Raw genomic sequence first — 142,176 nt, forward strand, 5'->3', positions numbered from 1 at the left:
TCCCTGTGCACATCACTCAGCATCAGCTACCTTCCAGACTGGCCAGCTCAAAGCATTTTTTTAATCCAGAAGGCCTCTTCTACCCAGTCACACAGGTTAGCAACATCCAGACAACATTTTTTCTCAGATTAGAAAAACTGGAACATCTGGGATATTAACTTCTTCCTTCTTGCACTGCACGTCCCAGAGCTCTGAACAGTCTGGAGGTGAGAGAAGATCTTTCACAACACTGCCTGTTGGAAGGTGCTGTCCCAGTGGACAGCTTTCTAAATCTCACTTTCCTCAAACACTTCCTCGGTTGTCTCTCCGGTGGTGATCTCTCCCTCGCTGCTGTCTGACATGCTGGTCTGTGGGCGGGATGGGAGCGCAGAGCCTGGCTCTGGGCTGAGGTCTGTCCTCTGCCTCACCAGCACTTGCTGCAGCTGCATGCCCCAGGGTTTGCTCATCTCCAGGCACAAGCGATGTTTGCTGCTGAGGTGCTGTTTTTTTTGTTTCTGTGAACATTTCCTGAGGTATTTTATGTTTTCCCCAAGAAAGCAGAGTTTGCAGCCAAAGGGATCTGCCAGCAGGAAACGGGACCACTGCTTCTGGAGCTCTGCTTTTACCTGAGGGGAGGAGAAAACAGTCTGGTTATGGTGATGGCTCATGACCACCCTGTAGTTCACTAACACATATACTAGATATAAAATGAGAGGAACTGTGAAGTACTGGGCTTCCTGTCTCACCTAGTGGGATCCTTGTAGGGCAGAAACAGACTTCTTTGCTAAGTTAATCCGAAGAGGAGTCCAACATCTTCATTATAATTTAGGAAAGTTTTTCCTCTGCAAATCTGATGCATGTGTGTGGGAGGGCTCAAGTGACTTCTCTGTTTACAGCCTGATGGAGTGAGGAGGAAAGCTCAGGGGCTGTGGAAATGAGGACCATGTAGTTTTGTTGGAGTGTTGTGCTTGTGTAGCTGGTTTGTTTTGTTAAAGCTTTTTATCTGGCAACCTGACTGAAATCCTCAGCACCGAGTGTCCCACTGCCCACATCTCCTGAGCCAGTGCTGCAGCTGGAGGGCAGGCTCCAGCCCCATGTGGAGGAGTGGAACTTCCCCTGGCTGTAATCATCAGCACTTTGGCCTGAGAACTCAACTGGCCCAGGTGGTAGAAGACCAAACCAAAAACTTTCAACTGCCGATGAGACCTGATAGCAGTTCTATGCCCTTCACAAGTGTCAGTCAAGCGCTTCCCTATTGCACACAAGTGCCAGCTCTCTATTTAAGTAGTTCTGAAATAACTGCAGATTTCCTTGATAGATTTTAGGAATATCAGGTCTACCCTCTGTATAAAGCCCATCCATTTGTTTCACTAATGTCTTTAGAAAGGTGTCCAAATTCCTGTAGCTCTGTCTGTGTAGCGTGTCCTGTGCCAGCTGTCTATGCCAGGCTCTTTAGTTTTCTGACATTGGATATGTGTCTGTTTATTCCAAGTAGTGGCAGTCTGCACCCGGGCCAAATATAAGGGAAGTACAGACAGCAAGATTCAACTTAACAAAACAACCAAAATTAAGTGAGATTAATTCCGCAGCCTACATAGCATCATTTTGCAAGGTAGCTTGTAGCTAGTCAGGCTGAGAGAGCTGGGGTTGTTCAGCCTGGAGAAGAGAAGGCTCTGGGGAGACCTCAGAGCCCCTTCCGGTGCCTAAAGAAGACATAAAAAAGAAAACCACTTTTTACATGTGCAGATAGTGATAAGGGGAGAATGGTTTCAAACTACAAGAGGAGAGATTTAGATTAGATATGAGGAGGATATTCTTCCCTGTGAGGGTGGTGACACACGTTGCCCAGATAAGCTGTGGCTGCCCCATCTCCCTGGAAGTGTCCAAGGCCAGGCTGGATGGGACTTAGAGCAGCCTGACCTAGTGAAAGGTGTCTTCCAACCCAAATTGGTCTGTCATTTCATGATTCTGTGCAGTCAGAGTGCTAAGGCAGAGGCAGTGTGCAGCTGTGCCAGTGATGAAGGCACTGGACTGCACGGACAGGAGCAGAGTCAGTAGTTCAAGAGAAGCAGTTCTTCTCTCTTGCTCTGTGTTAGGTCACCTTTGAGTACTGTGACTACTTCTGGACCCCCAGTACAAGAACTGGGTTGATAAGCTTGAACTCACTGGCAGAGATCAGTGTAGGAGCACTTATGCTATGAGGAGATATATGCACACTTCAAAGCCCAAATACTGTCTATAAGGGATCATGGAGGAGATAGATCCAGGCACGCTGCAGAGGTGTTTGGTAGGGACACAAGAGGCAGTGATAATAATTGAAATAAATAGGGAAAGGGTCTGGAGCACAAGGAGCAGGTGAGGGAGCTGGAGGGGCTAAAAAAAAAGGAGGCTCAGGGGGGACCTTGCGGCTCTCTACAATTTCCTTACAGGAGGGTGGAGCCAAGTGAGAGTCTGGCTCTGCTCCCAGGGAAGAAGGGACAGGATGAGAGGAAATGGTCTCGACTTGCACCCAGGGAGGCTTATAGAGATTAGCAAAATATTCTATATCTAACAGGCTGCCCAGGGGTCTAATTGAGTCACCATCCCTGCAGGGATTTGTGTAGATGTGACTGGCACTTGGGGACATGGTCTAGTGGCAGATTTGCAGTGCTGGGTTAACAGTTGGACTCCGTCTTAGAGGTGTTTTCCAACTTAAAACAATTCTATGATTCTGTGACAATATACGTAAAATATATTCTCTCCTGTGTACAGTGAAGCATTGGAACAGAGAACCAGAGAGATGGTGGAACTTCTCTCCTTGGGCTGGGGAGTTTGAAGCTTAGCTAGACAAACCCCTGAGTAACCTGGTCTGATTTCAGTCTTTGCTCCATACTGGCAGGAGGTTGGCTGTCTCTGCTGTTATCTCCCTGCCCCTAAGAGCAGTCACTGCTCTATCTAAGTCCTGGTGCAGAGCAAATTGAACCCCCAGCTGTCCCTTGAGCAGGAGACAACTTCCAGACAAGGGTTCTTCTCATAGCAAGTTTAAGGATGTCCTGAGCAGTGCATGCATTAAAAAGTGTCTGAGATATTAAAGAACCCCAAATGTGGTCACTTCATGTAGAGTTCAGGGTTAAACTGAGAGAGCTCAGCCTTGGCCAAACATGAGGCCTGGGGTTTCAGCTGATTAGAGGAGTGAGGTTTAAGTGTGTGACCGACCATAAGCCTCTAGTGGTACTTCAGATACCCCAGACTAACCATACCTCCACAGTGCTATCACCACACAGGCTTCAGCAGAAATACTTTGTATTTGAATCCCAAACCTGTGCGAGTTGCTGTCCTCTTCACACAATTTTACCCGCTCAAAAGAATTCACACATGTTCTCAATAAGCAGAGATGGTCAGTGTGTTCATCCTTTTGAGTGCCATTAATATACTTTACTAACAAACTACAGACTTTTCTCATGGAATTGTGTCTTACCTCTCCATTAGCAAAACAATACAGAACTGCTACCAGAAAACCCTGTAAAGAGAAAGAGAGTGAGAAGAAAAATCAGTGTGCAGGAAATACCTGAAGCTCTGTATTAGGATTACATTGTTAAAGCCATAAATATAAACAATGTTGCTTAATTTTCAAAAAAGAAACTAGTTGACTGCATTTACTTATTATTGAAGTGTCCAGTCACTTGGTTTTGTGCAGTGCCTTGGCCAGTGCAGGGCACAGTTTGTGCAGATGCCAAAGAACAGACTACACAACCCAGTTTGATCTTCATTTTGGTATCACATAGTATTTTTTCCCCCAAAACTATTGATGTTACACTGTGACTGCTGCTATTTCTAAACGAAAAAGAAAAACATGCAGCTTGGTTTGTCATATTATCTATATGCTTGTTTGGGTTTGCAAATGAGACTACTGAGACAGGTCTCATTTGGATGATTTTCACAAATTAATTCTGTATTAGGAGTTTAGTGTTAGTTCAAAGTTCAGATGTATTGAGTGTTACGGCTATTTTGAATTGCTGTCTTTCCTTTTAAATTAATTTAAATAAACACCTTAAAAAAGTCCTAGAGATAGAACTTGTTTTAAACCAACCCCAAAATTACTCTTTCCATTTGCCTTCTCTTTTCTCTGGGTTTTATCTCAGCCCAAAGCAGCTTACAGGCTGCATCTCAGCCCCACAGACTGGTGCAGACATGCAGATTTGTTCCCACTCCTTCAGGAAAGTCCCTTTTTTTGGTGTGTCTAAAGGCACCTGTGACACAAGTTCTGATTAAGAGGATAAATACTTTCACTGTCAAGGCAATGTTTACATCACAAGTACAAACGTGCTATAAACACTTATAATGCAGCTGACAGCATTCAATTGTTTTACACTCATACGTCTCCAGAAATGTTTCACTTTTCTCAGGAAAAAGCGTAAAAAGAATTTCACATACCCAGAATCTTCAATACTTTTCTTTATACCTAGCATTAACCAGCAGCATTTTGAGCCTATTTTTAATTTTCTAGCAATCCTGAAAAGTTTGGAGTCATTACTTCCTTAAACATATATGCACTAAGTATGAAAACAAGCATTTTATCTGCCACATCTGTGGAAACAGGGACAGGAGAAATAGCAATCACAATTGCTTTTTCTGTGTATGCTATTCCTTTAATTTTTATTCTTCATTTGGGTTATGGTAGGAAGATGTAGTTAATTTTGACATGTCATTTATCAATGTGGCTTTTAAATAATCTTTTGCATCTGAATTATTTCACTGAAATATGCAAAAAAAACCCTAAAATATTGCAGTCATTAGAGATAATAATAAATTATATTAAATCCATATTACAATACATTATAATAATTACATCTTATAACTGTTATATAATTTTAATAACTATAATTATGATAATATGTATTATATGATACACACATTAACAAATACATTTTTAATATATAACAACTAAAAATAAAAATAAATAAAATATAACTAATTTAATGGCTTAAAAAGCAACTTTTGATGCAGAACTGCTCCTGCACCTGGAGATAGTTCTTTTTCTTTTTAGGTAGAAAGTTCTTCAAAATGTCTCTAATGGGTGGTTTGGGGGTTTTTTTGTTACTTCTGAGCTCTAAATTTAGTCTCGCAATCACCGCAAGTAGAAACAGGATTTAATCTGCATGGTGCTGTTGAGTGCTGTGACTGCCAAGCCTGGTGACAGCCCCTGCCAGAACTGCTGAGACTGGCCAGATGAGGTGCTGCCTGTGAACACGAGTCACATCTCTATGGGATTTCAGTTTGTAAATCCCTCTATGAATCTGGTTCACTGCTGCAGGACCAGAGCATGCACTGACAAGCAGAAGCCCTTCAAAATCATACCAGAAGGTGGAAAATTCTGCTGATTATTCATGCTTGATGTTCATTTTATATCCTCATTTTTTTAATGCTTATTCATTTTTTCCCAATAAATTGAATTTCACGCCTAGAAATCTTTCCAATAAGCTGTGATTTCTCAAACACACATTTTCAGCATTATCCCAGTGTGAGTGGAAAAGAAGAAATGGAATTTCAAAACAAATGTTTATTAGCATAAACACCAATAGAAAAGGATAGATGCACATGTAAGCCTTCCAATTGTTTTTCAGTTCCATTGACAATGGCAACATGATAAATTACTCATTAAATAACTGTGTTCTCTCCCCTAGAAATCAGTAGTTTTTCCTGTGGCTTACAGTTTGCATGCACCAGGGAGCCAAAATATTTAGGTTGCTCCACTGTCTAAAGCAAAGCAACATCATATCTACAGCAGAACTCCCATTTAGAATTTAATTTTATGCTCCTTGAAAAATGTTTGAGTTAAATCTCCAGATAAGATCCTAGAGGTAATTGTTTCTTCTTTTTTTTTTTTTTTTTACAAAACAGTTTAACTGCTTTTTAAAACTACTGAGAAGATTTACAGACTAAACAAATGTAATTGCATGCAGTTTATGTGCTTTTCTGCTAATCCCTTCACAAATAATACCATAGCTAAAAGAGAGAATCTGCAATAAACATTGGCTGAGATCTTTGGGTATTTTGCAAAGAAGTTTTGCTTCTAAAGCATGACATGCAGCCAAGCACATGCATGTTTCTCTAAAAGGAATGAAGTTTGTGTTTTCTAGCAAGGATGAGCAAGCTAGTTTATATATCACATTTCTCTGTACAATTCAGTAAATAAATTTTCACTTCAAATGATTTTGTGTTTTTAAAATAACATCAAGTCACTGCAACCTCTCCAAGTAAGGATATGTCTAACTGAGGAACATGTATTCCAACACTAAAGTCACTTCCAATCCAAACCATTCTGGGTTTCTCTGAACACCATGTCAGCAGAACCCTCAGGACTGCGGCTCTGCAGGATCTCTCCGCTGCCAGTTGGGACATTTTTCCCCTCAAGTTGTAGTGGAAATTTTTAATTAGAGCCTCAATAACAGTGTCAAAACACTGATGCACCCATACACCAGAGTATGGGTGCATACATAAAGGTTAAACCCAAGGATCATCATAAATTGTAGAAAAAGTGCAGCAACAGTGATGAAGTCATGCCTTGGCTGCAGAAGCAGCGTGTGTCAGAGCTGTGAGTTACTGAGGAGCAAGGACCTGTAGCCAGAGAGGTTGCTGGCTTCCTCAGTAGAGAGGAGACTTGGAAATTTCTGTCCTGTTGCCCTAAGAAGGTAAAGGCAGAAAAATAAGGGTAAAGGACAACTCTGCTAAGCAGGTTCACTCGTACTATCTGAAAAAGTCATTACTCAGCAGCTCTGCAGAACTCTGACACAGACAGCAGTGCCTTGTGCCACTGTCCAGTTCTTTGGCTTTGCAAACTGGAGAGAAAATAGTTACAGGGAAGCACACCTATACCTGTGACCATCTGAAAATCACCACTAAGTTACAGTAACAATTACTACAATTTGGACTACTTAGGATAGGCTGTTGAAGTGGAGTGTGCCTCAGGGCAAAGGCTTGCCACAGTCACACACTCTGCCTTTCCTACCTCAGTCTTCTGCCCACTTACAGAAGATTAAGGCAGGGTGACTGAAGAGGAGTCACATGTGTGAACATCTGTAAGACACTGCTGACTGTAGAGGTAAGAAATGTCTTTTACACCTGCAGGTGCTGGTCCATCTGTCTGTTCCATCCATGTGAGGACTCTTGACAAATTTTCTCCTACCTCTAAAAATTTATGCATAGGTACAATACTTTTGGCAGTGTGCAACTAGGAGCCCATAGTGTCACTTTGCAGATAAGCTGAATGAACACATCCCATAGGGAAATGGAGCCCAAACCTCGGATGAGGACAGACATTCTCATAGTTCTTATTTTAGAAGGGAGTATTTTAAATAAACCACTTTAATCCTGTTTTCAGAGGTCTGTGATGAACTGTCACCTTTTATCAGAGAACATAGGACACTGGTTCTGAAGAAGTCTGACTCCTTTTTTGGTATTTGGGACTACCATATTTTGAATATGCAGTTTGTAAATGTTTTTTCTGGTCACTGCAATAGTGTATTTAGAGACATTGTAGGTTGGAACATAATATTAAATAAGAATTCTGTATATCTGTGGTACATATAGTTAAGCAGCATATGCACATGGATCTAGGACCCCTAAAAACAGTACTTGCAAAACAGTACTTACATGAAATGAGCTCATTGTCAGTTGAATAAAAAGTCTTATGTGTCTTGGAAGTCCTTCCACCTGTTCATCAGTTATGAAGGTAAATATAAATTCATGGATCCCCAACAATGGAATCAGCACAAGTGTAGATCTTGCCAATCTTAAAAAGAAAATGTTTGATTACTGTATTTTTTAAATACAAAAATAAAAAAATTGGCTAAAAAGAAATCATTCCAGAAACATTCCCTCATTATTCTGACTCTGGAATGGTATTAGTGGTTTTATGATTTTGGGAGTAAATCCTCAGATAGGAGTTTTGAAGCACACTACAAGAAAGGCATGTGCAGCAAGGAATCTTAGCTTTGAGTTTAAGGTGAAAAGAAATGGAACAGGAAGGCCACTATTATCAAACTTACTCTATTAGGTAACAGAAATATTTACACAGCTAAACAGGAGTGGTCTAGTAACAAGGTAGCTACGTTGAAAGCACTTGTGATACTGTTGGCAATCATCTATTTCTTAAAGAATGCAATCAGAATAATTTGCTAGAAGACAACCTTCTTTAACAAGTCTGGGGACACATTTACATGGATGAAAGAAGAACTCTCAAAAGAAACTTTAATTCCGAGGATGACTTGTGAAGAATAGCCTGAATCCTTGAAAGTTTAGCAAAATTATTAGCAGTGGAAAGTGGCATATTATACAAAACATTAGGCATTGTTAAATACAGGCATTGGTGTCTGTACATCACAGCCACCTTCCTGCATCAGTCTGGGGAATATAGGTGAGATCCTTTGGACTTTGAATGTTGAAGGAAAATGGAAATAGCTTGTGTTAGGGATGTAATACTGAATTTTAAAAGCAAGTTAGTAGTAGAATTTCCATCTCTCCCTCCCCCTGTCCACTCCTTTTAGACAAATAAAATAATTCATCTTAGTAAGGCAGGACTGTAGTAGTAACCAGAGGTTCACAATGCTTTGGTTAAAGATGCTGAGAGGACAGGAAAGGACTGGGATGTGGAAAGCAGTTAAATCCTCACATTTCTGTTATTTCCAGGTTTTCACTGCAGCCTGAGCTCCTCACAGAGCAGCCTGCCCTTGCAATTCCCACAAAGTGAGAAGATATTCAGGAAAAGGTCAACTCCAGGATTTTACATAAACATGATGTACCATTGAGAGTCCTCCAAAAGAGCCTGCACCAAGGCCTACAAGAGTACAGACTAAGGAAGAAGGTAGATCAGAAACCTTGATGTTACTTCAGAGTGTCTCACGAATCTTCTACACCCCCTTTTCTTTTGAGGACCTTTTGTCACATTCAAGGTAAAAATGTGTCACTGCAGCAGAGGCCATGGGTATGAGTGAAGATACCTAAGAGCGGAGATCTCACTCCACTGCAAAGTCTTTGTTAAAATGCCCACAAAACTCAGATCACAGGTACTCACCTGCCTTTGCCTCTCAGATAAGAAAATGTCTGTGGAGCCTGTTTTCCCAAATGGCTTTCCTGCATCATACTCTGAGTATCTGATACACCTGGTGGTGGTAGGTGAATCTTAAAGGCCAAACTGGCAACCTTCTGATGTTGTGAGAAAATGAAAGAAAGGGTCTAGGCTTCTGTTATTTATTACATACCTGTATTTGTAGTCATGGAAGCTCATTTGCTGAGCTTTTAGTTTGGAAATCAGCATCCTGAGGATTTTTAAGAAGATGCCAAAGTTAACCTTGAAGGAAAATATTTATGGGTTACTTAAAATAAATGTTAATACAGTTATCACATAACTATTAAATAAATTTAAAATTGATAGTTAACACTTGCACAACCTGCCACCAAATAACTGGAATGCCGTTGTGATGAGGCTGGAATACAAGCAGGTTATTACCACAGCTGCAGCAGAAAGGACAGAGCAGCAGTGACAGACTCTGCTGGCATCTCCTCTTTCCAAATAAAGGAGTTAACGGTTTATTTACCTTTAGGTCATGCAACTCTTCACCAAACCATGACAAGTAAGCAGGATGTGCTAAAAATCCACACTGATTGCAATTCTTCAGATAAAGAGGCTTTAGGCAGCCAAAAAAGCTGTGAGCATTCTTTTTACAACTAATTCACTCCTCTGTTAATTAAATTGTGCTGATTTGGCCAAGACAAATCTGCAAGTATATCTTTCTAATGAGACCTGTAAATGCCTGTAAGTCAAGTTCTCTTCCACAAACCGAAAGTCCTATGCAAAAAAGTTACTAAAGTTGCAAAATTGAGGAACTTCGCATTTCCTTATTCAGCCTGATGGGTGTATAATTTATGATACATGATCTTCCACTACAAAATTGTATTTTAATTTTTTAACACAGAGCTCTGCTTCCTCATTATTTGAACAAAAGTTTTTCCCTTCCCTCACTTTCTATCCCCCTTGATATTTCTGTAGTAGAAAACTGTATCTTATTTGTTCCAAAATATTGAATGACAAAACAGACACTAATTAAAAAAAACAAGGAGGGGGGAAGTACAGATTATTTAATTCTTACTGCAATGGAAAACAACATTGGTCCTCGGATGATCCACCAAATTCCCATGTGCTCATTTGTTCCCCAGCACCTGGAGAATAATTTAAACTATAATTGCTCTATTTTCACTGAAAAAAAAAATAAAAGCTTACATAACTTGTGTATATATTTCAAAAGAAAGTTGATGAAGTACAAGGTTTTCAGATGGCCCTCAGAAGAAACAATAAAACTAGGAAGAGTCTCACCACCAATTCTAATTGTATTTATTTTTAAGATCTTTTGACATGAAAGTTGAGAGAGGTTTCCCTTGACAGCAAAATTCAGAACTATCTGGAAAACTCAGTCTTTGAATCCACAAAATAACTGTATATTACACCAAACCTTCATAATGAAAATCATCCTACTTAAATTATCTATCAGAAACTGGACATGAGTAAACTGGGAATTGTGACCATGCTTCCTGGCCTCCTAAAAAATGTGTATACTGTTTCCTTGAATCTGTCTCCTTTTATTCTTCTCTAGCCTTTTGCTTTATCCTAAGCATGTTTCTTCTTACTAATTAGCCTGAGATTCTGCACTATCTTGGTTTGCCATTTACAATTTATATAATTTCTAACTCTATGAGACCGTAATTGTTATTTGGTTGTTGCTTATTATCTATATTGTCATTCCAAATGAAATTCTCTAAAAGCCATTAATGATAAAAGGGGAACAAGAGAAATTATACATAAACCACAAAGTTTATGTGATGCCGCTCACAGCATCATTGAAGACCAGATGACTGGAAAACTAATGCTTTCTAGTGCATATTACTGTTACTAATTTCTTCACCAAATACTGAACACATTCATTAGTGTCGGCTTTCAGTGGCTATCAGGTTTTGTCATTAGCCTCCATAACAATGTTTTTGTACAACATGGCAGTGAATAGTTACTAATTAAACTCAAAGTGTAGATGGTCTCCAAGGAAAGCACTGGTTCTCTTTTTTTACTGACAGGATGCTCTCCATGAAGATGTTGGTGCTGACAACTTGTAAATGGATGAACACTGCATGTCATAGCTTCCATCTCAGGAACAGTGAAGGTTCATTCTACTTCTCGATTTATGCATAAGTAAATCTGAGAATTCGTAAAAGTAGTTTAATGTAAAAGTACTATGATGGGCCTTGAAAATGTAACAAGTATCAGTAGGTGCTGTATAATTTTAGAATTTAGTAATCAGTACTTTTGCCAAGTACTGTCGAGGGCTTTCAGAAAAGTTAAGTAAACAGAAAGCCAGTATGTTAAGGCGCTTTTTATTTAGTAACCTACCCAGTGTTCTCCAGTTTGGATCTGCTTACTCCCCAAGGGCCCACAAACAGGATCGGAACAACTGAAAAGAAAAGGCAACAATTGCAGCCAAGCTTGCAAAAGTGTGCGGTGCAGAGATATGTGCTCCTCAGTCTTCTATTTAGAATTGTACAAAAATAAACCTGATCCTGGTTTTCCCAATTGTAATTCAAATACAAAGTGAAATTTCATTGTGTAGTTGAATCTTGCATTTTTGGACTGATATACACACACACAACCTTTTGGAATTTTCTAAATTTCTGACTCTGAGAATTCAAAGTAATTGACACATGAGGCCTTATAGACTACCTTAGGCAACAGTTGTTGAACCTTAGAAGAGTTTTCAGTGAAGGCAAGGAACTCTGCCTAGTTAATTAAAGGAGCTGATAAAGGATTAATCTTCTGGACCCCTTCAAGAAAATCAGTGGTCCCCATTCCTCTGTTGTTGACCCCACACCTTCCTGGAGATCATAGGCTGCAGGCTGGAAAAAAACCCCAAACTGTGAAATAAAGGATTACTGCATTATTGCAATGGTCTACAAATGTGCAGGCACCAGTCTCAATCTCAAGCAGAAGGTATGTGAGCTACAACAAGCAGGCATTCCACTGCATTCTCAGCCTAATATCACACGGGAGATTTTGTGGTGGATGTGACAGAAATGAAAGAAGATGTGTCACTGGGGCCAGAGCAGAGATTATTCAGGATTCTGGGACACTATCTAAGGTCATGGAGGAAGCTGGAGTGTGACAATACAGGGAAAGGGCCAGAAACAAAATACTCTCCCAAAGAATAGATCTCTGAGTGGGTGAAATGGGGAAAGAGGTAAAAGGGGTCACACTTGGGTGGGAGACAGCATGGGTGCAACAAGTTGGTCTCAGAGAATGATTCGGGGATGGAGAACTTGTTAATGGAGCTATAGATCCAGAGGAACATGATATGATTTCATGAGGAAAGGTGATACCTGGGATGATGAGGTGATGTTATCAAAGGCAGTTCCTGTACAAGCAGCTGAGGAAATGTCTCAGTCAGTGTGAGCATGGTTCAGCCCTGCTGACACAGCACTGCTACGACAAATGTCTGTGAGACAGGTGCCAGATGTCCCACCTTGGTAGTGGTGGTAATAAATATAAATGCAACTTTAAGCTAACTAGTGGGGAAAGCCTTTAGGAAATCAGTGAATATGATGCAGGTATGAGGGCAATGGAGGAATCATAGAATAGAATAGAATCATAGAATCAATTGGGTTGGAAAAGACCTCTGAGATCATCAAGTCCAACCCTTGGTCCAACTCTAGTTCATTTACTAGATCATGGCACTCAGTGCCATGTCCAATCTCCGTTTAAAAATCTCCAGGGATGGTGAATCCACCACCTCTCTGGGCAGCCCATTCCAATGCCTGATTACTCTCTCTGGAAAGAATCTTTTTCTGATATCCAACTTCAATTTCCTCTGTCAGAGCTTAAGCCCGCGCCCCTTTGTCCTGTTGCTGAGTGCCTTGGAGAAGAGACCAACCCCCACCTGGCCAGGACTTCCCTTCAGGGAGTTCCAGACAGTGCTGAGGTCACCTCTGAGCCTCCTCTTCTCCAGGCTGAACACCCCCAGCTCCCTCAGACTCTCCCCATAGGACTTATGGTCCAGTCACTTCACCAGCCTTGTTGCTTTTCTATGGCCGCGCTCCTCAATCTCTTTCCTGAACTGAGGGGCCCACAACTGAACACAACACTCAAGGTGTGGCCTCACCAACAAAGAGTACAGGGGAAGGGTCACTGCCCTGGTCCTGCTGACCCCACTATTTTTGATCCAGGACAGGATCCCATTGGCCTTCTTGGCCACCTGGGCACACTGTTGGCTCCTGTTGAGCTTCCTGTCAGTCAGTACCCCCAGGTCCCTCTGCCTGGCTGCTCTCCAGCCACTCTGTGCCCAGCCTGGAGCGCTGCAGGGGGTTGTTGTGGCCAAAGTGCAGGACCTGGCACTTGGCCTTGTTGAACTTCATCCCACTGGAATCAGCCCATCTCTCAAGTCTATCCAGATCCCTCTGCAGAGCCCTCCTGCCTTCCAGCAGGTCGACACTCCCTCCCAACTTGGTGTCATCAGCAAATTTGCTGATGATGGACTCAATCCCCTCATCTAAATCATCAATAAAGATGTTAAACAGGACTGGACCCAACACAGACCCCTGGGGAACACCACTAGTGACCGGGCACCAGCTGGACACAGCCCCATTCACCAGCACTCTCTGGGCCCGGCCCTCCAGCCAGCTCCTAACCCAGCAGAGGGTACACTTGTCCAAGCCATGGGCTACCAGCTTTTCCAGGAGTATATTATGGGAGACAGTGTCAAAGGCCTTGCTGAAGTCCAGATAGACACATCCACAGCTTTCCCCTCATCCACCAGGTGGGTCACCTGATCATAAAAAGAGATCAGGTTGCTCAGACAGGACCTGCCCCTCCTAAACCCCTGCTGGCTGGGTCTGATCCCTTGTCCACCCTGAAGGTGCTGTGTGATTGCACTCAGGATGAACTGCTCCATAACCCTGCCAGGCACGGAGCTCAGGCTGACAGGCCTGGAGTTGCCAGGGTCAGCTTTGCAGCCCTTTTTGTGGATTGGGGTGACATTTGCCAACTTCCAATCATCTGGAACCTCCCCAGTGATCCAGGACTGTTGGAAGATGATGGAGAGCAGTTTGGCAAGCTCTTCTGCCAGCTCCCTCATCACCCTGGGATGGATCCCGTCTGGTCCCATAGGAGTCTCAACAGGCAGATGATCATTATTATTTGTACTCTTATGCTAGTCAGAAAATTTCCTAATAGACTTGTCTATTGCAGTTTGAAGAAGGAATAAAATCACTAGTCACTATTCCAACAAGCTGGTGATCAAACCAACAAAGTGTTTTAGAGAAGTGGGAAGTATGATGGAACCACACTAGCCAGCATGAAAGACAGTGGTCTTGGTGCATCAGCAACCTGTGTGCTCATATGGCCATATTAATATAGCACAATGGTCCTTTCAATAGGAATCTGAGAGGGAACACAGAAATCAAGGCATGGACAGTGAGAAGGAACCTCGAAAGTGTAGGGCACAGCCGAGGACAAAGCTCAGAGGCTTGGCAATGGACAGTGGAGTGTGGTGGTATTCTTTGATAAGAACTTGTAATAGAGGAGGAAGGATGGGAATGAGTGTGAAAGAGGGAAGTAGTTTATGTTTGATAAGAAAGAAGAAAAAGAGGAAAAGAAGAACTGCCAAAAACTGGGTAGCGTGTTCAAAACTACAAGCCTGAAAAATAATCTTCACAGCAGAACCATGGATGAATACAGGTAAGGACAGAGGAAAAAGTGTTGTATGAAATGAGACAAGTTCCATTGTGACTGTATATAGAGATGCATGTAAGATTAAGGTAAGACTCTACTTCTCTGAAACACTGGAATAATTCACTCTACAAAAGTACTTGTTTTCTTCAGTTCTAGAGAGAGCCTCAGTATTAGTGACTTGACTTTAACCCTGTTAGATAAAATTAAATCCCTCTTCCATAGGTAGACTAAACTAAAGATTTAAGCACTACTTAATTCTAAGACCACACAAAAACTCTGGTCTGAAAAGGACCCTCAGAATGCTTGATGAACACAGCAGAAATCATACTGGGGGAGCAGAGGAGCAACAGGGGGGAGATGGAACAAGGATGAAAAAATTCAAAATTTGGTTTTAATCACATGGAGTTTGAATTTATAGTCAGATAATCAGAAAACCTTGAAGGTTTTTTTTAATATTACCTACTTGGTTTCCCAGTAAACCTATGAAAGTTGGTCTGGAACATGTGACTCTTGACTGTGCAGAAAGGGATACAGGAATGTATTTTATCTGAAAAAATGTATTTTACTGTGAAAAACTATACCTGTTTTGTGACTAGACCAATTTTCTGAGGCAATTTTAACAAAAAAATTTCTGTCCAGGTACCAAAATGCAATATTTGAATATTCCTGTTTCTGTTTAATATTTGTCCTTACAAAACATTATCCTCCACAAAGATGGCTCAATATCTACTTAGATTTGGCACCCAAATCTGAGCTGTAATATAGTGTCATAGATGTAGATGTCCTTTTCAGCTTAAATACGTGAGTGGATTTGGTGAAAAAAGATTTCATATGTCAAATTTTACATCTGCCTTGAAACCTGGAAGAAATTCCTTTGAGTATCAGGTATTAACTTTGAGGACCTATGTTCTAAATGATTAATAATCGTTTTGCTTTGGCTTTCCTTATCTCTTCATCACAGGGGTTAAACAGCAATTTTCATCAAATTGTTTACTATGTTAACTTGATTAAGTCAAACTTCAACTTTACTTGAAGATCAGTCCTTCTGTTTGAAGCATGAAAGAAAAAAATCAATTTTTTCCAATTATGCAGTAAAATCTGCCCTTCTCTATTGTACATGCTTCCTCAATAAAAAGCAATGATTTCTCCTGGAGTTCCTTTCTGATCTGATGCCAAAATATCAGGTTATGATATACAATGAAATAATTTTGATTTAATCAATAGATCAGCCTTTTTGTTTTAATTTTTTTGCAAGGTCGCAGCACTTGCTCTGTATGCATGGACTGATATTACTGAAGAAGTGTGTGCTCCCATTGCAAACACCTCTGTCTAATCCTCCTTCTGTCCTCTCAACTTGTCCACTTTATTCAATTGTTGTAATTGTGCTCAGTAGCAAGGGTTCTGCATTTGCCATCTGGGCCTCAGAACTCCTTCGCTTCTAATACAACCTGAATTTCTTTATTTCTGGAGATAAGTTAGTTTTCACCTGATCTTTAAAGAACTAAGAGGTATGAGGTGCTGAACAGTCTGTTAGAGCTCTTCTATTATTACAGGCAGATAAATAAACCCTTATTTTGGATTTAAAACTGTAAAACAAGGAGAAAAGAGCATATGTGTTCTAGTTATTAACAAAAGGAAAAATTGACTTAATATCAACTATGAGTTCTATATTCACATGCAACTAATGGCTTTAATGCTCCAAATTGAATGTGTCGCTGCCAAAATTGCTGGGACTAAAGACTCTTTTATTGGTCTCCAACAAGAAGATTCGTATATTGTATGGCCAGGCTTCGCGAACGAGGACTTGATAAGGGCTCTACCCATGTGGGTGTGTCCTTCGAGCCTGCACAGTGGATTTTTTAGGTGAGGCACAGCATGTACATAGCTGGCCCCACCCTTTACTCCTAAGGTTCATCTGCCACGGCCGAGCGAGCTTGGACGGTGACAGGGAAGTTCTCAGGACCAGAACCTACAGCACCTGGTATTGCCAGGAGGTCTCCCATCCAAGTACTAACCGGGGCTGACCCTGCTGAGCTTCCAAGATCTGACGGGATCAGCTGCAATAACAAGATCACACAATGCACAAAATCAAGTAACCAATTCTACTGACATCTCCAGAACAAATACTTACAATACTACCTTGTGTGTGTTCAAAACTGGTTCAAACACTCCAACAGACATGTCAGGTACCTTTTAATCTTATCAGTAGTAGTAAACACAAGCCATTTCTGTAAGAGAGAACTAAGGCTTATGGGTTGTTTATCAGGTCACTATTCTTTCAGGCCAGATAGTTAATTTAGAGCAAAACCATCTTATGTACTTCAAGAGGGCTTTACTGCATGATTTTGAAACTGTTATGCTCAGGTTATTTAGATTGTGTGGTTATTTAGATGCTGAACTTCTGTTTCAAATCTTGCCTTAAGCACTGGCATTTTTCTACAATGGTTCTTTATTAATAAATGAATTACAGTTATTAGAAGAGCATAAAGAATGGCCTTATCTCAAATTCACTTAACCCTAGGTATTTGTGCAGTTGCTTAATTTAGATGCTACCCAAATTCCATTTTAAAATCCAAGAGATAAGGTAGATGTCAGAGTAGTAAAATGACCTGATTTCGTTCCCTGTGATTATTACAAAGCAACTCAGTACAGCTTTTAGACAACTAAAACTAAATGAGGTGAACAACTGCCAAAGTTACAGAGAGATTGCCACAGCCTCAATAACAATAACCAAAAAATTCCTTTAAATATATAAATGTTATAGCATTCCAACTTAATTATTATAATTTCAATAATTTCAACTTTATCAATTCACATTTGAGTTTAAACACCTCTTTAAAATCAGACCTCTACTCATTAGATAATTTTAGCAAGCAGTACAGCACAGTAAATATTAAATAGTTTAATTACAACTACATAATTGTCAACCTTAATAAAATTCTTTTTAAAAATGACTTCTCCTTTTTTGAAGTGGGCTGTACACTGCATTCCCACAGTCCTGGACACACAGTTTTACACTTGACAACACAGTTCAATAGACAAAGATGTGGTGACAGTAAACCATCTTTTAAAACCATATATTAATAGAAGTTTTTCAGTCAGAACTTCTTATGACCAACCTTTTTGTCCTACTTCTTAGCTCACACTACTAGATTTGATTCAATAGCTCTTGCAACAAACTTACATTCTGCTTAAGAGGACATTTTTAAATAATTTTAATTTTTCAAAGGCCAGCAAGTTGTACAGGTGGCTTTTAGATGATTATTTGTAATTGGGAAACCTTGATTTTCTCCTTTTTCCAGGCAACATACAGAATTACACTCATTGAGTAAGCAAAAAAAGAAAAATTGTCAGATTATATGACACGGGATACACAAAATTATTTAAATGCTTGTAACTTACTTAATATTGTCTTTATTTAATGAAAAATGGCTGAAATACAAGGCATGACTCTTGCAGTGTTTCAGATTTTCCTTGGACCTAGAGCATACCTGAGAACTTTCAGGTGAGCTGGGAAGGGTAACATTTAAAAGAAAATTGCTAATGTTTTGACACTTTTGTTATGGATGTCCTCTAATATAGAGGAAGTAAATGAATTTTTTTGGATAGTACCATAATATTAAGTGATGAAAAACTATACAGTCAACTACAGTCAAATTTCTTCTTGTTTTGCCTACCATGCTCATATTTTCTTATGAAACAATTACACTAATTTCTGTATGAGCAGGTCAAGCTGAGCTACAGCAAATGTACCACCACTGACATACTTTATTTACAATCACTGGCTTCAAAACTGACAGAGTTATTTTTCTTCATTGCAAAATATCCTCCACTGACTCAACAAAGCATCACATAATCAAGTACTTGGAAGCAGTTGTGGACTTACCCCATCCTATCACAATATATGTCTGTAGCAGTCGTCTTTCAGAGAGTACCACAGTTATCAATAATGTATGCAGATAAATTCCTTCTATTAATAGCCAAAAGTAATTTGCCCCAACAAAGTAATGCATGAAAAACTGGGCAGTCCTGCAAATGATTACAATCTGTAGGAATAAGAGATCAGGAATCATTGTAAATACAGGTGTCATGATCTGCATATCAGCATTTATATTGATGAGCTATTAAAATAATAGTTGCCATTAACATCTTGCAGGTCATTTTGCTTGTTGGGCAAACTCTATTCCTACAACATCATACAAGTATCATTTATTCACAGTGGTTGCAAAAGAGATGTTGTTATTCCATTTTCTAAACAAATGTAAGAAAATTAATACTTTTTTCTAATACAGAATAGCCTTTATACTTTTTTCTCTCTCTTAGGGCTGTTTCACAGAAAATCACAGAATCACAGAATGTTCTAAGGGACATTAAAGATCATACAGTTCTACCTCCCCTCAATGGGCGGGGACATCTTCCACTAGATCAGGTTGCTCCAAGCCCTGTCAAACCTGGCCAGGGATGGGTCAGCCACAGCTTCTTTTGAAAACCTGTGCCAGGGCCTCTCCACCCTCACAGCGAAGAAATACATTGTTTGACACTGTCCTAGTTCTTACCAGGGCAGGGTTAATTGTGCAGCAGCCAGAAGATGTACAGCAGGGCACCCAGATTACTCAATCCCACCTCAGCCCTGCACAGGGCAGCCACATCTTTCCTGTTTACCAGGTGAGCAGTCAGGTGGTGCCAGTTCCACGTGGTGAATGATCCCTGTGAATCATTTGCCAACCCATGATCTCTACCTTTTGTGTCTCCAGTTCTCCTCTACATCCTGCCACAGGGGAGGGTGGGGGAGTGAGCGAGTGGTACGTGGTGTTTCAGTGAACACCAAACCGAGGAATCCCATTACTAAACCATGACAGATACTATTGTCAGAAAACCAAGACCTCTGTGCACTGTTTTATGCTATGTATAGCAAGAATGAATAAATATAGTGTTAAATAAGTGCCAAATAAATACTGAGATTTCTTGCTGAAAGCTACAGGTGTGAGTTGTTTTTCTTAGGTGACTGTTTCTAAACAACAATGGATGAGTATGTTCTTTCTCTAAGAACCCTCATATAAAATCAATTTATTACAGTTTGTCCAGTCAGGTTTTTGTCTTGATTACCCCAATTTTTATCAGCAAAATTTCAACATCCAAGGTTCAATTAACAAACATCAGAACTTATACTGTGGGACAAATTTCCAAAACTTGTAACTGTTATGACCATTAGCAGCACTCATTTACTATTAGCTATGCAATAACACATTACCTCTGGATTGAGGTATAATATCCATCCAGTTTCATCACTTGGTCTTTTTGAGTAAATATTGTAGTATACAGAGTCTTTTATAAGAACTGCTGTGGCACGTAAGATAAAAGACACAAATAAATTCATATGGATGTAGTTTCTTGTGCAGTGAAGTTTTCTGTGGGAGAAAAAATAACGTATAAATCCTCTGGAAGATATTTAATTTGCAGAAATAAAATTTTAAAAATCAACAAAAAAACCCAGGAAAATACTGTTGTTATTCATATTGTTGCCATGAATGGATTTTGCTTAGGATTTGCTTTTGTATTGCTTATTAGGAACATACAAGTTATTTACATAGAATCCCAGAATGGTTTGTGTCCTAGTTCAGCAGCTGAGACCAGTTTATCCCTGTGTGGGTGTGACCAAAGCTGTGTATTCTAAACCCTCTATGTCATTTCCCATAAACTGTTAACATTGCACCATTTGCAGCAGCTGCCCAGGGCACACCAGATCCCTCAGGCTGGGAGCTGGCTGGGAAAGAAGCCTGGGAGAGAGGACCTGTGATAACTCCCCTCCAGGAAGTTGTTAGCACCTCCACACCCACCTGAGGGGTCATGTCTGCTTATGGGCCATCAAATATTCCAAAAATACCCCCGACTCACAGAGTCAGATCACCCATTGTGGAACTCCCTGCCCTGGGGGAGGGACTGGGAAGTCCCACCTGAACCTGAGGGTATATAATATTGGGATTTGGGGACTTCTGGTGCAACATATTGGATCCAGAGGTAGACCAGAACTTCAATAGGAGGAGACCACCACTCTTGACCAGACTGCCACAGTCATCTGCACCAACAGGTGCTTTGGACTCAGGGGAACCACATGGGGCTCAGCACGGGGGCCAACAAAGACCATTGTGTTTGTGCCCCAGGGAGCTGGGTTATACTTTGGGGTTTTGTGGGTTAAAACCAATTTCTCTTTGTGTCCTTGGATTTAGTGTATTATTTTTATGAAATTGTAACTCTGACTTATAATCTCTTTTATGTTGAGGTTCGTTTCTCCTGCTGGTTTACCTTTAAACCAGCACAGCTTGTGTTGGAAGGGACTGTAAAACCCACCTCCTTCCACCCCCCGTCGTAGGCAGGGACACTTTTCACTAGACCACATTGCTCCAAGCCCTGTCCAACCTGGCCTTGGACACTTCCAGGAATAAGGCAGCCACAGTTTCTCTGGGCAACTTGTGCCAGGGCATCACAGTATTCTCCCTAATATCAAATCTAAATTTACCCTCCTCATGTTAAGGTCATTCCCCCTTGTCCTGTCACTCCATGCCCTTATCCAAAGTCTCTCCACAACTTTTTTGTAGTCCCTTTAGGTACAGCATACCTGGAAACACCAGAACATTGGAATCTAAGTAATAAATTCAATTACCTAAAAAGAAGAATATGGGCACAGGGGTCTGTATTCAACAAATGCATGTAAATTCGTACTAACCTGAGTAAAGAAAGTATAAGCAGAGCTAATACAAGTGAGATGAGAGAAAAGTAATATCCTATAGTGTATAACAGCTGTAATGTGGTAAGTAGTTTATGTTCTTCTTCCTAGGAACAAAGAAGAAAAATGTGTTATATAGGCAGGTGGGCAGTGCACAAACACAGCTCAGAGACTTTCAAGTTCACCTTCTCTGAGTTTAAGGAGCCAGGGGAGGGTTCTGATGCCTGCTCTCTGCACTGCCTTGTGAAATCAGTGTATGACAGAGATATTTGTAGCCATTATCTTTTTTAAATTCAAAGGCACTCTCAGACTCATTTCAGATTTCTCCTGCACAAACACCATTCCTAGTCTGATTCACAGCTAATCACTGAATTTTTTCCAAGCACCAAATAGGTCCTGGTGAGTTAACAGCTGCAGAGATCAACTCACTCAACCTGCACACACAAATGTGTGTGTGTGTGCCCTGGAGACACAGTTACAGATCAGTTGTGTCTGTACAGTTTTGAGAATTAGCTCTGCCTACAGATATTGGAATAGACTGACTTCAGCCTTGAGTTCAAAGAAAATGTAAAAATTATTAAATTGGAGCTGTATAGAATGTCTTTGAATGACAAATAAGACCTCAGAAGAAGGAAGGGAAGCACTCACACTCATAGATTATCATAGAATATCCTGAGCTGAAAAGTACCCACAAGGATTACTGAAGTCCAGCTCCTGTCCCTGCACAAATTTCCTTCCAAATTGCTTCATTTAACGTTTCTTTTTGCTAAGTTTTTCGGTTTTAGCTGCTTATGCCTATCTCTCAACTATTCATACTCCTTTTCTAGCTCGAGGAAAGCTTCTCTGTGGAGGGAATGTGAGATATGTGACTGTCATAATCCATATCTGGCCTGTAGCAATTTTCTTGGAACCTGTGTTTTTGTCTCAGTGAATTTGCTCTTTTTCTACTCAGCACCAGGGATTTTAGCAGTCTTACTGCTAGTAGTTGTCTCTAACCATTTTATGCTTGAAAGCTATGCCTCTCAAAGAGGGTAAAAATGACAAGGGAGAGCAGTGTGAATTCCCAGCCATCAGTCACTCTGCTCCATGGAAACATTCAAACAGGCAAGAACCCTGTAATACGGCTGAGTTATCATCTTGGCAAGAACACTATAAAAAACCTGAATTATCATTTGGCTATGTAAATTTTGCAACACCAAAGCAAATGGAACCAAGCTGATTCCTCTGATGTGCGCAGATGGTAGATCTATGTTATTTCTAACATCTTGGGACTTTCCATTATGTACAACAAACAGGTTGGAAAACACATTTAGTGTTTATAGGAAAGCTGGTTAAAGCTTTTCAAAGAAATTGTCTGCTGTCACACAAGATGAAATAATGTGTCTCCCAGACACAAATTTTGATCCAGAACGGCCAACAAACTCTCAGTACTTACAAATATTTATCATATTTTTATAAATAAACTGAAATTTTAGGAATTCACGTACTCACTATATGAAGAGCTTATTAAAAACTTACTAGTGTGTGGAGATACTGAGATAATAGTGTTTCATAACTGATCAATAAAGCAATGTTAAAGTAAACAGCACTTACCCAATAACATATTAAAAAGTAAAAAATAACAGTAATAGTGTTCACCTAAGAGACCTAATTTTGACATCCACTAAGCTGCACTTCATGGCAAAAGAAGTTTCCCCTCTGTTGACAAAGTCCAGCCCTTGGGCTGACACAATATGGGAAATACAGGATGGATGGCATTAGCATTAGGGAGAAACCTCCAACCTCTGACCAGCTAAACTTGAAATGACCAATTAATGACTCATTAAATGTAAAAGGCTCATTAAATGCTGAAGAACTCAGGAGGGAAGTTTTCTGACCTTGATAGACTACTGTGATTTGTGGAGATGCTGGGATGCTTTGAATTTAAGTTACTTGATTGACAAGTTGCAGATTTTTTCTATTTTATTAGGGAAAATCAACATACGTGAACACTGAACTCTGAACAGAAAATAAGTAGTGGCATCTAAAGCAGGAATTTCCTTCCTTGATATTTTCTCTTCCTCTTCTAATAGCTTTCCATTTGGTAATTTAAGTGAAATCTGAACATCCGTTGCCGGTATGCAGTATAAATGTTGCATTGGTTACTCACGAAGGGAGTAAGAAGATTAAAGTATTTAACCATAATATAAAACATGCTTACTTTTTTTTTGAAATGATTTTTCTCAGAACATTCTGAACTGTCCCGCCAAATGTCTGTGGAATTTTCCTTTGTTTGCCAAATCCCTTCATCCAAGCAGACTCTGTATACATGTCCTACACTTCCTGAAAGTAAACAGAGGTTTAGTTTGAAAGGTCAAAATAAAGATTTCATATTTCATACACGTTTGAAAGATTTCTCCCTTTTACCACCGCAATAGACACTACACCATTCCTGTTCAAAAAAGGAATAAACCCCACTTTTCTTTTGTCTTTGACAATGTATTTTCCATATGTACATAGGACAAAGAAGGAATGTAATCTAGCAGAAATAAATTCCCAGATTGTACCTGGTTTTTACAAAAAAATCTCACATAGTTACTATATTAAAAAAAACCAAAAACCTAACAAGCAAACAAAAAAACCCCCAAAAAATCAAAAAGCAAAACAAAAAACCCACACACCAAAAACCTAGTTCTCACTTCATTAATTTTTCTTGATTAGGCTCCTAAGCTCCCTCAAATACAGGTCATTCTGTCCCCAGAGTATGCAGTCAAAATTGTAGGAGAATTTTGTTAGGTAATTATCTTTCTCTGTAATGGCAGCTGTTGCAGGCTGGTGTTTCATTTCTGTGCTATGGGGCCCCTTCAGCACCTGGAGTGAACTGATGAATCTTTCTTGGCTATCATGCCATTGTCCTAGTTTTTGTAGAAATTCAGACTGATAAAGGGAAAAAAGAGTCTCTGTTCCATGGAAGGAAGATGTTTTTAAGTTTATTATGAAGAGCAAATTTTTTCTAAATTATTGGCAGAAGCAGTTGTTTGGGAGACTAGATAGAATCTTGGTCTCTTTCTGCTTATTAGGATAAAAAAGGACAAATGATATTAAAGAACAAACTATGTGTGGTGTGAGCTGGAGAAAACTGGGATAAACAGCCTGCAGTAGTCTCCCTTAGGTTAAAAAGCTCTGGCAGAATGGGTGTCTCCAAGTGGTACTAGAAATGCAGGTAAGTAAGGCTGTGTAGCAGGATTCAGAAATGCTGGTCTGTGATGGTAAGAATTTAGGAGAAAGGGAATGTTATTTGCTCTTCAACAATTTTGCTCCCAAAGATGTTTTTCCTTTCCTAACAGCCTCCCTGCTCCACTCCCTCCAGGAAAATGCTGCTTGCAAACTTGTTTATTCACCACACCGCTTGCCATTGGTGTGCTCTATCCTACTAGCGAGCTTACTGTTTGGACTGCTGCTTGGTTTGACACTTACAGTTTTCTGGGAGAGACCTTCATGTCTGGGGGTCAGTGGGGACCTCAGAAGCTGAACCCCAAATCTGTTGCTGTCAATAAATTCTGCCAATACAGTTAAATGACTTTGCAAATATTGCTTTATAGCAGACAATATGGAAATATGGCAAGCACAAATGGAGAAAAAACCAAATAAACATCAACAAGGATTTTGTTCCTCAGTGCACAAAAGGGGTAAAAAGAGTTGAGGCAAGGAGCACTCAGACACTTCAGAGGACACTGGGACAAGGTAGGCAAGCACCACCTGTCCTTTAGATGAATTCCCAGCACAAATTTCAAGAAAAGTTACCACTTTCACATTACCATTTTCCAACCATGGCAAATATGAAGGACAAGGAACAGAGACATTGCCTGGGGGTGAGTAAGGCCAGCAAACAAACTGATCGAATGTCCCATTGCAATGTATTCCTGGGGAGAAAAGCAAAAAGAAGTTTTACAAGAAGTTGTCCAGACAATCATGGAAACCATTGTGTGCTGTTCTGGGTAAGCTGTAAGCTACTCCAGAGGAAAAATACGTAGCAGATAAATGTTGTGCATTCCCTGTGCAATGCTCTCTTGCACAGGGCAGAAACATCTACTGCCCTCCTTCCTTGGATCCACACAACAGCCACAGGTTTAACATGCTTTACCAGAAGATAGGAGTATTGCACAAAATCGTGAAGAGCCTGAGGTCAGAACTCACTGTGGTCTCTGGCTTCCTCACAAGGGGCAGTGGAGGGGCAGCACTGATCTCTGCTCTCAGTGACCAGTGACAGGACCTGAGGCACCAACTGGTGCTGTGTTGGGGAGGTTTAGATTGGATATCAGGAAAAGATTCTCCCTCCAGAGGGTGTTTGGGCACTGAACAGGCTCCCCAAGGCAGTGGTCTCAGCCCCAAGGCTGCCAGAGCTCCAAGAGTGTTTGGACAATGCTCTCAGGCACATGCTGGGACTGTCGGTATGTCCTGTGCAGGGCCAGAAGTTGGACTGGATGATCCTTTTGGGTCCCTTCCAGCTCAAGAAGTTCTACTAGTTTGTGACTTCACAGGATTACAATCCTGAGGCCTCTGTGGTACAAATGTACCAGTCAGATTCCAGTCACACTATCCCTTATTGGTTTTGGCATATGCAACAGACTGGTAAATGGAAGATATTTCACCTTTCCCAACCCCTGTGACAACTGTTGATAGCTCAGACCTCTGCCAGCTTATCACAGGGACTTTTCTTAGTCTTTGGGAAATATCTTTTATTACCAGAGATATTATCAGAGGTTATATCATTTAGACTAATTCAGTTTTAAGATTCACGGGTATTTTATCACTCACAGGACTTAAGGTTAAGATAAAAGATTTGATAATGCAGAATTGAGGCTGTGAAATCTGGTGACAGTAACAGAAAATAAAAGGCAATAATGGTTACCCCAGTGTCTTGGTTAGTTTCTGTCTTTCTTTTTGGGGTATGCTCAAGTTCTTATCTCTTAACTTTGATGGGTTTGCCTATCATAAGCTAGAAGAGTATATCCTGCTTTGTTTTCCATAATGCTTAGTGATATTTTGAGGAACTTATGTGGGAAGAAGAATACAGGGAGCAACAAAGATAGCTGTGTGCTATCTCGCCAGCATCTTTTTGGGGTGCTTCTGATAAAATATGTGTTCTTATTAATTGCATTCTACCTTTGAGGTCAAACATCTGTGGCACCACCTATTTTATTACCTGTGTAGCTGTTAACACTTACAGCTGCATTTTTATTGTTCCTTTCCCCAGTTTCTGACCAATGTTTGTTCAAGTATGGATTGGGTAGGCGTAGGCTGCCAGGAGAAAAATACCTTTTTATTTATTTTTTTTTTGGATTTCATGAAAACTGGAATTCTGAGTCCCTGTAGTATTCTTCCTCACCTACTACAAAGTGCTTCCCTCTAATATCTTGCCAGGGTCATCTGGTTTAGTTCTAATTGCCACCAAAGCCACCATTCTCTGTCTTCCCAGCAAAATACACTCTTCTTTTGCATCATGCTGAGGGTTTCTGCACACCAAATTCACCACTAGACATTGATCTCTAGCTGCTCACTACTGCTGCTCTTTCGTGTCAGCATTAGTTTTAAGTCGCCCTAACGGTGTACTGGCTGAGGTGATCTGTGCTTTGCTTCCCTTACCTTCCAGAAAAAAACACCTTTCCCCTCTGCAGTTCTCATAACTTTCTTGCCTTTTTGGTTGTAGTCACATAGCGTGTAACTTATGGAAGCTTCTTTCTCTGTCCTTTCTGTGTTTTCTCTCTTATTTTCCACTGATGGCTCTGACTTCTGACATGTCCCCCTCACCTCCCAGTTTGAAGTCACCAACAACTTTAGTGAGGGTGGTTTCAATACCTGCTTATAGCCAGATTCACTTTTAATCTTTCCTTGGTGAGCTGCAGTCACCTCTCTCCCGCTGCTTCTGGGACTTCTCCAACTATTCCAACAAACCCCATGTTATCTTTGCCTGAAGACAAATACCTAGCTGAGCAGAGTTCATACGCTTAGGAGTGAAATAATGACAGATTATAAAATCCCCTTTCCCCAAACACCATAAAACTTTGAGCACTCAACAAAAGGTGTGAGATGTGGATTCAGGACAAGATGTTCTCTGCAGCTGTGCTGCTCTTTATCCAAGAATCCAAAAGCCGTAGAGACAGGAGAATGAACAAGGGACATAAAGCTAATGTTTGTGTCAAGCAAACATGGGGAAATCTGGTTCTGTATCTCAGCTGATTATCTAATGGCTGTGTCCCACAATGCACAAGCAGTCCTGTGAGAAGGCAGCAGCTCCTCAGCAGCCTTGACCAGGCAGAAAACAGGCTCTGTTGTGCCCCAAGTATTCTGAGTCCTTGTTTGCCATAGCTCAGTTTTCAAAGTATAGAAATAGGAGGCATATTCTTTTCCCGGAGGGTTAGCATAGTTTCCAGGAATTCGGTTTTAGTTCCTTCAGGCTGAAACAGAAGTGAAAACTGATCTTGCCATGTTCTTACCAAAAATGGCTAGCACATACCTCCGGACCAGGCACTCAGTGCCACAACACAGTGTCACCAGCTGTTCAGTAGTTCCTTGCTCTGTATGTTCTGGTTTTACATATAGGAAGATAATATGTTTCAGGAAGAAGGGAGCCATTCATTTTCTGATTGCATGTTTACATGATCATTACAGCTGATTGTTCTACATTTAGAACATAGGAACAGAAACACACTGCTACAAAGCAAGCAAAAGAATATTTGCATATTCATCAATTTTACTTAACACATTTCTTTATTGTGCTGTTTAATTCCTTACCGGTACCTATAGTTGATTCCTGTAGCATTTTCAAGCATTCCTGTTTATATTTATTCCATTCAGTAGTGGTCTTTTCTAGCAGAGATCCTTTGGCCTGAGAATGAAAATACTGTACATGAGGAAAATCAGTTAGAACCTTGTGGTCTTTAATGGCAAGTTTCTTTCCATTATAAGATATTTCAAAGGAGAGGAGAAGAGATGACAGAGACAACAATGGAGGAGTGGTAGATAAAAAGGGAGGTAAAGACAGACATTCCTTCTCCAGGAATCATAGAATCACAGAAACGCAGAAAGTTTTGCATTAGAAGGGAGATTAAAGACCACCTAGTTCCACCCATCTACCATGGACAGAGCGTGACCTTCCTCTAGACCAGGTTGCTCCATGCCCCATCCAACCTGGCCTTGGACACTTCCAGGGATGGAGCAGCCACAGCTCCTCTGGGCACCCTGTGCCAGGGCCTCATCACTCTACTAATGAAATTTCTTCAGTTGCTGTGTTTGCCCAAGCAAGAAATGTATTTCCATGGTGCTATATTACCACAAAATTCTTTCAACTTCTGTAAAGTCCCTTTTAAAAGAAGATCCACACAGACATGGTGGCTTAGGGGATGGTGCTATCATCAAAATTTTGGGTTTTTTGATCATGGCGCAAACTCTGTGTTGCCCAGTCTCGTCAAAGCAGATGGGCTTCATCTATCTAGGAAGGGCAAAAGAACTGTAGCCCATAAGTTGGCAGGGTTAGTTAGGAGGGCTTTAAACTAGGTTTGAAGGGGGAAGGGACGGCAACTGGGCTCTCCAGAGATAGGCCTAAGGGCATAGAGCCCGAGTTGAGAGTAAAATTAATGGCCCAGCTGAAGTGCATGTACACCAATGCACGCAGTGTGGGAAACAAACAAGAGGAGCTGGAAGCCACAGTGCAGCAGGAAAACTATGACATAGTTGCTGTCACAGAAACGTGGTGGGATGAATCACATGACTGGAGTGCTGCTATGGGGGACTACAAGCTCTTCAGAAAAGACAGGCAGGGAAGGAGAGGTGGAGGGGTGGCTTTATATGTTAGAGAGTCTCTTGACTCTGTTGAAGTTGAGATCAGCAGTGACAAGGTTGAGTGCCTGTGGGCCAGAATCAGGGGGAAGGCCAACAAGGCTGACACCCTTGTGGGTGTCTGTTACACACCGCCCAACCAGGATGATGAAGGAGATGAATTATTCTACAAGCAGCTGGCAGATGTCTCAAAATCTCCAGCCCTTGTTTTTGTGGGTGACTTTAACCTGCCAGATATCTGCTGGGAGCTTCATACTGCAGAGAAGAGGCAGTCAAGGAGGTTCCTGGAGTGTATAGAGGACAATTTCCTTCATCAACTGGTAAATGAGCCTACCAGGGGTAAGGCCCTGCTAGACCTACTGTTTACAAACAGAGAGGGGCTGGTAGATGATGTAGTGGTTGGAGGCCGCTTGGGGGACAGTGACCATGAAATAAGAGAATTTTCAGTCCTCAGGGATGTAAGGAGAGTCACCATTAAAACCTCTACCTTGGACTTTCGGAGAGCAGATTTTGGCCTATTCAAAAAACTGATTCAGAGCATACCCTGGGAAACAACCCTTAAAGGTAAGGGGGTCCAGGAGGGATGGACATGTTTTAAGAGGGAGATTTTGAATGCACAGCAACAGGCTATACCAGTGTGCCGAAAGGCCAGCTGGAGGGGAAGAACAGCTGGCTTGGTTAAATAGGGAGATTCTGAAAGAAATCAGGGATAAAAAGAAAGTTTACAGACTATGGAAAAAAGGGCTGGCTACTTATGAAGAATTTACAGATAGGGCTAGGTCATGCAGGAAAAAAATTAGGGAAAGAAAAGTGGAATTTGAAGTAAATTTGGCTATTTCAGTTAGGGATAACAAAAAGTCCTTTTATAAATACATTAATAACAAAAAGAGGGGCAAGGAAAACCTCCATTCTCTGTTGGACTTGGAGGGAAATATAGTTAAGGAAGATGAGGAGAAGGCTGAGGTACTTAACACCTACTTTGCTTCAGTTTTCACCAGTAAGACAGATGGCCCTCAAGACAACTGGCCTCTGGAGCTGGTGGACAGGGAGAGGGAGCTGAATACTCCTCCTGTATTCCAGGAGGAAATAGTGACCGACTTACTGAGCCAGCTGGATCCTAACAAGTCTATGGGACCAGATGGGATCCATCCCAGGGTGATGAGGGAGCTGGCAGAAGAGCTTGCCAAACCGCTCTCCATCATCTTCCAACAGTCCTGGCTCTCTGGGGAGGTCCCAGATGATTGGAGGTTGGCCAATGTCACCCCAATCCACAAAAAGGGCTGCAAGCAGGACCCTGGCAACTCCAGGCCTGTCAGCCTGACCTCTGTGCCTGGCAGGGTTATGGAGCAGTTCATCCTGAGTGCAATCACACAGCACCTTCAGGGTGGACAAGGGATTAGACCCAGCCAGCATGGGTTTAGGAGGGGTAGGTCCTGTCTGACCAACCTGATCTCTTTTTACGATCAGGTGACCCACCTGGTGGATGAGGGGAAGGCTGTGGATGTGTCTATCTGGACTTCAGCAAGGCCTTTGATACTGTCTCCCATAATATACTCCTGAAAAAGCTGGTAGCCCATGGCTTTGACAAGTGTACCCTCTCCTGGATTAAGAGCTGGCTGGAGGGTCGGGCCCAGAGAGTGCTGGTGAATGGAGCTGCATCCAGCTGGTGCCCAGTCACCAGTGGTGTTCCCCAGGGGTCTGTGTTGGGTCCAGTCCTGTTTAACATCTTTATTGATGATTTAGATGAGGGGATTGAGTCCATCATCAGCAAATTTGCTGATGACACCAAGTTGGGAGGGAGTGTCGACCTGCTGGAAGGCAGGAGGGCTCTGCAGAGGGATCTGGAGAGACTGGAGAGATGGGCTGATTCCAGTGGGATGAAGTTCAACAAGGCCAAGTGCAGGTCCTGCTCTTTGGCCACAACAACCCCCTGCAGCGCTACAGGCTGGGCACAGAGTGGCTGGAGAGCACCCAGGCAGAGGGACCTTGGAGTACTAATTGACAGGAAGCTCAACATGAGTCAACAGTGTGCCCAGGTGGCCAAGAAGGCCAATGAGATCCTGTCCTATATCAAAAATAGCGTGACCAGCAGGACCAGGGAAGTGATCCTTCCCCTGTACTCTGCATTGGTGAGGCCACACCTTGAGTACTGTGTTCAGTTCTGGGCCCCTCAGTTCAGAAAGGATATTGAGATGCTAGAGCGGGTCCAGAGAAGAGCAACAAGGCTGGAGAAGGGACTGGAGCACAAGTGCTGTGGGGAGAGGCTGAGGGAGCTGGGGTTGTTTAGCCTGGAGAAGAGGAGGCTCAGAGGTGACCTCATCACTGTCTATAACTACCTGAAGGGAAGTTATAGCCAGGTGGGGGCTGGTCTCTTCTCCCAGGCACTCAGCAATAGGACAAGGGGGCACGGGCTAAAGCTCTGCCAGGGGAAATTTAAGTTGGATATCAGAAAAAAATTTTTTACAGAGAGAGTAATCAGGCATTGGAATGGACTGCCCAGAGAGGTGGTGGATTCACCATCCCTAGAGATCTTTAAACACAGATTGGACGTGGCGCTGGGTGCCATGATCTAGTAAATGGACTAGAGTTGGACCAAGGGTTGGACTCGATGATCTTGGAGGTCTTTTCCAACCCAATCGATTCTATGATTCTATGATTCTATGATTTATTTGTTTGGAACTGTGAGGGTGCCCAAAAACATTGGCATTCATTCCTCTACTGTAGAAAATGTGTGCTGATCTCAAGAAACTTTCTAGTCTTTCCAGTCTTTTTACAATCAACTTGTGTCAAGGTCAGCTAATACTTCCTGTGGATTTATGTTTCTGCTAGTTTAATTTAGGAATCTGATTGATGATAATTTTTATGTCTGTTTATTTTTAGAGTATATTTAGAGATAATCAAGCACACCTGGTTAAGTAATACAGAAAAATAGTAACAGTAATGAATAATCTTTGCTGTTTAGGTACTAACTCCTTTCCTCTAATGCATTCTGTACTCATGTCCAACACTTCAAAGACCACTTATTTCACCAGCAGCTTATTTCACCATCCATCTCTCTGGCACATCTTTATCATACAACACTCCGACTGCAGAGGCCTTTAATAGGGCCATAGCTGTTAACTACTGTTTAGAAAAGCTAAAAATAGAAGAATTAAATGCAAAATTCATAGGTGATTTGGACTGATGAAGAAATTATCAATTAGAAGCAAGCAGTGGAAAAAGAATAATGCTAGATGCTGCTTATAGTTCAATATTAGCACAATGACCTGATCATTATTTATCCAGGGAAAGTAACAACAGCCTGTGTGATAAGCCCCCGCAGTCTCCTGAAGCCAGGGCTTTGAGAGGCCAGAGGCAGGCCAGCAGTCATCAACACTGCCCCTGTAAGTCACCAAAAATGAAAACCTCATTGCTCATTGAAAATGTTACCAATTGTAATGAGCAAATTTTTGAAACCAAACAAAATGTAGTTTTCTAAAACAATCCTTCTTCCAAAGCATGGTGTTCAGTTCTCCAGGAAAAGTCAGTTTCCTTTGGTCTGGACTAGACCCTTTTTGGAACTGCCTTTCCCAAATGCATGGTTGTCCTGCACTTGTCTGAGCTTGGTGATGTGCTCAGGGCTCAGATTTATAACCAGAAAAACGTATGGCTGTGAACTTCACTGTTCCTTTGTTCCTTTGAACCTATGGGGTTTTTAAAATGAAGAAAAGAAATCAAAACGAGAAAAATGTACAATGTGAGCTAGTTCTTACCTAGGATCATTATTTCATACATGTTTTTACTGTGTAAAATACTCTGCTTTTAGTCTCTCAGCTAATTTCCAGACACCCTACCTGAAGTTACAGGAAATAGAAAGACTGTAATTATTCTTCCTCTGATGGCTTTGTAAGATAAGGAGACAATATTTACAACAGCCATGAGAAAGGAATGCATGTTTCCAAAACAAAAAGCATCTTGACCTTTCCCTCATGCAGGCCTCAAAATGCTGGGAGCCAGGGGAGATCTTTCAGGCACTCATGGGTCAGTGAACCTCATTTGAAGAGGCAGAGACATGGAGATGACGCATTTGTAGACACAACTTAAAGACAGAGTTTAAGGGAGAACACTTCAGTTTCTAATAAACAAATGCATTAAACAGCTAAGGAAATACAAAGAACGCCTCACAATGGCAACCTGACTGCTTGTTTGGGGCTGTTCCTGGAGATGAGGTTGACCCATAGTCATGAAGAAGTTCACTCAGAGTGAGAAAGGAGCAGTTTAGGCCTAAACAAAAGTTCCACAGCACTTCCTTATGGAATTTCCTTATGGAAATTATATTTTCTCAAAGCTGCAGGCATAATCAAATAGCCAATACCTGGTCACCATTCATGTAAATACTTGTGAGATGCTTGATTTCCTACCATAAACTCTCTAATGAAGAAGAATCCAGTCTACGTACAACCAACTGCAGCTGACAAATAAGTTAAGAGCTGTCAGCTGATCTGAAAAATTAATTCTAAATATACTTAGAAGAACATATACAAAAATAAATTACTAATCAGAATGGAAGAGTTTTCCCAGAGCAGCTGTGAATGCCACATCTCTAAAAGGGATGTTCAAGGCCAGATTGGGTGGGGCTTGGAGCAACCTGGTCTAGTGGAAGGTGACCCTGTGCCCATGGCAGGGGGGAATAAGGACCATTTAGGCCACAGAGAAACATGAACCCTTTGGCAGTGCATGCACCATTATAAACTTAATGCAGTGTTTTTCTTGTAGAAGCCACAGCTGGAGGATGTATGTCAGGACTTTTTTAAAATTTGCATTTAGCTGTGGAAATGAAGCGACATGAGCCACCAGTTGAAAATCACAGAACCATAGAATCAATTAACCTGGAAAAGACCTCTGAGATGATCAAGTCCAGCCTGTGACTGAACACCACCACGTTAACTAGACCATGGCACTATGTCCCACATTCAGTCTTTCCTTAAACACCTCTAGGGACAGTGACTCCACAACCTACCTGGGCAGCTCTTTCCAATATTCAATCCCCCTTTCTGTGAAGAACTTTTTCCTAATGTCCTAAATGTTGCAGTACAGAAGTATATTGACACTTCTGGAGTTGTACATATAAGGGAAGATATTGAAAAGGAGTACAAGACAATATTAGTGAGTAGTACTTGTCCCTAGTGCAACTCTGGCTGGCTAATATGACTAAGTCTGATGGTCATACCTCAAAAACAAAAAAAAGGTGATAAATATGCGTGTTGCAAGGAAAGTGCTGAAGTGACTTTAATTGCTGATTTGAAAGACTAACAAATCCCCAGAGAAATGAAGCAGATTTTCAACAGCAAACCATGATGACTTGAAAGGAAGCGATTTGTTAATTGATCATCAGGTACTTAAACAGGGACTACGAATAAAAATCACTTAAAAAAGCAAGTTTGCTTTTTGTACGTGGCTATTTAGTCTGCACTGGCTTCCACTCTCTCTGGAGAGAGGACATATATGTAGAGAAAGACCGAAGAACACTGGAAGTGCCTGGGAATGAGGGAAATCAGCTTTCTTTCCCTTCTTGGCTTGAAAAGGCTTAATGCAATTGCCCTAGGCAGAAGACTTCAGGGTTTTCAGTGGTGGAATATTCTGTTAAGGCTTTTCTATGTTAGCTGCATTGAGAGTTATTCACTGTTCTGTGAGAAACAGAGAATCTTGGAATGTCCCAAGTTGGAGGTCATCCACAAGGATCATTGAGTCCAACTCCTGGCCCTGCACAGGACCATCCCTAGAATCTCACCATGTGCCTGAGCACATTGTCTAAATGCTTCTTGAACTCAGACGGGCTCTTCAACTCAGACGGGCTCTTCAACTCAGACAGGCTCTTCAACTCAGACAGGCTTGGTGCTGTGATCACTTTCCTGGGGACCCTGTTCCAGTGCTCAACCACCATGTGGGTGAAAACCTTTTCTGGATATCCAGCCTAAACCTCTGTGACTCAGCTTCATGCTGTTTCTTCAGGTCCTATCACTGTTCATGACAGTGAAGAACTGTCCTAGTTCAGCAGCCAGGACCAGTTTATCACTGTGTGGGTGTGACCAAAGCTGTGTATTCAAAACCCTCTGTCATTTCCCATGAACTGTTAACAATGAACCATTTGCAGCAGCTGCCCAGGGCACACTGGACCCCTCAGGCTGGGAGCTGGCTGGGAAAGAAGCCTGGGAGAGAGGACCTGTGATAACTCCCCTCCAGGAGGTCGTTAGCACCTCCACACCCACCTGAGGGGTCATGTCTGCTAATAGGCCATCAAATATTCCAAAAGTACCCCCTGACTCACAGAGTCAGATCACCCATTGTGGAACTCCCTGCCCTGGGGGAGGGACTGGGAAGTCCCACCTGAACCTGAGCGTATTATAACCTTGGGATCTGGGGACTTCTGGGACCATTTGTCAGATCCAAAGGAGGACCTTGACAGGACTGTTACCACCATTCTCAACCAGACTGGCACCATCATCTGCACCAACAGGTTTTTCTTTCCCTTCTTTTTCCTTTGGACTCAGGGAACCACGTGGGGTTCAGCATAGGGGCTAATGAACACCATTGTGTTTGTGCCTCAGGGTGCTGGGTTATAGTTCTCGGGTTTGTGGGTTAAAACTAATTTCTCTTTGTGTCCTTGGATTTAGTGTAATATTTACACTATATAATAGTGAAATTGTAACTCTAACTTACAATCTCTTTTGTGTTGGGTTTGTTTCTCCTGCCGGTTTACCTTTAAATCAACACAAGAACCTTTTACTGATATCCAGTCTAAACCTTCCCTGACTAAGTTCATGTAATTTCCCTTGGGATCTGAGCCACAAGAATGGGAATCTTGTATGATACCACTAAACTGCCACTAGAAGACAAATCATGTGGGCTGGGAATATGGTACTAGCCTTTAGAGGGAAGGAAAAATGAAGGAAGTGAGACACCTTGATGTTCTGTGTCTGTTTAACTAAGTGAAAAGGAGTTAACAACAAGTCGAAGAGACAGGCTTGCCTCTGTACCTTACATCTATGTCTCTATGGTTCTTCAGAGACGGGCACAGGTTTGCTCAGGAAGAGGCTGGTTTACAGTCTGTGTCAATGTGAGAAGTATTGAAATCACTTCTGAGATTGTGGGGGCTTTTCCTGATTTTGCCGTGTAGGAGGTGGCCAAGTCATAGAATCACAGAAGGACAGAATGGTTTGGGTTGGAAGGGACCTTCAAGACCATCTTGTCCCAACCCCCTCCCATGGGCAGGGACACCTTCTGTTAGACCAGGTTTCTCCAAGTCCCATTCAGCCTGGCCATCAACACTTCCAGGGCTGGGCTGTGGGTGCTGTGGCTGTGTTCTGAGAAGACCAAAGAAATAGCTGTCTGCAGCTGATACAGATCACGATTACAAATCCCAGCACAGTTTTATTATGATCTAAGTTTTGGGTTACTCAGTGCTATAAAAATTTAGATACAGTGCATGTTCGATAGTAGAAATACAAACTTTCAGGTAATTTTCCTGCGATCTGAAGCAGTGGCAACACACAGTTCTGCATGGCTTTTGATCTCAGTTTTGTTTCACTTGCCATTCAGCCACTGCATTTAAACAGGACTTCTGATTCAGGAGAAAGTAAACTCCAGCATCCAAGACAGAAGCTCAGAAAGCTTTCAGACATCTCTTCATTTCAGGTTGTCTGAACTTTTGCTGGTATTAAAGGAACCACTTCAGCCCATGAACCTGAAACCCTGCTTGCACCAAAGATGACCTATACTGAAATTTAGTCAAAATTCCCTGGAAGGATCAGTAATTTATTTAGTTTATCAGAGCCCACAACTGCACCAAGATGACGCTATTGTTTCAAAATACGTTAGATGCAGCAGAAAGTGCTGCCTGAAAGTTTCATTTAGGAAATGGATTATATATGGTTTCAGACTGATTTAAAGTTAAATTTTTCATAATTGACTACAGTATAATCAGGATTTCACCCTTTTAATTTCTTATACTAAGCTAGCAGTGAAGTGCAATGTTTCTGTCAATTCAGAGTATGCTGTTATGGACAGAAAAAACCCTTCAATTCAGGTATAAACTAGAAATAAAAAACTTGAATATTTTCTTATTCTTTCACCCGTGGTCCTGGTTTGTTATTTTTCATATCTATAGAGGTTTTGGCTAGAGAATACAGATAAAGTGATTTATTACTGTTATTCCATTAAATTCTTCTTTCTTATAAAATAAAATAGAAAGATATATAGCATGCATTTCTTTAAACAAGTTGCAAGAACCACTGTGATAAAAAAAATCACTATTATTTATAGTTTTGTGATGTTTTGATCTCGCAGAAATACTTGGGAGATTTTCTGTTGGTTTTGATGGAACCAGTGCTTTGGACAAGGTGTGTCACATGCCTGAGAGTTATTTCAGTTCTACAAAGGGAAGGAGGGGGGGCTGGGGAGGCTGGGGGGGTAGGGGGGTTGGGGAAAGCAGGGGGAAATTGTGTCTCGTAGTAGCTTTTTCTTCATAAAAGAGCTAAAAACAGAGTAATGGTCTCTCCAGCCCACACAGAAGCAAACCTACATCCTTAGAAAGCTGGAAAAGTGGAGAATGAGTGGATAGAAATACTTTATAGCTTTCAGCTTAGAGTAAATATGTTGATTGTACTAATGCCTGTGTATATTTATTTCACAGAAATGTACCCTAAATCTGTGTGTGAATTTTATTGGGTTGAATTGAAATTTGCCACATATACTAATTATTTTTAAAATTTATTCAAATAAAAAATTAATAAATAAATAATAATTATTAAAAATCTAAGTGAAAATTTCCTTGAAGCAAATTTCATGAGATATTTTATCATTAAATATCTGAAACTTCCAAATTATAAGGCAACATAGAAGAAACAAGTAAGCATTCAGAATTTTAAGGGGTTTAGCAAAAAAAGAACTAATGAATAATTTAGTGGATCTCTACAAGAAATAAAAGTAGAACTCACATATAGATTTACTAGCCTTCTGTAGGAAAATGAGGTGCTGAATGAAACAAGTAAGACCAGATGTCACAAATGGGAGATTCAATGCTCACCCCTCATACAAGAGAAAGACTAATAAGTAATGCCAGAAACAAAGCAAAGCTTGTTTTAGAACAGAGAAAATACAGTCAAAAATAAACATGATTCACAATAATATTGGTATCTGGTAGGAAAACTGAAAATCAAATATAATTCAATACTGATCAATATTGGTATGAAAAGAGATTGCATAAGTGGTTGTACACACAATTTATTCACTTTGGGAATGAGGTTCGATAAAAGAAAATTGTAATAAATTGCCTAGTCAGAGTGAGTTCTAATATAAAACTCTACAGCTTTTCAGACAACATTTCTTATGACTAATTTGTAATAAAAATAACTTATGTCAGAATTTTTTTAAACAAATCTGCTGTTTATGAAGATTAAAATGTTACATGGTAGGAATCCACTTTAATACTGGCCATTATTAATTATTGAATTAACTTACCTGTTTCACAAGAAACAATATCATGACAGAGCTGGCAGATGTGGGAGATAGTCTGCTCCAGAATCCCATGCTGGAATAGAGACCAAAAAGCGTCACCGTGCCCATTTTAATAAATTTCCCCCAAAATGCTGCTATTTCACTCTAATATAGATCAACTGTGTCACTCTGTCCTGCACAAAAAAAAAAAAAATGGGGGAAAAGATGGCAAAAGAATCTTCTTTTATGAGTGCAACTGTTACATGAATGTTCTCTACAAATAAGTGAGGAAGTGTCCTAAACTGTCTAGGCTTCCTAGACTCCAACTATGTTTGTGTTTTTTCTGATTAAAGGCAGAGAGAGCTTACTCTAAACTTCACAGCAACTTTGCTTACTGTAGCTTGTCTATTAACCAATAAGAAGTCAGAAAGCTATTAAAACATTAAGGGGCTGATTCTGTTCCCTTGAAGCTCCTTGGGAGTTTTGCCAGTGGTTTTGCCAGAATGAAATCCAGCTCCATAAATACACGCATATATTTATACAAAGCTCACAAAAACATTAAAAATGCCTTAGAACACAGAAAAACTTTGTGTAGGGAGCTTGCTGGCTCTAACTGGCTCTTAGAAAGGAGGTAAATAATAACTGGTTTTATGCTTTCTGAGCATGTCTTGTCAAATATGCACAGCCACTACAGAATGAGGGAGAATCCAAATGAGCAAAAAATTTGGTTACCAGCAGTTCAAGTTTTTCTACATTTCTTGTGACACTTTGGGGGGGACAGGGGGGTGTTTCACAGTTTTAGTTCCAGGTTGTAGAAGCTGACAAAGAATTTCAGCTTTAATTTTCAAAAAATTGTTTGCCATTTTTCTAGTTGTAGAGAAAAGATTGACTAAATTAATAAAGCATTGTATTACAGAGGTTAAGAAAATAAAATAATTTATAATACAATCATTTTAGGATCTAGCTTCTAGCTTACAATTGTCATGCTTTGAGTTGGGAGTATGGAGAGTCCAAAGGATGTTGTCTCATCTGTTTCCAAGAGAAATGAAAGTTCTGGTTGTTTGCATTGAAGGATGGCTCGTGTTCTTTTCAGAATCAAAGAAGCATTGTCCAAACTCTTCTGGAGCTCTGGCAGGATTGGAGTAGGGATCACTTCTCTGGGGAACCTGTTCTAGTGCTCAGCCAACCTCTGGGAGAAGAACCTTTTCCTAATATCCAACCTAAATCTTCCCTGACAGAACTCCAACCATTTCCTCAGATCTTGTCACTAGCACAGAGAGGAGAGATCACTGCCTGCCCCTCCACTGCCTCTCTGGAGGAAGCTGCAGACCCCAAGGTGGTCTCACTTCAGTCTCCCTAAGTCTGAACAACCCCAGCTCCCTCAGCTACTCCTTGTATGGCCCCTCTAGGATCTTCTCCATCTTTGTGTCCTTTCTTTGGACACTCTGTAATAGTTTTAGATCTTTCTTAGCTGTCACCCAAAACTGACCCCAGAACTTCAGGTGAGGCTGCCCCAGGGCAGAGCAGAGTGGGACAATGCCCTCCCTCAGCCGACCAGCATTGCCAGGGCACTGCTGACTCATATTTAATTTGCTGTTGGCCAGGACCCCCAGGCGTGAGCAGCTAAGCTGGAGAACAGGCAGAAGTGCCACTCTGGGACTGTGAAGGCCAGCAGTAGCCCCATTTTCAATGACAGACCCAGGCTAGACCCAAACAGTGTGGCAGATACACCCTGTAGCACACCCCATCACCCTGGCCACCAGTGGGACTTGACTTTCTCTCTACACACGTGACAAAACTCTCTTCTGGAGGAATCCAGGAAGTGGAAGAGCATGATGTACACCTGTGTCTCATCTTTACATAAAGTCTGGATGTGGTAAAAAGAGTACCTGGACATGGGGTGTGGAAGTGCTCTTAGGAGTGGAAATGCATCCAGCCTGGCAGCTGGGACTTCATCATCCTTATGGGTCCCTTCCAACTCAGGACATTCTGTGATTCTCTAATTTCCTCAGGACACAGACTGCGCTGCATCACTTGCATACAAGCATGCAAGTCCCCTCATTTTCTCCACTGATAGATAACACTCAGCAGCTGAGGCTGTTCTATAGTTATTCACATCTACAAGTAGTTAGTTTTTACCTGCTCACTTCTAAAAATCATCTGAAGTTTAAACCTGAAGAAACTCTGAGATCTCTGTCTAAAAGTAGTGCTTCTTGGGACTAGGTCAGAGCCGGAGACCACGGTGTTTTGCAATAACACTAATAAATTTTAGCCCTAGGTGGTACAGACAAAAGGCACAGGTGGGGTTTGAATTTCTGAGTTTCTGTCCAGAATTTTTACTAGAACGCTGTAAGCGAGGACAGTCATACTGCTGAATGCTCACCATAGCTGCCCATCCTCATGCCCTCTCAACTTTACTCCAGCAAAAATCACTGCATATGACACTTTGTAGGAAGGCCGAGCTAATCTATTTTCTACTCTCTTATTTTCTTTCCTTTCTCACAGTTTGACAGAACTAACCAATAAATGCTTGTGCAATAGATTTCTTATGTTGTACAGAGCATTCTTAAATGAAGAATTGATTTGAAAGTTGCGGTGCCAACATTGCTAGGGCATGAGCAGGAAATTGTCTCCATGAAGTCTCTTAGACTGCAGGGGTCAACCAGAGGGTATCAGAGTTTCACAGGCCTCAAAATATGTTTGAATACAGCCATATACTGATTACTTATGGGAACAGAAACACAGGTATATGTTTAATCCTTAGAAGGACTTCCCTCCTTCCTTCCCTGGCACCAGTCCTGTTCCCCCACTTGCTGGGCAGTTGATAATGCTGTCTAGAAGCAGTGCCAATGCACAGAGGATTCGTGTGTAGCTCACAAATACTGAATCCTTGTGAAAATGCAGTGACAGAAATGTAGAAAATAATAACTTCTGACTCAGTCTATATCTGACTTTAGGGTTGTAAGATTCACTCTACCTTTTTAGTTCAGACCTGCTTGGTCTTTCACTCTGTTGCTGGCCAGGTCTATAAGCTGAGCTCTTTGTAACAAGCTAAAGCAGGCATTTATCCTGTTCCTTTGAGTTTCACGCTGGGACTCATCTAGCCACATCTCCAACTCTGACGTCTTTGATAGAGAGTTGTCCTAAAAATCAAAATTATTTTCATTAGAAGATTTACATTTAAGTTCAGTGTCTGTCCTGTGGTATCATCCTCCTCTAGGACATGTGTTTGGACTTTACAGTTGTAAAATGAAGCAGTCACTTAGTCATACCAGTACTCTTCTGGCTTTTTGCATCACTTATTTGCATGACCAAACAGGCAGAAAAAACAATATATATAACATGTAACAGTGGGAAATGTTGCCTAGACGAAGGGAAAGAAGTGTTATTTCACAGAGAGAGCAGATGCACAGACAAAATGAGGATAATTCAGCTTTTTCTCTACTGTTTCACCTAACTTGGGCAAAATTTGTATTGTGTGTTCATAGAGGCAGACTGGACAGTGCCCAGGAACCCACAAAGAGCCAAGTCAGGTAACTTACAACTTTCATTTGCCATTGGTGGAACTTTAGACATATGCAATTGCTTTTCCAGTGCTCTTGGACAGTGCTGCAACGGCTGTGAAATGCTGTAGCTTAGCAACTGGTTTTAGCTCCTTAATAATTTCTTTATAGTAGGAATCGCAACTGTATTCAATTTAAACAGTGTTCAGTGTAACAGAAGCATTTATTTATTTTGTTTAATATTAGATTTCAAATAGAGAGAGAGGTTCCATCAGTTTGACTCTATCTGTTGATCAAGGTAAATAGGCATAATATTTTTGTATAAATAAAACTTTTCTGATTGCATTCTGGGGTTATTCCAACGCTTTTGTGTTCTGTGTATTTTTACTCTTGTGATTCATGGGACAAACTATAATTTATTTTCCCACTTCCTCATATTTCTTTCATGACATATTACTGCCAAACCACACTGTCCTATATCCTTAATCTCTCCTGCCACATGATTTCTGGTCATGCCCATATCTCCCCTCTCTGTCTTAACTCCTAAGCTGATACAATTTTCTGAGAGGAATGAAGAACGGGATGGTAGAGACAAGCAGATGTTTCACCAGGCAGATAGATGCATAAATTTGTAAAAGGTTGATTCTAGAATAATTGCTAGTGCAGTCCTGGAGGATGCCAGCCTCAGTCCCAGAGGTAGACAGACGGCACAGAGCTTCAGCAGCATTTTCTCTTAGTTTTCTCTCTTTAGTCTTCTCTATTACAGCATTTGGTAGCAGTTACTGGTGTGAAGGGACAAGAAAAGTTGCCAAACCTTTCTGTACAGGAGAAAGCAAAGGGGATCTTTGCATCCGCTTCAACAGCCCTGATGCCAACAACAGCCAAGCTGTGCAGTACATCTGGGAGACAGGAGATGACAAGTTCGTTGAGCGAAAGTTTCATGCTGGGATTTGGTATTCCTGTGAAGAAACAACAAATGAAGAAGGTGAGTTAAACTATGGAAACTTAAGAAAGTAATTGGAATTCTTCCTACTTACTTGGTATACCCTTACACTATGCTGCACTATCACCTATGCATTTTACTGTGCCTGTATCCTTAAAAAGTTGTTCTTCTCTGGCAAAGGGGACCTTAGAGGGTACTATTCCTAAAGAATTCTAAATAAATTCTGCAAATAGAGTGACAGGTTGTGGTACAGATGAAGATTTGTTTATTTTTAGTCTTCTAACCATTAACAGAAAGTTAAATTACTTTAAAAGGAAAACGTTTCATTTTCCCTTGGTCAAAAATGAACATGATTGTCTTAAATGATTGTTTCTGATCCTCTATGGCAACATAAAAAGCACAAACTGACCTTTTTTGTTTTAACAATCATTTGCACTAATAAATCCATGGGATCTAAGTTAGTTCTTGGATTTCCTCTTGGGCACAAGTATTTCTCCTTTCTTACTCTGACCTCACCTTTCGTAAATCAAAGCAGAATAAGATTCTTTTCATCCTGCTAAAGCATGATTTGGAAACTTACCTGTCAAAAGTTGTGGTATTTAATTGAGTCTCATTCTGCATATATAAATGTCTGTAGAAAGAAATTAGCTTGCCATTATAGAAACTTTCTAGTTAATTTTGGATCTTTTTGCAAGGGAATTGTTGATTCAAGAATTCAAGCATTTATTGTAATTCCAGATCAATACTTTTTCCTCTTATGGTCCTGATCAGTTTACAAATGACAGCTAGAAAAGAAGTTCAGAGAAATCAAATCAGCTGTCATCTGTGCTATAAAATGCAAATATTTTCACAGTTGCCTGTCCTGAAGATCCAGTTCCAGGTCTTGTAAGTTATGCAGTTTTAAGAGAGTAAATGTCAAATATCAGAGAAATCGCTTGTCCAAAAGATGCCTTTCGGTTGATGATTGCTGTGAATACCAGGGTTGTGTAGTTTGTGCATCTGCTATGGCCGGTTCATGTTTTCCAACTTATTGCAGTTAGGAGCTGGAAAAAAACATCCAGTATTTTCAGAGCAGAGTGGAATTAATTCCAAGAGCTTTGTTCACAGCATCTGTGTGGGGGTCAGGAGGTCACACGGGTTTGAAAATCAAAGCTACAGAAGGAAATTGGAATGAAGCTTAGAAGGAATTCGAGTGATCAGCAGCCTTGTTGCTGTAAGGAGAGCAGCTCTCCTCTCACGAGGAAGATTGCATCCAGGCTGACTGTCTTCCAAAGAAATTGGAAATTTTCCTATTCTGGCTTTCACACCTTTTGGAACTCAGTTCATAGACTTTCTCTCTCTTCCAGGCTCTGGTTCTACCTTGAAAAAGTCTGCAAGGATTCTCTAGCTAAGTCCCAGGAGTAGGTTAATGTACCAGCCACTCTGTGTACAAATATACATCAAAAATATCTTCTCCTCCTCTCAGTTTCTGTTTTTATGATAGATTTTGCATTTTCTTCTTTCTATTAATCTATTTCTTTAGATCACTACAGAATACAAAGTAATCCTGATTTTTGTTGTTTTTGTTTGTTTGTTTGTTTGTTTTGTTGGTGTTTTTTTTTAGGTGAGAAATGTAGAAGCTTTATCAGTCTGACTCCAGCTTCTGATCGAGGTAGATATGCATATTTTTTGTACAACCAAAACTTTCTTAAGTTTCTGCTTTATTTTTCATCATACTGTCATGTTCACAGTCAGGAATTCTGTGGCTTGCAACACGAAGCCAAGAGGACAGAGGGACAGGCAGTGTGTGAACATTCACATTTATATGCTGAGGGGACTTGAGAGAGATGTGCTGTAGACCAAACCAGCTTTGGTGGCAGCCTGAATCTCCTCCATGTGCCTTACAGAGAGCTGTGAGGAAGCATTTCCTTTCTCTTCTTCCAAAGAAGGATTCATATTCCAATAAAACATTCCTACAGATGCTGTTAAGTGCCCCCTCTCTTGCCCCATCTCCAGTGTAAAACCCTCAGTCCATCATTGACCTGATTAGGCCACTCACTTTGCAAGTGGCTGATCCAGGAAAAAGAAATAAAAGTCTTTTTTTCCAGGGCACTGGAAGTAGAGTATTTTCCTGGATATGCAATTTCAGTCCCTTGGGGAAGAAGAAATACTTAGTCTCTGAAGGCTAGTCTTACTTCTACCTATTGCAGCTTGTCACTGTGCACTAATAATTAAAGAGTTTTGCAGCATGAGAAAAACAAATAAGTGGATGGAGTCATACAGATACGGTTCTCAGAAATGATGGGTGTATTCTGGGCTCTGCCATGAGGGTTCCTTACAGGGAAAACTACTGGTGAACATTGTGCTGAAACTAACTCTGTGAACAGCATCAGCAAGTGTCATAGGTCAGATCAAGACAGCCAAGACAGAATCTAGGTACATGAAAACCAAACTTAAAAGCTCTCCCTTAGTGAAATCCTGTGTGGAAATAGGCTCCTGCCCTGCACAGGAGAAGAGCAAGTTTATCTTCTGCACATGTCCGTGATTGCTGTGTGCACAAAACTCAGGATGCAGAAGGCTCACCCTTCCTGAATTTATCGCCCATGGGTCTCATACACAGGCACAATCACCATTGTTCAGTGCATTTGAAATGATGGCTCAGTGACCAAAAATGATAAGATGCAAGTTCTTACAGCTGGAGCAGCAAAACTGTTGTGCAATGTGACATCTGGAATTCCTAAAGAAAATAACCATTTTTTAATAAGACAATTATTTTCTGGAAAAATAAATCTTGCCCAAGAATTTAATGTTTGAATGACCCATGAATCCAAGAAGCCACACAGACATTGTCAAGCCCAGCAGTAGGGGTTATTCACCACACAAATATTGTCTACTGTCCTAGGTAGTGTCTAGTAACCATGTCTTAGCAATGTTTTGATTTTTAAGTTTTGATTGTTTGCACATGTCTTCATGTGATATCACTATTTCAATCTACAACCAGGTGTGTCAGGACACACTTACTTGTTTCTAAAAATGTTTTGGGAAGGTCATTTGCCAGTTCTTGTCACTGTCGATCTGGACAGAAGAAGGCTTTCTGCTCCTGGCTGTGTGACATTAGCACACTAAAGATCAAACAGCAGGCTGAGAGACTTTAATGGAAGGATTAACTTCTTGCATAAGATGCAATTACTACACATCCAAAAAGAGATGAATTAGTAGATAACCAGGGAAATGAATCTCAGTGAAACCTGGAGGCTGTCTGGGCTCATGAAGGCTTCTCTGTACAAAAAAGTCAAGATCCTGTTTGATAGAAAGTTAAGCCCATGGGGAAGATTTTATTTAATTGCTAGATCCACAGGCAGTGTGGCTATGTGCATGGCCTCACAGACTGTTAGCTGGGTGACATGGTCTGCTGTTCCATAGACTTCTCTCTGGACTCAGAACCAAGATGTCAACAGCTAGATAACTGGATAGCAATTCTTCTTTTTGTATTAACTTTGGTTCATGGTGATTTTAGGGTAGTTGGTGAGTGTAAAACCATACTGCCCCACTTTGCACTATAAGCTTGTAAGTGCATAGCTGGAACATGCAACTTCTTGTCTACTAAATGGCCAAGTCAGTGGAGGAAATGAAAATGTAGGGTGTCCATTGACTTTGAAGCCTTCCCATAGACGTTATCGAAGCATCCTCACAGTCTTTGAGCTTCTGTTTGATGCTGTATGAGCAATATAGATGATGAAGAAGAAAATGGTGAAAATACTAAATGACTGCTCATAATACCAGTGCTATTGATTTGGTTTCCAGGAGTTTTATGGCTGTCTATTATAGCAGAGCTTCTCTACGTCATTTTTCTTCTGATGGGAAACATTCTTATGTCAGTTGAAATGTGTTACTACAGTTCTGTCATCGATGGGCTAAAGATCAACGCCTTCTCTGCAGTAGTCACCGTATTAGCAGGTACAGTTAAGTATCTCAATTAATTACACCTAGAATAGTCTTCCAACTGAAAATTAGAAACAGTGTCCAAGTTTCAAAACTCTTACAATACCTATGGAGACATTAACAATACAAGATGAAGTAAAAATTTATGGAAAAATAATATTTTCATTTAATGATTTCTTAATATTATTTATTTTGTATTTTATATTTCTAGCTTTTGCTATTTTTAACTTATTTATTTGTTTCATAATTTTTAATTTCATTGCACACCAATCTGAATTAAACTTCAGCTACTGGAAACAGTAGCTATATTGAAAACACACAGTTAAGGAAACCCTGTTACAGTATTTAACTGTTGTTAAAAAAACCACATTAAAGCTAGTATTTGGTTTCTCAGTTCCCTCAGTCTCTAGATCAGACTGAATTAAATTTAAAAATGTATGTTTTAATTGGAGTAGAATATGACAGTTTAAAAGAAGAATCTCACTGGTGACATTTTCTGATGTGTATGTAGAATTATGATGTCCCATATGTGGCTCTTGACTATACAGAAATTATTATTCTAATTTATGGTTTCTCTTAACTACATAAGCACTGCTAGTTAACTCCACTGCTATGAAATGCAGATTATTGGTAACACAGTCCTGTTGCCCTTAGTGGCCTATGATGAAAATGAAGCTTGACAGGCACTGTGAATATGCAGGCATATGACTATGATTGCCTTTTATGCCTATATTAGTAACATTTTCCACCATTTTTCAGGCACCAAAAGTTGTGATGCCCTGAAGTTGAGATCCTGAGCTTGACTCAGGATTTAATCCTTGTACAAGAGTTAAAAGGAGACCTCCAACACAGGAGCTCATGTTCATGGTCCAGTTATATGCTGTAATGGGTTTGATCCATGGCTTCTTCATGAACTAGGTGTAACTAAGGAAGTGGACATGGCATGAGTATTCTACATGTGTTTTCCACGTAAGAGTAGGAGGAGGGGAGATAGGAAGGAGTTGTAGCCTTTTCTTTCCGGGAGCTCGGGACAGCAGGAGAAGCCTGGACGGTCTGTTCTGTTTCTGTTGGTTTTCCTAGCCCGGGACGTGGTGAGATTGTATCATGCCTGTTCTCCTTTCCTGAAGTCTTTAATTGTATTTGTCTGTTTCATTTGGTTTGGTTTGGTTTTCTTTCTCCCTATTTCTGGTTAACCAGTCCTTTTTTTCCCTTTTCCCCTGGGGTTGGGGCCCCACATAGTGTGTACAAATTGCATATGTGGTTACAAATGTTAGAAAATACAATTTCTTTTTAATTCAGTTCAGTTTCTTTTGAGTTCTTTTTTGTTTTCAGGTTTTTTTCCTTTGCTGAGAAGACTCTGGGGGAGGGACGAGGCAGTCCAGGGTTGGTAAAAAACTAGGCCCACCTGGACATATTCCTTCCTAGGCAACCAGAATGGAGAAATCAGGACAGAAATTTGTGTAACTCAGCAATGGCTATGACAGACTACCTCTCTGGTGGGAGATGGGCAGCTGTCTCTGTTTCCTGATAGCCACATCAGCAGTCCAATCAGTTCAGTAAGGAATCTGCTATGTGGTGCAACATTACCAAACTTGGTATCATGAAGCCTCTTGACTCGGTGTTACACCAAGGGCTCTCCTGTAGGTGGTGTCTCAGTCAACATCAGTATTTCAGGGAAGGCCATTTCCCAGAAGTTACTGAAGCCAGGTCACTGTCAGCACTGACTTGTTATGCCTGAGAGCCTGAGGGATATTGTGTGCTAGAGAGCAAGCTGTGCAAGAATTCATGAAACTTTAAGAATATCTAACAAATTGGGTCTTGTGAGCTTAGTAGGGGACTATCTTGCTCATGTGTTTTAGACAGTGGCATAGTTCATAATTCAAGGATGTTTATCAATTTGTAAATGAAACTGAAAACACAAAAATTGATGTTTACAGGGAAGTTCACTGGTGGAAGATAAAATGCTAAGGGCTAACAGATACCCCTAGAATTAGCCAATAGCCTAGTAGCAATTTGGAAAATTAAATTATTCAATATAAGCCTCTTTCACAATCTACCCTTTCAGTACATTTTATTAAGTGTTGTCCACTTTTTTATTCACCTACATAACTAATAAATCTGGCTACATTTACAGCAGTGGGGAAGGGCATACCACTTTGAAAAATCTTTCCACTGACTGACAGGAAACTGTGGGAAGTGTGTCCAAGACAGTGCAACTTTTCTGATAATAGCTGATTTTTCAGTAACAGCTGATCTATATTCAGGATTATATTACTTAGAAGTTTTCAGAGGATGAGAGATAACCAGACTGTTGCTTTTTAAAATTTGTGGGTTGCATATCCCACTACTCCCCCGATTCCTCTGGCACAGAGAATACGTGTTAAGGGAGTGTATGAGTGAGTGAGTGTATTGGCAAATACATGACACATTAAATACACTTAAATTATAGTGTCCAGTATTTTCGAGAGCTTTATAGAATTCAGATACTTCCTAAAATATTCTTCAGGAGTTCAAGGGACAACTGCAAAAAGCTGACAAAGAAGAATGTCCTCAGTTTGTATTTTAATGTTATTATAATGTTATACTTTTCAGGTCTTCTGGGCATGGTTGCTCACATGATGTACACGACTGTATTCCAAATGACAGTAAATCTTGGTCCTGAAGACTGGAGACCTCACACATGGGATTATGGCTGGTCTTACTGGTACTTAGTGGTTTATATTTGCTTCTTCCATTACATTTCAGTTACTTTACCCTACATTCAAGGAATGTATGCATAATTTATAACCAATGGGTTTATCTTATTTCACTCTCAAGGATGCAGTTCACTAACCAGTTGTTGTTCTCAAAAATTCAGTTGTTTTAGATTATTGTACAGAATGTCCAAGCTTGTGAGTTTTGCATTTGCCATCCTTCAGACAATACAGAGACGTCCAACAGCTCTGCATAAAGTAGAAGTTCTCCATACACATCAGACCCAGATTTAGAGTCCTCATCTCCCAGGACAACTGTCTTACATAAGTTACTTAACATTCCTTCAGCTTTAGCCATTTAGGCTGACATTTTCCTATCACATTTATGCTTCAGATTGTTGTGTTTGGAACATTTCAGACAAGATGGTTCAAACTTGAAAATAGGCTTAGGTAAAATCCACATCATCTTGGCCCTGTAGATATCTGAGGAGGTCTAGTGAATCTATTCAGAAAAAGGGCTGTTCAGATTTATTTTGCTATAGAAGTGTGTCTTTGAAAATCCATAAAATATAATCAATAACAAGCATTTGAATATTAGGATGCTGAAAAATGCTGCTATTTCCCCAGCTGTGACTGAGAAAATGAATAGGGACAACTTCATTGGGTTCAATCAGAAGTGAGTCAGGATCAATATTTTAGGTCAGAAGACCAGAGTTCAGGCTGATGATCTCATTCATACACACTATGACAGGTGAGATCATGGCTCACACCATCAGTTGTTCTTGTTGCTCTTTCTACTTTTATTTCACCATTATCAAACAGCTTGTAGCTGCACATGGTCCCTATGATTCAGACTTACTGGGGATTTTTGCAGTGAAATGGAGGTTTCTTTTCTGTTTTGTTCTGTTCTTTTCGCCTTTTTGATAACTCAAATCTCATTTGAAGGTCAAGGTACATTATTCTGCCTCTTTCCAGGAGTCTGTTTCCCAGACAGTTTGTTTGAAGCTATTGTTACATGTGTATAAATGGAGGTGTTTCTCTAGTGCTTTCACAGCACAGATGGACTGGCCTGGTCAGTCCTCCCAAGCTGGAGATCAGCCAGTTCATGCCAAAGGGTTTATTTTACCATGTTTGTCCAGCAGATGAGGTGGCACAGCACCTGTATGTCATCCACTTGCTCAAAGTGAAAAGTGTGATCCTGCTTCTGTCAGGAAGAATGGGTGTGAGAAGGTCCAACACCAGGCATCTGGACAATACCCAGGACATTATCCAGGGGCTACTTGGAGGACCTCAACAGGTATCATAGGAGCTGTGTAGGATCCTTCTTCAGTCCTTTCAGGCTTACATTTTGCTTCTTTGACTCTTAACTACTTTCATTCATTCATGCTTTTGATCTTGCAACAATAATTTGGTTTCCCTGTTTTGGAGATCACTTTTCTAGAAGGTCTCTTCATTTCTTTCATGAATAGGATTGGGTGTGGTTTTCCCCTAAAACCAGTAAGAGGAATGGTCAGCGCAAAGAGGGGGAATGCTCCTTCATTATCTCACTCTTCCTATGGGAGTGGAAACAGAAAACTGCAGACTGGTGCTGAGGACCCTGTTCCCTCCTTTCCATCCCACTGGCGGGAGAAGAAAAACACCCAAATCACTAGTACTGTTACTGACACAACTTCATCAATGCCATTATCACCATCATCATCATGTTAATCACTGACTTCATCACTGTTGTCACTACAGGGAATCTTCTCCTGAGCACTTGAACTAAGGACTTTTACCCTGTAGCACACAGTCAGGAATTGAGGACTTCATGGATGCTTTCTAATGATTCAGTGCAGCTTGGGCCACTGAATGCCCAAAGAAATGCTTCTACCAACATAAGACTTTCCAAGCCATCAGTATCTGAATATAGGAAGATATTGAGGAGAATGATCTACGTAGTGCATTTTTTGCTAATTAATTTTATGCTCCATTTTTCTATCAAGATTTCCTTTCCTCTTTCCTTTTTCTGGACCTAAATGGCAGCTACATCACCTTGTTTGACAGTAATCTAAAAACAAGCAAGCCATACTTGCTTTCTTTCTCCTTGTCCTCTTTCATATATAATGTCTCTCTTCTAATAACCCACATTTGCACCTCCTTTCCTGCTATGTGAACCTTCATCTTCAGCCTCCCTCAGCTGCTCTCCCATGGACTGCATGCAGAAAACTCTTTTGATGGTAAGAGAGGAAGAATGCTAATGCTATTTGGGACAGGAGGAAAGATAACAGATACCAAAAAAGGAGCATTAATGATTACAACTGACACTGTCTTTTTAATTACCTCATCACCTATTTGAGGCCAACAGAACCATGAGAGGGGCATGGGCAGAGAGAGGTACAGGCAAAGACTGCTGGTTTTTTGCAATGGGACTTATAATCATCTCCTTAATAGCAAAAAAACCCAAAAAAACAAACAAAAAAAAAAAAAAAAAACAAAAAAACCCCAACAAACACAAAAAACCCCACCAACAAAAAACCACAAACAAACAAAACAAGCCCAAAGAATTGGGCCCATGGCAGCAATTTTCATCCCAGTTACCAGACCTAGCAGTGCAGCTGTTCCTGCAAGAACTGAGCCTCTGTCATGGATCTTCTACTTGACAGAGTTTCCCCTCTGTCCTGACATCCAGTTGCTGTGGCCAGGGCTATTGTTCCATCTGGCCCAAGAAGCACGAAGACTTTTCTTTTTCCTTTACGGTGCTGGAACTGCTAAGGATGGAGAGCCTAATTCTGTGGTATCCCTGAACATCTCTTCAAAAATTCCTTCCATATTCTTCTTTTTTCTTCTTCAGCAGCGTTCCTGGAGGTTGAAAGATGTTTCTGGTATTTGTGAATCTTCCCCTCTCCTTGTGTTTCTCAGATTGAAACAATATTTAATCTCTAAAGAACTGGTCTCTGTACTAAATTTGCATAATTCACTTCATATGGGATGGTCTATACAGGAAAAAGGAAAATCCATAGTCCAGTTGAGCTTCTATTGGCATGACTCTTATGCATATGAAGGACTGGTCACTTTAGTTTGCTTCCTTATTGAGTCAACCTCCTTGATTGTCCCTTGTGTTCTTTGTCTCTGAGCAGAACTGAAGTTGAATGCTTTTCTTATAGAAGCTGAATTTCTGCTGCAGCCAAACTGTCCTCTATTCACTGGGTCCCTTGATAACAAGAATCATTTCCTCTCTCAGTTCCTTCTAGTCGGATTGGGCCCTCCCCATTTTTCCCATATTTTTTACAGAAAAGCAAAATTTGTTACAGAAACTTTGAAGAATCAAATCAATCCCCATATATTGTAAAAAGAAACCGTTTATTTCTGTCCTTTGGTTTTTTCCCTTTTAACACAGTATTGGTCTACAAGAGAATCTGTTCATAATAGATTTTCTTTCAGTCTTTGCTTTATAGAAGCTCTCTTGAAATGAGTTTCTTACCCTTATGTCATTGAGTCCTTCAAAGTTCTTCAATAAGGAATAGCACCTTTATAAAAAGCTATGCTTTATCACATCAGTTCTATCAATTTGTCTACTAATCTGACTGTGGTTCAGTTATTCAGCCAAAAATACCAACTACATGACTCAGTACTATTTAAACCTTTTATCTCATTCCAGAACCTGAATCTTCAGTTCTATTTAGCATCGTTGGCTCAATCCACAGGTTACACGGCATTGTGGGTAGACCTGATGTCCCATTCTCACTTTGCATGGGGAGGTAAATCTGGTGATATTTCCCTATTCTTGCTCTCTGTTTGTTATGAGTTCTTCTGCAGCTCCCTCCATTTGAGACTCACTCAGGATGTATTTTGATTGATGTTAGGAACAAAGACTGCTTGAGCTGCTCCCTTTCTTGCTTCTGGGATCCTTTCACATCTCCATGCCATACTCCACTGTCTTCAATTTCTGTCACCATATCTGATTTCTGATCACCCTAGAAAGCAATAGTGGCCAAAAATACTGAGGGGGAAAAGGGGTAAGAAGGTGAGCAGGGAGAGGTGCTTATTTAAAAACATAAATGAATTTGTTGACCCATATCAAGGATGTGGTAACAAACAGCTCTGAGGGAGAGGTGAGATAAACACAGGAGTCTCTTAAATTGATTTCTCTATCAAAATATGTTTCATTTGATAATCATGATCTTACCATGTTAAGAAAGCCACTGATGAGCAAGTGCCTGCATTATTGATTCCAATCCATGCCACTGTGAACAGATTTTTACATGCTGCTTTTACACCTTCAGATGCATTGCCCACTTTGTAGTCTGGAATGTCACATATTTTTAGCAAATTGTACCTCAATATAATTTTTTATTTTACTTCTGCTTTCTTACAGTTTTTCTTTTACCATTTCAGAATTGATGTCCTTTTCTCTCTGTTTTGTCATGGCCTGTGTTTTCCAGGAATGCATTTCAGTGCTCTAAACCTGCTTTAGTCCACTATTTAGTTGTGCCTTCTCTGTTCATTTTAAATTTTGATGGTTCACACACATTTTTCTCAGTGTCCCTTGTGAGATTTGTACTTTTAGTAACTGTAACTTTTAATGTTTTATGCATACTCATATTTCATAATTCCTTTTTCTGATATTAAGCTCTAAGCAGAATAAAAAGAGAAATTGTAAATAGGGTTTCATTAACCAGGAATGGCAAATGTGAATATTGTAACAAATATGTAGAGGTCAACTGTGTAAGTCAGGTCTGTAGATGGCCATTAACTGAGAATCTTTCTTCCTCACCCAGCATGCTTATCTTTCCCTAATACACACCAATACAACCACATATATACAGTGTTTTCAAAAACAAAATGGAAGAGCTTGAATATGAAAATTTCCTGCTAATTTCTGATAATCCTTTTTGTTTATAGCCTCGCATGGGCTTCCTTCGCTTGCTGTATGGCTGCAGCTGTCACCACTATTAACAAATACACAAAAACTATTTTGGAATTCAAGCACAAAAGAAAAAAGCTGGAAAGGAGTTTAAAGATTAAATACAAGTTTCCTGTCCATACAGCTCCAGAGAAAACTTGCAATGTGTATGTGAACTCATTTCAAAACACTACGGAGGACCCCACACATGCAATAAGAGGCTTGCGTCACCTGGCCACTATTTCAGTTCTGTAAAGCTGAACCCTTTGTCAAGACTTCCTGTAAATTATAATACTAGATCAAAATGAAACAGTATTAATGAATAAAGCATATCAATGTGTAGTATTATCTATTTTTCTTAATAAATAAATTTATTTCTATGGATGTTTCAAGGAAATCTTCATGTTGGAAAAGTAGATTCAGATGTTTCTTCTCAGAAAAGAAACAGTGATGCATGTCCCCCGCTGGTCTGCTTTTTAAGCAGTCTCTAGTGCTAAGAGATAGTTTGTGAGCGTTAGAATTTCAGAGCACTGTGGATTCCATCCTAATTCTTTATTGAAAAAAATGTAAAAAATCCCATCCCAAAACCAATACCCATGAAGAGCAGGGCAGCAAATAAGACATATGGTGCATGGCTTGATTAATTTTTTTTGATATATTCAGTGTGTAGGGGTTCCTGTAGATTAACTTAGTGCAGATGGACTTGGGAATCTTATGGAATGGAGATCCAGCTAAAAACTACAACTGACAGAAAGCAAGCCAGCAGCATCTTGGGCTGTATTAACAGGAACACACTCAGTAGATCCAGGGAAGTGATTATTCCTTGTCACTTGGCATTTGTTAAATGACATACAGAATGTGGTTTTGGGCTCCACAAAATACGAAAAGCAGGAACAAGGTGCATCAAGTTCAGCAGATGACAACAATGATGGTGGAGAGGACTGGAATATTTGTGGCAAGAGAAAAGGCTAAGGAGTTTTTTTGCTTGCAGAGGAGACATCAAACAGATCTGAAGTCCTCCAATATCTCCAATGTCAGGCAGGCTTCCAATTTCTACAAGAATGTATTTTATTAAATGGAGCCAGGCTTTTCACTCTGGTACCGTGTAGGAGAACAAGAGGCACTGGGCATAGACTCAGCTAAGAGACACTTGAATTGGATAAAAGGAGAAGCTTTCCCATTGTGGGGACTTGTCAAGCAGTGAAACAGGCTGCCCAGAAGAGGCTGTACAGCCTTCCTACTTGGAGGTTTTCAAGACCAGACTAAGTAAAGCACTAAACAACCTGGTCTTACCTCATAGGTGACAGGAGGGGAACCAAAAACCTTCTGAAGTACTTTTCTACTTCAGTTATCCAATGATCCTGCCCCTGCTGCCTCCCAAAACTCAAATGCAATATTTGTAAATGTTTGGAGGCTCATTTTTTGTTGTTGTTGTTCTCCTTAGTACTGATTGCTTTCTTCGGTATATTTCAGATACCAAATGAACATTTGTTTTTAAGATTAAAGTTTTGGCCTTCTAGTAGAAATTCCTTTTCATTAGCCTGTATTTTCATTCAATTAACAACTGGTTCCTACCCTATAAGAACATCTCAATGTGTACCATTTAAGATTAACAATATTTCTTCATGTTTTTCACTGTTCTGTGAAAATAAGATAAGTTATATGGAGGCTGTTTGCTTTATAATTTATTTATAGCCATTGAACACCACCTCTTCAGTGACGTGAACTGTAGAAAGAACATTTGCCATAGTATTCTCCTTATTAGTTTAGCATGTAACCTATTCTCAACTTCTAAACACTTGTGAACACCTTTGTGAGAGACTGAAATATCAGAGGTTGATGACTCAAACAATCAGCCTTTTGCAAAAGCAGCAGGTGCTTTGCTGAGACCAGGTTTACACCCCTGCACCTAAAGGGGAGGAGGAGAATTTTTTGGGTGTATACTGGAAAAACCTTTGTTCTGCATATGACCAGCCCAGGTGCAGAGATGGTGTGCACCACTACTAGGGAATTACCCTACAAACTTACCTTGGTTTAGCAACAAGCTGGGGTTTGAGCCAGAAAAGGGTAAAGGGTGGTAAGAAGCCAATCCTGGGAGGTGGGATTGTTTTTTATTATGCCTCCCAATAAGGCTCAGATGTAAAACTCTCCTCTGGGGGACGTATCGAGACATTCACACATAGTCCTGAAGGCTTCCATCTCTCTTGATGGGGCATAACTTCCTCAACTACACTGATGTGAGAGGCAGCTGTCATATCTTAGAAGATTACATAGTGCATCAATGACCCCCGAGGCACCCCCAGACTCACTTCAGAGGCCTTCCACCAGAGGACTGCACACGATGCATAGTGTTGTATCAGACAGCATGAAACCCCCCCAGGGCAGGTACCTGGGAATTACCACCTGAACTTTAACATGAGCTTTTGGTTTCATGGGCCCCCAACCTTAACAGTTCAGCACCTTGACCAATAGGCACAGAAATTTGTTCACAGGTGGTGATATCTTTCTATTATCTACTCTTGCCCTTTCTTTCTCTTCCTTATACATTTTCTTAAGTGATATTTTCATACTTTTATATTGCTATATTTCTATAGATAATAATCAAAACAGCTACGTAACTCTTTTCCATTGCAACTAAATTGTTCTAAAATAAACCTGAGATATACATATATTTATATATATATATATATATATATATATATATATATATATATATATATATATATATATATTTATACACTGGTCACTCATTGTCATTTCACTCTAATCCTCCCCAAGGGTCTATTAACAAGAACCTCAGTTACTCCACCTCATTGAGTGGGTCATAACAACTTTAGAACCAACCAACCAATCAAACAAATATAAAGTGGCATCTATGAGTAGGAGCTGGGGTAGACTGCATCCTGATACTGACCCCTGGTCATGTAGAGCTCTGTGAGACTCACTAAAGGATATCAGTCAGGTATTCATACCCAAAGTTGTCTTCTGATAACTTCAATAGTGTTTGTTGATTTTATGTTTTACTCTGCCTAACTGGACTGCAGTTTCATTATTTTAATTGGTTTCAGCATTTGGTGTTCATCCAAATTTTCCTACCCAGTGGGAAAACTGACAAAATCATACTCTCTGGCTGAGAGAGTATCAAAATTATCTTGGCTGGAGAGCAACTAGAAGACTCACCTACACCTGTAGACTTACACAGAATTAAAGTATAACTTAAGTTAGAAGTTTGTGATGAGAAATTTGTCAAGACGTCAAGAGGTTTGTCTCTGGTCCAGCCTTCCTTCTGAAAGCCAGGCCAATGTTGTTGTTCAGACTTAAGCAGTTGAATTTTGTATATATTGAAGAAATTGTATTTCCCGACCTCATTGGCAATCTGTCCCAATGCTTCACTTCTACAATTGCAGTAAAAGCAGTTCCCAGTATCAAATCAGAATGTCATGTGCTCCAATTTGTGTCCATTACCCTTTTTTTCTTCTACTGTGCACATTTGAGAAGAATCTGGCTCCATCTTGTCCACACCATCCCACTACGTAGCTGCAGATAGCAATAAGATTTCTCTTTTCATCTTTAGAAAAGTGTGTCATTATCCATTACAGTGTTCTGAAACTGCCACCTTCTGTTCTGCAGGGGAACAAAGGAGTTTCCAGAGAGTTTGGTATTCACTCTAGAAGAAGCAGTCTCAGTTCCTTGACCAGAACATAAGATCTTGATTCCTTCCACTTGTTTCACATATTACTTTGTGATGGAGATGATTCTAACATTTTCACTGACATAGGAATCATTCCTGATTCCACCTGACTTTCTGATTTTTGCACTTATAACTCTTTTTACAACAGATTTTTACCCACTCATCTTGTTCCTCAGTGACACTGAGGAATTTTCACATCACCCAGGAACATACTTGGTCAGTGCCTACAAGTCCTTTAAAAGACCTAATTTAACTGAGTGCTTCATTTCTTCCTTAGCCTGCAGTTTACTAACACAGACAGCCAGTGTCTGCCGTATGCTGTTTCCTCCAGATTGTTTTTTACAGTAAATTGAACTCTTATGAAAAATGCTGTGTGTGGACAAGGCCTTTTAAACAATTGTCCAATGGGACCTCATCCATATCAATTCTTAAATCTCAGACTGTCTGATCTCACATACTAATCATTCAAGAAGCTCTGTCTTCTGCTGGATGTCTGGCAAATAAATTCACCTGGTGAAATGCAAGATTTCTTATCCCTATTTGTAACCCAGGGTTTTGTATTCTGGCCCTCATTTTAACTTTTTACTCACGGTAAGTTCTGGAACCACGCTATTTGAAGACAGTGAAAAAACTGTGGCATTTTTATTCTCATTCATTAGACTAAATCCATCTTGATGCATGTGGCACCTCAGTAAACTGCAGGTACCTGTGACACAAGTACTCAGATCTACACTTGTGCTGGTTACCACTGGAAGTTAATGAGAGAAATGGGCACTTCTGTGATGCAATTCCTATTATCATGAGCTGTAACTCAGATAAATCAGGCTATGACACCTTTTTCTTTCAACTGCTTAAGAAGGGGGTCTGCAAGATCAGTCTTGAGTGGGTTATATCTAAAATGTTTAAAATTAGACAAGAGTCTCCTCACTTTTAAATTATACCTTCCCTCAAGGGTCCTAGTGTCTAGAAACATGTAACAATGCCAGTTTCCTTCAACAAGAAAATTAATAGTTGATTTCAGCATAAACCCCCTTAAATTTAGAATAGTGCAACTGCAGCTCACATCAAAAGAAAATTATTTGCCCTTTGGACATGTGAGAAGCTTAAAAAGTTAATTAAATAAGCTGTAGCTGATTATCTTTCCCCTATGACCTACAACTAAATCTGCAGGCCTAGTTCTATCCTCATCTATAAAAGTTAGTATTATTACAGAATCAACAGATTAAAATACATTAGAGTGAGGCTCACAGAAAATATGTCTTACTGAACTCATAATATTTCTTTTCATTATCATAATATTTTTATATACAGCAAATATCCACAGGTGAGACAGTGAAACAGAGAGAGACTAATGAAATAGAAAACTTCAGATTATATAATAGATTTCCCCAGAGGAAAAAAATACTGTTTCTTAAATACCAGTGGCAAAATGTTGTTCTCAAGATGAGAAAAAAATCATCAAATAAGATAAAAGTGTGACCCAGTTAAAAGGTCATCTAGTCCTTCTTTTCTTCTAGGCAGGATAAACTAAAGCTACACTGCTTTTTTACAGATGTTTCATTAATCTCTTCTTTAAAGCTTCCAAAGACAGGCATTCGAAAATTTATGTGGCAATTTATCCTTTGTGCTTAACTACTCTTAGTAGAAAATTCTGTCCCTCTAAATCTCCTTTGCAGTGATTTTAGCGCATAGTCCTTCCGCAGAAATGGAGAAATGTTTCGTTCTATCTTCTTGGCAGTACATTTTTGGGATTTGAAAATCATTAAGATATAATTTTCTTCTACTTTCTAGATTAAAACATATCTGTTCTTTTAAAATTTCTGGTTAAGTTACGGATGTTATTTTACCTTTGTCAGTGTCACTGCTTTTTAATGTGGCTCCTTGAACTGTTCACACTTTTGAAGTGAAACTGCGTGAAGAATTGCTGCTGCTATCCAGAACATGCAAAATTAAGCAGAAGGGTTGTTCAGTGTGTTTAAACATTTAATCCACTTGGTTTTACAACAAAGGGAGACAATAATAGATACCATAGAAATCACAGAATGGTTTGGATTGGAAAGGACCTTCAAGACCATCTTGTTCCATCCCCCTGCCATTGGCAGGGACACCTTCCACTAGACCAGGTTGCTCCAAACCCCATCCAACCTGGCCATCAACACTGTCAGGGATGGGGCAGACACAAACAGTGTTGATTCATGTTTAGCTGTGATGTCCTATAATTCCTGATCCTTTCCTGATTAAATTGTCCAGTTAGTCTGTATTTTGGTTTTGTGGAACTGTGAAGGGCTTGGCTGTTGCTGAGATACAGACACAGGTAAAACTGAGACCACAACAATTGCCCATTTGTTTGAAGGAGTAGAGTTCTGGTGAGGAGCAAGAAAATTTTGAACAAAGTGACTGTTTGACTTCCCAGTTAAGGTATAGTCACTCACCTAACAATAAAACCCCAGTGCTACAACAAAAAATAAATGGAGCTCCAGTGGGTACTCCAGAACTGACTCCTTCTCCCCGGTGGTGAACTACCTCCCTGACTCAGGTTTCTTGAAGCCAGAGCAATTGAATTAGAGATACAGCAAAAGGTTAATGTCCCTGTAAGATGATAGCCATGTATTTCTGTGCCCTCAGAATTCTTTTCATGTTTTTTTGTTCTACTGATGAATGAGGTATAGAAGTGAGCTGCTGTTGGAAGTTACATGAGCAATGGGATTTGTAGCAGAGAGCAATTTGGTTCCATGCTTCCAGAATAGGTATTTCCTTTGTAGATATTCTGCAAATGAGGCATTTTGACAGTGTCTGCAAAAAAGCAGGTGGTCATGACCTCTGTGAGTACACACAAAAGGGTGAGGGAGGGTTTAAGAAACACAATTTAAGTCCTTAGATGAAAAAGTGCAGATCAGGACACCCTCGCATTAGCTTTATTTATATTCTGGTTCAGCTCCCAGGATGAGACAAAAAGGTAGAACAAGGCCTCAGCATGAACTGCAAAAATGTAACTGGGGAGAGAAGCAGCAGAAATCACTGACATTTGAAACAGAAACTTTGTTTCTGGTCAATAGCAGAGAAAATAACTGAACAAAATCAATTTTCCTCTTCTGTCTTCAGCTTTTCTCTAATTCCTGAGGCAACAATGGCAAAAAACAGCTCAGGGAAGAAAGTTCGAATGTAAACTGCTGCTCTGGGGATAGGGTTGGCCATAAGCACCTCCTGCTTCTTCCTGCTCACTGTGCGCAAGACTTCCTCTGCTACCTCCACTGGGTGTACACCATACGCCACCTTCCTGAAAAAGACTGTAAATCAGAGAGGAGTGAGAGCTACAGACAGGCAGACAAATAGACAGACAGATAGTCTGAGGGAATGGTGGTGAAAAGATACACCACCAGCACATCAGTCAAATCAATTAAATTCCTACACACTTTTAAGCCTTTACCTATTCCATTCTCCATTTGCAATTTTGAGGTAAAATCTTTACAGTTCCTAAGAAAAGGAGCATTCTGAGTGCAGTGGAACTCTCCCTTTGGACCATTCCTGCTTTTCTCCACCTCTATTCTTGATGCCCTGGTACATTTATTTTCTCACATAATGTTGTCCCTTTCCATTTTCCTTCTCTTTTCACCAGACCGATCTTATCTCTCGAATATCTCTTTTCTTTTGTTCCCCCTACCTGCTTCTCTTTTCTGTCATTCCCATTCTTTTTCCTATTCTCCTTTCACCACCCTGGAAAAGCTTCCCTCCTGCTACATGGGCCCCATCTTCATCCATCAAAACTTACATTTCCAAATAGATGCCTCCCAGTTGCCAGGTGCTGGTTGGCGATGGTATGAACAAATGAAGGTTGGGCTTACAGTGCTGACAGAAATATCAAATTCTTCCATTTCAGCTCTAAGACAATCAAAAAAGCCTACAGCAGCATGCTTGGAAGCAGCATCTAGAAGAAAAAAGTCCACATATGCATGTTTAGATATATGACTGCATGTATGTAAATGTATGTTAGTGCATTGTACATCTGATGGTGCATAAAGCATCACTGTTTGGGAAAATGAGCACAGAATGATTAACCAAAAGGCAGAAGAGTGAATTATTTCATGCAGTGAATTTATCATATGAGATTTTAAAACAAGCAGTAAGAAATTATTTATATAGGACAATTGTGCATGAGGTATGCAGGCAGTCTCCTGGACATGTCCAACAGCATGGGTCTGCATTTCCCAGCAGGAAATAGTCCTGGGATAGAGAATAGCACTTCTATTATCTCTACATGTAATTATCTCAAAAGTCTTTGGTGGTTGGAGCTGTCCCTGAGGTGAGTGCTTACACCCTCTGATTCTGCAGTTTGTAACACATTCATAAAATGCAGTGAAATACATGCCCATTACTGGAATGCAGGAGTACTAACATTTTGTAAATTAACTGGGACTTTGCTCTGCAGCAACAATCTGAGATATTTTTAACATTAAAGTGGAAATAACTGAATGTCAAGACTTTTTTAATCTGCTTTTAGTGTCTTTTTATTGAGAATGGTATTAAAGCATGTGAACTTGGACCAATAAATGGAACTGTGTATTCAGTGCAGCAGAGCTGCAAAGCATTCATTCACCTTTTATTTGTCTCAGCTTGCAGTGAAAATCAACCTGTGCATAATATAATATAAACAATGGCAGATAGACTCTGGCAATGGAGAGGTGCTTCTCCATTCATTTGTTTTGACATTCCTCCTTCTGGCAGCTTCATTTCATGTAACATAAATATTGAAGGGGCACTGTAAAAACTCTCTCTGTTGATCCTCCTTCTTCTCATGGTTTTATACAAATACAGTGTATTTTGACACTATTGTCTCTATCCTAGAAGGAAACCATTCCAGATGTTACATCAACGTGTTGGTTCTTTTCTGAGTACTTTTTGTAGTTTTTATACTCCTTTTTAGATGGGAAACCAAAACTGCACACAAGATGTGGGCACTGCATAGATTTATGCATAAATGTACAAAGATATGAAGACAGTTTTATTTTATTTTCTCCACTGCTTTCCTTATTTTCCATTCTGTCACTGTAATTTGCTTTCATAGAACTGTAGGTACCAATCCTGAGATCTTGCAGACCTTCTAATTCAGAGTTCCATCATTCACTCTGACCTCCTGGCAAGTTAAAAATTTCTATTTACATCTATCCCAAGTTTAAAATGTCTGTTTATTTCTATCCTGTATTTTCTGTTCACTAACTTTGTATTTTATGAATGCTAAGACCTTTGATCATAATTTGGGACAGCCTAGTTTCCTTAGAGCTTTGGATAAAAGATCTTATTGAAAAATTTCCAGAAAGCCAAGCAAAATACAATTACCACATCTCCTTTTAAACTCCCACACATAACTACATTAAAATCATGAGACTTCCTTTGCAAAGCCCTAGCTTGGATCTACCCATATTTTATATTTACACACATGATGGTTTCTAGCAATAGGCCCAAGCATAGGTGTAGATATATATTTTATCTATACAATATATATTTATATATATAAATTTGCTGTCACATTTGATATTCTCTTATCCTCAAGTATTTTCACCAGTAGTTACATTTTAAAGCTCCTACTTTAACTATTTCTTGCTGAGTTCCACTACTTCAAAAAATTTTCGGCCAAATACTGTATTGATGGTCTACTGAATTAGGGTGCAAATTAGCACTTTTAATAACCTATTATCAGTGTCATGGACTACTCACAACTTACGCATTACAATGTTTTTACTATATTTAACTTACAAGCTGCACGAAATGGGATTCCTATTTTGCCTTGAATGCTATTAATTAGAACAATTTGGCCAGTTCTTCTTGAAATCATGTTGGGAAGAATGGCTGCAAAAAGAGAAATACAAGAAAGAACCACATAAGTAAAAGAGTTTCATGTATTTAGTGAAAAGAAGTGACAGATGAAGTGTAAGTAACACAGCTTTATAGAAGGCTGTCTCAATACTGCAAGCAAAAGTATTACAAAACGCAGTAGCTGGAAATTGAGTGACTTCTAGACTTTACTTGGATTCTACATTCACACTTAGCTGTAGTATTATTTCATTTAATTGTCAATCTGCTTTAAGTGATAACAACACAACAAGAAAAAAAATACCTTTGGTTAATGTTATAGGTCCAAAATAGTTGGCATCCATTATCTTTTTATCAAGTTCCAATGAAATGCTCTGCACTGCTCCTTTCACCTTCATACTTGCATTGTTGATTAGTATATCCACACAGCCATAGCAATTCACGATTTCCTTAGCTACATCTCGAATGCAATTTATGTCTGAGATATCCAGAAGAATAAGCTTTGGTGCATATGTCTAATAAAGAAAAGACTCATTTCAATGATAATTGTTATATAAAAAATTATTTCTATTTACTTGTGTTGTAGATGAATTTACCTTGATACTTCAAGGAAGTGTTTTTGTTATTCCCATATAAATGTAGTCTTTTATTTTATCCCACTCCAGAGAAAGGAGTTCAGCAATGAGAGCTGGTGTTGCTCAGCCTAGAGAAGGCTCTGGAGATCCCTTCAAGCCCCTTCCAGTGTCTAATGGGACTCAGGTTGGAGTGAGACTTGGACAGGGGCCTGGAGTGACAGGACAAGGTGGAATGGCTTTCCCCTGGCAGAGGGCAGGGTTAGATGGGATATTGTGAAGAAACTTCTCCCTCTGAGAGTGGGCAGATCCTGGCACAGGTGCCCAGAGAAGCTGTGACTGCCCCATCTCTGGAAGTGTCCAAGGCCAAGTTGGACAGGGCTTGGAGCAACCTGGTCTAATGGGAGGTGTCCCTGCCCATCACAGGGGATGGAATTGGTTGGTCCTTATGACCCCTTCCAATTCAAACCATCCTGTGATTCTCTGATTCTATGATGAACATTCAGAGGCACTGAAGTTCACATGAAGTAGAACACCATGGGACTAGCTCCTAGTGAGGTTTGTCTCTCGTGTATTTAGTGGAAACAGAAAATAGGCACAGGGGTGACTCCTACCAGTCCAAGTCATGGTCTTTCTGTGAACTTTGCTGGCCACAGAGTGTAAGAATTATAAAGATTTTTTGAATTATGAAGGTTTTGAGGCTGCAGGCAGCTCCAGGCCTAGGTAGAGTGGTACCTCCTTGTGCAGCTGGGAACAGCAAAAGATAATTAAAACTGTGAGAAAACTGGCAAGATAACTAAACAAAAATGAGATGAGAGGATTTGAGAGAAGCAAGCTATTGGAATGCGATGTGTGTAGATAATTTCTCATGAAATAAAAGTACATCTGGACAGTAACATCCAATTAGAAGTTGTAATAAAGTTTATAGACACTGTCATAAACCTATGAAAACTGACCATGGGTGGGATTTAGAATTTATATTGTGTAACTTGTATTTCTTTCTTTTTTCCTTCTTCATCTTCTTTTTGCTGTAATGTAATAAATTATCTTGTGTGTGACACCTGCAGCCTATGCCCTTTTTGTCCACCACAACAGTGACTATGGTATAGTGCTTCAATAGATAAGTTACACATTCACAGGGACTGATGGAAAGCAGGAATGGTTTCTTCAACTATGGATTATCCAAATAGAGTTTATATTTGTGTGTTTTCTGCAAAGACATAGATTCTATCAGCTATGGGACAGAGGAATGAACTTGAAGTATTTTCTCTTACTGTATTACTTCAACAATGTAATGCAGAGCCCCTAGTCATATTTAATATTTTTTTCTATTTGAATCTGTAGACTAGCATGAACACACTACTTTTGTGGTTATTTATGCACATGAATGAAGCTGATTGCAAAAAAACCCACACAAATATTTGTTAGCCTGATGAGCAATGGCTCATCTCCCACTCATTGAGCACACTAATTATAAGAAAAATTGATGACATTACCAGGCAAATTTCTCTGTTGAGGACTTCTAGCTGGGTGGCTTATTCAGAATGCAGGAGCACTCAGTTGCTTTACAGGAACTGCGTTGGATTAGCTCAAGAGAGAATTTTGGTATCATGCTCTAAGACCTTCAGAGGTGCTTCTTCCTCTGTCTCTCTGGACTCTGGTGTATTACCTGGGTGACCAAAGTCACCATTAACAGTGAATCATGTTTCTTGTACCTTGTTTTACTGGATCTAAAAGCACACTGTGTACCTGAACAAGGTGTTTACCTCAGGCTATGAATACATACCGTACTGGGGTCTGTAACACTAATTAAGGCATCATACAAAGCTTCTAACTTTTCCCATGTTCTGCCACACAACACAAGTCTTGCTCCTCCTGTGTGAAACACACGAGAACATTCTAGGAGAGAAATACATTCAAAAGAAATAATTAGACTAATGACAAATTGATTTTGTTTATTTTGCTTGCAATGGGATGCTGTTTCTGTTAATGATGTTGAATCCATGCTTTAAAATTAATTCATTTTGAAAGAATATGTATGTATAAGAAAAAAAGGAAAGATTGAAATGTAATAGTACATATGAGTAATAAATTCGAATTTAATGTAATGTTATAATGCACAATTAATGGTACAGAACAATGGCATCATTTAGCAATGGGAGTTAATAAAAAACTAATTAAGAAAATAACAATATGTCAGTTAATGGATAATGGGTTTGAGTTAGAAAAAACTTTCTGAATACATATCACAGACACACTTGCTATAAATAAAACAACATGCAAAAATACACAGATTGTTACGATACAAACTACATCTTTTGCAAACCTTCATGTCTAATGCACTATAAACAAACAACCAAACTCCAGTAAACACTAAAACTAGCTCTGTGTGCTACCCTCATGAAACTCTTGACAAGATGGAACTCATCTACAACTTTGACAGAGAGCAATACAGGTAAACTTACTACACCCTGGAACACAGGTGGAGCATCCATGACAGAGCCCTTTCTCTTACAGACCCTTCCCTCCCAATGTAATCTATCCCAAGAGCTTTTTCTCCTGAGTACCAAACCTTCTCTGTAATCAGCAGAGGCATCAGGGACCAGCTCGTTCAACTACAATTCCCAAAGCCTTCCTGAGAAGAAAACTGAAAATTTTCCGGGAATGCTGGGCTGGTAATGCATTTTCTTCATTCAGACATATTCTGAGCTAGGGATTTACCCCCATTTAAACTAAGTCTCTGGGGAGGATTCTTCTCCCTTTTTTATACGTATGAACTACTATTGTATTTTTCTGAAAGTGGGGACTCATAACCAAAGGAACTGGTGGTCAGTGTTACTCATCAACCCTTCTCAGCGCTGGCTACAAGACTGCAGCCAACTCATTAGTTCAAATCTACATGGTGGTATGTGACCAATTCAAGCCAAATGATGAAATACAAGGCTGTAGCACCTTGACTGCTTGTGTGTGGTCTATTTTCTTTGCTAGGTGCTATTGAGGGAGAATATATTCCTCACCATCCTGTCAGTTTGACCAAAGAAAGGCACTTGAAAATGTGGAGCATAGATACCTCATGGGAGTCTTTGAGGAATTCAGTGTTAGTTGTATCATCTTGGCAATTGTAGACTGATACAGGTGCATGTTCTAGTTCAGTGGAACCAAAACAGTGATACAGCTGCACTGAAACAGTCCAGGAATCCATTAAGGCTGTCCTCTTGACCAGAAAAAGTACACAATTGCCTGCCTTTTATTTCTCAGAATAGAGAACGTCCTGCAGACAGGCTTCAGGATGCAACTGGTGATGTGCCCAAGGTACCCAAACCAAGGTCTGCTTTGCATGCAGCCACAGAGTTAGCTGGCAATGGATTATGTGTGCTTTTATGATTGAAAATCCAGAGTTATTTTTTCTGGTTAGGTCTTCCCAAGAGGTCTCAGCCTTTGAGCTCTCATATTTGGTCTCTAAATTACATCTATATGACAGCTACATAGTCAGCCTGGTAAGAAAAGGAATATGGTCTTACAATGACTTTCAGCCTATTTGGTTTGTCTTACTTACTATGGCCTTTGTTGAATAGGCAACAGAACAACTCCAGTGCTATGGCTTGCTGTCATCCAAGAAGCATTTTCTTCAGATTTCAATACCCACAGAAAATCCAGGTATGCTCATCTACCCACTTAAGATTTCTTAAATGCTCATGTTAGACTCAATATCTGTATGGAAGCATTTATGGATCAATCTTGTATTTTTGCAAACTTGTGCAGCTGGAGGTTTTTATTTAAGCAATCTTTTTCATTAGTTACAACAGTAATTTTACAAATATCTTTCATTTTCTTTTTTTTTCCTAGTATAGAAATTTTTTTTATTTAAAACCCAAAAGATTATTTTCCAGTACTACAACAATAACATCATTTTCCCTATAAACAACAGTTGGGGCAGTCTTGTAAAAAAAGGTGAAAAAACTACTGTGTGAACAGCAATAAAGGTGAAAAAGGGAAACCAATGATGTTCTCCCCTGAAATTTCCTGTACTTTTCTGAGTTATAGCACTCAAAAGAAACAGGAACCAGATTTCAATAATAAGCCTAAACCAAATCTTCAATCATCATAGTTTTGTTTCTCTTTTTTAACATTGGTGAATGTTGTCTTTAGTCCAGAAATTCTGGCATGTAGGAAAAGGAATTTGGCTCTTTCCTAAGAGTCCACGTACACAGCAGCTGGACACACAGCCCGTATCTTAAAACTTTCAACAAATGGCCGTCACATAAAGCATGAGTGGACTGCTCAGAAAATTTTGCATTATTTAGAATCATTCAAGCCTGAAAGTAACTTCTTGATGTCACCCTACCAGATACTGGTTGCAGATATATTTGGGATAATAAAAGTGCTGTGAGTTACCTCCTTTTTCACCTCTGTGAAAAGGAGGGTGGGGGCACACACACACACACACACACACACCCCAACACACACACACACAATTGCATTTCCAGACTCAAGAGACAGGCAACAGCTTAGTTATAGGAGAAGAAGAATAAAAAAAGATAAAAAGAAAAAAAGAGGGAGAAAGATTAATAAGAAAACTGAAGTTAGAAAAATCTTCCCCAGGGGTCATGAAGTGCTGGAGCCAGACAGCTGCAGAAATGTTTAATAAATGTTCCTTATTCTTGAAGGATTCTAAGATTTGTCTTGAAGCCATCCAAACAGATCTAGCCCTGGTGATATATCTGCTCCAAGTGAGAATTTTGTCTAGAAACCCAGATATCCTATAATTCCACAATACATCCAGTCTCAGAAAGAGTGCTCTGAATCACGCCTCTCCAATAAAAACATTGAAATTTAACTGTCCTGGTTCTTACCAGGGCAGGGTTAACTTTTGCAGCAGACAGGAGATATACAGCAGGGCACCCAGGTTGCTCAGTCCCACCACAGCACTGCACAGAGCAGCCACATCTTTCCTGTTTACCAGGTGAGCAGTCAGGTGGTGCCAGTTCCACGTGGTGAATGATCCCTGAGAATCATTTGCCTACCATATACCCTCTGTCATTAGCATTGTTGCTGTTACTGTTCATTTTCTTATCTCATTGCTCTTTCCATAAATTGTTCTTATCTCAACCCATGATCTCTACCTTTTGTGTCTCCAGTTCTCCGCTCCATTCTGCCACCGGGAAGGGTGGGGGAGTGAGAAAGTGGTGCACGGTGTTTCAGTGAACACCAAACTAGGGAATACCATTCCTAAGCCATGACAATAACCAACCTGAGAAAATGCACATTAGTATTACTTTCAATTGAAACTGAAATGTATTGGGTAAAGGGAAAGACCACGTGGGATGTGGAGGACAGAATTATTTCATACCTGGTCTCTCTTGCAGGTCTCTGTTTTGTTCCGCTAAGGAATAACTCTGGGAGCATTCCCTTTCCCCATCTGTTCTCTGCTTGGGCGTGCAAAGTTTTTAACAGACAACAAGTCTTCATTAAAAAAACCAAAACACAGCCTCGAGCTATGTTTGCCTTATCAGGCACTTGAATCTACTGCCCTTAAAGTGATGTCTAGAGCATGATTGTACATAAGCAATTTATTACTTGGTGCCTTTAATCAACAGCACCATGTAAGCAGGAAATAGGAGCCAAGAAATATATCATAGACTCATAGAATCATAGACTGGTTTGGCTTGGAAAGAATCTTGAAGACCAGCCGGTTCTGGCCTCCTGCCATGGGCAGGGACACCTCCCATTAGACCAGGTTGCTCCAAGCCCTGTCCAACCTGGCCTTGAACACTTCCAGGGATGGGGCAGCCACAGGCTCTCTGGGCAACCTGTGTCAGGGACTCACCACCCTCAGAGGGAGGAATTTCTTCACATTATCCCATCTAACCCTGTCCTCTGCCAGGGGAAAGCCATTTCACCTTGTCCTGTCACTCCAGGCCCTCTTCCAAAGTCTCTCTCCAACTCTCTTGGAGCCTCATTAGGCATTGAAAGGAGCTCTAGGGTCTTGCAGAGCCTTCTTGTCTTCAAGCCACCCAGGCAATGAGACATTTAAATAGAAAAATTATCACATACCCTTTCCTTCTGTCCTCTGAAATCACCATTACACATAAGCAGGCAGCCCAGTTGGAAGTACTGGAGGATGTCAAGTGGAGTAACATGAGTGATAGAGGGGGCAGAGATACAAACAGGGACAGAGGGGTGAGCCCTGCTGTTTACAGGGACCAAGAAATGTTGAAGTCTTTAAGGGCTGAAAAGAAACCTGTAAAGAGTGAGATGACATCTGTTTACATGATTTGCAGTTACCCTGCTCCAACAGCCCATGTAATGAGATCTCATAGTAGCAACACTCTAAAAATAGCACTCAGTGTGCTTATAAAACCTCTCATTCTGTTGAATTAAATAAATAAAAAGCTCTGCAGTTCCTAGAAGTTACCAACAGTTCCTGTGGCTGAGACTAAAAATATTAGTTTAAAAATCATAGTATTATTTCATAAATATATTTTTAATTTCTCCTTCATCCAGACAGTTATGAATATATACAAGATAACATGTGCATATTTTGCACCCGGAGAGTGGTTCTCTGGCTATTTCTGTTCTCTGACACTAAGAAGAAATGAGACAACTCACCCTTGCCTAGTCCAGAGATGGCATCCGTGATCACCACCACCTTGTTCTGCACTGCTGACTTGGACAATAGCCACCTGACCAACTGGTAAATATAAATAATTCCACTGATGCCTAAGAGAAGCAATGGTAGAGCAAGTACAGCGAGAATACCCATCTCTGTGGGAAACAAAAGACCATATGAAAGTACAGAAATCATAATACATATTCATTAATTTTCAAATATTCTTATATAAAAGCCCTATGTTTTCAGATACAGGAAATCCAGTGATCAGCATACCGAAGACTTGAACCAGTTGTTTCCCAATAAATATCACAGTATTATTATTTAATAGGCAGGATAATATTTTTTTTTTCCTCATCTTTGTATAGTCTAGGCAAATCTGGATTCCTCTTATTCAAAATCACTATACCTTGGTAAAAATGTAATAGAATGTACATGTGTATGTATATTCTCTTATGCCTTGAGGCAAAACATAAGCTAAAATATAATACTGAAATTTTAATTACAAACATTTAATTACTCTGCTATTACTAGAAAACACAGAAAAAGCTTTTAATCCAAATTTCAGATAAAACTCAAAATAGAAGTCTTTGCTGTTCCAAAAGATAGAGAAAATATTACCACTTACTATGGTGATGAAGACTCCAGACACAGATAAATCATTCTACTGTATTTTTGTAAAACTTTGTGTTACAAGTTTAATCAAGATCCTTTAGCAATTCCATAGAGCACTGATTTCTTGAGGCTGCTTGCACTGAACGAGAATGGCTATGTATGGCCCCATGACAGAGGCACTGTCAGAGTAAATATAGCATCCACAGCGTGATCCGCATGCCTGACATATCCAGCCCAACAGCTTGGGCAGTCATATAAAAACTCTTATTACAGTGTCAGTTCAACTGTACAAAGAACAACTTCTCCTGTCTTGCTTTGGGTTGCTCATAATAATGTCTCAGTTTCTTTTGATTTGCCTTAACTTTACATAACAAAATATTTCTGTAAACTCTACAACAATAGATCTTCAAAACCAAGCAAAAGATACCATAAAGGAGCTGCCATTTGAAATCACCACAGTTCAGCAATATGAATGATGTCTGAATGTGTCAGGAAAAGGTCTCTGAGCTAGCTGACATGAGAATCAGCGCATCATACACAGCAACTGCAGGCAGATTAATGCTGGAAAACAGTCCAGGCTGAAATCCTGTGCTGCCGGGAGCTGCAGGCTGTTTTCCATTCTTGGTATCTTTCCCAGCCATTTCAGGACCTTACCAACTTTAGGTAGGTGATTTAACTGTTGCATTTCCTGCAGAGCGACATTACCCATTCATAGAATCACAGAGTGGTTTCTGTTGGAGAGGATCTTAAAGTGCTTCTTATTCCACTCCCCTGGCACAGGGAGAGACACTTTGCACTAGACCAGGTTGCTCCAAGCCATCCAAGCCCCACCCAGGTTCAAGGCTCTAAGCCTTGAATACTTCCACGGATGGGACAGCCACAATCTCTCTGGGCAGCCTGTGTCAGTGCCTCATCACCTTCTGAGTAAAAAATTCGCTCCTAACTTCTAATCTAAATCTCTCCTCTTTTAGTTTAAAATTGCACCCCTTGTCCTAGAATTATCTGCAGATGTAAAAAGTTGCTCTCCATATTTTTTATAAGCCCCCTTCAAGTACTGGAAGGTTGCAGTAGGGTCTCCCCAGAGGCTTCTCTTCTCCAGGCTGAACATCCCCAGCTCTCTGTCTTCAGAGCAGGGGCACTCCAGTCCTCAGCACAACTTCATGGTCTCCTCTGGACTCCAACAGGGCCATGTCCTTGTTCTGCTGAGGATCTCAGACCTGGATACAGTACTCCAGGGAAGGTCTCACAAGGGCAGAGTAGCTGTGATTGTTAAGCTGACAATCACACTTATGACCTTTGAGGTTTTAGGCTTTTACAAAAAATTCTATCAATCTCTTGAAACTGCAGTTCTGACACTCACACTTCTGTTTGTGCTGTGTAATGGGTCATCTGAACTCTAATTTTCATCTCCAATGAGAGAGTGCAATTCTACAAATGATAGCCATTGATGGTGAGTTCTAACAAAGACCTCATGGTTAGGTCTGCAGGTACCAGGACAGTGGTAGTTTTTGATGAGTGGGAATGGATAGAAGGTTATTTAAGAGGGTGTAGGAGGGGACTTTCAGACAGAGTTTGTAAACCTAATTTGCTCTAGAAACTAATGATTTCAGGAAGCAAGATGTGTATTCTTGACTGTGAAAGCTGAAGTTGCGTGCCAAAGAATCCGTGATTTAAGATTTCCAAACCACAAATTTGTATTATGTACCAATGTTTGAAACATTGCATGCAATTCTCTCTAAAAAGATTCCATCACAAATGACAGATATGACTAAATACCTGTTTTCCAATGCAAAATGGTCATGGTGCCCTGTAATGTACACCAGTTTCTACAGGAGAATGCAAAAACATTAAATCAAATGAGCTAAGAAGTCATGCCAAGCCACCTGCATCAACAGAGAGGAAATCTGATTTTCCATCATTCTTGAAGCCTCAGCTATCTTCTCTTACTTTTAAAGCACCAGCTTCTAATAAACAGATGTGCAGTTCCCTAGCAACTGAGCTAATTTGTCCCTCTAAAGGAACACGATGTATTGTTTGTTTAATTCATTCAGGGTTCTAGACATTTTTTCTGGGAAGGTAAAGCACACACTGAAGATAGAGCATTTATGTGTGTTTCAAATTATTTGTTTCCTAATGAACCTGAACAATGGTAAAAGTAATGTAGGAGCAAGACTAGGATAAAGCCAATTGAAAGAACTAGGTAGCCCACAATGTGTAAGATTGTACATGTAAAATGCTAACATGTCTACTACTAATAATGAACAATTTTAAAGGAAAACTGTCAGAGTGATCTGGAAAAATACAGACATACAGTGACTGCAAAACACACAAATCTTCCCAAGCACAGAAATATCAGTCTGGTGAATTACCAGTATTATGTACTGCCACCTTCAGAGCACTGTTGGGAACACCACAGGAGGCAGGGATGATTAAAAGCTTCTAGAGGGTAGTTCCCATTTAAAGAATACATTGCCTACAGGGAAACTTGAACAGAAGTGAAACTTTCTCTCTCCCTCATCTTGTTCTGAAAGTCTCTACATAGTGAACTCCAGTAATTGTCCCAGATGATGCCAGACCTGAACAGGGTCCAAATCTGAAACTTGATGGACATCTAGAGCTTTTTTCCCTGAAGTGCTCAAGCCAAGGGGCTGTCTGAGACTATCAGCATGCATTTACAAACATCTACAATACTGACATTTCACATTGTTCAGAAGTGTTGGATAAGTCACTGGGTGGATGTTGTTCAATGTTGTTACAGTTTGAGCTGGCGAAATGCCAACTGCCTGGTACCCAGTCAAAAAGTCCACTCCCAGAGCACGAGAGTGAGGGAAAACAGCAGAAACGAGGCTTTAAACACGGTGAGGGTTTTATATTTATACAGAGAAGAGAAGAGCTTAACACAGAATATGAAATAGGACATAGTGACAGGAAACAACAACAGGCTCACCAAGGTCGCCCCAGCTAACAGGTGAAACTCCAAACCAACCAAACCTCCTCCCCAAAGGAAACCCCCCAGCGAGAGGAAAAGAGGAATTAACAAGAATATGTTCACGTCCCTGAGTAAACAACCACGCGGACCAGCAGCAGGGCCTAATCTCAGGAGTTAGGGAGCGGGAAGCCTCCTGGTCAGAAGCCTGGACCCATCTGCTGATGTCAGATGATATTAGATACCTCTTTGGCTGCTTAAGTCAGATGATACCTGTCCCCTCTAATCTGTGTCACATCCTTTGAGGCCTGCTAAAAACTGAGGCCTAAATGGGGGCCTATGCTGACTAAAGTCAAAGCTACCACAATGTCCACCCCTTATTTCATATCTTATCACGTCAACAGCCCATATCCCACATTAATCATTTTCCCGTGCTTATATGCATATATATATATAGTCCATATGCAGTCCTTCGAGTCAGATGTCTTGTCATCAAGGATCAGCATCAGCATCAATTCAGCTTGGGTCCTTCGCCTTTTGGTTAAGGTCACAGTTCCAAGTTCAGGACTGGTTCACAGGTTAGGGCTGCCTTATCGTTGGACATCATGGGATACCAGTATCAGCTTTGTTTGGGTCTTTTTCATCCGGTGTCTGATTTCCTGCAAAACAAAACTCAAGGCACATAATTAGTTTTTCCCCAAGGCTAAGTTGCCTTGGGGCACACACTGCATCTCACCATCTTTTCTCATCACCCACCAGGTATTCCCAGGCCCTTGGGCAAAAACAATATCACGAATGGGTTTGCTTTGGCCCAAGGGAGAAGTAATCCAAACAGATTTCCCTAACATGCCTCTCAGGTGAATCACTGGAACTTTGTCTCCATCCACCATGTGGAGGGATTCTGTTTGGGCAGGACCAGCTTGATTGACAGAGCCTCTAGTGTTAACCAACCAGGTGGCCTTGGCTAAATGCTTATCCCAGTTCCTCAGAGTTCCTCCACCTAGTGCCTTTAGAATTGGTTTTAACAGTCCATTGCACCTTTCAACTTTTCCAGCCACAGGTGCATGATATGGAATGTGATATACCCATTCGATACCCTGCTCCCGTGCCCAAGTGGCCACTAGATTGTTTTTGAAATGAGTCCCATTGTCCAACTCAATGCGATCTGGAGTGCCATGCCTCCACAGGACCTGTTTCTCAAGGTCCAAGATAGTATTCCATGCTGTTGCATGTGGTACCGAATATGTCTCTAACCATCCGGTGGTCACTTCTACCATGGTAAGCACATAGTGTTTACTCTGGCGGGTCTGTGGCAGTGTGATGTAGTCCACCTGCCAGGCCTCTCCGTATCTATACTTATTCCAGTGTCTGCCATACCAGAGGGGCTTCAACCTTTTTGCCTGCTTAATGGCAGCACAGGTTTCACAATCGTGGATAACCTGAGAGATAATGTCCATGGTTAAATCCACCCCTCGGTCTTGTGCCCATTTATAAGTTGTGTCCCGGCCTTGGTGGTCTGAAGCATCATGGGCCCATCGAGCCAGGAACAATTCTCCCTTTTGCTGCCAATCGAGGTCTACTTGTGACACCTTGATCTGTGCAGCTCGGTCTGCCTGTTATTATCATGTTCCTCATTAGCTCAACCTTTGGGCACATGGGCATCTACATGGCGGACTCTCACATTCAGTTTCTTTACTCTGGCAGCAATGTCTTGCCACAGATCAGCACCTCAGATGGGTTTCCCTCTACGCCTCCAACTCATTTTCTTCCACCAGTCTAGCCATCCCCACAGAGCATTTGCTATCATCGAGGAGTTGGTGTACAAGTAGAGCCTTGGCCATCCTTCTCTTTCTGTGATGTCCAGGGCCAATTGGATGGCTTTGAGTTCTGCAAACTGACTCAATTCGCCTTTCCCTTCAGTGGCTTCCGCCACCCGTTGGGTGGGACTCCACACAGCTGCTTTCCACTTCCAGCTCTTTCCTGCGATACGGCAAGAACCATCGGTGAAAAAGGCATAGCGTGTCTCTTCATCTGGCAGCTGATTATATGGTGGAGCTTCTTCAGCTCGACTCACTGACTCCTCCCCTTCTTCCTCTGCCAGACTGAAGTCCCCACCTTCAGGCCAATTAGTTATGATTTCTAAAATTCCAGGGCGATTCGAGCTCCCAATTCGAACAGGTTGCGTAATCAAAGCAATCCATCTGCTCCACGTGGCATCAGTGGCATGATGTGTAGGGGGCACTTTTCCCTTGAACATCCAGCTTAGCACCAGTACTCAAGGTGCCAGGAAAAGCTGTGCTTCAGTACCAATTACCTCTGAGGCTGCTCGTATGCCTTCATATGCTGCTAGGATTTCCTTCTCCATAGGGGTGCAATTGGCCTCAGAGCCTTTGTAGCTTCGGCTCCAGAAACCAAGTGGTCGCTCTCGTGTCTCACCAGGCACTATTTGCCAGAGGCTCCAGGAGGGGCCTTTATCTCCAGCTGTGGAGTAAAGCACATCTTATTGATGATGTTGGTTGGAATCTGGTGATGTCCATCCTGCCATTTCACCCCAAGGAACTGAATCTCTCTGGCAGGTCCCTTGACTTTACTCTTCTTGATGGCAAAACCAGCCTTAAGGAGTATCTGGTTAATTCTTTGTCCTTTTCTGAAGACTTCTTCTGCTGTGTCTCCCTACACAATGACGTCATCAATATACTGGATGTGTTCTGGGGCCTCGCCCTTCTCTAGTGCAGCCTGGATCAGCCCATGGCAGATGGTAGGACTGTGTTTCCACCCCTGGGGCAATCGATTCCAGGTGTACTGCACGCCCCTCCAGGTGAAAGCAAACTGCAGCCTGCACTCTGCTGCCAAGGGAATGGAGAAGAACGCATTAGCAATGTCAATAGTGGCATACCATTTTGCTGCTTTGGTCTCCAACTCATACTGGAGCTCCAACATATCTGGCACAGCAGCACTCAGCGGTGGGGTAACTTCATTCAAGCCACGATAGTCCACCATCAGTCTCCATTCTCCATCTGATTTGCGTACAGGCTAAATGGGGCTGTTGAAGGGTGAGTGTGTTCTACTGACCACTTCTTGACTTTCCAGCTTCTTGATCATCCCATGGATGGGGATCACAGCATCTCAGTTTGTCCGACACTGTCACCTATGTAAGGTTGCAGTGGCCATCGGTACTTCTTGATCTTTGACTCGGAGTAATCCCACAGCAGAAGGGTCTTCTGAGAGGCCAGGAAGGGTAGATAACTGTTTGGACTTTTCTTCAATCACCGTGGCTACACCAAAAGCCCACTGGTACCCCTTTGGGTCCTTGAAGTGTTCTCTTTTCAAGTAGTCCATACCCAGGATGCAAGGGCTTCTGGCCCCGTCACAATGGGATGTTTTTCCCATCGGTTTCCCGTCAAGCTCATGTCGGCCTCTACCACCGATAGGTCTTGAGACCCTCCGGTTACTCCAGAAATAGAAACAGTCTCTGTACCCTCATGTTCCGACGGCATCAATGTACATTGGGCGCCAGTGTCTACCAGAGCTCGGTATCTCCAAGGAGCCGATGTGACAGGCCAAATTACCCTACAGTTGCCTCATTATTTATAACAGCTGCATATCTGTTATCTTATATGCTCCATGAAAATAGTCATTGTACTTCAGCCTTTATTCCTCTGCCTCACTCACAGCTGTGCACAAGAAACTTCATATCCCACCTGCAGACAGTCTGCATACTAGAGCAAGAGATTGTTTTTCATGCTCTGACGAGACCCAGCAGCCTCCTTGTCAAGGAACTGGCTCAGCCACCATTGTGTTTCCCTGTACACACTTTGGTTGGCTGTAAGGTCTAGTGTTCCTGAAGGACTTTTTGCTCACAGACTCCCTCTTATGAATTTAATAAAAGAAAGCAGTTCTCACTGTGCACAATTTGTCATGGCTGTGCTGGTTTAAAGGTGAACCAGGAGGGAAAACAAACTCACCACGAGAGAGATTACAAGTCAGAGGCTAAAATTTAATAATAATATTACAATAAATACACTGACACAAAGAGAAATTGCTTTCAACTCAAAAAAACCTAGCAGTATAACCCAGTGTCCTGGGGCACAAACCCTAAAGCGTTTGTTTGCCCTTGTGCTGAGACCCGCGTGGTTCCCCCAAGTCCAAAGCAAAAAGAAGTGAGAAACCTGTTGGTGCAGGTGATGGCTGTAGTCTGGTCAAGAGCGGTGATCTCCTCCTGTTGAGGTCCTGCTGCTCCTCTGGATCTGATGAGAGGTTCCCGAGGTCCTCTTACCCACCACTTATGTACCCTCAGAGAGCACCCAGTCCCTCCCCCTGGGCGGGGACTCACACAATGGGTGATTAACTCTGGGAGCCAGGGGGTATTGTTGAACCGTTGATGGCCCATGAGCAGCCACGCCCCCTCCCCCCCCCCCCAGGCTGGGTGTGAAGGTGCCAACGACTCCCTGGGCAGCTGCTGCTAATGGTCCATTGTCCTTGGGGAATGAATAGAGGGGGTAGAATACACAGCTTTGATCACCGCCACACAGTGTTAACTGGTCCCACCTGCTAAACTAGGACAATGGCCCATTAGATTATATTTTTAATCTACTGTGATCAGCAGGAAACTTTAAAAATGTTTTCAAATTCTGGTCTCCCTCATAACTTACAAGTACCTGTTGAATACCTGTAGATTGGCAGTAGAATGTTGTTCCATGGTATAACCAAGACTCCATTCCATCAAGGATTTCAGTGTTTGGCGCCTCTCCCTTTATTTTTCCACTCATCCCCAAATTCTATGCAAAATAAAATCATCTTAACCTTCTCTTCCTTTCCCTTTCATACATTTTAAAACCTTTTCTATCTTGGCTAGAAGACCAGGAGACATTCTTCCTACTGTGCTCAAGACTAGACACACATCACCTTTTGTTTTTGACACTACATCTAAGGACTGGTTAATTCAGTTCCACATTATAGCAAATATATGAACAAATACAATACAAAAACAAGAATACATGAGGATTATCTGCAATACATGAACTTGGAAGTTAGTCTTGGTCTGGTTTTTTAACCACCATGTGGTTTATAAAAGATGGCAAGAGGCATACTGTTTACCTTCACAGATTGTCTCATGCTGTAAAAAAGCACCTGTTGGTCTCAGCACCTGGAATATCCTCCCTGAAAAATCTCCTGGAAAGTAAGTTCTGTTTTCAGAACAAGCCACCATTTGTAACTCTTGCTGCTAGAGAAATTTAAGAAAAATAGAGTACTGACATCAGTCAGAAGGTCTTTGATGGTGTTTTAAAGATTTCATTACTGAAGAAGCTTTAAGAATCATATCTGTTTATTTCAAAAAGACATGAGAGTATTATCCAATGAAATAACTCATCAGGTATGAACCACAGCTGAATATGGTTTGTATTGAGAGTAACCAACTAAATCAGAGGGCAGTATTTTAGAAAGAATACTTTCATTCAGACACGTTCATGATCATAACAGTTCTTGATGTTAGCTTGTCCAGCTCAAATGCCCTTGGAGAACTGGGTTCTTGCAGCAGATGCTGTTCCACATCACTGATATTGATGCTGTGCCTATAGCAAAACAAAAATGAAGGTATTGAAGATGATTATGAAGAGGTTTATGTGATGTTGAAGAGCACTGAGCCTAAGATGGGGTCCTGTGGAACCTCACCAATGACAGTTCATCACTCTGATGTTAGCCCTTTCACTATCAACCTCTGTGCTCAATCCATGATCCAATTGCTCACACATTGCATGATGTATTTATGCAGCTGTGGGCTGGACATTTTGTCCAGAAGGATCCTGGGAGAGAGAGTATCAAAAGCTTTACTGAAATCCTGAAAGATTACATCAGCTAGCTTCCTTTGGTAGGTTAGCTAGGATACTATGGGAGCACTCTGGAGGAAGGAGCTAGGTCCTGCAGCTTGGTTTTGGGGAGCCCAACACTGTGTTATTTACCCAACATCTGAGTTTTCTTTCTGATTATACACAGCAGTCCAGGAATATTTGGGGTTTCAGGGGATTTACTGCAGGGCATGTGTGCTGGTTTAAAGGTAAACTGACAGGAGAAAATGAATGCACCACAAAAGAGATTATAAGTCAGAGTTACAATTTAATAACAATATTAGAATAAATACAATGGCACAAAGAGAAATTGGTTTTAACCTACAAAACCCAGTATGACCCAGCACGCTGAGGTACAAACCCCACGTGGTTCCCCCAAGTCCAAAGTAGAGGGAAGCAAGAAACCTGTTGGTGCAAATGACAGTCCCAGTCTGGTCAAGAGTGGTGGTTGCAGGCTGGTTGAAAGTGATGGTCTCCTCCTCTTGAGGTTCTGCTGCTCCTCTGGATCCAACAAATGGTTACTGAGGTCTTCTTACCCCAAGATATGTACCCTCAGGTCCAGGTGGGAGCACTCAGTCCCTCCCCCAGGGCAGGGAGTCACACAATGGGTGATTAACCCTGTGAGTCATGGAGTATTTTGGAACCGTTGATGGCCCATTAGCAGACACGCCCTCTCAGGTTGGGTGTGAAGGTGCTAATGACAGCTGTTATCTCACAGATATCTTTCACACCCAGCTCACACCCTGAGGGGTCAGGTGTGCCCTGGGCAGCTGCTGCAAATGGTCCATTGTTCTTGGGGAATGAATAGAGGGGTAGAATACATAGCTTTGATCACCCCCACACAGTCATAAACTGGTCCCACCTGCTAAACTATGACAGCATGTAGCCTAGGATCTCTTGAGATTGCCATTGCTGCTTTCTTTTCCCAAAGGGCCTTGCTGGAAACATGCTTTGGCACTAACCTCCCTAAACAGGTAGGTCCCTCCCTCACCAGCAGCCCTGGGGGTTTTTATCTTTTGGATTTAGAGCTCCATCCAGCACAAGCTCTGCATCAACAAGCACTTCATCAAAGTGCCCCAGGAGAAGGGCCAGCCAGGGAGAGGTGCATTTTGGAAGCTCCACCCTTGATATGCCAATGGGCGCGAGAACGGGATCTTCAAAGAGTGGAGGAGGCCTCCAGTGAAGATACAGCCAGTCTCCACCGAAAGAGCCCAGCAAGAAGCACAGCCACGAGAGCCTGAAGCCATAACCTCTCCAGTTGTGCCACCATCAACGAGGGGGCTAAAAACATTCATGCCTCTTTGCCAGGGAGGCATGTCACAGACGTTCTCACCTGCTTCTATTATGAGATTATTAGAGATGACAGATGATAAATGATAAATTACATTAAATCACAGAGTATTGAGTTGGAAGGGACCCACCAGGATCATTGAGTCTGACTGTTAGCCCTGCACAGGACCATCCATAAGGTCTCATGTACCTGAGAGTATCATCCATACACTTCTTGAACTCTGCCAGCCTTAGTGCTGTGACTACTGTCCTGGGGAGCCTGTTCCAGTACCCAACCATCCTCTGGGGGAAGAACCTTTTCTAATATCCAACCTAAACCTGCCCTGACACAGCTTCAGGACGTTCCCTGGGGGGTCCTCTCCCTGGTCCCCACAAAGCACAGATCAGTGCCTGCCCTTCTTCTGCCTCTCCCAAGGAAGTTTTACCTGCAATGAGGTCTCTCCTCATTTTCCTCTTCTCCAGCTGAACACACCAAAAGTCCTCAGCAGCTCCTCACACACTTCCCTTCAAGGCCCTTGCCCATCTTCATTGCCCTCCTTTGGACACTAATGGCTTAACATCATTCTTATGTTGGGGTGCCCAATACTACCCAGTGCAGAGCAGAGAGGGACAATCCCCTCCCTTGCCCGGCTGGCAATGTTGGGCCTGATGCCCTTCAGGACAGGGATGTCCTCCTGGCTCCAGGGCACTGCTGCCTCGTGACCGACTGGCCACCCACCAGGACCCCCAGGGCCCTTTCCCAGCTCTGCTTTCCAGCATCTCATTCCCAGTCTGTCTATCCATCCAGGGTTGCCCCATCTCAGGTGCAGAATCCAGCACTTCCCCTTGTTGAACTTCGTGTGGTTGGTGATTGCTAGTCCTCTGACCTGTCCAGGTCTCTCTGCAGGTCCTCCCTACCTTTGAGGGACTCAACAGCTCCTCGCAGTTTTGTACTGTCTTCTCAAGAGGGGCTTTGGGGATGGGTGTAGATGTTTATACTGACAGTATTTCTTTTTACTTGTTTCTGATATATTTTCCTGTTTGGGGGATGATGCTGAAGAATTGCAGAGGTACTTCTGCAATTTAACTTTTTTCAGTCCTGCAGGGAGTTTCTGGGGGTCACATGGTCCAAATGCTGGGGACTATCTCTCTGCCTGTGCTATGTTCCCACCTGGCCCTGTAGATGCTCTGAGAAGCCCAAGTGGTTCTGAGCCCTTGTGGGCCCAGGGTGGTGAGAGGAGCTGCACACAAGCCATAGGAAAAGCCAGGCCTGCACCAGGCCAGTTCCCTCAGGAAGCAGTTGTGCTGTACCAAGGCAGGGACCAAAGCAGTGCAAGCTCATCTGACAGCACAACCAGCACAGGTGGGGAAGGGGGTGGCGGGGCTGGGGGCAACAGGTCATAGGATCTCTTCCAAACATTCCAATATTTCAGGACGCATCTGAGGGGAGAGTGAAATGGACCATCCTTAGAAGCAGAGTAACCCATTTTGGCACCAAAAAAGAATTTTCTAACCCAATGTTTCATACAATACAATTAGTCCAAATGCACACAAACCAAATGACCAAATATAAGCAATGTACCAAATGTACCAAACCCAAAATGTAGTGTGCAAAAATAAAATATATGCCACTTCTACGTATTATTGTGATGAGACTTATGCAGAGCATAAATCCAAGTCCTACTGCTTCTTTAAAGATCCCAAATCCCTCCCCTTTTGCCAGGGAAATAACCTCTTTATAGCATTGCACTGTCGAGTTGCTGCTTGTCCCAGTTTTGCGACAGGTAGTTGGAAGTCCCCAATCAAAAGGTCAGTGAGTACTGCAATTTGTCTGTTGCCTGAAGCAGACAGTTAATCTGGGCAAAGCACTACAGTAGTCCCATCTGGGTTGCTAAAAAGTGTTGTTTTGAATGCTGACTCGCTCCCTGGTGCACCGTGTCAATTCACACACCAAGGTAAGGGATTTCTATTTATTTATTCTATTTATTTACTTTATTTATTCTATTTATTCTATTTATTTATTTTATTTATTCTATTTATTCTATTCTAATGTCTACACAGCAAGGAGCTGGTAGTAACCCACAAAAATCTAGTTCCCTGATAATTAAAACGTTATGCCATTTATGCATTTGAGAATCAAGGGCATCAGCATTCATTGGCTACAACTTACATAGTACTTTTATTAATTTTCTAACTTCTATTGGTAAAATGATTCTCTGTGCCAATTAGGCTGCGTACTTGGCCTTCCACTTCTTTTCAGTTGGTTGGTTTCAGCACCAGCTTGATCTTTGCTGTACATGCACTGGTCTCCAGTCACAGCCATAGACAGTGTCTTGCGTGTCCATGGACCTTTTTCACTCCCACTTGCAGTGCCATTTCCCAATTTGATTCTTTATGGATTGTCCAACAGCATGACTCCAAGAGCCAGACCTCAGCTAGTTCATGAAAGCCTAAAGCCATTCTGCTTCCATTCTTACCATCACTTGTTCAGGTTTTGGGAGGAGAGAAGGGATGAAGGAAAATCAGGTGAGGTTTCTGGGTACCAATGATTTAAAGAGGGAAGCAGAGTCCTCAAAGGTGAAATTATTTAAATGCCATGCTAGTTCAAGCCTGTTACCTGCATGTCCTTTCTCAGAGAGCTTAAATCTTCCATAAGAAACCTGGAAGCACTGAGATTTTTCCATCTCTCTTTCAGCAATTAGGTTGAGAGTACCCAGGTCAGAGTTTTTCAATTATGTTTGAATTTCAGTTCTGCACCCAGAGCACCCAATCATCTGGAGAAATTCCAGAACCTTGCAGAAGTAACATACTCCTCTGGACAAGAACGCAGGTGTTCTGAACAATCTCAGGAAACACGGCAATATTGATAGCTGTATACATGGATAAAGTCCTTGTCTCCCTTTTTAATTGCAGTAATAGGTAAAGAGCCACCAAGGTTATGGCACAGAGTCAAAGATTTCTCTTCACAGAAGTAATCAGCAATGCTCAGTTTATTGTTTATTACACACTTACTTATATCTCATACTTCTGAAAGCATGTGACTAATTCAAGTGCACTATTGGTTAATAGCTGTCCATGTGCCTCACAACACGATTTGATTGGTCTCTGCTTGCTGCTGTTTACTGCAAGTCTGTTCCCTTTTGAAACTATTCTCTGCATAGACTGGGTTGGGCATACAGGCTTGTAACAGCAGGCTGTGGCCTGTGCTGTTCAAATTTCTTCCTACAAATCCCCCTTTTCCTTTTGCACAACCCAGGCTTGGTTAACTGCTTTTAAGAATAATAATTTTACACAACTTAGAGCATAGCTAAGCACAAGCAAGCAGATTAAAACAGTAACTAAACACATAACACTTTGCCTAAGAAAATTTTGTAGCCACTCGGTAATGCTTAATGATTCAAGTTAATTTTTGAAGGGAGAAGTTGAAATTGTTAATTGCTGAAAACTTTCTTGCAGTTGCTTAGGCTCTTATGTATAGATTGGGAATGATCAGATAGGTTCATACAACACACTCTTTTAAAGTTTTTGCATCTATGGCCTTGAGTTAACAGCAGGAAGTCTATGGCTGCATTATTCTGTAAAACTGCATTTTGATGCTATCCGCATTAGTGGTTAATTTTGACAGGGCTTTTGGCGTTATGTTTAGTTCTTTTGCTGTTTAACAAGCCAATTGTTTAATTAACTTTAAAGATTTTGGGGTGACTTTTATTAAACATGTCTTAAACTGGTCTTTGGGTGTTGCTGTAGAGAGACAAAAAGAATTTTCTTTAGTTTCGTTAGCAATCAATGCAATAGAACTAAAATAACTAGTGACTTAAACAGTTGTTAGGCCTTCTTTTTGGTAAATTGAATAGCTAACCATTAAATCTTAGCTTTTTCAACCAAAAATCAAAAGCATATGATGTTACCATTAGCTTTTTCATATAGTCTTTTAGCTATCTTAAATCTACATGAAAAGACACTGAATGATCTGACAAATTTATGCAGCACATCCATCAAATTCTTCAAAACTAAGACCTTGAGCTAAAAGCTGTGCTGAAAGCAAAGAAAATCAAAAGCAACTCTACTTCTGCGATAATGCATACTTAATATTAGCTACATTAGTAGTAAGAGAAGGTATCTACATTCTATAGGTAGTTTTTTGTTTTTAAGGATGTATTCATTAGTCATTTTAGTCATCAGAGAATAGATACACACACATACTGTCATTTTGACAATCCTCTTTCTGTAATTGTGCCACAAAAATGGCAGCAGTAGCCTTCTGCAGGGCCCTTGCAGAAGATCACTTGCAGCTGATGTTAACTACAGCACAATTGTCACAATCACAAAAGTCTACAATCTAGTTTTCACCACAGATAAAAATGTTTTAGTTGTAATCCATCTATAGTTCATTTTGAAGAAATTTGTTTAGCTACCTTCATTTATCATTCACTTTATTATTTACTTTATCATTCACTCTGTCATTCACTTTCACTTTCATTTTTCTCCCCCTTTTTTAAAAAATTTCTACAACACAGGCTTTTAAAATTCTTAACATTCATTATTTTGAACTAGTAACAGAAAGTTAATTGCTGTTTTATATTGCCATGTAGCATGCTTAATACTATTTACTAAAAGTATTAGCTAATAGCATATTTAAAGCTATAAATTCAGAATTGTATTGGAAAAACTTAATTGCTGCAGCATTATTTTATTTTACTTAGTTATTATTCTAATTTTTTATTAATTAACATTACTTTGCTAACTTAACTAATGCTGTAACTTTTGACATTATTTTGTTTAACTTCTTAACTTTTTAACAAATTAAAAAGACCATTGCAATGACTGAACATTTTAAGTTTTTAATTAACTAAAAATATTATTCTATTAGCTTAACAACTTTTTTAATAACAGAAAAAACATTATTCTATTTGCTTAACATCATTTTTTTAACAAATGAAAAAAAACTATTCTGGCCAGCATTGTCATTGGTGCACTAAAAAGCTTAAAAAATCTTAACAGAAATATAACAACACTAAATAACATTATTTTTATAAACTGGTTGTGTTGCATTAAGTCTTATAGCCATAAAAACTTTGACTTAACTTTTTTAATTTTTGTAATTTCACTGTTACTTGTACATCTGCATTTCAGTATTTAAAAGAACATACCTTGAACAATTTAATGCTATATAGCTAAAACTATTATGTGTTTTAATTCACTTTGGCACCTTTAAAAAGAGCTTATTGAAAATGCTTAATACCAACAAATGGAAACACATTAATTATTAGCAGGTGTTAAGAATTTTGAATTTGAGGGATCAAATTAAAAGCTTTAATCAGTCACTTAAAAGTTTTGCCAACTGATCTTGATTCAGAGGAAACTTATTTTTATCCATCGTTGACTTCAACCTGTGGAGACAAAAATAGAAACTTTTCTCCAAATTATTAAAAGTTTAGAACACTCTATAACCATTTAATAAAAGCCAAATTCACAAAGAAATCAGTTCAACAGATCTTTTCTAGCCTTCTTTGTTGCTCTTTGAATTGCTGGAGAAAGATGCTGCACTCTGGCTTTGCATGATTTATTGTCGAGCTGTGGTCGAATGGCACCAGGTACCTGTGTTCCGTTGTTTCAAAGGCAAGCTGGGCTGATGTTTGTTAAAGTCCATCTAGGCTGCTTGCTTTTTCTTACGCTGACGCAGTTTGTGTCTGTCACGGGCATGCTGGAACCACAACTTCCAGAGTTCCTTGCGAGACTACTACATCACTGTCCTAGTTCAGCAGGAGGGACCAGCTAACCCTGTGTGGAGGTGATCAAAGCTGTGTATTCTACCCCCTCTATTCATTCCCAAGGTCAATGGGCCATTAGCAGCAGCTGCCCAGGGAGCCATTATCACCTTCACACCCAGCCTGAGGGGGCGGAGCTGCTAATGGGCCATCAACAGTTCAACACCCCCTGGCTCCCAGAGTTAATCACCCATTGTGTGAGTCCCCGCCCAGGGGGAGGGAGTGGGTGCTCCCTGAGGGTACATAAGTGGTGGGCTAGAAGACCTCGGGAACTTCTCGTTGGATCCAGAGCAGCAGCAGGACCTCGACAGGAGGAGATCACCACTCTCGCCCAGACCACAGCCCTCGCCTGCATCAACAGGTTTTTCTTTTCCTTTTGCTCTGGACTTGAGGGAACCACAGGGGTCTCAGCACAAGGGCAAACAAACCCCCTTGGGTTTGTGCCCCAGGACACTGGGTTATACTGCTGGAGTTTTGTGAGTTGAAAGCAATTTCCCTTGTGTGTCAGTGTTGTTATTGTGATATTATTATTAAATTTTAGCTCTGACTTATAATCTCTCTCATGGTGAGTTCATTTCCCCTGCTGGTTCACTTTTAAACCAGCACAATCACCCATAAGCTCTTGTGAGAGTTGCGCATGACAGAAAGGTCGATGATGTAATGCGAGAGGGCTCGCCTCCTCCTCTTGAAGGGGGGGGATTGGCTTTTTTTATTTTGGAACAGAAGTGCCATTTTCAAATTGCACAGCAAAAATTCTCTCACATTGGAACGCTGGCATACAGCTGAAAACAAGGTCGTGCAGCCTTCATAGATGAGAATGCAGCAAAACAGAGTTAGCGGAGCTGTTTATGGCAACTTATAGCTCTTATGCAGGCTGAAAAGAACACATGGAACTGGAGACAGTACAGAACAAAGCCCACGTGGTGCAATTGGGGCTATACTGTTCTTTAGCAAGTACAGATGTTTTTCTTAGTTCCTGTTTTGTGCTGTCTTTTTTACTTGCACCAATTCTGGGACCGTGTGCAATGCACCGGCAGGGGGCGGCCAGGGCTGAGGGGCTAAAGAGGCAGCAGCAGCTTTCCAGAGATCTGAGCTAGAAGTGGCGGTAGCAGCTAGGGCGGGCAGCGCGGCTGGGAGCGGGAAGAGTTGGGTCAGCAGCTGGCGGGACACAACGGGGGGATCGGTCAACAGTCTCCACAGAGCCGAGCGGAGCTGTGACAGCGACCTCAGGCCACCGAGAGCCAGTGGTGGGAGTGGGGGGAAAGCCAGAGCTTGTGCATGACTTCCAGAGGTGTCCCTCCAGGGTGGCTTGCAGTGGGGGGTTGCGGCGGTGACAGGAGCTGTTTGCGACCAGCACGAAAAAAAGCCAGCAGTCCCTTCAGATTTTATGTCATCCCAACATGCCCTTTGCAAGTTTCTTCCTAATACTGAGTTTATACCAGAGGCTTTTCCTCATGGCTTCCCACGTAAACAACTTAAAACGCTATAACACTGGGAAAAAAAAGTTCCTATTTTGTGTTTACTTTACGAGCTTCTCAAAAAGCTTCTCGCTAACTGCCTTCCCTCACTTAGTGAGAATACAAGGCATAAGCCATTTTGCAGCTGCGAACTCAGTCTCTATTTTTTCCGTTAACTCAAAATTATAGGGGGAAGATAACGCTCCTTCCTACCTCAGCCACGGCTTCCACAGCTTTTTGGCTGAGCTTTCCTATCCCACCTCCTTGGTCTTAGTTCAGCGCAGAACTTCTGCTGCCAAGAGGTCAAACAATTGTGTCAAAAATGGTGTACTGAGTTTCTTTAATATACTTATACCTGTCTGTGCTGGTTTAAAAGTTAACCGGCAGGAGAAATGAATCAAACTCAAGAGAGATTATAAGTCAGAGTTACAATTTCATAAAAATACTACAATAAATGCAATGATACAAAAAGAAATTGGTTTTAACCCACAAAACCCAGAAGTATAACCCAGCATCCTAGGGCACAAACAGAATGGTGTTTGTTAGCCCCTGTGCTGAGCTCCACGTGGTTCCCCTGAGTCCAAAGTAAAAGGAAAAGAAAAACCTGTTGGTGCAGATGATGGGACAGTCTGGTCAAGAGTGGCGGGCTCCTCCTATCAAGGGCCTGGTCCTCTTCTGGATCCGGTGAGTGGTTCCCAAAGTCCCCAAACCCCAAGATTCTATCCCTTCAGGTTCAGGCGGGAACACCCAGTACCTCCCCCAGGGCAGGGAGTTCCACAATGGGTGATCTGACTCTGTGAGTCAGGGGGAATTTTTGGAATCTTTGATGGCCCATGAGCAGACATAACCCCTCAGGCTGGGTGCGGAGGTTCTAAGAACTTCATAGAGGGGAGTTCTCCCAGCTCCTCTGCCAGGCTTCTTTCCCAGTCAGCTCCCAGCCTGAGGGCTCAGGTGTGCCCTGGGCAGCTGCTGCAAATGGTCCATTGTTAACAGTTCCTGAGAAATGACATAGTGGTTTTAGAACACACAGCTTTGGTCACACCTACACAGTGATAAACTGGTCCCACCTTGCTGAACTAGGACACTGTCCTGACACAACGACTATTTCTACAGTCATCTTTTGAGCTGCAGATTGTCTAGACAAAGGCCCTTTGCAGTTTTCTCCTTCCCTTACTCTTGCTTCATTCTGATACTTATGTGTGAAGCCACTTGGAGCTTCAGAATGTTAAAATCTTGTTTCAAGAGCCTAATTATCTCCCCAAGCAGCTCTTGAATTATGTTTCTGTTTTTTGTATCTACCTGTATAAAAGATAGGTAGATAAAATAATCTGGTAAGATTATCACTTTTTAAAATGTAACCTCATTAGAGGTATCTTGTACTGAGCATACAGTTACTGAACAAGTTTTGTTTGTGAAAACTGAACATCCTATAGTTTTCTTTTCTTAAAACCAGGAAAACTTCTGGGCCTGTGTGCAGGCAGTTGTCTAAGAACAGATGGGAGATGGTGCAAGGGAGCTGTAACATCCAGCTGCAGAGCTCAGTGAAGATGCCCAATGTAAGGAACAGTGATGTCATTCCCAGGTGGGCAACGTCAGAAATAGTGAGGAGCAAGGTTATCTATATAGGGTCAGACCTCAAGGGACAGCTTCTCCTACTCTCCAGACCTCCTGAGGAGACACTCAGCATCAAGATCACTTGGACAATGCTTCTATCACCTCTTCTCTAACCTGAAAATAATAAAATATTCACTTTCATTAAAAAAATTCATGAGTTACATTTTGAAATCTGCCTTCTTAATTATACTATGAAATTACTCCAATTCACTGTACAAGTCTGGGAGACTTGAAGCAATTAAAGGAAGAGAGAGAGGTCATTAGTGTTTCCTGCATTTTAATGAGCCCCATGGCATAGTTGATGTTGAACCTTAGATCCTGAGACAAGTTTGAACAAAGCGCTCAAGAAGTCAGAAGGAAAACTCAAAGTGTCTTGAGGCACTAATAAGCCCCACCAAGAGCCATTACTTACAACATCTCCCCAGGGACTTGTTAGAGGAGATAACTGGAGGCCATTATTGCAAGGAGGCAAAAGCACTGAGCAGGTGACAACAGAAATGCTGAGAAACCCTTGGGTTTTTCTGAGGAAGCAGAAAGGCCAAGCTTTGACCCCCAGATCCTGGGATAGCAAATCCTGCCCCTTGCATGTGGCTCAGGGTTCTCACTGGAGGCAGTGGTATGTGAGGGTGAGCAATGACTAATGTCAAAAAACTGTGCAACCCCTCCCAGTCTTCTCAAGGAGAGACAAGGGAGAAAGAAGGTCCAGAGTCTCAAAAGAGTTCCTTCTGGTGGGCCTCAATGGCAGAGGTACCTGGCAGAGCCAAGGGGACAGAGACCTTGGTGCCTTCAGGCCTCTCAGCTCTGCCAGAGCCCTTGGAATCTCTCCTGCAGCCTGTCCTATACCATCCTGTGATGCTCCTCTTTTCTTTCAGGCTGCAGACACCCATCTTTCTTTTCCACTCAGTCCAAACATCAGCATTTCTCTACTTCAGTGATGTCTCTCCACCCATCACTGGCTTTTCCATGAAACACAAACTGACTCCATCTGGTGACCTCTTGCACCACAAGGCTACCCCTTGTCTGAGCTTTCTTTGTCCTCATCTCCAGCCTGCATGTTCCAAGCTGCACATTGTGGAGGTTTCCTTCTTTTCTCACTACCAAGAAAAGCTCCATCATCTCCAAAACCATCCTTCACACAGTTGGAGGCTACCACTGCAGAGCCCTGGGCCTTCATTTTAGAAGATACAGAACTTCATGGCCCTCAACTTCTCCAAAAACTATTTTGGCAGATCTGCTCTAGAGCCTCTGCAGTTCCTCCTTATTCCTCCAGCCAGGTGAGGTTTCAATGTGACAAATCTTAGGGGCTTTCAGGGTTTCCCAGGAAAGAAGCTCCTTCAGGCCAGCTGTTAATGTGTGTGTGTAGTGCCTATATCAAGGTAACACCAGGAGGAATTGCAGGATGCTACCAATAATAAAAGGAAGCACTCCTTGAACAATCTTGCGCACCCAGGTATGTATGGCACCATGGTGACAAGCTCAGAAACACCAAACAAAGGGTCAAACAAAGCAAAACTGGGGCCAGGGAGGAAAGGGTAAACAGAGGTGGTCTGTTTGCATAGGAGAGTGTTATGGTTACAAGCCATGGAATGAAGCTATTAGAATAAATATTCATACTATTGTGCACCACCTGAGTGGAGAAACCACTGTGCTCAGCAAGAGGTTTTGATGCAGGTAAAGTTGTTCTGGGGTCCCAGCTGCTGCTGGAAAACCCTCTCTGCCTCACCAGGACAGCGTCAAAGCTGGGAGTCCCTGTCTTGCCCCCATGATGCTGGTACAGCTGGCCTGGGACTGCCATCACTGGAGCAGCACCCAAGATTGCCACTGCCCACCCACCACTGGCTTATCACACAGAACTGCTGCCCATGCTGGAGCCTCTGCCACTGCCCTGCAGCCCAGACAGGCCAATCAGGCCAACATGCTATGCTGGAGGTAATGTGGCAGGGAAAAGAGAAACTAAAACTTCAGTTAAAACTTGAACCTAACGGGGTGGCACGGAGTGACCAGTTTTATTGTGTGGCTCCTCATGAGCAGTGCAGTTTTCCCAGGATTTTGCTTTTGCCCCTGTTTAAAGTAAAAAAAAAGTCGATATTTTGAGCTCCCCAGGTTTCAGCGCAGAGTCAAAGATGTGTCCTTCATAGAAGTACAGTCAGTGCTCTGATTTATTGTTTACATTACACACACACATCTCGCATATTCTCTGAGTCCATGAATAGTACAGCAATATCATTGGTCAATGGCCAGGGCATGCTACCAGCTGGATTGGTTCTTTTCTCCAAGCTATGCCCTTCTGTATCAATGTGTTTACCTGCTTCTCCCAACAGCTGCTGCATTCTTTCTATTGTTTACTGCTCTTCTTGATGCAGGTTCAAGGATACAGGGGCCCCGTTTCCCTCTCCATGGCCTGGGTTGTGCACAAAAGCTTCTAAGTTCAAATTTCTTCCTACAATTGCCCTTTTTTCTTCTTGCACAACCCTGGCCTGGTTAATTGTCTTTAACACTGGCCATTTCATATAACTTAAGGCACAGCTAAGCACAAGCAAGCAGATTAAAATAGTAGTTAAACACACAACATTTTGCTTAATTAACTTTTGTAGCTACTTGTTAATACACAATGGCTTAAACCAATTACTGAAGGGAGAAGTTGAAACTGTTAATTGCTAAAAACTTTCTTGCAGTTGCTTGTCTTTTAGCCATCTTAAATCTCCATGAAAAGACACTGAATGATTTGACAAATTCATGCAGCACATCTATTCAATTTTTCAAAACTAAGAACTTGAGTTAAAAGCTGTGCTGAAAGCAAAGAAAACCAAAAGCAACTCTAATTTGCAATAATGCATACTTAATGGTTTCTACATCAACAGTAAGACAAGGCATTTACATTTTGCAGGTAGTTTTTTGGTCCTTAAGGACGCATTCATCAGTCAATACAAACATTAGAGGATACACATACACACACACACTGTCATTTTGGCAATTTTCTCTTTTTGTAGATGTGCCACAAAATATAGCAACAATAGCTTTCTGCAGGGCCCTTGCAGAAGACCAGTTGCACTTGGTGTTAACTACAGCACACATGTCACAATTACAAAAAATTTCCAATTTAGTTTTCACCATAGATAAAAACTTTTTAGTTATAATCCATCTATAGTCCATTTTGAAGCAATTTGTTTAGATATTTTTATTTATCATTCACTCTATTATTCACTCTGTCATTCACTTTTACTGTCACTTCTCTCCCCCTTTTTATTTTTAGAACTAGTAATTTAAATGCTGCTTTATTTGCAATGTAGCAAGCTTAACTTTAAATAGGAAAAGTACTAGATAACAATACAGTTAAAACTATAAATGTAACCTTGTTTTAATGACTTAAACTTTTACTAAATTACCATAACTTTGCTAACTTAATTAACATTTTAACTTTTAACTTATTTTGCTTAACATTATTATTTATAACAAATGAAAAATATTTTTGCCGGCATTGTCATTGATGTATCAAGAAAAACTTAAAAAACTTTAACAGAAATATAACAATATTACACATTATTACTATAAACTGGTTATGTTGCATTGAGTTTTACATTCATAAAAACAGATTTTTAATACTTTTAAGTCTTGCAATTATAGTGCTACTTGTGGCAAACATGCATTTTTGCATTCAAAAGATCATATTTCAACCAATTTAATGCTTTACAACTAAAACCATTGTTTGTTTTAATTTACTTTAGCATTTTAAAAGGAGCTATTTTTTCTTGAAAACGCTTAAAACCATGTTATGGGTTCACCCAGGTGGGCCTAAATTTGGGCTCTGAAGTCTGGACTAGGCCGAAGCTGTCAGCTGACCTGAGCTGGGCTGAGCCAACAGCTGACCTCTTCTAGCCAGTAATTTTGTATTCCATCCCACATTATGACATCATCTCCATGGAAGTAGGAACCAGTGTGGGAGTGGTTAAGGCAGTCGCTTCTCAGCCCTCCTCTTGGGAGGACACACGATGCTGTCCCAGGGGGGATGGAGAGGACCAGGCCCACCACTGGCTCACAGGGTATCTCAGGAAAGTAAAATGTGTTGTTCTGGGTCTCTCCTTTCTGCTTGGGTTTGTCTCCCTGGGGAATAAGTCTTTTCTTAAGTAATGTGTAGTTAAGACAGTAGAATTTGTGTGTTCGTTACGAAGTTGAGGTGGGGAACTTGTTGTTGCAGACTTGTGTGAGTGTATATTTGTACTCTCTTCTACTTGTCTCTTCCTTTCTGTAAAAATATATGTAGTTTTAGTATAAACGTGGTTTGAAGTGTTTTTTTTCCTTTCCCCTCTTTTTCCTCCCTTTCCTTGGTGTTAGGAGGGAGGCTTTTCTCTCTGTGCTTGGGGGGGTTGGCAGTTTGTTATCTCAAACCAAGACAAACCAACAGATGGAGACACATTATGCACCACCAGGTGTTATGAATCGTGAATCTGAGGGATCAAACCTAAAGCTTTAATTAGTCACTTTAAAGTTCTGTCATCTGATCTTGATTCAGTCAGAGGAAAGTGGTTGTTCTTATCCAATGTTGACTTCAACCTGTGGAGACAAAAGTAGAAACTTTTCCCTAGATTATTAAATGCTTACAACACTTTATAACCATTTAATAAACACTGAATTAACAAGGGAATCAGTTTAACAAATCTCTTTTAGGCTTTTGTGTTGCTGTCTGAATTGCTGGAGAAAGATGCTGCATTTTGTTTGGCACGGAGAACTGAGATCACAGGGCGTGAGGTGCTTGTGTCCTGTTGTTTCAAAGGCAAACTCTGCTGATGTGTGTTAAGGTCCGTTCAGGCTGCTTGTTTTCTCTTACGCTGACACAGCTCATGTTTGTCACATGCATGTTGGAGCCACAATTCCCAAGGGTCTTTGCAAGACTACATTTCCCATAAGCCGTTGCAAGGAACTGGTGACGTAATGCAACGCTTTGTCTGTCCAACTACAAGCCCCACAATGCCCTGCGAGACTCGCGCATGGCAGTTAAAGCTCGGGACGCACAGGAGGGAGCTCAGCCCCCTCCCATCGGAGCAGGAAGCGCCAGTTTCAAACTACGCAGGAACAATCCTCTCGCATCGGAAAGCTGGAACACAACTGGCAGCAGGTGCTGCAGCCTCCACAGATGAAAACGAAGCAAAACAGAGTTAAGAGAGCAGTTTTTGGCAACTCACGGGTTTTTGCAGGCTGAAGAGAACGTGTGGAGCTCGGAGACGGTACAGAACAAAGCCCAGGCGGGTCTATCCTTCCTTTGCAAGTACAGACCCGTGTCCCATTCTGGGCTGTCCTTCTTTCTTGCGCCGACTCTGGGAGTGTGTGCAATGCAGCGAGGGGCAGCGGGAGGGCAGAAGCGGCGATCCCAAGGCAGCCAAAAAAAAAAAACAACAAACCAGCAGCGGGCGGGAGCGGCGTGGGGCGGTCGGGCAGCAGCGCCCAAAAGCAGCGAGAGCCGGAGCCGCAGCGGGGCTGGGCAGGGCCGAGGGGTTAAAGGGGCGGCAGCAGCTTCCCACAGAGACCGGAGCCGGTCCCGCAACGCCCGCTCCGGGCCGGCGAGAACCAGCGGCAGGAGCGAGGGGAAAGCCAGCGGTTGTGCGCGACTTCCAAAGGTGTCCCCCCCAGGGTGGCTGCAGCGGGGGCTGCGGCGGCGGGAGCAGGAGCCGATCGCGGCTGGTACGGAAAACTGCGGCAGTCCCTTCGGTTTTTACGTTCCGCAACGCGTCCCTTGCAAGTTCCCTCTTATTTCTGAGTTCATACCAGAGGTTCTTTCTCACGGCTTCCCACATAAATAACGTGGGCGTGCTTTGGAAAAAGCCTTGCTCTGTAGCCCATACAACGAGCTTTTTAAAGAATTTTCCGCTGACTGCCTCACTTCGCTTAGCCAGTATGCCCAGCAAAACCCATATCACAGCAGCTGTCTCGGCTTCCATCTGTTCAATAAGCCAAGACCCCCGGTAGGAGGGAGAGAGCGACCCTCGCCTTTGCTTACCGCGGTCTGTGCCCCTCGCTCCGCGGCAGCCTCTCCTACCCCGCCTCCTCAGCGTGAACGACCAGCGCAGTTCCACCAGTACCGATCTCAGCTACCTGGTCCAGACTCCGATATCGACCTGTGTGGATAATTTATCGCCACTTCTTTGCCCATGAACTCCACCAATTAAAGTAAAAAATGTCGATATTTTGAGCTCCCCAGGTTTCAGCGCAGAGTCAAAGATGTGTCCTTCATAGAAGTACAGTCAGTGCTCTGATTTATTGTTTACATTACACACACGCATATCGTGCATTTTCTGAGTCCACGAATAGTACAGGAACATCACTGGTCAAGGGCCAGGGCGTGCTACCAGCTGGATTGGTACTTTTCTCCAAGCTATGTCCTTCTGTATCAATGTGTTTACCTGCTTATCCCAACGGCTGCCGCATTCTTTCTATTGTTTACTGCTCTTCTTGATGCAGGTTCAAGGATACAGGGGCCTCGTTCCTCTTTCCATGGCCTGGGTTGTGCACAAAAGCTTCTAAGTTCAAATTTCTTCCTACACCTGTTCTCTCATTATTTTTTGTTTGGTTGGGCTGACAGGAGTGGTTGGGGGGGAGGACCCTATACCATTATTTTTCTCCCTTTGTTCCCAGAGGACCACATGACGTGGTGAATTCCTTTGCTTCTTCGTGGGTATGCTGTTTGTGTTGTATCTTTGTGGTGCTGCTGTTTTGTCTTGTTGGTTAACTGTTATTTTTTCACTTATAACCTCCTCAAATTTATTTTGTCTCCCTACATTAGGGGGTAGGAATAAAAGGGAAGGAGTTCTTTTTATTTGAGTTCTCACCACAATATTTGTGTTTAAACCAAGACAGATAGTCAGTGGTCAACTGAGTATTGTATGGTCAGTTGTGAGCAGAAAAAGAGGGGAAATGGAAAGAATAAGTAAAAATAAACAAAGGAATTTATCAGGGCTGTTTGGTGGTAGCTGTCAAGCAGGCCTGTGTCTGATCAGTGTCTGCAGTAGGGCAGGAAAGACAATTTGACCAGACTTCAAAGGTCTCTAGGAATCTAAGTGATTCCCCTTTCATCATGATGGTAAGATCCATGGTGGGTGAAAGTACAGAATCATTTATGCTGGAAGGCACCTTGGCAGGTCTCTTAGAACAACCTGCTAACCACAGCAGGGTCCTTTTGGGGGTCAGACCTCGTTGCTCAGGGATTTATGCATTGTGTTTGAAAAGCCTCAAGATGAAGATAGCACAAGCTCTCTGGGAGATATGCTTCAGTGCTTGACTGTCTCAGTGGGGAGAAAGTGTGTCCTCCCTCATTTCTGCTGATGCTGGCATTGACCCCTCACCCTTCCATCAGCCACAACGGGGCAGAGCAGGCCCTGGCTCCATTCTCTTACATGTTAACATCCTAGCAGATGTGGGAAGGCTGTTATTATGTGGCCCCAAAGCCTTGTCCTCTCCTGGCTTTGCACCTTGGCAGCCAAGACACCCAATGGCATGCTGGGCTGCATTAGAAGAGCACAGCAAAGGGCTGGTGAAGCTCCTCCTTCCTTTTTACTCAGCACTGTTACACATTCTCTTGCTCACTTCACCCAAGTTTTCAATTTTGCTTTTCCTGCACCCCAGCCAAAGCTGCCTCCACAGTACTGCCTTGTCTCCTTGTGAAACACAAATCTAGGAAAGCATCCCCTTATGTCAGATCAAGGATCATTTTCCATCTTTCCTTCAACCAAGCCCTCCTAGAGAGGTCCACAGTCTTCAAACTCTCCAGGCTTTATCACGTGCTAAAATTGTGTCCCTTCCTCCAGCTGACTAAAGAAGACCTCATGCTCTTCCCAGCCTTCCTAAGGCAGTTCAGTGACCCTGACCAGATGACCATGGGATATCAAGGAGTGAGTGATTCATGGAACCATGAACATGAGCAGAGCCAGGCCTGCGCTGCACTGTGCTCCATGGACAGCTTGGCCTCCAGGCTGGCGTGTGCTGAGCATATCCCCAGACTGCAGTATAGCCAACCTTAGGTTTGTGACAGAGAATTCTGCAGGAAGCTCAAACCTGGTATAGCCTAGTAAGCCATTTTCATGTCCTTACCTTTGTCTAAAACTGCAGCAAGAAATTTCCATGTAAGCATCCTCCTTTTGGGACAGGACAAATGGTGGCTTGTTTTCCTCATAGGAAAACATTAAAAGAGCTCCCAGGATCACAATGGTAGAACACTTCCAGAGGTGGCATCTGCATGGCTTGTTACACCACAAACAAAGGAACATCCTGGTGCAAAACCACATCCAAGCCTGCTCCTGTGCTATGTGTGATACTGACAGATGTGACCCTCTGCCAGCCCATGAGATCCTGAGGCACAGCTGATCTCCTCACAGCATCCTCACATGGCTCTTCCTTGAGACCCACAAGCTGATCAGATACAGGTTACCTCACATTTCTCTTCTAACATCTTGTGACTGCTTTGCCACCCTGCAATCCTTATCTTTCCCCCTAAATGTTTGTGGGGTGGTTGTTACTGATGAGCAGTTTAGTGTGGGAATGAGAGTTGTAGGTGTTGGGTGGTGAGGCAAGGGGTAGGGGTTAGAGCTCGACTTTTAGGGCTAGTGTTTTGGGTTGAATACTTTGGCAAATGCCAAGTATAAACCAAAGGGACAAAGACTCCCTTCTTCCCTGCCCCACTGAGAAAAGAAAGAAGGAAAAAAATCTCCAAGATTTAAACTTAGTTATGTATATACATTTATACAGAAAAAAAGAAAATTTAAAGAAAAATACAACATAACACACACCTACATAAGTTAGATATAACAACAATCTTCTATTTCCCACAAAAACCAGATACCATCACTCCAGATTCATAAAGCACCCCAAAAGACAGGCAGCAAGAAAACAGAGAGAATAACAAAAAAAATGTTTACTTTCCCAAACTAAAACAAAATGCGAAGTAGCAGCAGGGCAGCAGCAGGGCCCAGCACAGCACCACAACAGCAACACATCCTCTCAGGACTGCAGCCATGATGGGAACTGAGAGAATACCTACTCCACTGTACTTATATCCCAGTTTGCATCATCTGATTTGGTTGCTTAAGTCAGGTGACACCTGTCCCTCCTAATCTACGTAACATTATCAGGGCCTAATAAAATTAAGGCCTACATCTAGGCCTAACTAAAACAAAGGCCTAAACTACCACAGCCAGGTGTCTCATCTGTATAGTGCAAACACGGACTCCTGACCTAGTGATTTGATGTCCCTCCATGCAGAGAAGAGCCATATCATTGAGCTGTTGTAGGTGGCTAGTTCTGTAAATCATGTTTGTTCTTAGCTGGTCTGTGATCACTATTCAAGGGCAGCTTTCCCAGGGTGTTAATGCACATGGGAACAGACCAGACCTTGCTCTGCTGCTCCTTCGTGTCCCTCATAGGAAGCCTGCTTTGGAAAGGACATCACAATACCCCCACCCTGCACACTCACACTTTAACTGAACATTGGTGTTTTCCACTACATGGCACTTCCCAGTCCAGCCCCTTCCTGGTACCCCCATATCCCTGCCCCTAACCCAGCCCAGCAGAGCAGCACAGTCATGTCTGGCTCTGCAGCAAGAAAAGGAGGTCAGTCACAGTGACTCTCAGCCTGGAATGCTCAGCAGATCACCCACTCAGGCAGTTCCTGCAACCCCAGTGCCAGTCCAGCTTCCCAGTACAGCACGAGAGAGTTGGCCCTGAAGCTCCATGTGAGATTTTTGTCTCTGTTCCCTGGTAATTACTGGAAATGGAGGCCAGGAGGACACTTTATAGAGAGAAAATATCTGGTAACATCGTCTTGAAGATCATCTAGTTCCCAAACACTGCCATGGGCAGGGACAGTTTCCACTAGACCAGGTTGCTCCAAGAGCCATCCAACCCGGCCTTGAACACTTTCAGGGGTAGGGGAACCTGTGCCAGTACCTCACCACTCTCACAGAGAGGAAGTTTTTGCCAGTATCCTATCTAACCTGCCCTCTGTCTGTGGAAAGCCATTTCCCTTGTCATGTCACTCCAGACCCTTGTCCAAAGTCCCTCTCCAGCTCCCTTGGAGCTCCTTTAGGCACTAGAAGGGGCTCTAAGGTCTCCCTGGAGCCTTCCGTTTTCCAGGCTGAACACTCCCAGCTCTCTCAGCCTGTTTCCAGATGAGAGGAGCTCCAGCCCTTGGAGCATCTTCATGGCCTCCTCCCGACTTCTTCAACAGGTCCACATCCTTCTTACATTGGGGTCAACAGCTAAATGTCCAAGTGGAGACGAGCAACAAATAGCATTTCTCAGAGGTCGATCCTGGGACCAGAGCTGTTTAATATCTTTGTCAGTGACATGGAAAGCAAGATTGAGTTACGCCCTCATCATGTTTTCTGAGGACATTGAGCTCTGTGGTGCAGCTGAAAGAAAGGGATCCCATTCAGAGACACCTGGACAGGAGGGCCCATAGGAACCTCATGACATTCAACAAGGTCAAGTGCAAGGTCCTACACCTGAGTCAAAACAATACCATGTAAGTTGTAGTTTTAGTTATACAGGAAGGATTTTTAGTGAAATTTTTCATAGCGTCACGGAATTCAGAGCTTGGGGGACTGCCCCCATCTGAGCTGGATGGGAGAAGACTGTCCCCAGCATCTCAAGACCTGCTGGAAAGGTGGATCCCTGAAGTGAAGCATCCTAGGAACTCAAGAAACAGGAGATAAAAGAAGGTGCACACAGGAACTCTCTCTCAGTACCTAGGGTTTACTCCCTGGAGCACCATGGACTCTCAGAGCCTTTTCCCAGGGACTGCCTTGCCTCAGCTGTGCTCTTTTCCACCTCAGTCATAGCTGTTTTTTACATCAGATCAGCCGCCACCACCAGCTCAGAGATTCCCCTATTAGGAGCCACACAAAGCATCACCCCCATAGGGTCTGACACCGCCAGGCCCCAACATCATGCCGGGTCAGCCCCAGCCTCACCATCGTCACTCCACATGATTTACTATTTCAGAATCCATGCCATCACCTTAGTGTCACAGGACTTCCCTTCAAATGAAATATCCTTCCAGGTTTTGTTTTAACCTAGGGGGAAGCAAGGTAGCTAGGCAATATTTTTTGCTATTATTGGGGTTTTTCATTTCTTTCTAGTTTTAGGAAAATTGTTATTTTTCCTTCTTCATTCTGATGCCTCATATGTTTTACCTTGTCTATATTGGAGGAAAGGAAATAAAGGAAAAAGGAGGGTTCACCTCATTTGAGGTCTCTCTATTGTCATTAAACCAAGACATAAGTACAGGCTGGAGGTTGAATGGATTGAGAGTATCCCTGAAGAGAAAGACTTGGTGGTGTTGGTAGATGAGAACCCAAATATGACTCAGCCATGTACTCTGGTAGCCCAGAAAGCCAAGTGTGTCCAGGGCTGCATCACAAGATGCATGACCAGCAGGTCGAGGAAATGGATTCTCCCCCTCTACTCTGCTCTCTTTAGACTCCACCTGGACCATTCCATTCAGCTCTGGGGTGCTCAACATAAGAAGGGCATGACCCTTCTGCAACAAGTCCAGAGGAGGCCTCAAAGATGCTCTGAGGACTGGAGCACCTCTGCTGTGGAAACAGGTCAAGAGACATGGTAAATAATTAAATGAACCTTGCTACTGTACTTTGTTAAGTCTTGTTTTACATGTCATACTTCAATAAAATCTTTTTTGCTGATATCATTAATGGTGGTCCTTTAGATAAAACATCCATTTGTGACAACTACTTCATGACCACTTGATGACGGAACAAAAGTGTGACCATTCCTGAATTTCGTATGAGCAGGGGGGCATTGCCAGAGGGGGTGTCCCCAGAAGGGGTTTCTGTGGTGAGGGGTGGGGGATGCAGTCCCCCTGCAGCGATACCAGGGCTGCCCAGCTGGAGATACAACCACTGAGCCAAGTCTTCAACATCTAGTGGGACAACCACATCTGGGACTGTGGCCACCAGCTGTCACCCGCCACTGTGGAGCAGCTGGAGGTGGCCAGGGATGGTGCCCTAGACTATGTCCAGGGTTGAGCTACCACAGACACCTGCCATCGTTTTCAGGCACTAGGCACACAGATATGGGTGGAAATGGGGACAAGGACATGGTGGCTCTAGGCACAGGGACGGGGACAGGGTCAGGGATGTCTCGATGCAGTGCCCACCCAAAGCCTGTCCCCATTGGCCATGAGAGGTGCCACCACTGGCCTCTGGCACTCCTCAGGTCCACCATTAAACCAGTACCCAGAGCTAACAGTGTCCCCAGGGCAGGGTGGGAACATGGCAAACCTGGGCATTGACAACAGGGCTTCCCCTGACAGTGGGGCTTGGAGGATCTCTGGGGGTCTGAGCATGGAGCTGGAGAGCATATACTGGGACTCAGGGCTAAGCCTACAGAGCACCCCACCCCCATGGGGGTCTGTGGCAGGAGGGCCTACCCCAATAAGGCCTAGAATCCAACCAATTAATGCAAGCAATGCAAGCTGTCTGTGACAAGTTACTGGTGGTGCCACAGTAATGGTTTTGGTATTGAATTATGTTCAAACCAGCCTCATTCACCAAACTCCAAACACATGGCCTGCTTCTTGAAGTTGGATATGACAGATAAGCTGGCAGCTGGCCTGTAAACTTGTAACTAGCTTTCAATCACTTTATACTATAGATGTCCAGTCCTCTTTCCTACAGTCAGGTTCTTCTGACATAATCCCTTTTGGGATGTAAGTGTCAAGATTCCTCTCTGAGGTGGAGATGTCCTCCAAGGACACTCCTCAAGGTTGAGCAAAAGAGATCTCCCCACAAGTATTGGTCTGGGTGAGTTACATCAAATATCTACTTAATAATTATTTCTTCTTGCTAGCTTTAATATATTTGCTTCAATTATTGCTTCAACAATTGCTTCACTATAGTGCACTATCTTACCTTACACTGTACTACTGGTAGTTTTAGCATTTATATTGTGTAGTAAATAATTCTGATTACGATCTTTTGTCTGATCATATATAATAATATTCATTTTATCTATTCTCATTTTGCAAATCATTAAAACCTGTGGGACAAAAGTGGTTCAATCACATCCTGTAATTCCTTAAATTTAAACTGTTTACATAATCTGAGGCTAAGATTGGATCCAGTTGCAACTTGACTCCTCTCCGAGAAGGATTTCAGAGCAAGGGAGTCCTTTCTGCAACTCAATGGCAGGGCTATTTCTAATGAATTTTGTCTAAGCCTTCTACTCCCACCCACAACAAGGTCACTGAGGGGTAGAAGCCAAAGAGCCGCCGCAGTGCTGGCTGAGTGGCAGGTTGGCAGCAGGGCCCCTCACTGCTGCAGAGTCGCTCTGATGTGGCACCGTGTTCACCATCCCCACTGTGCATGTCACCTGCCAGCAGCACCACTGTCCTCAGAGCATCACCATGGTTTCACCAGCTCCATGTCTGCCATGGCAGGGTGGTCACCATCAGCATTGTCACCACAGTGTTATGCCAGGATGTGGTTGTGGTGACTGTCCTGGTTCTGGTCATGGCCACCACCTTAGTCCTGATCCCAGTCCCAGTTCTGGCTCAGGCACTGGGCCCCTACTTCTTTCTAGACGTCCCTGAAACTTGCTGGTCCACACACAAGTGGAGCTGAGACTCAAATCAGGAAGGGGATGGCAGTTTGGCACCACCAGGCTGCCAGGGTGCAACCCTGGGCACCCACACGTTGTCTCCTCCCCTATGCCACCAAAGCCCAGCTGGCCTCACCCTTCCCATTGGCAGTGACATCCACTTGGGAATGGCTGCATCTCCTGTGGCTAATAAATACAAGGGGCCTCTACACCCCCCGCAAAGCCCCATATCCTCCCAGAGCACTGGAGTCTCTGTGCCCTGTAGCCACCATAGCACCCCTCCCAGCCCCTATGGGTTCCTATATCCCCTCCTGCAGCTCTCCAGTCTGGAGATGAGGATGCCATGGTGGACTATGCCCAAGGCCGTAGAGCAGCCCAGTCCAGCCCAAGTGACATTGGTCAGTCTTCCTCGTCACAGAAGGCCACCAGACTGGTCACACACCATTTGCCCTCAGTGAAGCTGTGCTGGCTGGCTCAGGTGCCGCAAGTCACTGTCATGAGTCCCACTCCATCTGTGCCTTGATTTTCCTGATCCCATCCCTACACATCCAAATGATATACCCCTGTACTCTTCTGAGGCTACCTCCTGACTGCCCTGCTCAATTCCTTACACTTGCCAATGGAGAGCTTTTACACTCCAAAGCTTAAGTGGCCCCAAAGAGCTGCCAGCTCAGGTCAGCTCTGGCATCCTTAAGGACAGTTTTCCAGGGGATCTCATCTACTGATTCTTTAAACAGCTGCCAAGTTCATGCCTCAAAAATTCAGGGCCCTGACTGCCCTGTGCCAGGTCCATATTCCTTGAGACGTCCAGATGCCTCCACACTTCACTTCCGATGAGCATGGGGAAGGATCAGCTGCAGGAGGGCTTCTCCTCCAGCTGGTTCGTCCAACCAGGCCAGGAAGCTTTCCTCAACACACTCCAGGAGTTCTGCAACAGTGGGGAAAAATGATGACACTGACAGCAAGCATTGCTGAGGGTGAAGCTCTTCCCTGCTCTCCCTGCTTCTGATGGTGACTGTAAGTCCTGGACTGTCGTAAGCCCAGAAATGGTGAGCCTGCAAACAGGGTGGTACAGCCTGAGCAATAAAGTACTTTCTGACATAAGGTAAATGCATTACCATAAGGTAAATGCAGGATTCCTACCTGCAGCTCTGGATGGCAAGGCTAGGACACTTCCTTGCCACATCCTGGCAGCTCCTGGGAATGTATTGTTTCACCTCAGGTATGAAGCAAGCATGCAGAGTAGATGCTCCATTTCCCTCTGAGCCACTTATCCTCCACAAAAAATAGGATCTCACAGTGCTGCCTGTGTGATTTCCTGACCTCTGATCTTTCCATGACCCCATGAGATCCTGGACCTGCAAGAACAGTGGATGATCATCAGTCACTTGACTGCAATAGTCCACCAGGCTTCAAATGCAGCCATCTGGTGCCATTGCCCCTTCTGCTTGATGCGGGGGCAGCCCTGAGCACCCTGGAAGGCCCCATCTGTGGGCAGCACCCCAGGCTGAGGCTGGCAGTCCCCATGGGGCCATGGAAGGTGATGCAGCTGAGGACACCACTGGGTAATTTGAAGGCCTCCAACGTGTGAGGGTCAGGTGGTACAGGAACTCCTGCACCTGCTGTCCAGTCACTGTCCCTGCAGGGACAGCAGGTGCAGAGGGGACGGTGGGTGACGCATGTAGGAACGTGACTGCACCTGTCATGAAGGGAGCTGAGCACACCCAGTTCCAGGGGTCAGAGCACCCCTTGTACCCCCACAGCCCCCAGGTTGGTGGGAAACCCAGAACATCCACTGAGCTTGGGGGCACCCCCAGAATCCTCACACTGCCCAGTCTAGGGGAAACCCCCCATGCTCTCCTGTGCCTGCCTCTCTGAACCTTTGCCCTTCACCACAGTTCCCAACTAGCTTTGGGCCGGTGGTTGCTGGGGAGATGCTGGGGGGCAATTAACCGTCTCCACCCAGGGCTGTAGGTGCCCCTGGACTATCACTATTGTCTGTCCATTCTGTCCCCCAAAGAGGCTGACAGTCCAGACAGGGACAGGCATGGGGAGGATATGGTGGTCCCAGAGGCCACACCAGGCCCAGAAATCAATGCTGCCCTCCCCAGCCCCAGATGACTCCCTGGCCTCCTAAGCCTACGTAACAACCTCCTCTACAGCCACAACCACAGACCCATATAAACTTGCAATGTCCCCAACTATACCAAAGCTGGCCTCTCCTGGGAGCATCCCTCCCGGCAGCCGCTGGCTCTCACGACCCTGCTCGACCCCCTTTAGCCCTCGTAGCCCCTTCCCAACACCTACAGCCCCCAGACGTGCTCTGCAGCTTCCACACCTGCTCCCGGGGCGGGGGAGGTGCTGATGGGGGACCCGACCACACCGCCAATCCCCAGCCCGCCATTCCCACACTAGTACTCCCAGCCCCATCCCAGGGCTCCATCCCTACCCCACGGACGCACCCACCGCGAGGGGCGAGTCGGCACCGCCGGTAACCGCCTCCCACGCTCAATCCGCGCCATAGCGAAGGAGCGAAAGGCGCAAGCCCGGCATGGAGAAGGCGCCGCCCCGCGGCCTCTTCGGCCCTCCGCAAGGGACCGCGTTGCACAGGGACCCCGCCAAAAAAGGCGCACCCCAGGGAAGAGCGAGAAGGGCCCGTTCCCGTGAGAGCAACCCGGAGGCAAAGGGCGGGCACGGGGCAGGGAGGAGGCGCCGGACCCCGCCCCCGGCCCGCCCCGCCGCCGCCCGCGCACCGTTCCCTGGGGCAGGGTGGGCACTGCGGGCTGTGCCGGCGCCGTAGCACCCGCTCCTTGGCGGCACAGCGCATGTGCTGTCTGGCGGTGCCCCCGGTCCGCCGTGCCGAGTGAGGGCCCTTCCGAGTGACGCCACGCGAGGCACGTGACGCGAGGCCACGTGGTCCGCCCGTCATGTGACCTGCGGCATTGGCGGGCAGGAGGTGGGACATTCCCGTGGGTATGGGGGCGAGGAGGGGCGTGGCGCGGTGTGCTGTGCTGGTTGTGGAGATTCGGGATCGCTGAGTGGGCCGCTGTCGTCTACAGGGCTCTGAGCACGGGGGGAAAGAGTTGGGGAGGGACTCCGCAGGCCAAGCCCGGAGCGCCGCCCCCTTCGGTGATGCCCGCCTGATTACGCCCCCGCCCCTCAGGCCATGGCCGCCTCCCGCCCCCCCAGAGTGGTGCCGGGCGAAGCTTCCGAGAGCGACTCGGAGCCAGAGCTGCTGGTGGGGACGGCGGAGGTAGCCCCCGGGGCCGGGCTGAAGGTGCCGGGCGAAGCTTCCGAGACCGAAGAGGAGGAGGAGGAGCAGAGGCCGAAGACGCCCCCAGTGCTGCCAGAGGAGCCGGCGGCGGTTTGGGGAGACGGCCGGGGGGGGCCCTCGCTGCTGCAGCAGCGGCTGCGGGAGGGGACGGGGCGGCTGCAGGGGGCGGTGGGCAGCGCCCTGCGGCAGACCTACGGCAGCGCCGCCCGGAGCCTGGGGGGCCTGGGGGCAGCCCTGGGCCGGACGCAGGTGACCGCCGCTGCGGCCGCTCACTGCCTGCGCCTGGCCCGCCGCGACCTGCGCGCTGTGGCCGATACCATCGACATCGTCACGGCCTGTCGCCTCCTGCCCGACATCCGCGGGCAGCTCTGACCAGCACCAGGATGTGGCACCAAGTTCACTGTTCCCACTGTGGCTGTCACGTGCAGCGGCACCAACACCTGTGAGACATCCACGAACAGCTGCCACCACCACTGCTGTCCTCATGGCATCACCAGTACTGCATCTGCCATGGTGGAGTCATCACCATCAGCATCATCACAGCAGTGTCCTGCCAAGAGTGCGGTTGTGGTGGTGTCGAATCATGGCTGCAGCACCCCACAGTGAGCCTGAAGACGTCCTCACCACAATGGCATCACCAGTGAAGTCACAGTGACAACAAACTGTGGCCTTGGTGGAGAGACCACCACCATGCCACCCCAGGACCTCTACACTCTGGCCAGCTGGCCAGCTGTTACCATCCCTGAACTGCAGCCTCATGTGAGCTGTAGTCACTTTTATTCCCACCGTTTTGTACAACATGGAACTGAATAAAGCCACGGTGGTGTCAGAGCCACAGTGGGGAGCTTGGCCAGAGCTGTGGGATAGTAGTTTTGCAGGTGTGGGTACAGGGACACACCGATGCAGGGGCAGGGTAGGGTGACAAGGGTGCTAGTGTAACACTGCAGTGACCTTCGAGTTCATTGGTAGCCCAGAGAACATGTTGGGTGGCCTGGGACATGTACCCCCATGTCCCCAAGCACTGGCCCCTGTCACCCTCTGGTGATATCCTGGGTGCCTGCCTCACTCTCACACATTGTGTTCCTCCTGCCATGTCCCTAGCAGCAGGATATTGAGGAGACAGCGAGTGGGGACAAGGGGACAGCAAGAAGGGGAATAAGAGGCCCCCCTGTACCCCAAGAAGGACATGCCTGAGGGTCAGACAAGGGTTTATTTGGGGAAACGCCCCAGACCACCACTGTCACTCCCGATGACACGGGAGGCTTGAGATCCCTGGAGGTGATCACATATGGGTGTCCAGGCTGTCCATGTACTCCTGCAGTGCCTGCAGCCGGGCATCAATCTCAGCCAGCTCAGTCAAAGGCTCCTCAGAGTGGTTCTCTGGGGAGGCCAGTGCAGGGAAAATGGGTATAGAAAGGCATGAATTGGGAGGGGGGGTGGGCAGGGGGGGCACCCCGAATATCCAGGGGCTCAGATCAGGCCTCACCTTTATCAGGGCCCTTGCTGGCAGCACTGCGTACGCGTGGCTTGTGGCTGGCAGTTGGGTGAGATGCCTGTGGGAGACATTGAGGGTCGCCAGTGTGTGTGTCCCACATTTTGTAGTCATCCCACTTAAGGATGCAGAGGGGGACCCCAAATGGGTGGGGGACCCCAAAGGGGCAGCCACTCACCATGCAGGGGCCATTGCAGGACGAGGTGCTCAGGGGTCTCCGGGTATGGGTCACCCTCCTGTACCTGCCCAAGATGGAGGGGTTAAGAGGTGCTGGGAGGGATGTTCAAACATCCTGCTCCATGCTAGCATTACCTGCGGCGCATAGGCTCAGGGCACTCACTGCCTTTGCTGCCAGAACTCACTGCTGAGCACCAGCTGCGGAAGCTTTCAGCTGCAGGGAGAAATGGGGGAAGGGGGAAATTTGAGGAAGGAGCCTCAGCACCCGGTGGGTGCCCCTAGTCCTTTTCATACTCTCCACTCACCTGACGAGCTGCGCCTGTGGCTCCTCGCCGGGCTGGTGCTGCCAAAAGCTGCCCTGTGCTGCTGGCTGCACCCAAGGGAAATGGTGGAGAGTGGGGACAGGGAACTTCCCTAAGTGCCACGGAGGGGAGGGGACAGTGAGATGGTGACAAGTTCAGTGTCACTGCTTACTTTCTGAGCTCAGCCTCCTTCTGCCGTTGCTGCCGGGCCCTGATGAAGGCAGTGGGGTCAAAGCGTGGCAGGCGGGAGCCTGGTGGGAATGTCCAGAGGAGGGGGTCAGAGTGAGGAGGGGGTGAGTCGTATCTCACCTCCACCCCTATGTGTGTACCCCCAAGTGGCCCACACCTGCAGGTGATGGGAATCGCAGAGAGGGGCGGCACAGGCTGCTCCTGTGGCTCTCCAGGGATGCTGAGCGTCGCTCCTGGGAGCTGGGGGCTGTGGTTGCAGATGTCCGTCGGCTGACAAGAGGACCAGTGCTGTGAGGAGGGTACAGAGTGACACCCCATGGTCATGCGGGTCCCCCTGTACAGCCCACCCCAGCCTCACCCCCTCCTGCAGGAGGCCAGCTCAGTTGTCAGGCTCTTCACCCGCAGCTGCAGCCTCTGCTCCAATGTCTTTGCCTCAGCCAGCTGCAAGGCAGGGGGAAAGGTTCACAGTACATCTGACAGTCCTCCTTCCCACCACCAGCAGCACCCCCTCACTGCAGGCTCCCCCTTCCCTTCTCTCCCAGCCCACCTGGGCAGCCAGCCGCTGGTGCTCACGCTGATGCCGGACCTCTGCCACCCGCTTCTCCTCCAGTGCATTCCGCAGCCTGGCAGGTATAGCAGGGGATAGTCTGGAAGTTCCCTCCTCACCCTGACTGTGAGATGAGGACCCCCCAAACCCTTCTGGATACCGCTGGCCCCACTCACGCATCCTGCAGGTGCTGGGTCTCCTCCAGGTGCTGGGCCCGGAGCTGCACCAGCTCCTCCCGCAGCGCCCGCACCACTGTGGCAAGGTCCAACCTCCCTGCGTAAGGCAGTGGCAGCGGGTAGTGGATCCTGGGGGGGGGAGCACGTGGAGGGGGTGAGGCTGATGTCACTCCCCCATACACCCTGCCCAGTGTTCCCTCCCACCTATCGAACTCCACAGAGTAGATGAGGATGAGGTAGCACTTGCTGCTGAGCAGAGAAGAGGTGGAATGGGGAGGGCGAGCGACTGCCCCCACTTTCCGGCTACGCAGTGTCTCCAGGTCAGCATAGGTGAGGAGCTCCAGACTGACGGACTCGCTGCTCTGCAGAGGGGTTGAAAAGTGGAGGGGAACTCAGTGGGACATACACTTCACTGCACTGTCCCCTAAAACGCCGTGATAGGGGAGCAGCGCAGCCACACCTGCATCAGCGCTGACTCCAGCATGCTGCAGAAAATGCCAAACTGCTTGAAATTCCCTGTTTTGCGGGTCAGGTCCTCAATGACTGCAAGGAATTGGGTACTTTGGTGAATGGCAGCCGTGGGGGGGTCCCCTCAGTCCGCCCCCAGGCCCCCGCCGGCACTCACAGGCGGCATCGAATTCGCCCCTCCACAGGTCGGCGGTGCCGTGAGCCTCCACCTCCACCCGCAGCGCAGTGCGACCCAGGGTCACCCTCACCGTGTGTGCCCCACGTCGGAAAGTGCAGTCGGCCTGCAAGTACCGTGGCTCCCCCATGGCGCAGGAGGAGTCGGTGTGGAGAGCGCACCTTGGGAAATAGGGGCACGCCAGGAGTAGGGGATCACCCCTAGAAGATGGGGAGGAAACCCTCGGGAAACCAGACCCAGGTTGGAGGGCTTGGGGTAGGGTAAACTGGGGTAGGTTGTGGGGTGCTGGGTGCAGGGGGGGCGCGGAATTGATGGGGAGGCGCAGACGGAGGAAAAAGAAGCAGAGGCCACAGGACCAAGGGAGCTAACTGGAGCGGACCTCAGGGCACCCGGGAACTAGGGCTCTGCGGGGGAAACTGTGAGAGGCAGTTTGAAGGGGTGGAGATAGCACAGAAGGACACGGGGAGAGCCCGGGGTTTGGGGGCTGCTTCCTGGGGAGCACACGGCAACCCAGGGCTTCGGGGGCCTAGTCTGGGGGTACAAGAGGGAGGGGCTTGGTGGACTGTTCTGAGGGCAGCGGGGCGGGAGTGGCTAGGGCGGCAGATACCGGGAGTAACCCTGATACTGCTAGGACTGGTGCTGGGGCCGCAGGAAGGCCCAAGCCCCCGGTGACGACCTGGAGAGAAGAGCAGCCACGACCGCTCCCGCCCGTCGCGATCCTCCGCGCCTCGGCCGCAGATCCGCGCCCCGCCCCATCCCGCCCCATTGGCCAGCCTTGCCCCGCCCCGCGGCGTCATTGGCTGCGAGCGCCGCCCGTCACCCGCTGCCGTTGTCCGCTTTGCGCAGCGCCCGCTGCCCGCCCGCCTCCCGCTGCCATTGGCTGCCAGGCGGAGCCCGCCTCCCTCCTGCAGGCGCTGTTGGTCACCGCGGCTGTCAGTCCATTCTCCGGGTAGGGGCAGAGCGACACCTTCCGTAGCGCTCTCCTTCGGCCGCGGCGCCGCGCAGGCCTCGCTGCTTTGGCCGGTCGCGGCCTGGCCCCGCCCCCTCCCATGGCGAACCGCCGGTGCCGCCCCGTTCCCGCCCGCGGAGAGCACGGCACGGGCGGGGCGCTGGGCCTGGGTCGGAGGAACTGCGCTGGATATCGGGGGAGGGTACACCTGGGGGCGGTGGCGGGGCGCACAGACAAGTTGGGGAGCAACTGAACCTCGCACCAGTTTTCATTGACCAGTGACAGACTGGGAGCCGGAGGGGGGCACTCCACTATTTGGGAGCATCCCCCGAGATTGCAAAATATCCCCCCAGAATATTCCATGGGGTTGGCCCTCACAAGAAATCTGGGAGGGAGACAAGTATAGCACTCCCCAGCACACTCAAACTGCCCTTGCAGATCCCAGTAGCCCTTCTGAGGCGGGACCGTGTCTGTGGGTCTGTCGATGCATTTGGTGACTGCTGGCACTCTGGGGACCCTTGGTGGTAACGTGAGCCCTGGGGGAGGAGATGCCAAGTCTTCTTCTTCTTCCCTTACTGAAAAAGCTGTGCTGGAGTCAGGGCAGAGGCAGTTCAAGCACACCCAGGAGTCTCCAGCGACTGTGGTCATCAGCCCAGTAGTACAATACTGTACAACAGAGGTGACAGCACCCTCGCATGAAGGCTGTTTTGCCCTCAGTGGTGCTTTCTGAGGGAGGCAAGAGGAGCTACAGGCCCTGTTCCAGGACCATGGGGACTCCCCGCTTCTGCAGATGAGGATGCGAGCATTGTCCCACCTCACGCAGGAAGACCTGTTGTTGGATGGAGCCAGCCAACTGCAGCCCTTAAAACCTGCCACTCTGTGTCTCAAATGTCCCAGCTGGAAGGGTAGGAATACATCAGCTTGCCAAAAAAAACTGTGGAAGCAGAGCCACAAGCAGCTGGACTGCTTTCAGGTGTGACAGGAGACACCAGCACCATCACAGAGAAGGAAGAATGAGCACTCTCACCCTCACCAGAGTAGCTCAGGACCTACTTTACTCATAAGTGCATGAGGAAACGGGTGTGGGGAGGCTTAAAAGGTGGGTTTGAGCCCATCAAATTGCAGAGTGAATTCTCTTCCCCTGAGATGAGAGAGGGGATTTGGAACCTAGTACATATGGTTTGGGGCAAAAAATGACTCTACAAATGAGGCTTTGAATCTTCCAGATCAAACTTGAAGCCTTCAAAATGGTGCTCTGGGCCCTCTAAATGAATCTTTGAACTTAAAAAGCATAAACCTTGGAATGTCCAAATGTGGTTTGGTAGTATGAAAATGTAGGTTTGGCTCTTAAGTTGACTATTTGGTCTCCCACATGTAGGCTTTTGTGATTTAAAAGGGATGCTGTTCTCCCTGCTTTGGAGGATTGTGTTACATATATCAGGGTTTGTGCTTGATTAGGGTTGAATTGGAAAAATAACCCTTTGGACCTTGAAATTGTAGTTTGGGATCTCAGTTTTTATGGGTTTTTTCTAGTCATTGAGATTCGTGTTCCAGTCGTGAGAGGTTTTTAACTAAAGCATCCCTGTGTTATGAACCCTGTTCTCAGAACAAATCCATCACGCACACTTGGGGGGATTAATTCTAGGGGCCATCACCTTCTGGGGGGGTTAACCCTAGGGCCAACCACCCTGGCTGTTTTTTACCCTTGGGGCCCATTAGTCCTTAGTCCCATCATCCTTGGGTTGGTGAACCCTGGGCCCAACCAGAGGTGCTTTACCCTGCATGCCCATCATATCACAGGTCAGCCCCCTCAGTGTTGTTAAGCATGGGGCCCATCCCTCTGGGGCCTCATCCCTTTTGCTTTGAAGGACCTTGGGGCCCACTAAGGTGACCATGAGCAGCAGGATGCAAAGGCAGCCATTATTATCCTGGGTGGCACTTGGAGGTGGGTGGCAATGGGGTCACGTGTTCCTTCCTCTCCACTCAGTACTGGTGAGCCCACCCTTTGAACACTGGATCTAAGCCCTGAGCTACCAGTACAGGAGAGGTGGATTGCCTGCAAGCCAGCCCAGGAATGGGCCATGGAAATGCCCCATGGCCAGGAGCCTCTTGGAGCGGCTGCAGGAGCCAGGGCTGCTCAGGCTGGAGCAGGTTTGACTGTAGACGGTCCTACCCAGGTATGGTCTCAACACTGGCAGAGGCAGGATAAGAGGCACCAGGCACACACTCAGACCCAGAGTGAATTGGGAGGATATGTTTTTTAATGTGGGGACAACTTGGTAAGGTTCTGGGGTCCTAAACTGGGGAGGGATAAAAGGCCACCTAGGCACAGCTATGGTGGTTTCCCTGGGGCTTGCCTGAGACCCCAGGACCCCTTGAAGGGCCCTGCTTCACCCAGGGCTCTCCTAGGGGCCCTCCCAGGCCTGCTGACCCCCAGAGACCCTCTTAAGCCTCTCCAAGACCCCATGCTGGTCTTTGCTGTGCTCTGGTGATATCAGGGACACAGGGCAGGCTCATTGTCTCCCCCAGGCCAGCACATGGAGTTGGTGGGCAGCATCACACAGCCGCCCGCGGTACTCAAGGCGGCAGTGCAGCCCTGGGGGGATGGATGTCAGCCCCCCCCGCAGCCCCCAGCACCCAGCAGCGATGGTTCCCGTTGAATCATTGTCCCCACCATGCAACACTCCCCTGCCACACAGGTCTTCCCAGCACCCCCCAGCTGCCAGCAGGGCTTCCAGGGCCACCATGGGTGCATCATGGCCACTGCGCCCTGGCCACCCCTCCAGCGCCCAGCCAAGGTATGCTGTGTCCCGCTCAGCGGGGGACAGAAGGGATGGCACCTGGGGAGGGCCACAACCTTCCAGAAGCCCACGGGAGTCCAGGTACCTGCAGGGACATGGGGACACTGAGGTCACTGGTGATATTGGTGGCAGCAGAGAAAACACTGGAGACATGGGGAGTCATCAGGGGCGCAGGTGTCTTTGGGGACATTGGTGCCACCAGACAAGGGAATAACCAGTGACACTGGGGTCACTGCGGTCACTGGGCTATGTCTCTCTAGCAGACCCCATGCCCTCAGGAACCTGTGAGGACAGTGGGAACAGTTGGTACATTTGGGGGGTGGATACAGTGGGGACACCAGTAACACCGGGGAAACCCAAACCCCAGGAACTCTAGGGATGCAGACATCAGTGTCTCTGAGGATGGCACCACTGGTGGGGACACTGGGTGCACCAAGGACAGGATGGGCACTGCCAGCCCTATGGACAGACTGGGCATTAGGGTCAGCATTGACCCCAGTGCAATGCGCTGCCAGGACTGGCAGATAGCCTAGCAGGTACCAGTGATACCAATGGCGCGCTGAGCCTCTCCTAGTATCCTCCCCAGTCCCTCCTTGTGTTTCCAATGTCCCCCCAGGACTCTCCCAGTGTCCCCTCACCGGTGCCAGGATTCCCCAAAGAAGGGCCAGGCAGCAGCATTGTCCTCCACAGCCACACCGGTGCCTTCCACGTAGTCCCATGCCAGGGGCAGGACCCGCAGCAGCTCAGCCCCCCAGCGCTCTGGGGGCTCCCCCCGAGCCCCCAGTGCCCCAAAGAGGGCCACTGCCAGTGCCCCAAGGTAACCTGTAGGGAGAGGGGCTTCAGGGGTGTTCCTGTGTTCCCTCCTGCCCTGCCCCCACCAGGCTGGCACCCACCAGTAGGGTGGTGGTGGGTCATGCGCCCGCTCTCGATGCTCACCCGGATCAGTGTCGGCAGCTCCCAGGCATGTGGGTACCTGTGCTGGCATCAGACAAGTCCCCGCTCCTCTGGTCCTGTATCCCCAGCCTTGTTCCCATTCCCATCCCACCACCCTTGTCCCCACTGCCCTTCTTCCTGCTGTGCTCTTTCTCCCTATTGCTGTGCCTCACCTCCCAGCTCCAGCACTACCATGTCCCCAAACCCCAGGCCTTGTCGTCTCCAGCCCCACCCATCTCTGTATCCCCATTCTCCCTCTAACATCCTCATGTCCCTGTAGCCCCACCCCCATCCCCTCATGTCTCCTTCCCTCCAGCTCTGACACACCCATTTCCCCAGCCCACCCATCCTCATGTCTCCATTCCCCCACCTCTGACACTCCTCACCCCCATCCCCCGTATGTCCCCCCATGTCGCTGTCCCTCCAGCCATGACACCACTGTGTCCCAGGTTTCCACCCCTTCTGACACTCCCACATCCCTGTTCCCACCCCGTCCCCATACCCCCAGGTCTATACCTCCGTCTCCCACCGCCATGTGCCCCCCCGTTTCCCCGTCCCCACCTGAGGCCGATTGCCAGGCTGCGCATGGCGGCCCCGCAGCCAGTGCCGCGGGGGTTGAAGGGGATGCGATAGCCCTCAGGCTCCCCTGGCCGCAGCTGTGAGGTGCCTGGGGGAGCACGGGGGTGTGAGACCTCCTAAGCTCCCCTGCCTCTCCCCGACTCCTTGAACCCCGCTCACCCAGGATGCTCGTGGGTCCAGGCTTGCGTCCCTCCATGTCCCCCATGGCAGCCACATAGCGTCGTGCCAGCTCCTGCAGGAGGGGTTCCCCCTCAAGGCCTGTGTGAGGGGTGAGGACCTCCTGGGTTACCCAGGTTGGCCAGGAGGGGAGGGGAGGGAGAGGCCCCGTGCACCTTCCAAAACTGAAGGGGAAGAGGAAAACCCTCACTTCAACCCCTCAAAAATGGGGGAAAAGGGAAAATCGCTCCACAGACAACCCAAAACTGGAGGGAAAAGGAAGCACTCCCCATGGACCTCCCCAAAAGTGGAGCAGAAGCAGGACAAGTTTTGTGGAGAAATTGGGAATCCTGAGTGCTCCAGTTTGGGTGGGAAAGGGGTACCCTGCCAGATCCCCAAAGAGGAGGGGGAAATGCCCCCTCCTCCAGCCCCCACTACGAGAGGAATGGGCACATAAGAGACAGACCCACACTCCCCACCTGCACCCGCAGAGGAAACGAGGACACACACACACAAAAACCTCATTGGCTAAACCCTAAAAGGGGAGATGAGAGGGAAAGTGGAATTAGGATGCCCCCAAGTCCCCTTTAGGGCTGGTCAGGGTCCCCCCAAAGGCCCCTCCCAGCAACCTTCCAGTTTGGGTCAGCAATACAATGGGGGACTTCCACCTCATGCAGCCCAGGACTATAACAAGGACCCCTGAAGCCCACCCTCAGACCCCACTATACAGCCCAAGGCATAGAACAGGTACCTCCCACCCCCCAGAGGGTATAATGAAGACACCCCTTTTCCCCAGAACACTCCACTGCTAGCCTGGGGTACAGTGGGGACCCCAACCCCAGGCATCCCTCCCCTCTATCTGTGGGGTGCCATGGACTGCCCCCACCTGTGGCCAGGCCCTCGGCGGTGGCAAGGTGCAGGACGGTGTCGTCGCTGACAGGCCACTCAGGGGGCTCAAGGGTGATGGCCGCCAGCCCCCCCAGCTCAGCCAGCTCGGCGTGGATCTGCGGGCCTGAGGTGCAGTACTCCCAGCGGCCTGCCCGGTACCCCAGTGCATCCCCCACCCCACTCAGCACCATGGCTGCCTCGTAGGCTTCCACCGAGGGCACCCTGTGGGGAACAGTGGGTTCAGGGGGTGCCAGCAGTGGGAGAACCTCGGGGCTCCGGCGCACTCACTTCTCCTCCATGGCGGAGCAGCTGGGGATGCCTGTCAGCAGGCTCGGGGCGCAGAGCCAGCGCTGGCTGGGGGCCCTTAAGGGGGCCACAACACCCCAGGGATGGGGGCACGGGGCTGCTGCCCCCACAGCGAGGGTCCCCAGGGGTTTATGGATGAGGGAGACCCAGAGAGAGAGAGGCTCCAAGGGGTCCCAAAGGACATCGAGTGGAACTGAGGGGCTCAGGACAGCTAGACAGGCATGGAGGGAGGTGGTGGAGGGGGGCTGTACCCAAAGGGGGCTGGGGGTACCCAAATGGGCATGGAGGAGTTGGGGGCGGTCAACCTAAAGGGCCTGGGGGACATCCAAAGGGAAATTAGGGATACCCCGAAGGGGCATGGAGGCACCCAAAAGAGCCTGAGAGAAACACAAAAGGAACCTCCACAGAGGCCAGAGGCCTCTTAAGGATTTGGGGCACAGAGGGCTGGGGTTCAGCAGCCCCAGGAGAGAGAAGAAGCATGTCAAAGATGAATGGCTCTACCAAATATTTCCCCATACTTATTTTGCTGTGAAAAGGCAAAAACATGACCATATTTTGGAGCAGTATCTCCCAAAACTGCTCTGGCCTGGGTCCCAAGTGAGACATTCAAAGCACCAGCTTGAATTTCTGAGTGGAGCAGCACAGCCCAGGTCAGGTCCAGGTCGGGGTGACTCCTGAGCTCCAGCACCAGGGTTTTATCTTGGTTTTGCTCCAAATGAGCCACAAATCTTTGTTTTGTTGGTAAAAATCTGGAGGAGGGGGTGGTTAGTATTAAAAAAAAAGGTGAATAATGAGGTTTAAAATCCATTGTCATGTTGCAAAAATTTTGCCAGCACGTGGGGGATAAAAAATTGATGTTTTGGAGGCTTTGTTGTCCACACACATTAAAATGGAGGTGTTGTCCTGCCACATTGTTAAGAGGGGTTTCAGAACCCAACAGAGGAAGCTCTGGAGACTGTGGGCCAGGACACCCCCAAACTGCACAGGTTGGGTCCAGGTCTTCCAAAACCCATCTGTCAGGGACCAAAGCTTGCTCTTTAGGATTCAGCCTGAAAGTTGGTGGGTTCAAAGCTTATTTTAAGCCCCTAAAGATCCCTTTTTAATATGTGCTAACAGAGCAATCTTTTAGAACACAAAACCTAACTTCAGGGTTCAAACCCTCCTTTTCATATCCAAAGCTCAGTTTTTAGGTATAAAATTATTTATTAGAACCACAATTTAAAGAACCTGAGGGAAAAGCAGAAGCCTTGGAAGAAAAATTAGAGCTGGAATTATTATAAGTCTCCAATCCTCCCTAGGTTCATGGTTACCTAGGGAAAAATGAATGACTTCATGTACCTTTGCAATTGCAAGCTATAAAGAAAATATTTTAGGATACAGTATCTGCAATGGAAAAGTTTGGCAATTGTTCAGTGAGAATGTTTAGTCATTCAGACCTGCAAAAACTCCAAACAGGAAATTTTCTGTTAAGTATATGGAAATTACTCCATTAAATATTGCTCCAATCTTACCCTTTTCTATTGTGACCAGTATCAGAGTGCTCTATTTCCCCTGCAGCCAGACACAGGATAAATGAAGTAATTAAGGATTTAGAGCACAGAGGTATTATATTTAGGGCACACTCCCCATACAATTCTCCTGTCTGTTTCTGGATTTTCTATAACAATGAAAGCATTGTATGCATTATGAGGACAAAAAGACCTGGGAATGGCTTGATAGTCATTAACAGGCTTTGCAAATGCTAATAGAAGAGTTGAAAACATATCAGTAATTGGGCCAGTTCACTCCCGTGATCCTATAATAGTTCAATGGCGTTTTGCTGAACACGGGACTTACTGTAATATGTTCCAGGAAGGCCCTCACAGACCCAACCAACCATTAGGATTCAGTTCTACAGCATTAAGAGATACTGAAAAAAGATACTTGAACTGGGAATAGGGATTATTGTCTGTGACCCAAGCTCCTAAACAAGTAGAAAAAATTCAACAGCACCAATCTGTGCAAATCCAAGGTCATTTTAACCTGTTAGCCAGTATTAAGAAGGACAGTGCTCCACCAGATGGGATTGCACAAAGACCAACAGTATATAAATGGTGTGTATGTCTCAGGAGTCACAGATAACTGAAGGGCTGACACAACCTACCAAATGACAGTTAGTTGTGATATAGGTATACTGGTTTTGCAATAGCTGTATAACCCTAGTCCTGTAATTGATGCTCCTGCATGTACATCAGCTCTGAAGTCAACCATGTCTGTTTTACTGATGCCTCAGCCAAACATAACAATGGTAAATGGAAGTATGGAGCAGTTGCTCTTAACCTGCAGATGAAATGAAAGTAGTAGAAGAAGGAATGGGAAGTGCACAGGTAGGAGAGTTAAAAGCTGTGTTTCTGGCAGTAAAAGAGAAAACAAAAACAATAATATATTGATAGTTATGCAGTCTGGGCTGGTGCCACACAGTGGTTGTGTCAGTGGGAAGCATTAGGTTGGCAAGTAAATGGAAAGAAGTTTTTGCAGAAGGAAAATTGGAAGTGGTGGTTGTTACTGGTTCAGTCCTGACCAATCCACATAAGATGGGTCAAAGCTCATGCCAATGATCAGGCCTGACAGACTTGGAACAAGAACGTAGATCAGATGACAAAAATTAAAAAGATAACAATTGATCAGTTGGAAGATTCTCAGCATTGGTATCGATTGGGCAAGTGGTTACACTGTAAAGTGGGGCATACTGGGCAGGAGGCTTTGTTTCTTGCAGCACAAAGTAGAAACTGGCCCTTGTCATGTCAAAAGGGCAGGTTTTCCCAAACCCTTAATGTTTGTCAGTGCCCTTGAAGAATTCACAACAACAATTCGTGGAATAACACTGTTAATAAAATTGTGACAGATTAAGGTTCAAGGATTGCTGGTGATATATGACTGCAAAAGTGTATTCAAAGCAATATACTAATTCAAAGCAATATACAGACAACCTCTAATCCATGACAAAGGCTGGCTTGAGAAAATCATTCAGTGTGCACAGAGTGCAGTTCTTATCCAATGGGCTGCTATCGAGGAGAGGCAGGTTCAGCCCATTGACTGATCCCACAAGTTACGATGGAGCCTTCCCTAAATTCTCCCCATTCTTAGCTCACTTTTATGCTATTTTTTATTCTTAGGTGTAACTTGAGTGATTTTGGTCCTACATCTTACTCACTGAAGGGAAGTTGTACCTTGGGGGCAGGTATCTCAGTGCAGTACCTGAGATAACCTTGAGATGGGGACACACATTTGTCCAAAGACAGATGAAGAGGAGTGTCCATTCTTATGGATCTGGACAACACAACAAATCTCTGGACTTTCTTCAAGGTAGAATCTAAATCATTTATTAATTTTTCAGACTGTGGTAGTTTTGGCTTTAGGCCTCAGTTAGGCCTAAATTTATCAGGCCCAAAGGATCTGACATAGATCAGAAGACACAAGCGTCACATGGCTTGAGCAACCAAAGAGGTATTTCGTATCATCTGATATCATCAAGAAGTGTCAAGGTATAAAGAGAGAGGGAGGAGGAGCTTCTGTCTCTTTTGGTCTTTGCCTCAGAAGGGTGAGGATGCACTGCCCTGCCCTGCTGAGATCAGGCCTTGCCACTCCCCTGCATTTGTGTTATCTAGGGAGGTGAACATTTTCTTGTTAATTTTCTCTTGTCTTTCTGGGAGATTTCTCTGGAAGAGTTTTTCGGACGTTTTGGGGGGGTTGGGTGGCTGAAATCTGTATTATTTTGTGCTGTGACTCGGATGTTATTGTTGTTAGTCTGGTTTTTCTTTTTCTCACATTTGTATATATATGTATTATATCATATTCTGTTTTTAATTTTCTTTCTTTTGTATAATATACTTCAGGTTTTGGGGTTTTTTTCTCTCCCTCCTTTTCCCTTGGCGGGAGGTGGCGGGAACCCTTTCTCTCTACGTTGGGCAGTTGGCATTTTGCCAGCTCAACCCAAGACACAGATAGTAGTGGCTCATACCGGGAACAACCGAGGACCTTGGCTGGCTTCTCGGGAACTTGGCTGTATTCCCAGAGATTGTTTATGTAAACAGCACTAGTTTATCTGCTTGCTTAGAGTGCAGTCTGAAACATAAACGATATGCTTCCCTGCTGCATATATGTATTAATCCTTTTATTGACTGTCTTTTTGAGTTCAGACAGTTTTCCTGTGCCAAGACCTAAGGAACATGAGTATACCTACTTTTCCCTACTTGAGTTTGATTTTGGTTTTGATTTTTATATAAATGACCTCACAGTGCAATTACCAGATCTACCAGTATTTCATCCTAACCCAGTTGCAAACTATGTATTAATGATGTTGTTGGTAGCTAATGCTGTGGTAAATTTATGGAGACTGGTGAATATGATAATGTTTCTGTTGCCTCGTAGTAGAACCAGCCAAACTTCAGGAGAGGCAAAAACCCAAATAGAGGAGAGGGTGGAGACTCAGGTTATGGAAGAAGTAGGAACCCAAACTTTTGAAGACACAGGGACCCAAACTGAGATGAAGGACATAAAGATACCCATTGAGATGAGTACCCAGACCTGTAGGAAGATGCTGAAATGAATTCCAAAACCAGCACTGGACAAACACCTTAAACTCAAGAGACTCAGTTGAAGTTTTAAAAAGCAATTTCTAGTTCTGTTACCCTGCCTGCGTTTCAGTTGTGATGGGTCTTTGTCCACACCCTGCCAGTTCTCTTTGTGTCGCCCAGAGGCCTTTTGTTCTGTTGATGGCCCAGCTATTGGGCAGTGCTCGTCCCCACACAGGTGCTCTGGTGAGGGCTCCTTGGCCCTTCTCCCCTCTCTGTTCTGTTATCCCTCGTGGCTGGGGGGGGCAGTGACAGGGTCCCAGCCGGCCCTGCCCCTGTCCCAGTTCTATTGGTTAATCGACCTTTGACCCTGCCTTTTCCTCAGTTTTCACCCAATCCTGCCAAACCTGGGGACTGCCCCCAGGATTGGACATTACCTTGTGGTTTTTTGAATAAACAGAGGTTTCTCTGCCTTGCAACTGCCTGGAACTCTTGTCTCTCCCTCCCTTCTCTGCCCCCATGGAACAAAGGTGATAGCAGGGAAACCCTTCTCCCTTTCCTTCCACGCCGCACAGAAGAGACCCTTTTTTCTTTAAAACTTATACAGACCATGCAGCCTGAAGTTGTTATTGCTCCCATAGTGAAAAAGAAGTCTACAGGAGGTCTACAGGAGCTGGCCGACTAGACATTTCATTTTGCAATACTTACCAGGACAGGAGCTTTCTTTATTTTTTCTCCAAGTGTTTGGAGCCACATGTGCTATTATAACCAAAAGCCTGTTTAGGATGATTGACTGATCCAGATACAATTCTGCAAACACAAAGAACAGATAATTTAATATTATTAATTTTTTATTCAATCCAATCTCATTTGTGTGATCTTACTGCTGTTTTTCTCCTTCAAGTCCTGTTTACCCAGGAATTCTTATCATAGTCCAAAACTTTCTGTCTTGGTGTATCAGATGTTGCGGCTTCTTGACTTGATTACCGTATTTCTAGCTGTAAAGGCATGTTCTGTCATTTGTTTACCCTCTTGCATTAAGTTGTTTCTATTAGTATCACTCTCAGCCTGGGTTTCCAGTGACATTGTTCAAGTCCACTCTGCTGCAAACAGTCCCGTTCTAATAGGAGATTGTTAGTTCACGTGAAGGACAAAAGATTTAAGAACCGTACACCTTGTCAGTTCTGCTCAAAGCTATGTGTGATTATCAAACTTTCTTTGCTGGAAGGTGTTTAATGAGTACAGAGCAGAGGATGCTAGGGGATTTTTGACAACTATTGGTCTTTTCCTGCATCAATATAATGGTCTCTTACAGCCCCAGAGCCAAGCTGGGGCACAGAAGCTAACAGTAACTGCTACAGGCTGATAGCAAACCCAGAACACAGGGACCAACAGAGAAAGTCTTTAGCTTCTCAAACCAAACCTTCAGGTAAGTAAGGCTTCTGATGCAGCATTAATAAGCAAACTTCCACAAGCATCACTCCAGTATAACACACAGACTGGTCCTTCTCACAGGTGGCATCTTTGTTCTCTCTGCCACGGTCTTTTGAAGGTGCTTATTCTCTCCAACTGTGGAAATAAGGAAACACAGACAAAATCCTTCTACTTCAACGAGTTAAACTTAAACAAAATAAAAGCTCCCCTCTCTCAATTCAAATTCTCCTAAATTTCCCTTGTGATTAAATCTTAAGTTAGTGCCTTGGGTAGTAGGCAAAACTATCTAAGTTGGAGTTAAACTTTTCTTCCTGTAATGTAGCAACGTAGCAACAAAACCATTTCACCACCACCCTCCCCCCTGTTTTCGACTCTGCTAAGCGCCAGCACCAGGGAGGAGGAGGAGGGATACCATAGCAACCACGGACTAGGGAACACCGAATCCCCATCCCTGCCAGGCGGCCAGAGTCCTCCGCGGGTTTGCGATCAGAGCGGCCCCGCGCCTTGGGCTTGTGTAGTGAGCGGGCAAGGCGCTGCCACGGGCAGCCGGGCTGGCCCTGCCCTCCCCTTGCTTCTTTTATGGGTTTTTGCCCTCTTTTTTAGTTTTCACTTTCTTGTGAAACTCCAACATCTTCTTCTCTTTGGGGTTTTCCCCTTAACAGATCACTTCGAACTTTTCCTGGGCGGCACAGGCAAGGCAGCCTTGTGCGCTCTACCAGCACCGGCCGGCGGCTCTACCCACGGGACCCTGGGGGCCCGGACCCAGACCACCCCCTTTTCCAGGAACTGCTGACACTGCTCCCTCCCTCTAGGCTTCTGGACCGGCACCAGTCCTGCAGCCAAGGGGTGCTGACACAAAGCCTCTGCCTCAATCGCCGGGAAAAACGGGGCCGGTCCCTCCCCCGCCGGCTTCTCTGCCCCCCTTGCTCTCTGCAATCCCAGAGCTGGGTGCCGGGAGGTGCCGTGCCCGCCACTACGCCCTCCTTCGCTATGGGAGGGACTGCACCCGCTCGGGAGGCAGTGGCAACTCCAGCACCCCTGGGGCCGATGACGGGGGCGGAGCCAGCCCCCGGGGCAGTGCCCAAGCCAGGGGCGGTCTCCAGGGCTGTGCTAGGGGCAGAGCCTAAGGCAGGGGCTCTTTCGGCTATTTCAGGGGTGGTGGCACTGGTGAAGGAGGCAGCTTCCGCCCCCTCGGTTGCACCCACACCCTCTGCAGCCCCTCCTGCCTCTGTTTCATCCCCCACGGCTCCCCCAGCAGCCTCCGCACCAGCCTTCCCTCACGGCTTCTCGGCCTGGAGGGGGAACTCCTCTCCTGCTGACTGTACTGTCCGAGCAACAGGGAATCTTTCATTATGTTTATGTATTACCAGAACTTTCAGTACTATGCGTGTTTTCTCAGACTCACTGTCCCTTTTGAAATCTGGATTTTCCAACAAAAGGAGAAATAATTCTGCATACGTGATCTCTTTCCACCTTTCTTCTTTTTGTAGGAATTACAAAAGCTGCAACTCTGTTTCACCTTCTGTAATGGTTTGACCCATGGCTTCCTCAGTAACCATTGTATCTAAGGAAGTTACAAGTATTCCACACGTGTCTTCCTCGTAGCAGGGGAGGAGGTGTTTAAATTTGTCTTCTTCCTTCCTTGGCCGAGGAGCTGGTGGGAGGTGGTTGGAGTCTGGTCCCTCTGGTTGTTGGTGGTTCTCCTGTCCTGGGTGAGATTGTTTCATTCTTGTTCCCCTTCCTTGAGGTTTTTAATTGTGTTTTGATTCATTAGGTTTCTTTAGGTTGGGTTGGTGTCTTCCCTATTTTCCAGCTAATCAATCCCCTTTTCTCCCTTCCCCTCTCCCCTGGGGGTGGGATCCTATGCATTGTGTGTAGAGTGTGGTTTGTGAATGTTAGAAAATATAATTTCTTCTTTTTATTCAGTTCAGTTTCGTTAGAGTGCGTTTCTTTTCAGTGTTTTTTTCCTCTTTCCTTTGCTGGGAAAGTTCTGGGAAGGGAAAGGGGGGCCAGTCCAGGGTTGGCAACAACATTTGAGGGCCAAACCTGCGACACCTTCCAAAGCTCCATGCTTGGGCCAAATTCCTCCTCTTATCCTAGTGTAGGCTGGCCACTGAAGGCTGCTTGGTCTAATTAACTCTTTCTTGTTAAATTCTGTTTCCGAGCCAACGAGATAGTCCCAGTGCTGTAATATTAACCCTAGAGGTCAATCTTTAGGGATCCTGACTTGACTGCCGTGCACCCATATTTCAAAGTGAAAAGCAACAACATAGCAGCACCCCAGTACTGCCCTGGAGAGAAGGCGAGGCTTCCCTCTCTCCTACTGCCTTTCTGACCCCTTGTAACCACTTTATAGTTACTGAGAATGGAGTATGGTTTGGGTGAACTACAGGTTTTGGACTCCTGCCAAAACCTACAGGGCCAGATGCAAATTGGACAGCTGCTACTTTTGCCAATTACAGGCTGAATCACAAGAATACAGATACAGAAACAAGAGAAATGAAAGGATTCACAAAAGGCAACTTGAGTCTTTTTGCCTTCAACTTAGAGGATAACCATAAACAATTTTGGCCCAACTTGACTACTCCCAGGTACCGCCCGCGGTACCCCCTCCACGGTACCCCTCTGCCACACCACTGCCGCCCGTGCCGCCCGCGGTACCCCCACTGCCGTTCCCTTCGGCATCGCCGCCGCCTTATCCACAAGAGCGGAGCCCGGAGCTGAGCCGCGGAGCCAGCGCTGTGCCGTTCCCGTACCCACACGCGGCACTGCCCGCTCCTGCTCCGGAAAACCCGACGGAATCACAACAGCCATGGAATCAAGGCTTTTCCACGCTGTTCGTCACCGCAGAAAGCCAAGAAGTCGTCTTTGCACCGCCTTATAACTACCAAGAAACAGCCTATGCACAGCAAATGAGCCCAGAGCCCACCTTTTACCTGCCTGTACCACCGGCTGCCGCTGTAGGAGCGGCCAGACCTCAACAGCAACCCTGGAACCCCACGAGACACGCCGCAGAAAACATCCAGCCATTCCAAACCGTGAGTGACTTTTATTTATATCCTGAATCTGAGAAAACACAATGGGGGGTGCCCTCAGCCGAGAGAGAGATGAGGGAAAGCAGCTTTCCCCCTGTCCATCCACCTTCGGTTCCACTGCTGCCGCCAATGCCGTGCGGGTACCTCGGGGCTGGAGTCGTGCCTCCGCCGCGCTCCCCACCGCCCCGCGGGTACACCGGAGTCGCTCCATTGCAGCTGGAAACTGCCGCGGGAGACATTTCAGCGGGGCTGGAAACCGTGTGGCCAGGAAAACAAAGAGACCACGTGATTGAAAAGCCCACGAAAAGTCACCACGCGGCTGAGCCAAACAAAGAGGCTGCGCGTGCATTCAGCAACGAGGCGCAAGGACCGCCCAACCCCCCTCACTACTGCATGCAAATCACGGCGCATGTGCCAGGCGCGGGTCCCCCGCAGCCCGCAGGGGCCGGGGTCAGCTCTGAATTCGCCTGCCCCTGGGGCGAATCAGTTCCCGCGCCACCCCCACCACCTTCAGCGTGGATCGACTGCGTCATGGAGAGGGGGGGGCCCCACCCCAGTGGAGCAGAGCCAGTGGAGCTCGTTCCATCCCCTGTGCGCCCTCCACAGCGCAGCCATCCCGGGAGCGAGTTCCCACGGCGCCGGGCACGCAAGACCCAAGCTCTGCAGCGCTGGCAGGGACCCTCTCCTCGATAGCCGTGTGCTGCCCACAGCTGCGAACCCCCCGCGCCGGTAGAGACTTCCCCTGTGCCAGCAACCTGGTACCTGCAGCCTCCATCACCGACAGCCACACCCACCGGCTGCATCCCGGAATGGAGAGCAACAGCACAGCCGTTTAAAGGCACGGCACCGAAAGAAAAAGAAGCCTCTGCTTGGAACAGGGTGGGGAGAGCTGGGAATCGCAATGCAAATAACTTAATTTCAAAGCTTTCTGATACCCAGGTACCAGATTCTGCAGATGGAGTCACAGCGCCACCTCGCGACCTTCGTTTTAATAGCCAACAGAGATATAAAGGTTTAGCTGAAGCTGTAATAAATTTAGGTATTCAGCTACCAATAAGTGCACCAGTGATTACCACTGCCCAGAGTCCAAAATGGGAAGCACTGGATTGGAAGCTTGTGCAAAATATACGATCTGTAGTAATGCAATATAGTTATGATAATGCCTCGGTTAAGAACCAAATTTCTGCTTTTATGAAATATAACAATTTGGTTCCTGCTGATATAAAGGCTTTAATGGAGTTTATTCTACCTCCTACTGCTTATATGGTATTTCTACAGAAATGGAAAGAGCAGTTAACAGAGGAACAGGCAAAAAATATACACTTAGAAACTGAACATCCCTTAAGATTAGCATCTTTAGACCAGCTAATGGGATCAGGAGCTTACGAAGACCCACAAACACAAGCTGCATTACATTTTCATATTTTGCAACAGTCAAAGAATGCTGCTTTGACCACATTCTCTAATCTGTCTAAGAAGGGAAAACCTTCTCTACCTTATATGCAAATAATGCAGAAACCTGGACAGACATTCATGGAATTTGTAGATAAAGTAACAGAAGCTTTGGATGCTGCTCCAAATACTACCCCTGACATTAAACCAGCCTTATTGAAAGATCTGGTAATTAATAATGCCAATCCTCAATGCAAACAGCTCATAGCCTCTCTACCAGCCACAGCTACTTTGGTACAGTTAATTGAAGCCTGTGCCAGATTGCCCTGGGTAGAAGAGGAGGAAAAAGCAAAGCTACATGCCTCTGCCCTAGCCACAGCTCTTTGCAAACAATCCACGCAAAAAAAGGGGGAAAAGACCCTGGAATTTAACAACAAAATCTTGTCCAGCACAACCAAAATATAGCAGAACTCAAAGCTTCACTGGAGAATGTAACCGTTGTCACAGGCTTGGTCACAAGGCCCAGGATTGTCATTCTAAATATAAAAAGGATGGTACTCCTCTAACAAACATGGGGTGGGGAGCTGGGCCTCCAAAAAACCAGAGGGGCTGCAGGCCATGGGGCGCAGCCAGTCAAAAGCTCATGGAAACTGGAGCCACGCTGCCTTCCCCATATGGCAACCACAACCACAAGCAGTAGTAGCCTAGGACTAGTCGTTAACTGTCCAATCAAACAAGAACAGTCCAGTTCAAGAGCATGTCGTTTAGCCTGTATTTTGAAATTCTGTTAACTTTCAGTTAAAGTGCAGTTTTGAGCTTATTGCACTGCCAAGTTGCCCAGCAGGCTGTAGGGATAAGGACACCTGTCCCCACAGCTGCTGAACATTTTCTGCAGAATGTACGTGGTTATGTTTAGCCTTTGTGAATTTTCTCTGCGAATTCACACTTGTTTGCTGCTTTACCAAGAGTGTATAAGGACTAAAAATCAAAGCTTCATTCTCAAACCTCTGTGATGGCCACACAGAAGTTCTGAGAATGGACCTTGAACTATTGCATAAGGAGATTTAGTTCAGCTGGACTGAACTTGCTTCTTTGCTAAGTGAAGTCACTCTGCACTCTTGGACACTTTGCACAAAATTTAATAAAATTCGTAGTTTGTTTACAGTGGTCTGTGCGGTGACGACTGCACAGGAAGGACCACAATTTCACACGTGAAAGAAAAGTTTCTTGTTTTGCACTAGTTGTAAGTTTGCAAATTCCAAACATACGTGTCTCAGTCATGTATTAGTTTGTGTTAGTTTACAAAGGTTACTGTACCTCCTTCCAAAAGTCTATTTTGAAAAGAGAGGGGGAGGTAGGGATGGGTAACCTGCAAATACCCTGTTAAGTCTTGAATTAGCAAAATTTAAGACTTTCAAAATGTTATTTCTCAATTTTCAAAATTTTCAGCCTTTCTGTTACAATTTCCCCATTGGATGAGTTAGCTAAGAAGTTATGTGTATTATGTTGTTTGCATTTTTGCTTTGTTCTTTGAAACAAAAGGGGGAGATGTTGCAGCCCCTGATTCAGGTGGGTCTGAAGGACCACCTTACAGGTTTCATTTTCACCTTAAAAGGACATGTTTCCAGCCTCAACCAATTGGAGTACCTGGGGCGGGGTCACTTAAGATCACATATATACCTGTGTTTTTGAATAAACTTTGGATTAGCTTGAACATCATATTGATGTGTGCAGTCTCACCAGAGCTCGGTCTGCAACAGTGGGGGTTGTTGTTTTTTCTCTGTGGTGTTGGGGAAGTGGTTTGCTCTGGTCTGTTTATAGTTATACCTATACCTACATATATATATATTTATAACAGCTGGGGACAGTTATCCTTCTTGTATTAAAATTACTTATCTTAAATTTGATAAAGAGTGGCGTGGTTATTGTGGAGAAGGGTCCCCTCCCAATTGTGGATAAACATTTTGGGTTTTCCCCTCAAACCAAGACACCCCCCCAATGTCCCCCAGTGTCCCCCAATGCCCCCCAATCCCCCCCAATGTCCCACCCAATGTTCCCCCAATGCCCCTCAATGTCCCCTAATGTCCCCCAATCCCCCACAATGTCCCCCTAATGTCCCCCCAGTGTCTCCCCCCAATGTTCCCCCCAATGTCCCCCAATGTCCCCCCAATGTCCCCCAACCCTCCCCAATGTCCCCCCAATGTCCCCCCAGTGTCTCCCCCAATGCCCCCCAATGTCCCCCAATGTCCCCCCAATGTCCCCCAGCCCTCCCCAATGTCCCCCCAATGTCCCCCCAGTGTCTCCCCCAATGTCCCCCCAATGTCCCCCAATGTCCCCCAAACCCCCCCAATGTCCCCAAATCCCCCCAATGTCCCCCAACCCCCCCAATGTCCCCCAAATGTCCCCCCCAATCCCCCCCACTGTCCCCAGCTGCCCCACCTGTGCCCAGGTGCCTACCTGGTGCCTCCAGCAGTCCCTCCTGTCAGGGCAGGTGCCACTCTCGGTGTTGTTCTGGCACGGACAGCCCGTCCCATCCAGCTTGTTACAGGTGTCGGCCCGGCCGTTGAACTGGCACCCGTGGGGGGGGGCACAGGTGGCACACCTGGGGCAGGGGACACATCTGGGGGCACACCTGCCACACGTAACACAGATGGGGGCACACCTGGGGCACACCTGGCTCACACCTGGCACAGGAGGCATACCTGGGGGCACACGTAACACACCTGTGGGCACACCTGGGGCACACCTGGCACAGGTGACACACCTGGGACACACCTGGCACACCTGGCACAGGGGGCACACCTAGCACAGGGGACACATCTCAGACACACCTGGGGGCACACCTGGCACAGGTGATGCATCTGGGACACACCTGGCACAGGTAACACACCTGGGGGCACACCTGGGGGCACACCTGGCACAGGAGACACACCCGGGGGCACACCCGGTACAGCTGGCACAACTGGCACAGGTAACGCATGTGGAGGCACACCTGGCACAGGGGACACACCTGGGGCACACCTGGCACGGGGACACACCTAGCACAGGTAACACACCTGGTGCAGGTGCCAGCCAGCAGGAAGTACCCAGGTTGGCACGACTCACACCTGGCACGGGTGCCCCCTCACCTGGTACAGGTGCCATCCAGCAGGAAGTACCCAGGTTGGCACGACTCACACCTGGCACCTGTGCTGTGGTTCTGGCAGTTCACACAAACTGCCTCGGCCTCGCTGGGACCCTCCAATACCCAGGTGTGGATTTGGCACAGGGGGCACAGGTGGGCACAGGTGTGGGGGGACACACCTCCCAGGTGCCCCTCACTCCCCAGCTGTGCCCCCCTCACCCCAGGTGCCCCCCAGGTAAGCCCATCCCTCCCAGGTGCCCTCCAGGTGCTCCCCAGGTGTTCCCCAGGTGTGCCATCCCCTCAGGTGCCCGCCAGGCCCCCCTGGCACTCACTAGGTATGCCCCCCTCACTCCCCAGGTGCCCTCCCCAGGTGCCCCCCAGGTGTTCCCTCCCCCCAGGTATGCCCACCCCCCCCCCCCAGGTGCTCCCCAGGTGTGCCATCCCCCCCAATGCCCCCCAATGGCCCCCAGATGCCCCCTATGCCCCCTGGGCACTCACCCGGTGTGCCATCCTTTCCAGGTGCCCCCCAGGTGTGTCCCCACCCAGGTGTGTTCCCCTCAACTCCCAGGTGCCCCCCAGGTGTGCCATCCCCGCAGGTGCCCCCAGATACCCCCCAGATACCTCCCAAATACCTCCCAGCTCCCCCCAGATGCCCCCCAGGTACCCCCCAAATGCCCCCCTGGCACTCACCAGGTGTGGCTCCAGTAGGTACTTGTCGGGCTGTGCCCAGGGCCCCCCTAGGTGCCCCTCATATCCCCCCCAATGCCCCCCAATGCCCCCCCAGATACTCCCCAAATGCACCCCAGACCCCCCCAAATGCCCCCCAATGCCCCCCAGGTGCCCCCAGGTGTGCCATCCCCCCCAGGTACCCTCAGATACCCCCCATATACCCCCCAGACCCCCCAAATGCCCCCCAGTGCCCCCTATACCCCCCAGATACCCCCCAGATACCCCCCAAATGCCCCTCAGACCCCCCAAAATGCCCCCAAACGCCCCCCACGCCCACCTGGCACTCACCCATGTGGCTCCAGTGGGAACCTGTTGGACTGTGCCCAGGTGCCCTCCAAGTGCCCCCCATATCCCCCCAATGCCCCCCAATGCCACCCAGGTACCCCCCAGGTGCCCCCTGGGCACTCACAAGGTGTGGCTCCAGCAGGTACCTGTTGGGCTGTGCCCAGGTGCCCCCCAGGTGTGCCATTCCTCCCAATGCCCCCAATGCCCCCCAATGCCCCCCAATGCCCCCCAGGTACCCCCCTGGCACTCACCAGGTGTGGCTCCACTGGGTACCTGTTGGGCTGTGCCCGTGCCTCCCAGGTGTGCCATCCCCCCAGGTGCCCCCCAGGTACCCCCAGATATTCCTACAGACGCCCCCAATGCCCCCTAATGCCCCCAAATGCCCCCCAGGTGCCCCCCAATGCCTACCAAATGCCCCCCTGGCACTCACCAGGTGTGGCTCCAGCAGGTACCTGCAGGCTGTGCCCAGGTGCCCCCCAGATGTGCCATCCCTCCAGGTGCCCCCAGATACCCCCCAGAGAACCCCCGATGCCTCCCAGACCCCCCCAAATGCTCCCAATGCCCCCCAATGCCCACCAGGTGCCACCCATACCCCCCCCCCCCCCGACTCACCAGGTGTGGCTCCAGCGGGTACCTGTCGGGCTGTGCCCGTGCCTGCTGCAGCTCTGCCCGGCTCAGACACACCTGGGCACGGTGGTGGCAGAAGGAGCTGCAGGGCCGGCAGGTGCCCCCCGAGAGGGCGGAGCCCACAAAGAGAGGCTGGCACTGCTTGCACTGTGGGCCCTGTGGGCACAGGCGGGCACCAGGTGAGCCACAGCTGGGCACCAGGTGGGCATCCAGCCTGTCCCTGACCATCCCTGAGCTCATAGGTGGGCACAGGTGGGCATCTGGCCCCTCCCTGAACTCACCTGGGCACCCTTGGGAACACCTGAGACCGTCCCTGGCACTCACAGGTGGGCACAGGTGAGCCCCAGGTGGACATCCGACCCATCCCATCCCATCCCTGCACCTCCCTGCGGGCACAGGTGAGTGCCAGGTGGGTACCAGGTGGGCATCCAGCCTGTCCCTTACCCTCCCTGAGCTCATAGGTGGGCACAAGTGGGCACAGGTGGGCACCAGGTGGGTATCCAACCCAGCCCTGACCCTCCCTGAGCTCAGCTGGGCACACCTGGGCACACCTGAGACCCCCATGCCCTCACCTAGCCCCCCCAGCCCCTCCCTGGCACTTACAGGTGTGCCCAGGTGAGCTCACCTGGGTGTTGTTGTGGCACCTGAGACAGGTTTGCCACCCCCAATGCCCCTCCCTGAGCCCCCCATGCCCTCACCTGGGCACATCTGAGCCCCCTCGGAGCCCCCCATGCCCTCACCTGGGCACACCTGGGCACACCTGAGTGCTGTGCCACTCACCTGGGTGTTGTTGTGGCACCTGAGGCAGGTGTGGTGCCAGGCGGGGCCGCCGCACTTGCTGTGCCCGTTGCACGCTCAGGGCACACCTGGGCACAGACCCCCATAACTGCCTCATAACTATCCCATAGACCTCCAGAACTGCCCCATAGACCCCCAGAACTACCCCACAGACCCCCAGAACTGCCCCATAGACCCCTAGAACTGCCCCATAGACCCCCAGAACTACCCCATAGACCCCCAGAACTATCCCATAGACCCCCAGAACTGCCCCATAGACCCCCGTAACTGCCCCATAGACCCCCATAACTGCCCCATAGACCCCCCAAACACTCCCATAATTGCCTCATAGCCCCTCATAATTCCCCCAAACTGCCCCATAGCCACCCATAACTGCCCCCTAACTGCCCCCCGGGGGTACCTGTCCTCTTGAACTGCCTGGTCCACATGCACCTGCCGGCCCTGGCACACCTGGCACAGTCGGGGGCGGCACAAGAGGCCTCGGAGCAGTTTTGGGGGACGAAAATCTCGCGCTGGTTGATCCGACAGCAGGAGCCCCCAGCCCCAATACAGGCCCCCTCGGGGCAGTTGGTGCACCACTTGCGGGGGGGAGGGGCTGGGGGGGCAAGAAAAGGGGTCAGAGGGGGGTCCTGGGGGGTCTCATGGGGGCTTGAGGGGTCCTGGGGGCCTCCTGGGGGTCCTGGGAGATCCCAGGGGGCATTTGGGGGTCTCAGGGGGGCCTCAGAGGGGATTGGGGGTCCTGGGCAGTATTTGAGGGGTCTCAGGGGGGTCCTGGGGGGTCTCAGGGGGAGGGGGCACGGGGGGAGGGGCGAGCACCCCAACCTGGGGGGGAGGGGAGGGTCATTTGCATCTCATTTGCATCTCATTTGCATATCAGGGACCCCCAAAATTCCCCCAAATTTCCCCAAAACCCCACAAAAATATTCCCTTCAGAAATTTCCCAAAATTCCCCCCCCCAAAAAAAACAAAAAATCGCCCCCCAAACCTCCTAAATCCTCCCCAAAATCCCCCAACAATCCCCAAAATTACCCAAAAAATCCCCCCCAAAATTCCCCCAGAAACGCCCAAAAATTCTCCCCAAAAACCTCCAAAATTACCCCCAAAATTCCCCCAAAATCCTCCTCAAAATTCTCCCCAAAATCCTCCCAAAATCCCCAAAAAATCCTCCCAGAAACCCCCAAATATTCTCCCCAAAATCCCCCAAAATTCCCCAAAAAATCCCTCCAAACCCCCCCAGAAACCCCCAAAAATTCTCCCCAAACTCCTCCAAAATCACCAAAAAAAACACCTCCAAAAATAAAAAAAAATTCCAAAAAAAATCCCCCAAAATCCCCTCCCAAAATCCCCCTCAAAATCCCCCAAAATCCCCCCCAAAAATTCTCCCCCAAATCCCCCCAGAAACTCCCAAAATCCCCGCCAAATTCCCCCCAACTGCCCCCCAGACCCCCCCAAATCCCCCCCACATTTCCCCAAATCCCCCCAGACCCCTCAACCCCCCCCAGTTCCCCCCAGACCCCCCAAAATCTCCCCAAATCCCCCCAACCCCCCCCCCCCAGACCCCCCTAATCCCCCCCAGCCCCACCTTGTCCTCTCTGGGCAGGTGTCAGCAGGTGCCAGGTCTGGGGGGCAATTGCGGGTCAGTAACAGGGGGTCAGGGGGGCAATTGGGGGTCAGGGGGGCAATGGGGGGGCCTGGGGGGGCAATAATGGGGGGTCGGGGGGAAATAATGGGGGGTCAGGAGGGAATAATGGGGGGTCAGGAGGGTAATAACAGGGTCAGAGGGGCAATTGGGGGCCTGGGGGACAAATGGGGAATCCCAGAGGTGATTTTGGGGCAGTTTTGGGTCAATTTTGGGTCAATTTGGTGTCAATTTGGGGGCAGTTTTGGGGAATTTTGAGTAACCTTCAGTCAGTTTTGGGGCAGTTTTTGGTCAGTTTTGGATCATTTTTGGTCAGTTTTTGGGTGATTTTGGGTCATTTTCAGTCAGTTTTTGAGGCAGTTTTGGGGTGATTTGGGGGCAGTTTTGGGGCAGTTTTGGGGTGGTTTGGGGGCAGTTTTGGGGTGATTTAAGGGTGATTTTTGGGTGATTTTGGGGCAGTTTTTGAGCAATTTTTGGGGTGATTTTGGGTCATTTTCAGTCAGTTTTTGGGCAGTTTGGGTCAGGTTTTGGAGCATTTTTGGGTGATTTGGGGGTTATTTTGGGTCAGTTTGGGGTTCAGTTTTGGAGGTGATTTTTGGGTGATTTTTGGTCAGTTTTGGGTCAGTTTTGGATCATTTTTTGGTCAGTTTTTGGGGTGATTTTGGGTAATTTTCAGTCAGTTTTTGGGGCAGTTTTGGATCATTTTTGAGCAGTTTTTGGGGTGATTTTGGGTCAGTTTTTGTGGTGATTTTTGGGTAATTTTCAGTCAGTTTTTGGGGCAGTTTTGGGGCAGTTTAGGATAATTTTTGGGCAGTTTTTGGGTGATTTTGGGGTGATTTTTGGGCAGTTTTGGGGTGATTTTGGGGCAGTTCTGGGAGTTCACAGGTGTGGTTTAGGGGGGGGAGTCTCACCTGGACCCTCCTCCAGGTGAGGCTCCCCAGGTGTAACACCCAGGGGTGATTTTGGGGCAGTTTTGGGGGGTCCCAGGTGTGATTTTGGGTCAGTTTTTGGGTGATTTTGGGTCAGTTTTTGGGGTGATTTTGGGGCAGGTTTTGGGCAGTTTTGGGGGCATTTGGGGGCAGTTTTGGGGGGGTCCCAGGTGTGGTTTGGGGGGGGATCTCACCTGGACCCTCCTCCCTCCTCCAGGTGAGGCTTCCCAGGTGTAACACCCACGTGTCATTGGCCACGCCCCCCGCCGTCAGCCCGCCCACCAATAGAACTCGCCCTGCCCTGGGAGGGGCGTGGCCTCGTGTGGGTACCGGAGGCGGGGCAGGTGGGGTTGGTGGGCGGGGCCTGGAGGGTTGGGGGCGTGGCCAGGACCCAGCAGGCTCCGCCCCTGCCAACACCTGAGTCCAACCACGGTCAGGGATGGAGAACCTGGGGGGTCACAGGGGAGCTATAGGGGGGGTTGGGGGGGGGAGTTGGGGGGATTTTTTGGGGTCTGAAGGGAGTCTGTGGGGGGGGTCTATGGGGGGTCTATGGGGGCGGTCTCTCAGGGTGTTCCAGGGGATAGGGGGGATATGGGGGGGTCTGGGAGGTATTGGGGAGTCCAGGGGGAATCAGGGGGGGCACAGAGGGGTCGGGGGGCATTTGGGAGGGTCGGGGGGTTATGGGGAGTCAGGGGGGTATTTAGGGGTGTCAGGGGGTTTTCGGGGTCTCTGGGGGGTCTGTGGGGGTCTATGGGTCTGTGGGGGCTCTATGAGGGTCTATGGGGGGCTATGGGGTCTGGGGGGGTCTATGTGTGGTCTGTGGGGGTCTATGGGGTTCTATGGGGGTCTATGGGGGTCTGTGGGGGGTCTATGGGGGGTCTATGGGGGCTATGGGGTCTGGGGGGGTCTATGTGTGGTCTATGGGGGGTCTATGGGGTTCTATGGGGGTCTATGGGGGTCTGTGGGGGTCTATGGGGGTCTGTGGGGGGTCTATGGGGGGCTATGGGGGTTCTATGGGGGTTGGGGGGTGTCTGGGTGGGTCAGGGTGAGTTAACCAGGTCAGGGTGGGTTAACCAGGTTAAGGGGGGTTCCCACTCACCTTTAGACACTGCCCAGCAGCCCCTGGGTCAGGCTGAGGCCCCCCAAAAGCCAAAGGGTCTCGTTGGGACCCCAACCAAAGAGTGACCAAAACGACAAAGGAACCAATGGGAGTCGTCCTGGGGGGCACTGGGGGGGGGGGGTCAGGGTGGGCACTGGGTGGGTCAGGGGGGGCATTGGGGGGCACTGGGGGGCATTGGGGGGGTCGGGGGGGATTGGGGGGCACTGGAGGGCATTGAGGGGGCATTGGGGGGGATTGGGGGCATCAGGAAAGGGCTAAGGGGAGGCATTGGGGGGACATTGGGGGGCACTGGGGGGGACATTGGGGGGCACTGGGAGGGACATTGGGGGGGATTTGGGGGCCCTGCCCCACACTTGGGGGGCACTCACGGCATTTGGGGGGTCCCCCACCAGGCTCTCCCACACTATGTGCCCCGCCCCGAGGGGGGTGGAACAGTTGGGACCCCCAAAACCTTCGGGGCACCAACAGAGCCCTCGCGTCCGAAATGGGGAGGGGGCGCGGGGGGGGGGGTGGGATGGTGAGACTCCCAAAAAAAGAACCCAAAGCCCCCCAGAAAAGAACCCCCCAAAAAACTACAAATCCCCTCAAATCCTCCCCAAAATCCCCTTATGGACCCCCCAAAGACCCCATTGGACCCCCAAATCCCCCCCAACACCCCCCACCAAATCCCCTTTTGGACCCCCCCAACTCTCCCCCAAATCCCCCTCTGGACACCCCCCCTTCCCCCCAAATTCCCCCCAAACCCCCTCTGGATCCCCAACTCCCCCTAACTCCCCACCATTCCCTCCCCAACTCCCCCCATCTCCCCTCAAATCCCTCCAAATCCCCCCCAACTCCCCCTTTGGACCCCCCCAAATCCCCCCATAAACCCCCAACTCCCTTCCCATCCACCCCCCAATATCCCCCCAATCCCCCCCAAGTCCTTCCCAAACCCCCTCCCCATCCCCCTTGTGAGAAAAATCTCGGCTCGAAGAATTTTTAGAGACGAGTTGAAGGAGCAAAGCAAAATAGGGTTTAATGGCCAAACTGCACACACAGGGTGCCTCGCCACAGCGAAGTCGCCGGGGAGCACCCCGGGGAGGGGGAGGTCACCCCCATTTATTTCCTTCACGCCACGCCCTCTTCCCTCCCCTCCAGGAGTCCATCCCTCCGTAGTCCATGTATGGTCCCGTGCACGCTGATTTGAGGTTACTCCATCACTTCACTTCTTCACTGCCTTCTTTGGGCAATTTCTTGCTGCATCATCAACGCTGATTGGCCCATCCAGTCGCCCTATCAGGCCCTACCACCGTCCGCAGGCCCTGACAACAGCCCCCCTTGCTGAGGCTGCTGCCTCACAGACTGCCCACCAAATTCACCTGTCTGACCTGCATGTGGAGAAATCCCCCCCTTAAAGGGCCATTCCGCTTTTCCAAAAAGCAATTAACACAGAACCTTTTAATTCAACTGTTCAAATCAACCAAAACCCCTTCCTTCCACACCTCCCACAACGAACCCTCTCTTTTTATTTCTCACAAATCCCCCCTTTTTCTTTTCATCCTTGGGTTTGTTGTGGGTCTCGGAGTATTAAACTTCATTTTCACACTTCTGCCTCTCATCTTCCCACACTTTGAGAAGTTTCTCTGCTCTTTTCTTTCCTTTTGGTTGACCAGTCTCTGCCTTCAGGATTTCCGGACCTGGGATTCCGCTGAGCTTTTGGCCATCGTGGCCACCTGTGTGCTGGTTTTGTCTTTTGTTTCTTCTGCTTCACTGTTCTGGTAAGTGAACCAGCAGAACTGTTCTTCATTCTGCGAACATTCCAATTCAGGCTCGTCTCCAGGTTTAGGCTCCAGATTTCCAGCCATCCTATATTGAACATTCCCTCCTCACACCCAGCCTTCAAGTGTTGATCATAACAAGACCGGCTTATGTGGGGGTGTGGGATTTAAAGGTTTTCACTACCCCGCCTTTATAATAATAACACCGGTGACATTTTCCTACGGTCACTCAGAAGATTCCAGCTAATAACACTGATGATACCAAGAGTTTCAAAGGAGGTCCGGTATGACATTCCCTTCCGCCTACCATGGCTATTGGGTTGCCTCCAACACCAGGTTCAGGTATCTTCTTGCGGCAAGGGGAAGAGGTCAATCCGGTCTTGCCCTCCCTCCTCGTGGCCGAATTAAGTAGGTTTTCCGGGGTAGTGGATGCCTTTTTACCTTTGCATCGCAATCTTTCCACGTTGTTTCAGCCGAGATCTCTTGTCTCACTCCTTTGGTTTGTCACCTGTCAACTACAGAATTCTGGTTAGTCTTCAGTTTTATTCACTGTGGGGTTTACCAGACCTTTAACTCTAGTATGATGAGTCCATCCCTTCTCCTTGGTCCTTATTGCTGTTTCAGTTGGTAACAATACCTCATAGGGACCCTCCCACCTGGGCTTCAAAGGTTTTTTCTCCCATGCTTTTATCAATACCCAGTCACCTGGTTTCACTCTGTGCACCTTACCCTGCACCAGCACAGTCTGAGGCAACACACCTTGTTCCCGTAACTTTTCCAGTCTGGTTGATATCATCTGGACATATTCTTTCAAATACTTTTCTCCAAGTTCTAAGCTGGGTGTTCTCATCTGTCCTTACACCAGAGGGTATGGCATACTGAACAGCATCTCATACGGAGAGACACCGAGGTCTTTTCGAGGCGCAGTTCTAATCCTGAATGATGCCAAAGGGAGGCATTTTACCCAAGGTAACCCAGTTTCCATCATCAGTTTAGTCAGGGTATTTTTCAGTGTTTGATTCATTCTTTCTACTCTGGCAGAGCTCTGAGGGTGCCAGGGAGTGTGATGTTCCCATCTAGTTCCCAGAGCTTCACATAAGGCTCTCAATGACTTGGCTACGAAGTGCGGTCCTTGATCAGAATCCACAATCTCCGGTGGCCCAAACCATGGAACGATTTGTTCCACCAATATCTTTGCAACCGTTTTAGCATCCGCTTTCACCACGGGGTAGGTCTCCACCCAACGGGTCAAATGGTCCACAATAACCAGTAGATGCTTCCACCTCTGTTGTGGGTGCAGGTCTCTGAAATCTACCTGAACGCTTTGGAAGGGCCTCAGTGCCAACCCTCTTCCACCTTTCTGACCACTCCTTTGAACTTGCCTGTTAACTTTTTGGCACACTAAACATCCCACAAGTACTTGTTTTGTTATTTGTTATGGGTTTAGGCAGGTGGGCCTAAACTTAGGTTTTAAAGTTCAGCTAGGCCTAGGATTGTCAGCTGATTTAAGCTGGACTGAGCTAGCTAACAGCTGACTTCTTCCAGACAATAATATTGTATTCCATACCATACTACGTCATCTCAAAGGGTGTAAAATCCAGTGTGTGGGAGTGGCTTAGTTCCATCATGGCTGCACTAAGAGGAGGACATCTGGCAGCTCCTCTACTATGCTCGGCCCTGCTCCTGGTGCCTGTGCTTGCATTTTGTTTGCATTCAGGGAAGCAGAAATATTTTGTTATACTTTCTCTTTCTTGCTGAGTGTCTTTTGGAGTGCTTATGAATTTAGAGTAATGGGCTTTGTATTAATTGGGGAGTGGGAAGTTATGCCTTGTTATATATATGTAACTTGTGTAAGTGTGTGTTATATTGTAGTATCCTCTTAATTTTCTCCTTTCTGTATAAATGCATGTAGTTAGTTCCAGCATAAACCTGGTTCTGAGGGTTTTTTCCTCTCCCTCTTCTTTTTTCCCTTAGCTGGTTGGGGGGAGGAGGAACCCTTTTCACTCTGTCCTGGACAGTTGGCGCTTTGCCAGCTCAACCCAGGACAGATAAATGGTGCATTGGCCGGGAAACGAAGGACACTGGCAAGTGTCCCAGAGAGTTGGCAGGGTTCCCGGGAGCTTTGTTATAGAAACATTCCTTGATATCTCCATTGCTTGGGTACATCTAATATAAACAATGTTCTCTTGCTACTGGATACTCGTTTTATTCCTTGTACTGACTGTTTCTGTGAGTTCAGACAGCTCAACTCGTACCTGCTGTGAATGCAGCCACTGCAAGGAGAAGCCTCACAGCCACAGCAAGCTGTCTGTCTGTCCTGCCTCACCTCAACAGAGAGCGTGAGTCACATGGTGAACTGTCGTCCTTCCTGTGTGACCAGGGGAAAGGCATGAGGAGGTGGGACAGGGCATCTACTTCTGTGCTTGAAGTCCAGGTATGGAAATCAAAACGTAAGAAAGCTGGTAAAAAAGCTGTCCACATGTTGAAGCAGAGATCCCAGAACAGAGCCAAGAACAGCAATTAAGCCGCCCTGCCTCCAGCCGAGAGGAGGAGGAGAACAACCAAGTCTACTGGACATTGCTGAACCAGAAAACTAACCAAGACTGTACCTCTACACTGACTTGTAGATGACAGCCAGTGCCCCTCTGAGGGTGGCTGGACCGATAAAAGAAGATTATTTGACGCATAGAGAGGCCCATGTGGGCTGTTGGTGTGTGGCAGGACACTGATACTTGAGTAGAATCTGTAAAGATTCATCATGTGGATGCTCATGTGCCCAAGGGCTGAGCTAATGAAGGAACATCACACCTGGACTGGCATAAGGGAGAGTTGTTCCTGGCTCAATGGGCCCAGGATGCCTCAGGCCACCTGCAGGTGGACAAGG

At 45.2% G+C, this 142,176-nt stretch overlaps 6 protein-coding genes and 1 long non-coding RNA gene across 16 annotated transcripts; 2 read left to right on the plus strand and 5 right to left on the minus strand.

Moving 5' to 3' along the window:
• Positions 1–266: 266 nt before the first annotated feature.
• GLP2R (glucagon like peptide 2 receptor) lies at positions 267–38,867 on the minus strand. Its single transcript, XM_071573574.1, has 13 exons — positions 38,763–38,867; positions 28,221–28,314; positions 25,244–25,348; positions 23,647–23,768; positions 21,447–21,553; positions 19,974–20,130; positions 18,609–18,768; positions 11,396–11,456; positions 10,107–10,176; positions 9,219–9,307; positions 7,612–7,750; positions 3,437–3,478; positions 267–605 (listed from the first exon to the last, which is right to left on the minus strand). The coding sequence occupies exons 1-13, from the start codon at positions 38,865–38,867 to the stop codon at positions 267–269; spliced, it is 1,590 nt and encodes a 529-aa protein (XP_071429675.1).
• A 4,019-nt stretch (positions 38,868–42,886) lies between these two features.
• On the plus strand, positions 42,887–54,997 carry GSG1L2 (GSG1 like 2). The gene is made up of 5 exons (XM_071573589.1): positions 42,887–43,226; positions 44,788–44,835; positions 46,968–47,120; positions 49,698–49,809; positions 54,680–54,997. The coding sequence occupies exons 1-5, from the start codon at positions 42,917–42,919 to the stop codon at positions 54,933–54,935; spliced, it is 879 nt and encodes a 292-aa protein (XP_071429690.1). The 5' UTR covers positions 42,887–42,916; the 3' UTR covers positions 54,936–54,997.
• Positions 54,998–61,449: 6,452 nt separating this feature from the next.
• Positions 61,450–71,514, minus strand: DHRS7C (dehydrogenase/reductase 7C). Its single transcript, XM_071573584.1, has 6 exons — positions 71,361–71,514; positions 66,538–66,650; positions 64,484–64,694; positions 64,123–64,215; positions 62,141–62,296; positions 61,450–61,658 (listed from the first exon to the last, which is right to left on the minus strand). The coding sequence occupies exons 1-6, from the start codon at positions 71,512–71,514 to the stop codon at positions 61,450–61,452; spliced, it is 936 nt and encodes a 311-aa protein (XP_071429685.1).
• Positions 71,515–98,739: 27,225 nt separating this feature from the next.
• LOC139680711 (uncharacterized) lies at positions 98,740–107,346 on the minus strand. The gene is made up of 3 exons (XR_011699396.1): positions 106,925–107,346; positions 105,602–105,816; positions 98,740–105,513 (listed from the first exon to the last, which is right to left on the minus strand). It is a non-coding gene; the product is annotated as an uncharacterized lncRNA (long non-coding RNA).
• Positions 107,213–108,587, plus strand: BLOC1S3 (biogenesis of lysosomal organelles complex 1 subunit 3). Of its 4 annotated transcripts, none has more exons than XM_071573588.1 (2): positions 107,213–107,414; positions 107,622–108,587. In XM_071573588.1, exon 2 carries the CDS (start codon positions 107,625–107,627, stop codon positions 108,102–108,104), a length of 480 nt encoding a protein of 159 aa, XP_071429689.1. In that variant the 5' UTR covers positions 107,213–107,414; positions 107,622–107,624; the 3' UTR covers positions 108,105–108,587. The 4 variants fall into 4 exon arrangements, with proteins under 4 accessions (XP_071429689.1, XP_071429688.1, XP_071429687.1 ...); XM_071573587.1 differs by having other exon boundaries at positions 107,215–107,431; positions 107,518–108,587; XM_071573586.1 differs by having other exon boundaries at positions 107,215–107,427; positions 107,518–108,587.
• CCDC61 (coiled-coil domain containing 61) lies at positions 108,570–111,995 on the minus strand. Of its 4 annotated transcripts, XM_071573575.1 has the most exons (14): positions 111,935–111,992; positions 111,241–111,419; positions 111,076–111,158; positions 110,820–110,977; positions 110,616–110,744; positions 110,440–110,515; positions 110,251–110,333; positions 110,050–110,180; positions 109,876–109,954; positions 109,707–109,771; positions 109,537–109,615; positions 109,403–109,466; positions 109,219–109,285; positions 108,571–109,112 (listed from the first exon to the last, which is right to left on the minus strand). In XM_071573575.1, exons 2-14 carry the CDS (start codon positions 111,386–111,388, stop codon positions 109,015–109,017), a joined length of 1,260 nt encoding a protein of 419 aa, XP_071429676.1. In that variant the 5' UTR covers positions 111,389–111,419; positions 111,935–111,992; the 3' UTR covers positions 108,571–109,014. The 4 variants fall into 4 exon arrangements, with proteins under 4 accessions (XP_071429677.1, XP_071429676.1, XP_071429679.1 ...); XM_071573576.1 differs by having other exon boundaries at positions 108,570–109,112; positions 109,403–109,460; positions 111,241–111,995; XM_071573578.1 differs by having other exon boundaries at positions 109,403–109,460; positions 110,050–110,162; positions 111,241–111,995.
• A 2,455-nt stretch (positions 111,996–114,450) lies between these two features.
• On the minus strand, positions 114,451–130,759 carry LOC139680705 (ADP-ribosylhydrolase ARH1-like). 4 transcript variants are annotated; one of them, XM_071573583.1, is made up of 8 exons: positions 130,742–130,759; positions 123,847–123,992; positions 123,132–123,233; positions 116,680–116,778; positions 116,503–116,608; positions 115,902–115,981; positions 115,647–115,830; positions 114,451–115,093 (listed from the first exon to the last, which is right to left on the minus strand). In XM_071573583.1, the coding sequence occupies exons 2-8, from the start codon at positions 123,899–123,901 to the stop codon at positions 114,721–114,723; spliced, it is 999 nt and encodes a 332-aa protein (XP_071429684.1). In that variant the 5' UTR covers positions 123,902–123,992; positions 130,742–130,759; the 3' UTR covers positions 114,451–114,720. The 4 variants fall into 4 exon arrangements, with proteins under 4 accessions (XP_071429684.1, XP_071429683.1, XP_071429682.1 ...); XM_071573582.1 differs by lacking the exon at positions 130,742–130,759 and adding an exon at positions 127,655–127,748; XM_071573581.1 differs by lacking the exon at positions 130,742–130,759 and adding an exon at positions 125,125–125,166.
• Between the last annotated feature and the right edge of the window lie 11,417 nt (positions 130,760–142,176).

The sequence above is a fragment of the Pithys albifrons genome, chromosome 19 (genome assembly GCF_047495875.1).
Source record: "Pithys albifrons albifrons isolate INPA30051 chromosome 19, PitAlb_v1, whole genome shotgun sequence".
NCBI lineage: Eukaryota > Metazoa > Chordata > Aves > Passeriformes > Thamnophilidae > Pithys > Pithys albifrons.

Excerpts from the sequence above, each read along its gene's own strand:
- LOC139680705 (XM_071573580.1), bottom strand. Across the intron at positions 115,982-116,502 it reads AGCCTGGCAATCGGCCTCAG|GTACCCACATGCCTGGGAGC; the intron begins GTGGGGACGGGG and ends ATGCCAGCACAG. Across the intron at positions 115,831-115,901 it reads GACCCACCACCACCCTACTG|GTTACCTTGGGGCACTGGCA; the intron begins GTGGGTGCCAGC and ends CTCTCCCTACAG.
- BLOC1S3 (XM_071573588.1), top strand. The coding sequence starts at position 107,625 with ATGGCCGCCTCCCGCCCCCCCAGAGTGGTGCCGGGCGAAGCTTCCGAG.
- DHRS7C (XM_071573584.1), bottom strand. The coding sequence starts at position 71,514 with ATGGGTATTCTCGCTGTACTTGCTCTACCATTGCTTCTCTTAGGCATC. Across the intron at positions 66,651-71,360 it reads CATCTCTGGACTAGGCAAGG|AATGTTCTCGTGTGTTTCAC; the intron begins GTGAGTTGTCTC and ends TTTCTCTCCTAG. Across the intron at positions 61,659-62,140 it reads GGAGGCATCTATTTGGAAAT|TCTTTTTCAGGAAGGTGGCG; the intron begins GTAAGTTTTGAT and ends TCTGATTTACAG.
- GSG1L2 (XM_071573589.1), top strand. The coding sequence starts at position 42,917 with ATGCCAGCCTCAGTCCCAGAGGTAGACAGACGGCACAGAGCTTCAGCA. Across the intron at positions 44,836-46,967 it reads GACTCCAGCTTCTGATCGAG|GAGTTTTATGGCTGTCTATT; the intron begins GTAGATATGCAT and ends TTTGGTTTCCAG. Across the intron at positions 49,810-54,679 it reads GATTATGGCTGGTCTTACTG|CCTCGCATGGGCTTCCTTCG; the intron begins GTACTTAGTGGT and ends TTTTGTTTATAG.
- GLP2R (XM_071573574.1), bottom strand. The coding sequence starts at position 38,867 with ATGGGCACGGTGACGCTTTTTGGTCTCTATTCCAGCATGGGATTCTGG. Across the intron at positions 28,315-38,762 it reads TATTGTTTCTTGTGAAACAG|GCCAAAGGATCTCTGCTAGA; the intron begins GTAAGTTAATTC and ends TTTCATTCTCAG. Across the intron at positions 10,177-11,395 it reads TCCAAACTGGAGAACACTGG|GTGCTGGGGAACAAATGAGC; the intron begins GTAGGTTACTAA and ends ATTATTCTCCAG.
- CCDC61 (XM_071573575.1), bottom strand. The coding sequence starts at position 111,388 with ATGGGGGAGCCACGGTACTTGCAGGCCGACTGCACTTTCCGACGTGGG. Across the intron at positions 111,159-111,240 it reads GGGCGAATTCGATGCCGCCT|TCATTGAGGACCTGACCCGC; the intron begins GTGAGTGCCGGC and ends AATTCCTTGCAG. Across the intron at positions 110,181-110,250 it reads CTGGCCTCCTGCAGGAGGGG|CACTGGTCCTCTTGTCAGCC; the intron begins GTGAGGCTGGGG and ends CCCTCCTCACAG.